This window comes from Apodemus sylvaticus, chromosome 11 (genome assembly GCF_947179515.1).
Source record: "Apodemus sylvaticus chromosome 11, mApoSyl1.1, whole genome shotgun sequence".
Lineage (NCBI taxonomy): Eukaryota > Metazoa > Chordata > Mammalia > Rodentia > Muridae > Apodemus > Apodemus sylvaticus.
The window spans coordinates 68,361,753-68,505,931 of NC_067482.1; positions in this window are offsets into that span (position 1 = coordinate 68,361,753).

A 144,179-nucleotide genomic window follows, 5' to 3' on the forward strand; every position below is an offset into this window, starting at 1 on the left:
AAGTACCAAAGTGCAAAGAAATTTCAATGGGTTTTCATTTTAAATTACAAAGGGCTGAAATTCTAGGTGAAAAATGATCAATCAGAGATAAAGTAAAAGGGATTTACATACTAACTAGTATATTTTGTTTACTGATAAGTAAAAAAAAATGGTCCCTCAAGTCGCAAAATGGAGTAAAAAGCAATCTGAAGTCACTATCAAGTATGTTAACAATGACCTCATAGCCCTTTGCCCCAAAGGCTGTCTCTTGTGAAATGTGAAGTATCTAAATAAAGGTCAAAGAGAAAGATATATAGAGAGGTTTGGAAAATCAGATGAATAATGGAAAGTGTAGCATGGGATAAAATAAACGAATAAAAATGTGAAAGAACTCATTTCTAATTCATGGATGTTCTACTTTATTCAGTGTTCCGTATCTGTGATTTACTGGTGGTTTGGCACATGCAACAGAAGAAGAGCAAACACAATAAAAATATGATGCCGGCACAACCATCCATCACTCTGAGATATGATGTCCTGGCAGGTCTGAGTTCAAGATCAAAAGTCTCAGCTTGGAACAGCCTAGGATGCTCAATCAAATATTGCAATATCATAGTACTTTTATGTAAATTAGAGAAATAAAAGACCTCTATCTATAATATGTCCCCTATTGCGGTCAGCATAGAGAAATACAAAGCAGGCAAAAGTAAAAGGATAAGCACACCTTTGTGAATAAATTTGCTTAGCTCTATTTCCTAAATATTGTGGATTGGGAAGTAGATGAAAGCAATTTTCACATAGAAGTCAAACTTGCTTTCTTACTCAATGGAGGTTTTATTTGATAAGTAATATGAGGCCTTTCACAGGACAGAGCTTACTGCTTTTCTGAGCTCAATTCAATTGTTGTCTGTATATGAAATATTTAAACCTGCTATTGTAGTTTGCATATCTTTGGGCCTTGTGAACATATGATGCCTATCCATGATGATGAGGAAAGAAGAATTGCATATAAGCACATGAAATTATGTTTGTTTTGGTTTTGTTTGTTTTGTTTTGTTTTCAAATAACATAGATTAGTGTGGAGCAGGAAGGAAAATGTTTGTTAATGGAAGTAATTAACTTTCCTAAAGCTGTTGATGTCTGCCAGGTATTGTCCTCAGATTTTGCATTTCTTCACTTAATCCTCTCAATGTCCTTTGCATACATAGCTTCTTATTAAATCTGTAACTCAAAGGAGAATTCTAGGGCACAGAGACAGAAAGTCACTCACCCTAATTTCCATAGCTAGTGAAGCATACTGATTGATTTTGTTCTGAGAATAGGAACTTCATAATCAGGCATATATTTACAAGATCTCAGATAAAACCAACCACTGGTCATTTTAGCAAAAATACATGATTGTTTATATGGACTCTGAAGATTCACTTGAAACTCCAACTCAAGGAATTCTGGAAACTGTTCATATAATTTCTCTTAAATCATCAAATGACAGAAAAAATTATAGATTTAAGAGCACATGGGGTATGGAAGTGAGAGATTAAGAGTTACAATATTTAGTCTTAGATAAAAGGAGGCAGTTTTAAGGTCATGCTTAGGAAAATGCATTCTGGTTATCTCAGCTCTTGAGAGATAGAAGCAGGAAGATCAGGAACTCAAGGTTATCTTCTGCTACATAGTGATTTCAATTCCAGCCTAACCTATATGAAACAATATTCACTCTCAAAAACTAAAATTAAAACCTGAGAGAAAAATTACACATTCTTGTATTCTGCTGTATGACAGCAACAGCAGTGTTTCAAAATAATTAGAGAAGACTGGATATTTCATCATAAAGTTGTAAGGGTTGTTTAAAGTGGTGGTGGCCTGTATTGAGACAGCACATAATACATACTTTTTTTTTAGAGAGAGAGAGAGAGAGAGAGAGAGAGAGAGAGAGACAGAGAGACAGAGAGACAGAGAGACAGAGAGAGACAGAGACAGAGACAGAGAGACAGAGAGGCACAGAGAGAGAAAAAATTATAAATAATTGCTAAGGTAAAATTCATTCCATGAGTGCACAGACATCTATTTGAAAGGTAACTTACTGAATAAGAATAGAAGGATGATCCAGGATCAAACATATCATGCATCAAGCTCAAGATAATGAGGAAGGGACAGCCTGGGTGAGCTTGACAGAGCAGGTGGGGGTATCAGCATCAATGAAAGTTTTAGATTGAAAGTAAGGACTCAAGAACAATGCAGATATTTAAAGCCTTTTTTACTGCATCAATGACTATTGAAGTTCCTAATTAATCAATATTCTTGCTGTTTAAAACAGACCTAACCTCATGAATAGCTTCAATTCAAGAATCTTTATAAGTTCCTTAAAAGTCTCAAAAGCTTTTCCAAATACCTAAAGACCCAACAACTCCATCCAAATGTAAATACACTTAAGACTCAAAATTCTAAGATTTCAGAATTGATTGAGAGAAATTCTTAGAAACAAATGTTCTTTGCAAGAGTGAAACTATAAGAGAATAAAATCTCAGAATAAAGGATCAGATATGTCTGGTAGAGACATTCTTCTAGGTGGCTGTTTTTATAGAAATCTGTCAGGGCTGGGTCCATAATGATGAGACGACCTAGCTGCCTATCTGTAGAGATGTCATGGCTCCATCCAGATGGCACACGTGTGCTTAGTGATCCTAATCGTTCACTTGCTTTTCAATAGAATTCATGCCAGTGGCGTCTAGGACTCAGTGTGACAGAATGTTGTCTTGGAAACCAGGAGATAATAGATATTGAACATTTTGATAGTTCTTTGTTGAAAACAGAATTCAGAAAAACTAATTAGGCAAACTGAAAGGTGCACTTGACATTGTTTACCACAAGAAGTATGTGGATATAGAGTTTTCTCAGTGTTATTTCAAGAAGATGGCTTTTCCAAGGCATGCTGATGACTCTGTTGTCAAGAGTCAGATTATTGTACCTAGTGGGTTTATTACGCTGTCCTCCATCCTACTCTGTTGGTTTAAATGTCTGTTTTTCTGCCAGTATGACCAGTACTGTTTTCTTACTGTGACTCTGCTACATAGTTTGAAATTTGATACCTCAGGTACTTCTAGCATTTTTCTGTTCTGATTTCAAATAAATTTCAAATGTTTTCCTCCCAGATCATTAAGAAGTATTGATGTTTGCACGAATCTGTAGTTCACTGCTATTATTTGATATAATTAATGGGCACCAATAAAGCATGTGCAAAGCTGGCCATGAGGCCTCGAGTTGCTCATCATGGCACTAGAAAGGATGAAACAGGATTCCAGTGAATCCCAGTTTAGCGTACACTATATGCTGACACTCTATCTCAAAAGAACCAAATAAGAACAAGCAGAAATGCACATACATGCTTCTAACATTTACCTTTCGCTTTATCACTGAATAAGTTGTTAAACATTTATTTTGTTTATTAAATTGTACTTTTTATATAGCTACATATTTTTTTATAAATACATAATTGTGTTAAAATTTTTCTTCCATTTTATTTCTTAGGTCATTATTCCCTTAGGTATCGCTTCTGAACTATTTTCTCCTATCTACCCCTGACACAGGGGAAAGCTTTTGGAAACATTCATGAACCTATGGCACATTGGTTGGGTCCCCTTGTGTCACAGCAAGGACATCCTCTTTTCTCTGTCCTTGACGTTATCATCTCCCCTGGCCTGGCTTCTGCTAAATCATCCAATGTCTTCATAATTCTAGCTCTATACATGTTTTCGTATTTTTCTTCTCTATTCTTGATCATCCACTTTCATTATATATAAATATTAGTTATCTCTTTGAAATTCTTCCCATTTTGTCTACATTTTCCTTTATTATAATCAAGCTAGTTATTTTTTAAGAACTTTCCCATTAAATCCATAATCTTGTGCCTTAGATTTCTTCCTAATCTCTGTTTAGCTCTTTTCATTTACATTTTCCTTCATCTTTGTTCATCCAATAGTTCTTACTATCTATAGATAGAAATATTGGAATAATGTGATGGGTCATACTTGATAAAAGGCAAAGCAACTCTTATTTTCTTCTATTAAATAGGTGGAATGAGTGGTAATAATTCCAATCCAAGCAGAGACTATTCTGGGATATGATTAAATTACTTTCTAAGTATGAGCCATCCTTGTTCCTCACATTTGGCTTCTAGGAAGAAGAATATTGACAGACCAGAGTAGACTTCTGTCTCTTCATTACTAAAAGATTGTGGGGAATTTAACCAAGAGAATAATGTAGTCTAATAGTCTCATACATTTACAACATAGTGAATTTTGGCCACTTTCCACTGTATCCCATCGTCCGTTCTCCTCCCTATTCCACTGACACCATCTCAACAGTCTTCCCATTGGGCTCCTAATGTACCCAGTCATGTGCAACTAGCTACAGTTGCAGTTGTGCATGGTTTTAATAGCTATTTCATGTCCAGGTGGCATATTTATTTGCTGTGTGATGGCCCATCTTCCACACTGATATTCTTTCTGCACCTTCTTCCATGATGTTTACTGAGCTTTAGAGGGAGTGTTAACTTCCTGCCTTTCACAGTTTTCAGTTGCCATACAACCAGACAAGTTTTCTATGTTATGTGAAACATGCTGTTACATCCTGGTGTAATTACTCTGCAATGGGTATGGTTGACCCTTTTGGAGCTGTAGAGTCAACCTTCTTGATACTCAAGAATGAAAAAAGTAAAATTTGGCTTAAAGAGACAATGGGCCAAAAAACTGCACATATTTTTTTCTGATATAAACCCATTGTATAACCTCTAAATGAATGATATGAATGTTAGAAGTTCCTTATTCCCTCAATCGAATTTTTTTTGCATGAGGAAACATGATTTTTTTCCAACTTCATTTTATAAGAGAATTAAACAGGAAAGGTGATTCATGATTCCACCATTGATGAACTGAAATACCTTTTCTTCTGTGCAATCTTGTATTCCTGTGTCTAAAGAAAACAGCATTTACCAATGTGATCCAATCATCTCCACTCTAGGATCTAAAACCCAAAACATTGTTTTCATGAACCATGCTAATAAGAGAATCTAACTTTTTGATAAGATAATATATTGACAAAACTATGGAAAAATTGTTGCATTTTAGTGACATTTAGTCCTTTAGTGAAAATTCACTAAAGGAATATTCACATACTACAATCAACACTATAAACACTCTTCCTTTGTTTAGTCTATCAACTGCAATTATAGGAATGTTGTTTATACACTTCAAAATGATAGATTATAAGATTATATTTTGAAAAATCACTTTACAGCAACAATTAAAATCTATCCAAATGTTTACCAGTAACATTTTAATATTAAGTATAAATACTAAGCTAGCTTAAATAATTAAAGGGTTTTTAATTAAATAATCAGGATGTAATTTCAAGAAAATCGAAAGACAGGTAATAGTATGAGGATGTTGTTTTAGTTTATTTACTACTTCCATGATAAAATATTGACCAAAAGCACCTTGGAGAGAAAAAAAGGTTCATTCCATCCTACAACTAATGATCTAGTATGGAGGAAAGTAGGGGCAGAAATTCAAAGCAGAATCCTGGTGTTAGGAACTGAAGCAGAGAGTATAGAAACATGCTATTTACTTCCTTGCCCCAAGTGGTTTGCCTAGCCTGCTTTTTTATACAATCCAGAACTACATGATTATTAGTAACACAGCCCACAGTAGACTGTAAACTCCCACCCTAGTCATTAATCAAGAACAAAGCCACACAGACTTGCATATGGACCAATTTGACAGGGTCATTTTCTCAGTTGAGGTTACCTATTCCCAGATGACCCTAGCTTGTGTCAAAATCATAAATTGGTCATTTCAAAGAGTACAGATTTCTATTGAAATGTGTAACAGACAACTGTAATATGGAAGACTAGTGATATTTAATGCTTTTAAGTGAAGCGTTGGATAATGGAAGAATGGAAATGTATAAGTAAAAATAGAAATTTTCGCTATTAAACTTAAAAGTGGATGAACACATGTTAAATAATTTTGATTCATTCACAAAATTTAACGTATGTATACTTTAAGTAGTAATTAATAATAGTATCCCTACAAAACAAGAGCAAATGTTATAATTCCACTATCATGCAGAATTTCTTGTTAACACTTCACTTTGTTTCCCAAATGTATCCAAACTTTGTAAAATGGGCTGTGAGTCCAAGAAATGAGAACAAAAAATAATAAACACAACATGTTTACTTTTCTTGTATATATGAGCATCCTTAATCCTAAAACTCACAGTATCAACTTTGCTTGTGAAGGGAATAGAACATCTTTTCTAACTCATCAACCTAATTCTTAATGAATCTAACCTGTACAACCAAATTGGATTTCCAGAATTGGTTTTATGCATAAGAACATTTAGAACATAAAGTCATTTCAAGGTAAAATAGATAATATTCATCCAAATAGCAAAGACTTGCATAATAAAGGTCTTAGACATGACATCAATTGACTGGTGATAAAAGTCAATTTATAACTAGGAGAGAAGCAAACCTTGAAAGGACTTTCTAGCCTGGTACTTTTCAGTGGCACTTGCAAAATTAAGGGTTTGTAATCATGCTTAATATTTGACACTGTCTCAGAACTCAACTGTACCTCTTTAAGAGTCTCATCAGCTTTCAAGTAGCTACCTCTAGATCCAAGGTCAGAAGACAGATTCTAGTATCTAGTGGGTATGACCTAACCTAGGCATACCCTCAATTCTCTGCATTCACCATTTCTTTTTTCTGCAAAACAAGTTCTTCGGTCTATATGATGTCTGCAATTTCTTGGGCTTTGTATACTGTGACTTAACTTTATTTTTATACTGAACAGAAATGGGCACCCAGATGGCCTGCACATGCTCTCCAAAAACTGGCTGGCTTAGAAGTCTGGATCAGTCCCTTCTCCTCTAGGTCTGAGGACCTTCAATTATAGCACTATGAAAGTTGATAAGAAATCCTTAGTATTCTGGACATGAAATGTGTGGTTCATAACCTGTAGCTTAATGATGTTGGTGACCTTTGTGTTAGAGAACTCTTTAACTTTCGTCATCTTGTGATTTTATTGATATATTACATAAAAACTGTTTTGGCCCAAAATATCCAAATGCTTGGGAGAATTTTTGGTTTCCTGTTTCTCCTTTCCAGTTCAACCAACCCAAATTGTCCCAATTCATGCAAAGTGAAAGAATATAAAATTAGACAAGAAAGGGGAAAACTAGACCCTTAGGTATGTGTAGCTCAGCCTCACTAAGAGCAGGAAAGAAGAGCAATGGTATCTCAGAAAGATCATCTTTTCATAAAAAAAAAAAAAAAATCTGTGAGTTGGGGCAAATACCTCTTCAGTGTGATCATTAGAATCCAAACATACATATCGCCTAAGGTTTCCTTTTTATTTATCTACAACTCATAGGACACCTGTCTTAGTTAGGGTTTTTATTGCAGTGATAAAACACCATAGCGAAAAAAACAAGTGAGCCAGGGAAGAATTTATTTGTCTTATACTTTCATTTCATTGTTCAGCATCAAGGAAGTCAGGACAGGATCTCAAACAAGGCAGGTACCTGGAGGCAGTTGGAGAGGCTGTTTACTGGCTTGCTCAGTCTTCTTTCTTATAGAACTGAGGGCACAGCGACGGCTCTGTGAACAACTAGCTGTGTCCACCACCATAAATAACTAATTAGGTAAAAGCCTTACAGTATTACCTAGAACCCTACCTTATGGGGTATTTTCTTAATTGAGGTTCCCTCCTCTCAGATGACTTTAGTTTGTGTCAAGTTGACATTAAGTTATCCAGCACAACATGTTTTCTTAGCACTTTGAGCTGGCATGAGTCTGTATGCACTGCCACTTCTTAGAGATTGAGGTCTCTCAGATTAATGTTTATTAAAGTTTTTCAGGTAAAGAGAAGGTGACCAGTGACCCAAAAGAGGAAGAGACAATGAAAAGTAAGGCTGATGCATTCACATATGAATTATACTTGTTTATAATTTGTGGTAGGCCTATGAGTTTCTTCAGTGACCTACTTAAAGCTATTGATGATTTTGGAACAAGAAAAGGTGTCTCAGGGCCTTGGGCTTGGAACAACAATAGCTGAATGAATTCTCTGCCTCTTTGAATAGTGGCTCATTTATCAAGAGCCTTCACCCTGGGTCAGAAAGTGGAGAAACAGGATTGATGGGGGTATCTAAGGATATTTATTTCTCTTGTTTCTAGACCATATCAACTAGATAAATTGAGAGAATGTGTCCTACTTTGCTTCTCTGTTTTCATGATGAACGCCATAATAAAAAACAAGTTGGGAACAAAGGGTTTTAGTTGGTTTACAAGGCTACATCATAATCCATCATTGAGGGAAATCAAGGCAGAAAGTCAAGAAGAAGCAGAGGCAGGAACCATGGAGTACTGATGCTTACTAGTTAGCTCCTTTTTTCTCCTTTCTTATAAAGTTCAGGCCCACCTGTCCAAGGCTGTCATCACACACAGGTCACTGGGTGGTGCCCTACATTAATTGGCAAACGATAATGCCCAGCATATATGCCTACAGGTCAATCTGATGAAAACATCCTTGGTTGAAAGACCCTCTTTCCAGGTTTGTCTTAGTTTGTGTAAAATGACAAAATTTAATCCTGATAGAATGTCTACTTTTTTTTTCAGACACATTAATTTTAACTTCTGTGTAGCAAACTATGCTTTTCTGAAAAGGAATCTAGGAGAAATCAGAGGCCTTGTTAAATTGAACAAAAGCCTCTAAGATGCTAATGATACTACTTGCTAGTGCTGTAAGCATCTCTGAGCTCAATTCATCTTCCAAGACAATCTCATGTGCTAGAAAAGCAATCATCCTTCTGAATCATATTTGTTCTTGTTAATATCTCTTTGAGCGTTGACTGTATAGAAGGAAAGAAAAGGCTTCAATGCTCAGGATAACTGTCACTGCTATGTTTTATGGTTCTCCCTAAGATGTGTAGGTGAAGTCTCCTTGACTTTGGTTTCTTATCCCTGAAATTCCTTAATTCATACCTATACGTTGTGATCAGAGCCAAGATCCTCTCCATTGATCTTCTTAATGTATGACACCAATTCCTTTTCCTAAAGACATCTAAGTGAGGCAGATATTATCTAGTAGGGCATGGTGACCTCATTGTGTCCACTCGTCTAAATTTATATTTTGCTGAAATCTCAGGTTTGACTCCCCACAGAACTCATTGTTATCCAGCATCTGAAGCCTGCTGGGGCTATCTAGTCAGCTCTCCATCTGTAGATATTAGCTTGTATTTGTTGGCAAGATAAAAGTCTGCTTTCATGCTTGTGCACACACACACACACACACACACACAGCCACACATTCTGAGCCCATCTACCTATACATTCCATGTGTAGCTTCTGTTATCATACTTTTCTCCCATATTTTGTTACAATTATTGACTTTCACTGAGGTGTAGATGTAAAATCAAACAAACAAACAAACAAAAGCTACAATTGACTTGAGGCATGTCTATCAGGTTGGTCTGACATATCAGTCTATGTGCTGACTTGTGTGTTGCCCCTTAGAAATGTCAAGTTCAGAAAATAAAAGCAGCCAATAAGCAAGAGACCACGAGTGTCCACGGTTAAGTCCTAAAGGTGAGAAGTGTGCATATTTGACAGCATTGGGAGGGAAAGAATATAGAATTGGAGGTGAAAAACAATAGAAAATGTTCTTCAATTGTAAGTGAATATGGGCTGAAAAAAATTACCATGAAAGATAATTGTAAAAATTCCATGACCCAAGGGTGTGAATTTCTGGAAAATTGCAACATGTTTAACAAATGTGAGTCATTAATAAAACCCTAAGAAAATAAAGTACAATATGATTGGCCAGTGGGAAACAAATTTTTAAGATAAATCTATATAAGATAATTTTACAAGTCTATGAACAGATGGTCACAATACCATCAATACTATTAATACAATTGTAGATAGTGGACTATACATCAGTATTTCTATGTATTTTTAGCACAAAAACAAATTGATTTAGCAATATTACATTGCTTTTGTCCATATGTGTACTTACATTGGCCATACTTGCTTCTGTAATTACAAATTTAAATTAAATATTAAGTCACATAAGACAACATAGATATCAATGGAAAGTTACTGAATATTGTTCCTCATTAAACAAAGTTTAATACTTCACATGGAGTAGAGAAAACAAGTCACTTAAAAATAGACTAAGTGAAAGCAAAACTGATTAAAAAATAGAAAATTAATATTGTTCCACAAAGATTAAACTCAGAGAATCTCAGAATTGTCAGTATGTCTTACCCCATTTTAAGACAACTGACCCCAGTCACCATGAAGTATTCATTAGGATCCAGTGTTATAGAAAATATATAATAGGGGTGTTTTCAAGGGGCTGGCTTTTAAAGAAAATGGCTTGTCCTGACATCTAAAGGATCCTTAGTCAGTGTACACTATTCTGTTGAAAATTATTTAGAACGTTTAAGAAAAGCATATATCATTTCTTATGATTTTCTAATTTAACTGGCTTTTCTTGTTAGCCAACTAATAACTAGTTCTGATGACATTAAATAAAGGAATTTTCACTAACATTCAAAATATTAAAAGTATGCCTTATCAAATAGATATACTAAGAGAGAAAGGAGTCACATCCTTAATAAGAACATCTTTTGATTTGAGGTGTGCTTGTACCACTGGCTGGGTCCATTCCATGTTGTCACTGTGCCTAATTATTATTAATATTGCAGTGTGTGTGGAACAGTGACACCTGCATGCTGAGGGAAATTCCCTTCCAGAGCTGCTCCAAAGAGTGGAGAAATTGCACTCTTCATGACTGGAATAACTCATGATTCCCATATTTCATAAAGTTGCTAGGAATAGCTCAACTTGGAGCTGCTGCAGGAGTGGATGAAAGCCATACGGGATCTGACACCTGCCCCCCAGCCTGGACTCTGAGGTCCAAAGCAACTCCTGGTCCGTCATTCAGGTCAGTGAAGCTTGAAAGTGATAGCCAAAGCCACATACACCATCTGGGGAAGAGGTTAAAAAAAACCTGGAAAACAGAAGCATAAAAAAAAAAAAAAAGTCTATGACCTTGCTTAGTAGGAAGAGTCTAGAGTCTAGGAGAGCCCTGAAATTGCAGTGGTTCAAAATCCTCCCTGACTTACTACAAAATAATTATAATTTTTATGCTGTTTTCCACAAGAGTTCCTTGTGCATGAACAATGTAGTTCTTCCCAATACTTCTGCCCTGGAGTTCCTCAAACAGAAGCCTCTCCCCTTCTCCTCATGTCTTTGTTTCTCAACATTTTCCCATTGTCTACTTCAAAGTAAGGGAAGATAATGACTTGTGACCATGAGACATTTAATGATCTATGCTTCAATGGGACTTATACATCAGCATTTGCTTGCTGTCTTCAATCTCTGATTGGAGTCTGCTGACTTAGAGAATTTATTGATACTCAGTTTTGCATACATATTCACAATATGGCATCCATAAAGAGTTATATAAAGACATTTAGTCAGAAAATGTTGTGACAATTTGTTACAGTAAGTTATTGAAATTATAGTACACAAGTACCTAATTTTTAACTATCAGTTGTAGGATCTAAGACTTACTTTCTCAGGCTAAAATGGATATGCACATAGATTTATAATATTTTAGTGACTTGGATACTCTTGAAATAGTATAATCACATAAAAGCCAACAAATATTTTAGTTATACTAGTTATATTCTAATAGGGCCATTGGAAATCAGTGAAGGTTTATTGCACATGAAGTATATTTTTAAGATATTTTAGCTATGTTTTTTCCTAATGTAGGAACAAGTAACGAAGAACACAGGTTAGAATACAATAGAAGCCTATATATTGTCAGTTTCAGCACAAACATTGTAGACATAGATTCTGAGGGCAACAAAGTGTGGATCTGATAATAAATAAAAATGCACCAATTCCTAAAAATAGAATAAAGAATAGATCCAAAATCATATCATTTAATTATGCTTTGGATATTCTAGAAGATGAATTATCAGACATTCGTCTGGAACAAACTAAAAGATCCAGTAAAATAGTAGTGTCTTTCCTGCTGTTCTCCAAACATCCAATGGCCCCTGTGTGTGCTTGCTTCAGAGCAGGTAGCTGAGTGAAATTCATGGAAACTCTGCTTTTTCAGAAGTCACTTCCCATCTTCATTGTCATGATTTAAATATGATGCCTACTGGCAAAAACTTCCAAAGAACATTAAACATTAATTCATATGGCCAACACCCAACACATAATAAACCCACATGTATCTCTTCTGACTTGGTAGATTTTCTCCAAGTGTTTGGTATAATTTATATTCTAAGTTATTGTTTCAAATTATATGATCCTCTTGGAAATCTTTATGCATGTGACTTCCTCAAGGGCTCTCACCTATGCCTTAGGATTAACAGTTAGTAAATATGGATGTATCCTTTATCAATCATCAACTATGTACCAAGAGAGTGTTTACTATGCTGTGTGTGTTCTGGGATATTCCCTTAGGTCATTCATCATTTTATAATTCAATATTGCTATTTTCTAACATACAAGTACTCTTGATAAAACTATTTTGGGGGGAAGAGACATTTTGAACTTGGAAATAAACAGTGTATCACTAAAATCATCCTTGACCACAAAGTTGTGTGAATTGTAGGAGTGATATCTCCTCTCTTGTTACACTCCAAGGGCCTGGGTAAGAAAAACTGCCACTTACCCCCATCCAAGCTGTGCTGAGATCAATGTTTACATTGTGTGCAAGCACATATAAAATAAATGATGTGGGAAGAAGGTTCATCATCTATTTTAAAATGCTACCTTCTATTTTAGACTGAACATGTACAATTTCTGTTTAGCAATTTCAGCTAATTGTTGGATTAACATTTTGGGGAACAGATTGCAAACTTCAAAATGGAAAAGATCATTTTAGGGAGGGAAGCTAGGCAGCTGTCAGGGAGTCAGAATTAACATACATTTGCATAACAGATGTACAGTAAGGTGTCTATGACAGACAATCACTGAATATTAATGCTGTAGACCACGACATCATTTGCGTAAATGCTGTCTGCTGGGTATTGAGGTTGGTGTGCTCTTTGCAGAAGACAAAGGGCCAGAGAATGGAACAGATGTACCAGATACACTGATGCATCTTAATTTATGACATCCTCATGAAAGACCTTGTGGTGCGATTTCAGATTTTATTACAAATAATTTGGAGATAAAGGAACTAAGTAATTATCTTTTTCCCCTACAGTTAGACTCTCTCAAAGGATGAGGGTTCATTTGTGGACTACCATTGTGATGCCTCAAGAGAATAGCATTCTTTATGAGGCATGGGGGTGGGGAAAGGCTTCAAAGAAAAGCTTTACTGAGAGTCAACATTGGGCTTTCAATAGATTTGACTGCTACCATGTTGTTGGACACCTGTCACACAGAAACACATCCCGTACACACATTCTTGAATGAAGCAGCAGGTGAGCCTAGAGCAGGAATCAAATGGTACTTTCTAAAAAGTTAATCGTGTTGAAGTATAAAACTCACTTTGTCAAATCAATGTTATAAACATATGTTGAACTCATGCTGAGTACAGAGCTTTCTTTAGTATCCTAATTGGCTTTTTTTTTTTTTTTACTCTTTTGCTCTCTTTCAGACAGCCTTTACTGGATACCCTCCCAGGTAATGGCAGTCCATGAATTTGTTTGCCTTCTAGATCTTTCGTTGAATAGCTAGTCTTGGTTGGCTAATTCACCATCATGCATTTGATCAACATGTATTTAAGTGCATAGCACATGCTGGGCCTTGTATTATAATCTGAATATAGAGGGTACAGTTTCCTTCATATGGCAGCTTATTGTTTAGTGGGGATGGTAGTCAACCAGCCCCGTCAACAAATGTTTACTGAAAGTAACTCTGCCGAGGATATTCTTAGGGTACAGAGCTCTAGCAATAAATAAAAACTGACAGTCAACACCCTCAATGAACTGTTTTTTTTTTCTAATGGAGAAAACAACTGATAACAGTAAATAAGATGATATCATATATACAGACAAAATAGGGTAATGAGAGAGAATGTAGCAGTGGGTAAATGGCAGTGATTTGAAATGGGCAGGCTGGCTTTATTTTCAATCATGAAATATATCTCTAAAAAGCAACAATTGCCCTAGCACCTGAGTATTGAGAAGCAAGCAGTCACATAGAAAATGGAAGTGATATCATTCAAGTCAAAAAATTGCAAATTCATACTTCCTGAGACAGAGCACATACAGTTACACATAATTTGATCGGGAGAAGATAAGCCCTGTGCATTAGGCTGGTCACAGGTGTTATAGATGAAAACAAAGGGAAAAGACTGAGTGAGCTGAGATAGGCTGAGGGAGTTGGCAGAAAGAAGAAAATTCTATGGAGTTTACTGTGATTGTGTGTGTGTGTGTGTGTGTGTGTGTGTGTGTGTGTGTGTGTGTTTGTGTGTGAGGCTTACAATATGAGAAGTGATTATGTAGTCTTAAAAGAGAAAACCACATAGGCAAATCTATCTTAAAAGAGATGCAGGAAAGTGAGACATAACGTTGATAATTTTACTGTCTGTATGTAGAGAATCATATTTTCTGTGACATGATAATAAATTATGTGATTATGTGGGTGTTACAAAGAAAATTCGAAAAAGGGGTCACATTTAGATTGAGAACTTCAACGCTAAATTACCAAGGAATTTATTTAATAGTATGATTAGATTTTAACTTAGAAACCTCTTCTGGGCACACTGTGTGGGCATAAGCAGAGCTATAAAACAGAGTGACAAGCTTAGCTCTGACTTGGGTCAGCCTCTCACTCTTCTGATAGGCAGTGTGCCCTTTAGTAATAAGCCATGTTATTTTGACTCTCAGTTAGTGCCTTCCTCTTTATTGACAATGGGAGGAGGACACATTGATCCTTGCTCTCTCTCTCTCTCTCTCTCTCTCTCTCTCTCTCTCTCTCTCCAGTGTTTCTGGTCCACAAATGGTTCAGTGAAATTCTTGCATCTTTGGGCTTTGTCTACTGGAAGGATTCAAATACCTGCACCAAGGTAGGGACTTTACTAGTACTTGCTCCCTGCAAGGGGTGGTGTTGAGCTTCTTCACATCTATAAGCAGAGGTTGGATATTTTCATCCCGAGTAACACCATGCTTGGCCAAACTGTAACTATTCATTGCAATTACACATGGAGTCTCAATAACATTTTTCGATGTTTCTCTCCCCATAACTCTTCATTTTAACTGCGAACTCATACTGAGAAAATACTGCTTTAAGCTCTGCCTGATATTTAATCTTGAAGTATTTTTCTTTTCATTCTGCTGGTGAAAAGAGGACCTGAAGACAGCCTGTTCAGGTAACGCTTCTGAAACCATCACCATTTAGTAAAGATAAAAGAAAAAGCCTGGCTGGAGAGTATGGATTAGCTGTGTTTTGGCATTGTACATGTAGGTCTGTGTTTCAAAGTAGAGAGGCTACAGTGGGCTCAAGTCAAGTAAAGTGGTGTATGAGGAGGAAATATTAAAGATACAGAGAATAGAATATCAAATCAAAATGGTGAGGTTATTGGAAAAGGCTATTTCTTTACAAAGAAGGTGACACACCATTCCATCAGTTGGGGACATTGATATACTTTGTAAGTTTACTGGTACCTGAAGATTTTCTATAGCTTCAGGAGCTTCTAATTTCTTGTTAACATAGGGAAAATCATGTGACAAGTGTGATCAAGTAAGATGATGACCTTCTAAAATTTTAGACAAATCCAAAATGTTTGAATTAGATATTCTTCCTGAATGACTGCTGTTTGGGAAAACCTCAAACAGCAGAGAGTGACTTCAGACTCCCATGAACTTTTTCCTCTGACTCATCTTATCTCCCCCTCAGGCCTCTTTGCAGAGCTTTGATGAATTCACAGCTCTCTTCAAATTCCAAGGAAGTGGTTCATTTATTTATAAAGCAGAAGGAACCAGTTCTCATTGTTGATCAATTGGATGGTGGTTCTGCCAGTATCAAAGTCCCAGCACTACTCTCAACTCACTTTTTTACTGTCCAATCAAATAGTCCTATACAATTTTGGCTAGTTACTACACAGACAGTCATGGGAGTGTGTGAATCACACACCGACAAATCCCATTGTTTTAGCACTTCCCCATCACAAATTTTCCAGATGGAACTTCCATCAAATCTGATGCCCAACTTACACACACACACACACACACACACACACACAGAGAGAGAGATTGCTGTTCTAATACTCTATTGGCCAAGACAGTAGTTGCTAGGCATGTGTGAGCATTACAATTTATATTTTTCAATATAAATAACACTAAGAGGCATTCTAGTCATGCTAGCCACTCTTGAAGTGTGCAGTGGCAACATGTGGTTAATACTTATGACGTGAGACATGATAGACATGGCACTGTTACAGTTTAATTCTTAAATGCTCATCAAAATTATGTTTTGAAGACTCTATCCTCAGAATTTTAGGAGATTATATTTAATTGGAAGAATTAGGCCATTTGGAGCAGGCCCTTGAAAGGTGTCTGCACTGGCTAGTTTTATGTCAACTTGACAAATAGTCCTTTTGGAATACGGAACCTCAATTGGGAAAGTGCTCCTAATTGGGTTGGCCTCTACAGGAGTCTGTGGTGCATTTTCTTGGTTAATGATTAAGGAGGGAGGGCACAAGTTACTGAGCTGATGGAGTTGGGGCCTTTAAGAAAGGATGAGAAGGCAATGAGAGCAAGTCAGTAAGCAGCATCCCCCACGGCTTCTGTGAGGGGAAATAAGTCCTTTCTTCCTCAAGTTACTTTTAGTTATGATGTTTTATCACAGCAACAGAAATCCTAAAACAGTGTCTTAATCCTTTGTGTGTGTGTGTGTGTGTTGCTTTCATTTTAACAAAAGCAACTTAAGTAACACTGTCACTTAAGCATCTAATTTTCTTCATAGCTTGAAGGTGTAATTTACCATGACATACCAGTGGGAGCTTGAAGCAGCTGGTCAGTCATACAGTGTCCATGATCAAGAAGAGAATAATGTATTCTGGTATCCAGCTAACTTTCTTCTTGTTATATAGTCCAGGATCCAAGCCCAGTTATAGAGAGATTCTTCCCAATTCAGTTAAGCTAATCAAGATAATCCCTCACAGGTATTACCACAAAAGGCCATTTACAACCTTTTACAAAATATTTTTCACAACTGTGTGTGAAGACTTCTTCAAATAACTACAGATATTGTCAAATTGGCCTGGAAGAGCAACCATCGCAAAGGGTGTATTGAGAGACTTTGCCTGCAAATTCTTCTTTATTTCACTGATCATCTGGCATGAGCAATTTGACTCTGTCACATACCAGTATCCTCTGCTGCCTCAAAGGCACAAAATGATGGGGTCACAATATAATGGACTAAAACTTCTGAAACCATGACATGAAAAACAAAACTCACAACAAACAAAACTCATCAATAACAACCTTAATCTCTTTCTAGGTTAATTATCCCTGAAATTTTTTTACATCTATGAAAGACAATAAAGACAAAAATGGTTCTTACCATTACAGAAATTTCCACTTTCCAGAATGAAAATTAGAATTAATAATATGTCTCTAGCACATACTATATTTCTATACATAATTATAATTTTGATTATTTCATTACAATTAATTTTTAGGAATAAATGCTAAACACTGTACTAAGTGTGTTATGTATATTTGGTATATTTTTTTACTCTGCGATTAGAAATATGATTATTTTTATTATTTGAAAGATAAAATGAAAGATTCTTCTAATTAACTAGATAGCCAAGATTATACATATCATAAATTCTTATAATGACTCAAAAATTACAGAAAAAGGTTAATCAAAAAGTTTTTTTTCATTTCTCATTAAATTGCCAAATCTTGTGCTACTATATGTTTTGCAGTGACTTTAAGTTATTGCCTTCAAATATAACAAAACAAAAGCATCTGTGGTTAAAGTGGAAGTTGAAATGTTTAAGAGTTTGGTGAACAAAAGGACAAGAATGAGGTAAGAAAGACATTTATTTATAAATAAATGAAGATAAAGTAGGGAGGCTCTGAGGTCTGTAATCTTGAATGGTACATTTCTGAAAGGTCTTATATTACATGTTCTGTCCCTTCAGAGATAATTGGAAGGTATGGTTATTATTGCAAGAAAAAAAGGTACTTTCTCTTTTTGTCTTGACTGATCAATACCTGCCTTTTTGTGGAGACCTAAGTTCTGAGTTACACATAGAGAGGGGCAATTTGATGCTGAAAGCACAGAAATGGGTTGGAAAAGCACAGAAGTAGTTGAGTGTGGGATCTTCTCAATAGAACAAATTGTGCTCTTGAGAAGTGAGGTCTTTGTCCACGTTATTATGTAGGCCCCAGACCTTTCTACATTAGTTCCAAAAGAAATAAACCATAAAATTCAAATAATAAGCATAACTGTGTCTTGTTAAACCCCTGCTTGCTTATAAGACAACACATAACAAATGAAGCAATGAATATGAAAATATGTGATAAAATTAATATCACGATACTTTATACCAGTTGTGTTTGTCAGTAAGGAGAGTGTTACTATTGTAAAACATCTTAACAAACTCAACTTTAATTGGGGAGGGGCTTGTTTCATTGACAACTCTAGGTGACAGTCAATAACTATGGAGACTTGGCAGGAACTTGAATCAACTGCTCCTATTACATCCTCATTCAGGAGCAGAGAGGGAATCAATGCACATGTTCCTGCTTGCATTCGGCCTATTCTGAGCACCTACACAGCCCAGGGCCCAAATCCAAATATTGCTGCCTACCTATGAAGATCTTCCCACCTCAATTTAAACAATCGTGACAATCTCCCACAGGTATGTCCGCAGGCCAACCTGATCTATACAGTTCTTCATTGATACCCCATTCCCAGATGATTCTCTATTGTAACAAGTTGGCAATTAAAACTAAGCATCACATATATTCATTAAAAATACAGCCCTAACATCCTAGTGTTTTAAGTTAGAAAAAAAATTCTTATGTCTCATTCATGTCACAGCAGCAGTAAATAAATGTAATTCATTTTAGCTATGCTGTGCATGATGATTTCCCTCCAGATGTCTAAAAGCTCTGTCATGTAGAACTTGCCCTTTCCAGGAACTATAAATTCACATAAGATACCTTGGGGCAGGGAGCAAACATAAGTATGACATCTGCTTACTTAGCTTGCTTTCACCAATACCCAGGCACATGGTCCAATGCTCAATTACATAATGTAGTAACAAGAGAGTACACTGCCAAAGTTCCAAGGGCCAAGCATATGTGACCTTGCCTCTGAAGAGATTACATTAGTTTATAAGCATTTGGAGGCTATTCATTAAGAAAACAAACTGTTTTCCTCCTACTAGCTTTCTAATTAAATGTCACCTTCCTTGTCCTTACCAAATAGACTAGGTTCCTCTTTGAGTAATAAATAATATCAACTTCATCAAGTTTCTCTCTGTTCTTTTCAGCCTTTTAGACTTTCTTCCAGAGGAGTTTTCTTTCCTGAAGCAAATCCAATTCCTGATAGGAATCGCTGGGCTCCTTTATGTCTCACAAGCCTTGTCTTATCAATTATCCCTTGTTCTTCTTATGAAATTACCAATGCGAACCTTCACAATTATTTTTCATACATCTCACTGCAAAAGTTCCCTTGAATTAAGGTTGTATTCTTAATATTAGTTTAAGTCTGTTTCAAAAGAGTCCTTGATGATAAAGTCTCCAAAGCATATTCTATTGACTATTCTAATTTATTTTTTAAAACCTATCTTCATAACACATCAGCAAGGTAATTGCTTTTATTTCACATGGGGTTGTTTACTATGTCCCTGTCTCTCTCTAGAGTCTAGGTTCCCCACTGCCTACAAATGTTTTATTCACCCTGATCCGCAGTGCTCAGCTCAGGGTAGGATAGTAAGTGAATAAATATCCAATGAATATTCAACAAATAGGTCCGCGGTGATTGCCACAACCTGAGATTCTAAGTGACACGTTCATGATTAAATCTAGTGGATATGTTTCCATCTTTAATTTCGTGGACTGTCCTGTACCTTACACCTTCAGATGGGTCATTTTGTTTGAGTTTTGATGACCCTGGCCCATTAAAACTCTTGCTCTTTGTGATGGCTCCTTCTCAGCCTACTGAATGGCTGCCTCCATCTTCTCTTTTGCACTTAAGGAAGGACAGTGGAGCTTCTTGTGTGGGCTGCAAATTTTAGTCTTTAAGTTACTATGGAAGATGTTATTTACCTTAAGGATTTGGTTTGTCACTTACATAATGATAATCCTGTGAAGATATATCATTTCTAGACTTTTTTTCTGAACTACAGAATTTTTTTTAACCAAATTAATTGCTCAATCTTATTGATGCCTGAAGTTTGGCAGGACAGAATATGAATCGTGTTTGTAAGTTGTTAAGGTTATCTTTCTCATTATCTGAAAGTCAGATCATTATCAAGCTGAAGAAACAAGGGTTTATAGCCTAACTTTCTTTCCTCCTTCATCCTGTCAATCACAAACTCGCTCTGTCATTTATAATTCCAAATATTTTTGTTTGTTCTTTTCCTCTTCATTCTTCTCATTTTTCTCATTCTCTGTCTTAAACACTGGATATTCAGCCCTTGTTAGTGTCCTTGTTCTCAGGTCCTGTCTCAACAAATCCATTACCTATACAAAAGCCACGTTGGCCTCCAGAAATAAATTTGACTATTTTATACTCTGAGATAGGGCCCTTTAAGCTCCCTTCCTACATAGTTTAAAGCCCACACTTCCAAATGTGTATCCCTTCTAATAATTTGACCCTTTCCAGTTTTGTTTTTCTTTATTGTCTTTTGGAATCTTTGACTTCATAATGAGCAATGTTACTATTCTGCATAGACCTGAACTTTTTTATATTGACAGTTACGCTTAATTAAAGTTCAGTAATTATAGCTAACTTCTTCACATCCATACCATCATCGTCTCAGGCTTTACATGGTCCAGAGTGACTCTGTCCCTATTCAGTGTGGTTTAAGTACCACTCTTCTGTGCTTATACCATGTACATACCTGTGACAGTAAATTATATAGAACAAATTCAATTGGGAGAAGATGACAGACTTAATATATTCAGGAAATGCAACTTTGTGTTGTCATTAGGATTTAAGGGTAATTTGCTACATTGGCACAACTTGGTAACTCCAGAATTAACTACACTGAGTGCACTAAAATGAGGCTTAGAAAAGTTAGTTCTCCTCCCCGCTAGCACACTCAAGGCACATTTCTTTTGTGCTCTCTGGTTTGCATATTCACTGGAGCGATTTTGCTAGGAAGTGTTCAAACAGAGCCAACTTGATTCTAGAAGGAGATGCAGAAAATGATGGGAAACGGCTTTTCCTAAGTATAGCAAACATTTGTAGAATTAATGAGTTTGCAGTTTATAATCTGTTTTCCACTCTAGCAAAGCTGGTACTGTTCCATCTGAGCTGAGAAATTGCTGGAGCTTGAATTATCCATGAAGGCGCTGACTGTTTGTTATGCAGACTAGCTCACAGAGGACAGGGTTGCCACAATGAAATGCAATGCATTCTGGAAACCCAGCAAATGCTATTGCAATTTGATGGTCAGAGCATCTTGTGTCTGTCCTTGTTTGGGGAGTCTTTCAAGGCACATTGAGGAATAGAGCCATGGGAAATAAGCCTTCAGAGAAAAGCATAGTTCTTCCTTCTCACTGTATCTGCTGCTGGTGCAGCCAAGGGTTTCAGAGGCAGTAAGATGCTAAAGATTAGTTTGTAGACTCCTGCTTCCACAAGAGATAAAATTTCCAACCTTCTCTTGAGAATAAGGAGTAAATATAACTCAACCCATTCAGTGTTTACTCATTCAACAGCCAAAGGTTATCTTCGGATATCTTGATCTACTTTGAGTACCATTGGTTACTGCTATAGTTTATGTTAGGGCATATTGTTTTGCAATTTTCTGGAATGTATACTTTTATATAGTGTTTAGAAAATTCTTCAGGACATGACCCTAGTGAAAGGCAGAACCTGACTCCATCTTCGAAGCCAAAAGGTCATATGTGTGCTTGGATAGCTTGTCTTGACTTTTGAGATTCAGCATATCCCTAAATGTCAGGTAATCAAATGCTCACAACAGAGAATAGTGCAAAAGATCAGCGGTTTAGAGAATGTGTTGTTAAGTTCAGTGACTGTGGAGGCAGCGCTGTCAAAATTCTTGGATAGTAGAGCTGAAGATAATCAAAGAAACCACATGTGTCACAACGTAACGCATAATAATGGCAAAGCCTCCCAAACACACATTAATAATGATTTTTGCTAGTGTCCTGACCAACAGCCTAGATTTCTTTTGTCTTGTTCTTGATGCTTTTTGTTTGTGTTTTCGTTGTTGCCGTTTTGCTTTGTTTTGTTCTGTTTTTGTTCTGTCCCTGGCTCTCCACCATTCATAGAAATTTTGCCTTCCTCAAATAGCCTCTATAATAAAGTCCTCTGCTTTTGTATCAGTCAAAGCAAGTTTCGGTATTTCTATTAAAATTCTGTATTTCTATTAAAACTCCTTCATGTTCATGGTGTAAGAAATATTATTGAAATAATTATTATAAAGCCTGTTCAGGAATTCTATTCATAAAGTATATGAAAGGAAATGGTATCAATATACAAAAGCAATTTACCTTGTCATAGACTAAGATTGTACTTTCTTTTGGCTTAATTTATCATCTTAGATTAGAGGTACAATCAACATGGTACAATTTTGTCTGTCTGCCTGAGTGTCTCAATAAGATGGGAGTACTAACACTGAAGACAGAGATATTATTTGACATCCAACAGTGCACAGATTAGCTATAATGAACCTAATTGTCCAAGAGGTGAGCCATGCCAATGATAAAGGGAGGATTTAAATTTGGGAGGCTGAATGGAACTTAGGACTTATTGGTTCCATGACATTCCTGTTTCCTTACAAAGGTTTAAACTAATAGTAGCTCCACCAGAATACTTGCCATGTTTTGTTATTCTTAGGCCAATAAGTAACTACAGTGTCAGTTCCCTACCAAGTGTGATGCCACAAGAGTGAAAAAACAAGCAAATAAAGGAGCAAACATGACAATCTCTTTGAAGAATCTTCACAGAAATGGGAAGGCTACAATAGAAAACCAGATCGACTAACATATCCAGTTTTAATAAAGATGATAAGAAGAGAAAGCTGGGGTTAAATGTTGAGGAATAAGTAAGGAAAGATAAACTTCAACCCTGCAACTTCTCTGGAAAGCAGCATTTATATCAAAGCTGGATGGAGAGCATTTTAAGGAGAAATTCCACTTTATCCCTTCAGTTAAAACTCTTTAAATGGTTACTTCAATGAAATGGGATGTTTTACCCGTCACCCCGAACAGACCCCAATGTAGTTCAAGGATTGCCCTTAAAAAGCAAGTCATGGATTCTTATCACCATCAGATAAGATGTCCGGCTTCAACTGTTCCACTGGACACAAAAAAACTGTCCAGATGTCCTTGCCAAATGAACTTTGCATCAGGTAATCATCAGCTTCCTCTGTGACCCTCAAGGGTGGAAGACTACGCTGGCATTCAAGCTCCTTTTATTTAATATCTCCCATTAAAAATTCTTACTGCCGCATCAATCTCTGAGTTGATTTTGTAATAGCTAGTTAAAATTATATTGTTCTTATAGTTGGTGACTACAAGATAGAAGTTCCAGGAAATCCAATAGGCACAGGAACTAATATGGAAAGCCCCTGAAAATCCATTACCTACTGTGAACTTTCCCTAAGCTACCATGGTTTATTTCTCAGAAGAGACTATCTATGTTCCTAATTTGACTTCTAAATAGTGTGGAATTAACTATTGTCTTTCTTCTAGAATTAACTATTAGCTACTGCCCTCCTTGCATAAAATATAATATCAATGCTCTAAAATTCCATTTATCCATTTACAATAGATAGGTGATAATATTCAAAATGTGTGTAACATTTATGGAGTCATTAATCTAGGTGTGATGATTCTCTGTGTATGCAATGAACAAGAATAGGAGGTATTAACACCTTGGTTAAAATGGCAAATATAAATAAGCACTTGGGATAACTTGTCCCAACTTATACAAATAGAATATGACAAATCAGTTACATTCCAAAGCTTGTCTCTACAAAAACATGAATCTGCAGTCTAGTTATTTTGTTTTTCTCTTCTTTTTCTGAAAAAAAAATGAATAAATACCAAACTCAGAGATGAAAAATGGAAAAGCTATTAAATGCCATAGCTATGGTTATTGCTTCTGTCTCCTTCTTCACCCCAGTGTATTTTCATAAAAATCATGTTACCCCAACAGAGAAATCCATTTTCTGGTGGAAAGAAAAGTCTCTGGTATGTTGACGACAGCCCAGTGATGGCCCTATGGCTATAAACATATGGAAAACACAAATTGAACTCAGTGGGCTATAAAAATAAAAGAAAGAAAAACTAGGCATAAGGTTGAGAACGGTAGGAGAATGGAGAGAGGAACTCGGAAGAGTCTGGTGAATAATGATCAAGATTCGCTCTATGCATACATAGAACTTTCAAAGAATTAATAAAATGGTATATTTCAATGCATTTGTTTCTTAAGCTATTGCAGAGAAATTAAATTGCAGATGAATGTGCATATAAGTATTTGTATTTATTTTCTAATGCTTTGAACATGGCTGGAACTCTGAAGCATGCTCATGGGATGTGACACACTCTTGGTTGTGAAGTGAGCATGGGAATGTATAATGCTTTTCTCAGAGATAACCCCCTTTTCTTCTCATACAATAATCTCATACACCATCATTCTAGGGTGATTTTCCCATACTACATTGATTTCCATGATAACACAGCACATCAATTCTTCTCTCTTACAGTGACCCCTAATTGACTTTCTGGTCTCTTATTTACCCTGGTCTATCCTCCTCTATAATGGCCCACACTTTTTGGAATTATGACCTTTCCCTTAATATGCCACTCAATGGTTTCTCCTTGCTTCTGTGTCAGGTTGGGAGGTTCCCCCACCATCTCTAGGAACAAGATCCTGTTTGCATCTCCCACTTTAGTTCCCATAGCTTCCACTCCACTATCTACCTGACACTCATTTCTCATCCACTTTCTACACTTTACACTAACTAGAAATATACTAGTATTCTACTAACAGTAAATAACATATTCATAGCTGTAGACTTTTATTTACTTTATAGTTCATTTCATATTAGGGAAGGAAGCTACTCTTCTCCTGACTCTAACACTCCACAACTAATCTCATCTTTCTGACACATCATGCATATTTCCACCTTTCTTTCCTTAATAATACACGCTACTTGACTTTCTGCTTATAAATACTAAAAGCCACCAGTATATTATGTATATACATATATATATATATATATATATATATACACACACACATATGTAATAACAATAATAGCTAGGGCTACTGCTTTCTTTGTATTTCCCCGGATTCTTAAAGTCTCCCTTTCTCATAGGGCATTGCACTAAAACAATTCCTATCACTTTCTGCTATTTGCCTCCAGCCCACAGAAGAGTCATCTATGATGAAAATACTCGGAGCCAAGTGCCACCTTTCCCTAAGTAACTGAAACTAGAACCAAATAGAAACAGTGAGTCTTTCACAGAGGTTGCATACAGGATATCCTGCAGATCAGATATTTACATTACACTTCATGACAAAAATTACAGTGGTGGTATAGCAACAAAATAGTCATGGTTAAAGATAATAATGTGGGGAACTGTATTAAAGGGTCTCAACATTAGGAAATTTGAGAACCACTAGTCTAGAGAGAGAAAGAAAAGTAGGAATTAGGTACACTAGTAAAAAGTTTATAACGATAATAGTAATAAGAAACAGAAGCATCCCCTTGGCCTTGGAGCACCTCTTTCCCATTTTTGTAGCATCTACAAGCTGTGTTTTAACCTTAGCTCCATAAAATATGCATGCATTCACTGTTTTGTTTGCATAAGTTATTGTGTATTCATCTCCATTGTATTCTATTGTACTGTAATATTATGTAGATATATGTAAATGTAATATATTATATGCATGTGTATACATATAATTCGCAAAGCATCTCATTCAATAATACTATACATCTGAATAAATATATTATGCTTCCATTTTACAGATAAAATAAGAGTCATAAGGATTACACCCCATCTATAAGACCTCAGTGCTAATTACTGTGGAGCTAAATATGAATCAAGTTTGTTTTGGGTCTCAAATATTTTTCCTTATTTATATCTTTAAGTCCACTTTAGCATCCTAATATCAGCTTTCATCCACGCATATATGCATTATTTTACCCACTCACTCATGAACCATGAATCCGTTATTACCTCTATAGCAGATAGACCACATGGAAATGTTTTCATAATACTTTTTAAAAATAATCCACACATCAAATGAGGTACAAGAAGAAAGGAGGAGTGGCCCCTTGTTCTGGAAAGACTCAGTGAAGCAGTATAGGGCAAAACCAGAACAGGGAAGTGGGAAGGGGTGGGTGGGAGGACAGGGGGAGAGAAGGGGGCTTATGGGACTTTTGGGGAGTGGGGGGCTAGAAAAGGGGAAATCATTTGAAATGTAAATAAAAAATATATCGAATAAAAAAAAGTTAAAAAAAAAAGAAAAATTAAAAAAAAATACTCTTGAGAAGTAATTTCCATGTATCTTGCATGGTTTCCTAAACATTTTAGGGGCAACGATTCTTCTGATTTATTTTTCAAATTTTTTGTTTTGTAATTTGCCTAAGAAGGTAGAGTTAGTGTCTCCCTTCTAAGCAGAGAAAGCAGTTTTTCCCTGAATAGAGTAATAAACATTTACACTTGATTCAAATCTTGGGAAATCTTCACATCCTTAGATGCAAAAAACACAGATGCTTCCTAAACAGTGAGTGGGTGGGATAAGGACAGCTTATGTGAGGGGGAAGCTCCTGTTACCTGCAGGGTGAACACTGAAAGAAGCTGTGCCTCTGAGCCAGGATTCTCATATATCTTGCAGACATATTCTTGTGACACACTAACATAGCATGTTGCCTTGCAAAAGGAAAGAAACCAAACCCAAATCAAAGCAAACCAAACCAAACCAAACCCAAAACAAAACAAAACAAAAAAAATGCTCCCATTACCTTATTCTTCTTGACAGATGCAGCTGGCATAGTCACTACAGATTAATAATTATGAACAATACAACTTGATTCAACAGTGCTACCACAAGCTTGTTAGTACTGCAGCCAATGTTTGAATATAAGATTTAATATAATATACAAAGAAGTTAAAGAATATGATTAGAATTGATCAAGCAGGCAACCCTACCTGCTCAGCCTTGTGCTATTCTACTAAATCATGAGAACCCAAAGAGTAACTGGGATTTGTGAAGTGACTAAGAGCCCAACTTCTGGTAGAGAAGACGAGTGAACTAAGTTAAGAGACTCAGAATCAAACAGTCCTAGGTTCAAATCTGACACTGAATAAAAATGAACCATTTATTCAATGTGTTTGAGTAGTATTTTTCTTACCTCTAAGACACAAATAAGGATCCTGTCTCACAAGACTCTCATGACCATTAAACATGGTGATATATATGAGCATTAAGCATGAAGTTTCAAATGTAAAAAGTAATTACTAAATGGTAGCTATTACTACTCCTAAAAAGTCCTCATGAATATTGAGTGAGCGATTGTCTGACTTACCTATATCAACGTAACTGGGCCTTAACTCTCAGAATATTTACTATTAATATTCCTAGAATTCAGCAATATAAGCAGGTTATTAAATTCAGATTTACTATCTGAACCATTGAAGCTTTGGGAACTAATGTGGCCCCTGACTTTAAATGTGATTGACACTAAAAATCCTTTCTTGTAACCAAAATATCTCTAGGCTGCAATTGTGAGAGAGCGAGCGTTGAGGTTAAGACTCACAGTTTGCCTTTCCACAAATGGTATGAGGAATTACAAGGCTGGATGTTTTCCTGGTTATCCATTTGTCTCTTTCCAATCTTACAAGAGAAACCAGGATTGCTGTTGCCAAGCAACAGTGTGGTGTTGAGAGGGATAGAGCATGTGCAATGCGGCACCTTGGGAGTGGGGGGCTTAGTTCTAGAGTTGGCCCAAGGGCACTGAAAAGGAACATGGGAGAGTGTACTATTCCTCAACAGCTGAGCAGTCTTGTCATTAATGCAAATCCCCCAATAATGAAAGAGGCTGCTGCCACAGAGAAATCCTATCACTGGTTTTCTGTGAACTGTAGAAAATCCTCAGAAGCACAGTGCTTAGAAGCTCTGGAGAGTTACGATTTGCACTTTTAGCTTCTCATCTTGATTATGGTGTGGCTTAAATACAGCAGTATTTCTTGACAGGTAGTCATGTTCAAGACAGAATATTAAGAGAAAGTTTGGAAACCCCCGCTCCAAACATGTATCTGTTCCATAGAAAACCGGAGTAGGTATCTGATTGTTGTCAAATCATCTTGCTAAGTGGCTATAAAGACTAAGCATGGGATGAGAGAGAGAGAGAGAGAGAGAGAGAGAGAGAGAGAGAGAGAGAGAGAGAGAGAGAGAGAGAGAGAGAGAAAGCTCAGACTTTAGTGGTGATACTTACCTGTTCTTATTATCAGAGCAGAAATGGAAGACATAGATGTCTCAGTCACATTAGCAATGGAATCTCCATAACTAATTGTAGTCATGACTCACTACTAAGAGATGTGCTCCAGCTTGCATCCAGAGGACAGCACTGCAGTAACATATCAGTTAACAGCACAGGCTCTGATCTCCATCAACATCTGTCCTCATGTATACATACCAACACACACACAGGCACTTCATTAAAGACAATGAAGAAAAAGTTCAAAACACCCCAAGTTTAAATGTCAATGTCTCTACCCTAGCTAAATGTCTAAGAAATGAGTCATTTTCTTTGTGTTATCTTTCTTTTTTTATTTCGCACTTTTCCTTGTTTTAATTAAAACATGGCAGAAAGAATGAGAAAACTTCAAAATTTTTCATTTCCCAGTACTGGAGTGGAACTATACATAGGAAGTGCTGAGGTTGATGGATCTACCACCTCCACTCTTTAAAGACTACCCTGTGACTCACTGATCCATAAGAGGAAAATAATATTTATTTCAAAATTAAGGTATATGTAGAAAGACAAGTGAGATGACAGACATCTATTCTGGAAATTTAATTAAAGTTCATTTTTATTCTCCCAAGCACTTCTCATTTTGTTGTCTGCAATGGAATGCACATCTTGTTTATTTTTACCAAGTATTATGAGGTAACTTTTTACTGTAATCATTATCAATATTTCTAGACATAGTCTTCAGTGCATATAGCTCACTGTATATAGTTTTCAGTGGAGTTATAGTATTTTTATGCCACAAAAGTATTTATTTTTACTCTTCTCACAAAGTTAATATTAAAATATGCTATGTGAAAGTACTATTTTTTTTCAATGGTACCTGGATGAACTGAAGCCCACACCAGTTTCTTTCAAACTTCTCTAGTCAAACTGAACAAAATAAGTACCACAACCCAACTCCAGCTTGTCTAGAGCCGAAGAGTGCTTATGGGTTACATAGTAATAGCAACTGGGTTCATGCTTCAACCCTTATTCTGATATGGATATGATACTTTTCTGGGACTTTCTCATATTACTAAATTTTTTAAAGGAAGGGAAAGTGCAATGGCTTAATTGCAAAGCAATGAGCCCTGTTCTCCAAGGGCACTGTGGCTGTTGTCCAGATTGGCAAGGTCATGAACTCAAAGCTCTATATGATAATATAGATTTGTTTTTCTAATACCATTACACAGATTTTTCAAAAAAAAAACAAAACAAATAAGTATAAATCTCCATTTGGTTCTTTCTGTGTGGCTTATCAGAGCTAAACCCCAGTCTAAGTTCCCAATCTCACTCATTCCACCTCCTTACATGACCTTCATAGATTTAGACTTGTCCTTAGGAAAGAACACAGCAATTGGTTTTCCAGTTATAAATGGCCATTGTGAAAGCACACACACACACACACACACACACACACACACACACAAAACACTGTATAAACCGTGAAGTTGAGAGGTTTACTCTATTAGCCATGTTTGTTATAAAACCCCTCCTTTTTATATCACAATGGCAACAATCTCTATTTTCATATATAATCATAGCTTTTCCATTCCTCTACAGATCCCCTTTTACTATGCACTGAGTCAAAATTATTTTCCATGAAACAATACAAAATTGTGATATTCAGGCCTCCTCTTCATGCCTGGTTTACCAGACATAACTTCTCAGACAACCAAATGTTCTGTTCCTTAGTTAAAGGCAGTGGTCTGAAAGATATACTCAGTTCCCAGTAGAAGAAGAGGAAGAGGAGGAGGAGGAAGGAGGAAGAGGAAGAGGAAGAAGACTGAGAAAACTAGCATTGACAATGTTCTGAGTCGATGAATAAGTATCTTCCAACTAAACCTGTCCCCATAAACTGACGCCTTTAGCCAAATCCCAGCTTCTCAACCTCAACTCTAAAGGCATTTTAGGTGGATGCCTTTTGTTCTGATAGCTTTTGTCTGTATTAAAAGATTCCAATCAGCATCCTTTCTTCTTGTAGGTCAACAGGACCCTTCTCCTTTTCAAAGTGCAAAAGCCAAAAATAGCTCTTTATTTTTCAGCCATGGCCACTTTGATGCAAAACTATTCCTGGCTGCAAAGTATTGACATGTTTCCACCTGCTTGTTAGTATATGGTAACCAATAGCCGTTTAACAAATACACACACACACACACAGTTTCTAATATTTACTCACAGTCATGATGTTTTTAAATGAAATATTTATCAGGTACTCTAAGAATAAACTGCCATTATAAATACTATTTCTGAGATAGGAAATTTAGGGTTACTGAGTTTTAAATGTTATTTTTCAGGGAAATAGAGAGAAGTAAGTAGTGGAGTGGGAACCTTTAGTCTAATCTCTCTCAAACTGCAAAGTTTTCTAGCGATTCTAATATACTACTTCCCAAATCAGTACAGCCTACACTCCAGGATGAGCATTGTAGGGATTCTAGGAACTCTTTTAAGACCTAGTACAATTAAACCACTTTGAAAAATAGAACAATCAAGATTTTCAGCAACTAGCCTATTTGAATATTGAGTTTTTCAAGATAATAAAAGTGGAAATCAAATCTGAGAAGTAGATCTGCTGTGATAAGTTGGACTTCCAGCCCAAGCAAGAAAGGCTACAGTTCCATGTAGGAGATTATGCACTTCCTTTATGGCAAAAGCTGCCCACTGTGTCTCCCTCCACTGTGTCTTGCACTTCTCTGGTGTCTTGTACTGAGAGCATGTTCAGCACAGAAATATGTTTGCTCATCTTTCTTGCAGAGAAAGTGCATAAAAGGAACTCAGTCACAGCTGGCTGAATTGAGTGAATAAATGAACTAATGAATCACAGATTCATAACTGTAAACATGGAAAAACAGGAGTTATAACATAGCTCCTGGCAGCCCAGGTGCAAATGGGAACCTGTCAAGTTATCTGATTATGGGGAGTGTTTTTTATTATCCAAACAGGAAGCCTGTGGATGCATAGTTGATAGATTTAAAACAGCAAATAAAGTAGGGGAAAATGGCCCAAACAGTATAAAAAATTGTCCAACCTATCTTTTCAGTTTTATCCTTCTGCCAGTGGCTGGGACAAGTCAATCACTTGTCGGTTACTCCCACCTTTAGAAATTGCATTTGCTTTGTTAAATATTCAAGGCATTGCCCATCTGTAAAGGCTATAAGCATGCTAGCAACAGAATGCAAACTGCAATGCTTCTACACAAGTACAGCTTGTTGAAAGTGGTTTTAAAAACACAGTCCCTGCCTGGAGAAGTTTCCCAGATCTAGAGATGGGCATGTGGAGGCAATTGGTGCCTTCTCTGTCTTCATAGCCATAGCTTAGAGATGCTGAGAAATGCTCCTTTATTATTAGATGAATTACTGACCTGCAAAGATTCCTAACACATCTTTTTCTTTTAATCTTCATGATAGCTGATATCTTTGGAATTTTCTTCTGTCAGAGCCACTGGAACCCAAAGTAATGTCCACATTGATGAAGCAACCAGAATACAAAGACGAGTGGGGATTTATCCAAGGTTTCCCAAGAGTTTTTGTCCAAAACCAAGGTCACTTTAGGAAAGCAGTTAGACTATGGAGCTAATGGGTCAGCTGTCCCCCTGGACTTGAGAAGAAGCTCATGATAGATAATGATGAAGCAGAGCAGTCTGTAGCTGGCTTAGTGAATTCATCAATTGACAATTATAGATTTTTCAGGATTGCTGGAAATATTCATTCATATGTACATGCATCCTAAGTATTATTATATGCCCACTGTGTGCTGAAAAATATGTGTCTTCAAATATGTGATCAATGGGGCAGACATAAATCAAGAAAACAGACTGGGGGAATGAGATAATAATGTAATGTATAAGTATAATATCTGTAATGAAATACAATATCATAAATCCATAATGTAGCATATGAAAAGTATTAATTTAGTTTGCTCAGGCTGCTGTAAAAGCATACAGGCAACTTGGTTAAATAACAGAGGTTTATTATGGAGGCTAGACAGCTAAGATCAACCAGAGTGCCAGACAGATATTCTGTGGGGCAAATGGAAGAGGTCTTGGAAGGGTGAAAAAGAATGTAAAGACAGAAAAGGAGAGGGGAGCATATACAAGCTCAAATTCTCCGGACCTTTCACAATCTTTTAGAAGATTATTTCTCTTATAAAGGTGTCATCTTCAAACACAATCACACTGAGTGACACTTGGGCGTTAGACATTCAGCATGAGTTTGGGAAGTACAGAATTCCCCATTAGTACATGCAGCTGGGTATGGTATGAAATGATACATATGCTCAAAATACAGTATATACTTGCTTGAAAGTATACTCACATTACATAGCATTATGTAGAGTGACTATGTACAACGAAAATATATATTATGCCCAATGAATGCAAACAATGCAAAATTAAAAAATAAAATAAAATAAGTACTAAGAATGAAAAGAGAAAAGAACCAGATAAGGGTTCTTGTAGGAACTAACTAAAACCAAGTGTGCTCTCCACTTCCAAGGAAAAACATGGAATCAAAAACTTGGTAATGATGTCAAAAGATCCAATATAATATAGATATGGATAAAGAAACAGAAAAGCACCAAAGTGTAGTGACTGGGCTCACGAGCTATAGGTTCAGCCAGAAGTTGATCATTAACCAGCTGCAGACATGGACAAATCATGCACGTTGTCTGAGTTTTCTTCAACCCAACAGTAAAATAGGAAGAATACATGTAGCCCGTTTATAGGGTAATTCTATTTGCATAGAATAATTTATGTAGATTTCACCCTGAGGTTACAAAACAAATAACAAGTGGCTATGGTTATTGAGGAATTAATAATATGTCATCAGCATTTTCTATGGTGCCTGCATGCCTTCAGCTAACGACGTCCATAGTTACTGGCCTGATGTAAACCTCCAGTTCCTTGTATGACCTTAAGTCATTCATTTATTTAAATCCTCTGTTTAAGTTCTCTCACTTTCATGATAGGCAGAATATTAAATGCATGTTTCATGAAGATACTATAAGTGATTTTAAGTTGAGCATGCAATATACTTTAAAGGGAGTTTAGACCCTAACGAGTGTTTAGGTTTGGATTAACATTTATTTCTACCATTCCTACTCATGGTCTTTGTAGAAGCCTTGAACCTCCTCTTCTACATCTACTCTTTCTCCCTAATCTCTTCCCAAGGAATCTAGAGGTATAACTTCAGTAAATACACAAAATGACCATACTTCTTGCCAGAAACACTGAAACGGACTGGCGTCTCATTCAGAATGAGGAAAGTAAACACAATGCCCTGGGCATCCTTGTTTCTCTGACCTCATTCACCGTTGCTCTACCCTTACTTATCTGCCCTCACGCCCTTACCTGCTCTCTGTTATAACTGGTGTTTGATCTATGTATTTTCAAATATTTCTTGTATTGGCTGTGTCCTTATTTATACCCAGATACATTCATGACCTATACCACATTCATGCTGTAGTTTTCTCTATCAGCTCTGAGACCAACTCTGGCCAACTAACCTAAATATTGAATACCATCCAAATTTTTCCTACCACCCTGGCCATTCTTGAATTTTCTTTTCCTTTTCTTTTAAATTATTTAAATATATGCATACATGTGTGTGCCTGAGTGTATGTATGTTGACCACATGTGTGCAGGAACCTACAGAACTCAGAAAACAGCATTGGCTCCTCTGCATCTAAAATAACAAGCATTTGTGGAATAGGTGTGTGTTGGGAACTGAACCCTACAAGAGCAGTAAGTGCTCTTACCCACGGAGGCATCTCTCCAGCCTTCCTTATTTGTCTTATCATCTCAAGTGTTGTGTATTTAAGGTGAACATTGTCCATTATCTACTGCCTTGAAAATATATGCTCTATGAAGGTAAAACTTTGATTAGGTTGTCACTCTCTTAGGCAAGAATTATGCTGGTCACATAATAGAAATTCCATGAGAAATGAATATTGTTTGGACTGATGTATTCAGAATTGTTTCTAAATGACTGACACCCACATGAGTGAAGTGGACCCCTGTAGTGGGACTTCATATTGCCTGTAGTCCTCAGTGAAGTATTCATGTTTTCAGAGCTCCTGTCTGCCAGACTTGTGTCTTCTCTAAAACCACGCTGGAAAATCTATCAGGGTCATTCACAGTGGCAGAGGGCAAGTAATCTGCATTGTTTAGCAATTTAAGTTTTACCTTAATGACCCAGTATATCATGGTGAAATTTTGAATGCCTCTATAACATGATAATTCTGAGAAAGTGCTGACTCCAGCAGCCTCTGGGGGGATGTTATTACTGATTAGCTTAAGATGGGTATTCTGCATGCACTTTTGTGCTGCACTTAGGTCAGGGTGCAAGAAAAGATGTATATTTTTCCTTTTCCATGTGGCAGAGTATAATTCATTCACAAGCAAGTCAGGGTAGTAACTCTTTTGTTTTTGTAATCTTTCTTGCTCTTCATATGTGGTGTGTGTGTGTGTGTGTGTGTGTTTGTGTGTTTATTGTGGCATTATTTTAACTAGACATGTTAGACTTTTAAAATTTTTGTCAAATATTAGAACAGGTTGAATTCTTACAGGTTTTGTTCTCAACCTCCTTATAACAAGGGCTCCTCACCAATTTTTATACTGAACTTGCATTAATCACCAACCTTTCCCTGTGCACCTATCTTTAGGACTAGGCAACAAGAGTGAACATCTGGGCCCATGTGCCTTATAAAAATGCATTGGTTAAAAAAGTATGCAACCACTTCTACTTTTTGACATCCAGAACTCAGCTCTGACATACTGTGAGTCTGAGATTGCATTCCTGTGTGTTCAAGCCTCAGGGAAATTCTTCTGTACATGTTCTACTCTCTGCTCCTGCAATGAAAAGGTCAGCGCATCTGATTGCCATGAAGGCTTGCAGGTGTGTCACTGCCAATGTTAGAGACAAATGCTGAAGGATTGTAGCAGCAGAGCCTGAAGCAGGAAAAAAGACAAATTATTATGTGTGACCTTTCCTCTCTGTCTCTCTCTGTAGGAGAACTTCAAGACTTGTGTTCCACAGTGTGAGGGAAACATGTCTTTACTTGTGTATTTTCGTCTTCCTTCTCAAAATTGCAGAGTTTGTGAAGTGTTTACATTGGTTGCATAGAATGGCTAACAATCATTTTTCTATAGCAAACTATTCATATGGCTTGTTCTATACATTGGTAGACATGAAGCATGGTTGTGGTGACATTAGATGTTACATGGAAGATTAGGAAATGTTACTGCTTGGCAAAAAGTTGGAAACTTCTGTTAGGTTTGTTAAATCTGCAAAGAAATCAAATCAAATAGTTCATTTATATATAAGACATTTCAATTTAGTTGTTAATATCTTGATAGGATTGAAGCATTATAATTGAAATTCGATTTTAATCTCAACATATTCGATGATTTCAGAATTATTTTTGAAACAAATAAATTTATTCATTTATTATAACTGTTCCAATTTACATTTATATATGAACATATATTACAATCTTATAAGCAAATTAAGGTAGGTTTTATGCTTTAATCCTTTAAATCATTTAGTGTGAGTATACTTTGAGACTATGACAGAATTAGAAAGGAGAAAATTAGCATTCTGAATAAAAACGCTATAAAGTACAGAAACAAAACTTTCCAAGATAGATTTGTTTAGCACTAGAAATAGCAAATGTGAATAGACATCATTTGCCAGAAATAACATGAAATTATAGACTATTTCACTTCAAATTCTTAACGTAAAAAAGACTAGATTATTAACCAAAACAGCAAAATCTAAAATCAAACGTCTCACTAAATCAACTCTCTGACCCTGTTACCTAAAGTCAATGCATTTTCACCCTGCCTAACAAGACACAGTTACTGACTGACGTCAGAGACCATCAGCCTTCATTTATGCCTTTGGTGTAGATCTTGATTGTCAACCTTCCTTAAGTATCACTGCAGAAAATTGCTACATCTCATCACCTACATTACTGACCTTAATTGCAAGTCCTTTAACATCTGTCTTTGCACACATGATTCCAGGGAAATAGGCAAGATGCCACAAAACTGGAAAGTGCCAGAAAACTGGAAGTACTAATGTCATGTATCTGTTTTCTATGGCTAGTCATTATCCTAAGAAGGTAAATACACTTGTTTTCTGAGCCTCTTTCCCTTTATGTTGTTTTTTAATTTTTCAATCTCACTTGAATAGAATACATGCTATACATGTTATACACATGGCAAAACAAGTGCTGTATATGTTGTTTGTTATTTGATGCACACATAGGAAAGAAAAACATTATGCCCTAAGTAGACAAGGTAGTGTTACAGTTTGAGCTCAGTTTGGCCCAGGAGCCAATAATTGACTTTAGTTATTTATATTAAGCAAAGTTAACTTCAGAGTCAAGAGTGGACATGTTCATTTTTATCTCTTCTACATTCTTCTACATTATTTTTGAGTGAAGAACTAGAAGGACCTCTCCGTGAATATCTTCTAAAATTGTGATAAACATTATTTACATCTGGTCTTTAACCAATAAGTGAGTCTTGAGAGGCACTAATATGAAGTAACTATCAATATCATGTCGACAGTCAGTTACAGAATATCAGTGCACACATGCTTACTATTCAGATTGGTTTCTATACTCTCATATAACTCAGAAACAAAGCCCAGGAAATAGTGCTGCTCTCAGTGGGCTGGATCTTTCCCTTTCAATTATAGTAATCAAGACAGTCCTCCACAGGCCCACTCACAGACCAACTCGATCTAGATAGTCTCTCATTGAGAATCTTTTTCCAACAGACTCTAGATTGTATCAAGTTGAAAATTACAAGTAACCCTTACATGAGCAATGCACATCCACCAATAACCAATAAGTCGTCACCTTGAAGATACAAATAAAAGCAACATTATACAGATTAAGTAGGTTGTAATTATATCTATATCTATGTCTATGTCTATATCTATACCTACCTATATATATATCTACATATATATATATATATATATATATATATATATCATACAAAACAATTAAAATGGCAAGGTGGTACATGGGAGAGATTGAGGAAGAAACAGGGAATGGTTTAATATAGTATATCTCAAAGGTAAAAAAAATTATTTAAAGAGATAATCATTAAAGTATTTTAGAATTTTGATAGTTATGTTGGCAATTAGGACATTGAAATGAAAACATGATCAGAGGCAATGAATAACTATTGAGTGACGTTGTTTATTTAGGTACATACTTGTTACCTTTCATTGTGCGATTACTAACCATTTTTCGTCCAAGGATCAAGTAGAATATACTTCATTCATTTCACTGAATTATAATGTATATAGGCATAAGCATGGTCTCTCTTACTGCCAGGATTGGATTCTATATGCAAAGAATAACTGAGGATGTTCCTTCTGGTCTAACTTCTTACTTGGGCTACTGACAGAACTTAACTCTCTGCTTGGTGGGGATTTAGGGACAACCAGGCCTATTGGAAGAGCAGAAGGCTATTCCCTATACCCTTCTTCAGCTTGATTGGGATCACAGACATGGCCAGGCCAAAAGCTTTGCAGGCTAAGCTAGGCAAACATCTGATTTTCACACTCTACTCTCTCTGCATGTGGCCTGAAAATCTAAGTCTTAGACAAAAGGAAAAGAACATAATATACCTCAGGAACCAGCCATTTTCTCTAATGTGTCCTAATCAGCAACAATGGCAGTGTTCTGATCCCATTTGACTCCTATTCTTATGTCTCAATTGGTTCTACACTCTGAAGAGAGAAGTGAATGAATAAATTCAGTTTCTTCAGAGCTCTCTTTAGGTTTGATGACTCATTCTGGGCAAGTCCCACATCGAGGGCTAGTCATAAAGCATTCTTGCTATAAATGTGCCCTCACCCCATTTTACCCGGCCCACTTACTACAAGGTCTTTCTGTATTCGGGATTAGGATATGCTTCGATCTTACCTTCATAACCTTTCCCTCAGCACTTCACAGAGTAAGACTTAAAGGGCATTATCACTGCTATGTTATGAATAGTTTATTATCAGACTTCACGACTTCAGGATATGAAGGTTCTTGCAAATAGGGAGAGGAAGACTTTGCTTGTCTTCTGCTTTACTGCACAGCTTTCCCAAGATTGAAGGGCACTAAATGGAATAGAAATTAATATGCTAATGTAGAAGTCTAGAGCACTGAAACTGTTTAGTGATTAAAAATGTAGCCAAAATACTTCAAGAATCTAACCTGACATTTTTAAATGTCACTGAAAGACAAGTCTAGTGAGAACTAGCACTAGACTGTGAAAAAATAGACGCAATAGAGTTTGTCCAGTTGTCTCTATTGTGTCCAATTGATGTGAGGACCCAGATGTTGAAGATTCATTTCTCTAAATTGGTAATGTAGATGAGAAAAACAGCTGTCCCTTTGTGATGTGGGAGCATATTTTGCCTAATAATAGCAATGTTAAATTTCCATAAAATAAGAGAGTGATAAAGAAAACAGAACAATTTATATCACCATCTACTCAACTAAAAGAGGACTCTGAAACCTAAAAATATAAATTAATAAGTTCTTCAACCACATAATGATGGAACAGGGATGGAAGATGACAGTTCTTGTCTAGAAGGTTTAGGTATCTCTATGTGTTTTGCAAGAAGATACCCCATCTCTCATAAAACACCTCCATATTCAGAGTCAACCGATGCAAAACAGTCAATGGGATTCTGAAATATACAATGACCAGTAAAAAAGAATATTGAATCCACCAATAATTATAGATTGAAATGGAAAGATGCTATAGTATGTGTGAAACAACTTAATATGCGATCATGCTCATTTAGATAAAGAGCAAAATATTAGTTATTTTGGGGTGATTCTTGAACTCTTTTCCTGTTTGGGTCAGTATTCAGGATGAGTATGGGAGTAAGAGAAAATGGTAAAGAGGAGGATCACCATGGGGAAAATGAAGGTCATTTACAAATACACCCTTCCTTCTCCATTTCTTACCTAACATTCTTTCTACACTTACTAGTTTTCCACCATACTCATATTCTTTATAGTTTTTATACTTAGCACAGTCTGGTGCCTATATTCAGGCTCCTCTTCTCAATGTTTTCATAGGACTGCTTTGCCATGCTTTACATTTGCCTTAAATGCCTTATCCATCAGAGGTGCTAATCTATCTGTTTATAGCTTGAAGTAGCCACTCCCTAAATAACATTGACTTTTTTGAAGAAAATAATATATTCAATCAATTTTACTGAAGTATTTAGTTATGGGTTAAACTTATTTTTGTGGCAATAAGCATCTAACCCAGAGTCTTACATGTGCTAAGTACTTCACCACTGAGCTATATTTTCTGCTCACAAGGTTTAAATGACCATCGTGTCTACCTCTTTCATTGAGTTATAAACCCAAGAACAGGCCTCATCTCTGAAATACTCATCATACATTCTCGTTCCTTATAAGTTAGTTGATACACAATGAGCAGTGGATAGGTAAAACCTCTTGAATAACTATGTTGGTGGAATAAACTTCATCATCTATACTGAATATATAATGAGTTAATGACTCCACTGCTAGTTAGTATTTACTAAATACTTACTGTATCACAGACACTGAAAGAACAATGAAAACAAAGACAGGTGAAGGAACTTTCTCAAGTTCACACAATGATAAGTAGCATGGATAGAAATAGTAGTCTGTACTTTTATCCCAGATGCTTTACTACTTCTTATGAATGAGTAGGTGAGATAATTAGTAACAGAATAAGTATAAAGAGGAATTTGTGCTCAGGGAAATGCTAAGGGCTGAATATAATTGCTGTCTAAAAACAGCCAAGAGCCTGGGATGAATAGGTAAATGTTTATTGAGACCTGGTGATATTAACTCATGATGGTATAATAAGTACCAAAAAATTGTAAACATCCACAGGTTTTGTTACTGGTCAGTATAAAGAATTCATTTTTGAAGAAATAGGTAAGAAACAGAGAAACAAAAAAACTATACTATTAGGTATATGGAATTCAGTCTTACCAAGAAAGAAAGCTAGCACTAGTTACTTAACTTCATTGTCTCAATGAATGAACCCTGTGAGATACTGAAAATTCATCAAGAAATAGCAGTGGCTTGTCCCTATATCAGAGAATGGCAAATGTATTGTCAGTAAATCTTCCTAGGAGAAGATGTAGAAGAATTTAAAAAGTCATATATATATATATATATATATATATATATGGCAAGGAGAACAAAGACATTGTGAAATGCTTATATTATTCTTTTATACTTCCCTGTTTCTCTTTCAAACTGAGAAGTAACCAATGGAAAATAAAAAAATAAAAATATAAATTAAATATTAGCCCAGAGGAGGGGTGGCTGCAGAATCAATGACAATACAGACAAAAATGGCATGAAAACTTGCCAGAATTTTGAGAGATTTCTCATGACATCTTAGGATTTCTGGATCTCTGAAATACAACAAGTAACTTTATGGTCCCATGAATTGATCAAGGATTTGTCCCCATTGGTAATTTGTTGACATTGCTACTTTCTGAATAACTGTACTTTGCCTTAGTCTTCTACTATTTCATATGAGCTAATGAATTTTTTGTGTTTCGATTGTATATTTTCTTTATTTACATTTCAAATGTTATCCCCTTTCCTAGTTTCCTCCCTCTTGAAGACCTCCTATCCCATCACCCCCCGACCCCCGTTTTTATGAGGGTGTTCCTTCACTAATTCCACTCCCATCTCCCTGCCTTTGAATCCCCTACACTGAGGCAACTCTCGAGCCTTCATTGGATGAAGGAACTCTCCTCCCATTTCATTGATGCCTGACAATGCAATCCTCTGCTACATATGCAGCTGGAGCCACATATACTCCTTGGTTGGTGGCTTAGTCTCTGGGAGCTCTCGGGAGTCTGGGTAGTTGATATTGTTGTTCTTCCTATGGGTTGCAAACCCCTTCAGCTATTTCAGTCCTTTCTATAACTCTTCCATTGGGGACCCTGTGCTCAGTTCAACGGTTGGCTGCGAGCATCTACCTCTATATTTATAAGGCTCTGGCAGGGCCCCTCAGGAGACAGCCATATCAGGCTCCTTTCTGCAAGCACTTCTTGACATCCTCAATAGTGTCAGAGTTTGGTGACTGTATATGGGATGAATCCCTGGGTGGTACAGTCTCTGAATGGCCTTTACTTCTGTATCTGCTCTACTCTTTATCTCCATATTTGCTCCTGTGAGTATTTTGTTCCCCTTCTCAGAAGAACTGAAGCACCCACACTTTGGTCTTCCTTCTTGAGCTTCATGTGGTCTGTGAAATATATCTTGGGTATTTCAAGCTTTTGGGCTAATATCCACTTATCAGTGAGCACATACCATGTATGTTCTTTTATGATTGGATTATGTAAAAACATAAGGATTTATGTAAAAACATAAGGACCTGAGTTCAGATCTCCAGAATTCATGTGAAAAACTCCACATGCTGATACATGCCTATAATCAGGGTACCTGATTGGGGGGAGAAAAAGAAAGACCCTAAGGGATCAATTGTCAGCCATACTGGCCATAATGCAGGTCTCTGGGTACAGTGAGAGAGCTATCTCCAATCAAAAATTATAAGGTAGGAAAAAAGCGATGATGACCTGGCTGACATAAAACACAGATTTTTCCCATCTTGCCTTTATAGAAAAAGTACCCAGTTAATTCAGAGAACATTCATTAACTTGGCAAGGAATACAATAGTCAAGAAACCGGGCTCTATCTGTGCCACAAAGATATAACAGTGTACTGTTATTACTGTGTGTGTGTGTGTGTGTGTCTATGTGTGTGTAATATGAACCTTTATCACATTTACAGAATGGGAAATAATGGTCAATGACAAACAGTTTCTAGCTTAGCCTAGAGACAGGACTATGCTCAGGGTGCACTTGCCATGAAACTCCAGTGAAGGATGGAATCTCCTATGATGTCACTTAAATCTGAGGAGGAAAAAGGAGCAGAATACCCAAACTGGAAGTTAAAAGTCTGTTAGTTGGGTAATAATAAATATGAGTAAGCAGTCCTGTAATCTGAAAGTGAAACAGGATATATTTGCTGACTATATAAGCTGAAAATAGAGCTTCTGTGATATTCCTATGTAAAGAAAATGAAAACAGAAGTTTACTGTGCAGTGTTCAGCATCCAATGGTGGACTAGAAGAACATAAGAACAATAGAAACATGAGCTAAAAATAGGGGCTCAGTGATGCGGATTTAAGAGGCACAACAGAGTAAGAAGGGTCAGGAAACAAGACCCCTGAGCCTGCGAACTGGACATTTGGATGCTTTCCTATGTGGAGTTCTGCATACCAGGCGCTCTCTGTGGGGATCCATGGAGCCCTGGCATGACCTGAACAGTCAAAGACTTTCTGCTCTGTGAGGGGAAGCCAGAGCAAGGCAGACTACTGAGTAGAAGGCAGGATGAGGGATGCAGTAGATGGCTAGGGACCAAGGTGAGGGGCACTAAGCAGAGTAGGAAGTGGCTGTGGGGTAGGCTTGAGCACCCAGGTTGAGGGCCAGCAAATAAAGCTTCAGGAGATAATATTCTTACCTGAAGTGTTACAGCTCGATGAGACAGACACTCTCAGATGGTTTTAGTGAAATTATTCATGTACTTTATCCCTTATGAATAGGATCTCATAAACACAGGTTGGGGTCTAAATGCAGATGCTTAGCCTAATACGTTAGGAATGCCTCATCTGTATGTGGAAGCACTTCAAGAGTTGTTCCCACATGACAGATTGTCACAGTCCTCTCAATGGGGTGTTGTAGTCAAATGTTTCAGGACAGGAACATGGTCAGAAGTAGACTTAAATGCTTACTGTTCTCATTTACAAAAAATGCCAGGGTTCCTGAATCTGCTAGAACTTACCAGGATTTCTGTCTGGTGGCATGATCCATTGTCCCACAGAACATTTGTTGGGAGGTAAAGTAAAAGCATGGTCTATATGTAAACCCACGGGCCAGAAGAATGAAACTTCCTATGGTCTGCAATCCCTTTAATGATAGGAAGAATGTGCTGCATTTCTAGAACAAATAAATGATTCTGTCATATAATGACTGTATGACTCTGAAAATTGTCTCCAATATTTTGTTTTAATTAATAACTTTAGGTAAGATTACAAATTGGAAGAATTCTGGTTCAGTTTTTGAGAACCAGAATACATACTCTTTTTTCTCATTATAAAGTTTTAACTCAGAGCTTACTCTCCTTATATATAAATTCATAACTGGCAACAACTGATCTTTCCTAACTTATGAGACTCTGGATAACCATATTTCAATGTGAGTGTCATATTGAATCAATAATCAGCTCATTGGTTGTAACAGTTGAAGGCTTAGGTTAGCTAAGGAATTCTTGACCCCAAAGTCCCTAATGCAAATTGATCCATTCTTTTCTCCTTGTACTAAGCTCAACTCCAAGTGGATCAAGGACCTCCACATAAAACCAGACACACTGAAACTAATAGAAAAGAAACTGGTAAAGACCCTTGAGGACATGGACACAGGGGAAAAGTTCCTGAACAGAACACCAACAGCTAATGCTCTAAGATCAAGAATTGACAAATGGGACCTCATAAAATTACAAAGTTTCTGTAAGGCAAAGGACACTGTCAAGCAGATAAAACAGCAACCAACAAATTGGGAAAAGGATCTTCACCAACCCTATATCTGACAGAGGGCTAATATCCAATATATACAAAGAACTCAAGAAGTTAGACTACAGAGAGCCAAATATCCCTATTAAAAATGGAGTATAGAGCTAAACAAAGAATTTTCACCTGAAGAACTTCGAATGGCTGAGAAACACCTTAAAAATTGTTCAGCATCACTAGTCATTAGGGAAATGCAAATCAAAACAACCCCGAGATTTCACCTTGCACGAGTCAGAATGGCTAAGATTAAAAACCTCAGGAGACAGAAAGTGTTGGCGAGGATGTGGAGAAAGAGGAACACTCCTCCACTGCTGGTGGGAATGCAAGTTGGTACAACCACTCTGGAAATCAGTCTGGTGGTTCCTCAGAAAACTGAACATAACACTTCCAGAAGACCCTGCAATACCAATACCACTCCTGGGCATATACCCAGAGGATTCCCCAGCAAGCAATAAGGACACATGCTCCACTATGTTCATAGCAGCCATATTTATGATAGCCAGAAGCTGGAAAGAAGCCAGATGTCCTTCAATGGATGAATGGATATAGAAAATGTGGTATATTTACACAATGGAATACTACTCAGCAATTAAAAACAATGAATTCATGAAATTTTTTGTCAAATGGTTGGATCTGGGAAATATCATCCTAAGTGAGGTAACCCAAACACAAAAGAACACACATGGAATGCAGTCACTGATAAGTGGATATTAGCTCAGAAGCTCTGAGTACCCAAGACATATCAAATGACTCCCAAGAAGAAGGAAGGAGAGTTCCCTGGTCCTGGAAAGGCTTGATCCAGCATTGTAGGGAAGTACCAGGACAGAGAAGTAGGAGGGGGTAGATCAGAGAATGGACTGGGGGAAGAGGGCTTATGGGACTTTTGGGGAGGGGGAATGGGGAAAGGGAAAATCATTTGGAATGTAAACCAATAACATAGAAAATTAAAAAAAAAAAAAAAAAAAAAAAAAACCAAACTCAGGAGACAGCAGGTGTTGGCGAGGATGTGGAGAAAGAGGAACACTCCTCCACTGGTGGTGGGATTGAAATCTGGTACAACCACTCTGGAAATCAGTCTGGCAGTTCCTCAGAAAACTGGGCATGACACTTCCAGAGGACCCTGCTATACCACTCCTGGGCATATACCCAGAGGATTCCCCAGCATGCAATAAGGTCACATGCTCCACTATGTTTATAGCAGCCTTATTTATAATAGCCAGAAGCTGGAAAGAACCCAGGTATCCCTCAACAGAAGAATGGATGCAAAAAATGTGGTGTATATATACACAATGGAGTACTATTCAGCCATTAGAAACAATGAATTCATGAAATTCTTAGGCAAATGTTGGAACTGGACAATATCATCCTAAGTGAGGTAACCCAATCACAAAAGAATACACATGGAATGCAATCACTGATAAGTGGATATTAATTAGCCCAGAAGCTCTGAATACTCAACACACAATTAGCATATCAAATGATTCCCAAGAAGAAGGAAGGAGAGGGCCCTGGTCCTGGAAAGGCTTGATCCAGCACTGTAGGGGAGTACCAAGACAAAGAAATGGGAGAGGGGTGACTGGGGAATGGGCGGGGAAAATGGGCTTATGGGACATATGGGGAGGGGGGATCTGGGAAAGGGGAAAGCATTTGAAATGTAAACAAAGAATATAGAAAATTAAAAAAAATAAATAAAAATATAAGTAAAATAAAATAAAATAAAAACACAGGAAAAGAAAAATTCACCTTGACATTTGAGGGACTAAATCTGATACATTGTGTTGGTCACTGAAAATGAAGTCTCTTGACTGAAAAATTGTTAATTTCTGTAGGTTTGAATGGACATGTGTGTCAACATGCGTGTAGTCTCACTTCAATAGGTAAGGTAAAAATGTGAAGATGGTCCCTTGCTCTAAGAATTCACATTTAGTTTTACTTTATAATCAATCTAGGTGCCATTGAATTACTGTGAACAGTTGGTTATTTGTATTGATTCAACTTTCTTAGAACTCTGCAGTGCACTGAGAAAACCCTCAGCCAACTGTAGATTCCAGAATGTGTTCTCAGCCAAAGTGGCTCACAAGCAAAAGCACTAAGAATATAAGCACAAATTCAAAGTTTCTGTCCAAACCACTATGAATGAAAAAACAGACGTTGTTTGGATTCTCTGGGTTTAATCTGCTCATTTTAAATAAAGTGCAGCAACCATGTGAACCTTCAATTATAAAGTACAAACTGAAAAACATATTATCTATTATCATATTTCTATGATTAAATATATTGGAATTTAACAATAGCCTTTTTTTGTTTCGAGTCAACTCTGATAATCATCAAAACAAACAAACAACCACAAAAAACCCAAAAAGCAAAAAACAAAAACTAAAAAAGATAAAGAAGAAAATATTAGCAATGCAATAAAGTTCACTAGATTTGAGATCCCAAACTAGTTTATGTATCTTAATATGAGTGAAGACTAGATACCACAAGGAAGCAAATAATAATTCAAATATATTATGACATAATCCAACAGAATACAATAGAACAGATTATAAGAATTTGTTAGAATATAACCATAGACATAAAGGAATGATAATATTAGACATATTATAACATCATCAAAACAAAGTAAATACCATCCTTAAATAAACAGTGTACTAAAAAAGAGACTGAGCTATAGATCAGCTAAGACATAAATAACTCCACATAACACCAAATGTTTTAAAGTCTTAAGAGATTCCAGTGAATGTGATTTATAGCATAGGTTCAATTTTTCTTAAAATTACAAATGAACAAACCATTGTTTCATCTTGCTCAGAATCTCTTCCATAATAATTTCTCTCAAATCATTGTTACTATAGAATTATTGGATTGAGATACTATTATCTATTCATAGATCCTGTCTCTACAACTCTTTGTTTCTAATAGTACAGCCATGTATCATCTATACCTTTTCCATCAGCTGAACTAATATTAAGACATGTCTTTACCATAGAATGATCTTTCCCAAGACAGAGAACTGATGCAAGTATCCTGTCACTAGGCAAACAGAATCGGTGCTCATCACCTCAGTAAACATCCCAAGAACTACAGACTGCATTCCATTATTCAGGGCCACTAAATATAATAGAAAGTGGGTTTCAGCTTAGGCACATTTTTCCCAGGCTTTCCTATGCTATCAGTCTAGCTAAAGAACCATAGGAACACATCTGGGTTTTGTTAGCACAAGTACTGTGTAAACTTTGGGCTCAATATTATTAAAAATCTAATTATTCCCTCAATAGAACTGCTTGCCATTAAAAGTGCTCTCACGAAATAATCAGAAGGATATTTACAATAGATTTATCATGCTATTATCTTTCAATTAATTGACTATATGTCTGTAGACCACCTCAGTTTTTAAACTGGATGAGAGCCAATGATCTATCACTGGTTGGGTTGGGTATCAGCCTCTGTGATCCTCCACTGTCTTCTATTCATTAATATTCTCACTGTATTTTTCTTGCCCTGCTCTAATCTGTTATGTAAGCACTGAGCTAACCTTCCAGCTTTAATAGAAAATGTATGAAGAGTCATAACGGATTGTTTGGGCTATTCTTTTGTAAATCATTTCCCATAAGTATTCAGTAAAGTGTTAGATGGTAAAGGCTCTGATAGAAAGAGCAGAACATGAACGACTTAGTATAAGTAAAGCATAAGGTGAATTACAAGTAAAATCTATCTTAGATAGTAAAGTTATAACCAACTTATCTGGCCTTTTGCCCCCACACACCTTTGGACTAGCTGTGTGATCTTTGGAACTGCCCACAGAAAACTCCCTATTTGGAAAGAAGTTCAGCAAGATGAAAAGATGCATGCTGAGGATACCAGCCCCATTTTCAAAATACATGCTGTAGCTTGTATTGACTACATGAAAGAAAGCTACTCATGGTCACAAAAACAAGTTGAGCATTACCAAGCCTCATCCAGTTGCTGCAATAGAACAGCCAAGTGTGCATTTAGGCCACTATAGATTCTATATTCAACATCAGATTCAACACTATTTCCTGTCATTACTAGACAGTCACCTAGTAATCACAATAAGTGTGACTATCCCATAGCTTTAGAGGACAGAATTCAAAGAACAACATGTCAGGTGTCATTAGATCAAGGCATCTTGTAAAAGCTTGTTTATTGGTTCACAGACAGATATCTTCTCAGATCTTCACAGGGGAAGGGAAGCAAGCCCTCTCCTAACTTATGAGAGCTCTGATGATGTCATAATATCCTCATGACCATGACATCATCTATACCAGATTACTTTTCAAGGTCCCCAAAGCATTATCCCCTGTAACATCTCTTTTTAAACAAGGAACTCATTATGTAGCAAATTAAGTAAAATGAAGCTTTTATTCATTCAATTTGCTTATCTTGTCAATCTAATTCTTCATCCATAAGCATTTGGACTAATTGGATTGTACAGTTCATGCATAGTTTCCTTCCCTGAAGCCAAGGTTACTATTTAAATCTTATTGCATTAGCTAGAAAAGATTGCCCACAAGTATAAATGTTATATGATATATGTGATTTAAATCAATAATCATCACAGAGTCATTTTTCCCAAGATCATATTCCATGGGTATAAATAATATAAACAGAAGGTGAGTCTCACTTATATCCCATAGATACTTGGGGAATTTATTATCTTTATTTTTTATAATTCTATAATCTATAAAATGCTCAGTAATGATATTTACCCCAATACCCTCTCTTATTTTTCTCCCACTGCAGCTGAGTTCTTTTCGTCTTCAAAACTAGTACCCATCCTAAATTTATGTGTTTTGTCACTTACTGATTTTTAAAGAACATTTTAACACAATGATGATATCCCTTTAAAGAGGAAAATTTCTTTAACAAGTGTACTTATTTCTACTAACATTTTAAAACAGTTCTCTAATTATTCTAGCTCCTTACATCGCTAACATACACAGAAAAAATATTTAATTTAAAGTGATATCCTTTCTATAAGAAAAAATAGTTGATTTCAGTAGGTAGGAGTAAGGAAGCATCAGATTAGAATGCAGTTGAGTCATTGGTCTAACATAATGCTCTCTTGCCAGGTTATCAGGTCACAGGAAAAAAATGAAACCCCAGCAGTGGATATATGCCTTGCCCATATGAAAAAATTCTATTCAAGGCAATGACAGAAAAGAAAGGGAGATGACTGAATGGTACAAATGGAAAGCTGTAACAATTAGTAAGTTTTACTGTAAATAAATTACTCCCAAATTGTATATTCTACTCTTCTACAAGCTTTCTTTTTTATTATTGTTAGTATGACTGATAACTTGTATCAATATGCCAATATAGAAAAATTAGAGTTGCTGCTACCAGAGTTGCTGCTAGGGGTTAGGCATGTTGAAGTGCCCAAAGGGAAAATTTAAAACACACTCATACAAAATTTGTACTGGTAGAAGTTGCCATATCCTCTAAACTATTGTGGCTGTTGTATCTTATCTGATACACACTCTATAATTATGTCTTTGAAGAGCATTCTTGTCCTCTTCTACGAATTTGAGCACTTAATGAGGTCAGGAGGGACAAATTAGCTCAGTTCTCACTTAGCTAAAGGCATGGCAAGGAGATGCTCCATGTTGCTGTCCGTGGTCCTGAAAAGTGCAGCCATATCCCCCCCCTTTTTTTCCTTATTATAATTTTCAGTGTTATTGATAATTTATGCATATAATAAAATATGATAATATTCACCCCATCTTCCTTGTCACATCTCTCAGAATGGTCCCTTTAACTTTTATGTATTTATTTTTGTATATTTCTTCTCTTTATTTCTTTTTTTGGAAACACATGATTTCTTTTTCTTTTCTTTTTTTCTTTTTCGAGACAGGGTTTCTCTGTGTAGTCCTGGCTGTCCTGGAACTCACTCTGTAGACCAGGCTGGCCTCGAGCTCAGAAATCTGTCTGCCTCTGAAACATCTGATTTCTCATTATGTTCCTTACATGTAAATAGGTGGCAGAAAATATACAAGGTCCATGCTTTCCACTAGAGCATGGAAAACCAACCAGTGAGAATATCCTCAAAAGAGAACATTCTTCTTAACAGAACAGGTATTAAATTCAAGCAGTTATTAAGTTAGGCATGTGAAGATTTAAAGAAATTTCAGAGACTGGCCTGGTCTACAGAGTGAGTTCCAGGACAGACAGGGCTATACAGAGAAGCCCTGTCTAAAAAAAAACAAAACAAACAGAAAAGAAAAGAAAAGAAAAGAAAGAAAAGAAATTTGAAGTCCACATGGAAATAATCTATAAAACTTTATAATATCAAGTTATAAATATTCATTTTAGCAATTACATTGAATTTTCTAAAATAGCACAATCATCAACTACCAATAGAATAATAATTGTTCTCCAAAAACCTATGTTTCTTTCAGTAAAATTACTTCTTTTGGAAAATATTCTCTCTCTTACTCAGTCTCTCTCTGTCTCATTCTGTCTCTGTCTGTCTGTCTGTCTGTCTGTCTCTCTCTCTCTCTCTCTCTCTGTGTGTGTGTGTGTGTGTACATGTCTTTAATATCCTTTTTAACTCAAGATAAAAAGTTCTATTCATTTTCTGGGTTCATAAACATTTTAATAGCCATAATTTTTTAAGAGTTCTGCAAGTCAAAATTCTAAACAACTGCATTTTAACATTACAGAATAGAGACAATAAATGCAATCAAAACATTAGACAGGAAGTGGTATTCTTCTCTGGTCTATAGCTTCAGTGTAAGTAAGGTAAGCAGGAAGTATTTACTCAAAGTTCCCATGAGAGGATAAAGAGGAGTGAGCAGAGGCAAAGGAAGACTGTGACAAGAGAGGTGAATTACTCCACTCTAACACAGATGGAAGTTCTGATATGCTCAGAAACTCCTTATCACTTTCTACTGGAATTTGGTAACCAGGTAATTGGAGAAACAATAAGTAATAAATGAATATATGTAGAGGCTTTTGCATATATGTGTGTGTGTGTGTTTGTGTGTGTGTGTGTGTCTGTGTGTCCATGTGTGTGTCTTTGTGTGTCTGTATCTGTGCCCATGTTTGTATATGTGTATATACTGAGAAATATCTAAAATTAATAATCATTTGAACATTATAAAAATTGCATATCAGTGTTAAATTTTAAAGTAACTAAAAATATGTAATCCAAATATGCAAAAGAAAACATTTATTTACTGTAGTTAGTGTTGATAAGAAAATTTCAGGCTACTGCATGTGAAGTTAAATCACTAATTCCTTCTGAGTTTTCTATCATATTCTTTAAAATGTCTTCTGTCATAATAATACAACAAAACATGACACTTTAATAATATGTACAAGATCTTCCTGTATAGATAATGGTTTGTCTTTTCATATCATATAAGCTTTGAATGTATCTTAATATATCAGAAGATAAAGCTCAATTATTTATATTTGATTATGTTTTAAAGGTGTTACTTTTGAGTGGCATATTTTCATAAATCATATAACACTGATTGTTTCTTTCAGCTGGGATCTTGCTGAGTAGCCCTAAATGGATGGGTTCTCATTATTTAGATCAGACTAGGTTTGAATTGTAATTACCCAATTCTCTCTCCCTAAAATGCTGAAAACATAGGCATGCACACTTATTCCTGGCTTGTAATGAAGATTTTATACTGTCTAAAATATGAAATCAAATATTTGTAAATAATGACTTCAGATATATTATACTAACCTCCAAGTCTTATGTAATAAGTAGAGAAAGGAATTGTAAAAGAACGGTTAACAGAAGCTGGAGAGGAAAATGATTAGACATGATGAGACAAATAAAAAGACAATACATTATCTATGGCATAAAATGGCCAAAACTCCAAGTCTCTTTTGTGCATTAGATGGTTTAATATATAATAATGTGTTTTAAAAATAATTGCCCTAATCTCCGACAATGTTTTAAAAATATTTTACTACTCAGATAATAACTCCACATTAAAATATGTTTCTTGATGTTCTTATTGAAGTGAACAGTGACATCTATATTCAAGGTGGCCCATGACATAGGCATAAGTAAAAACAAGGATCCATATAGGATATTTGGTGTGTGACAAATGTGTCTAGAGAATTAAGTTAGAGAATAAAATGGTTTGATGTGTTTCTCACATTCAATAAAGTGAAAATTAGCATGTAAAATGAGCTTTGATTGTATTTCTTAGACTACTCTGTCCTTAAGGGTAGGAAAACAATTCTTTGTCTCTATATTTTCTTTGACTACTAAAGTTTACACTCTTATCTTTTCTGTGATAACAGAAATTAACATACACTAGGAGAATTTAAGAAAGCTTTGAATTAAATGAGGATGAATAAAATGGATCATTTAAAATTAAATATAGATTATAGATATAGATAAAGATTTTTAAAATGGTATTGTTTTTCTCCCTTCCTTCCTTCCTTTCTTTCTTTCTTCCTTCCTTCTTTCCTTCCTTCCTTCCTTCCTTCCTTCCTTCTTTTTTTTTTTTTTGCTTAAGGAAGGACTTACTGGTCACCAAAACATAGAATTGATGTTGCTTCTTTGAGGATGTGGAGACACACTGGTAGAATTTATTCTCCAATATTCTGATCAGTGTATGCCTTTAGACACATATTATTTCCTGTATGTAACACTGAACAAGCTTTTTACGGCTATGTGTCCTGGTGTTCCCAATTCTTGGATTTTCCATCATGACATGCTCCATTGTCACCAAGCTATGTGCCTTTTCAGAGCCTCATTTAGAGGAGTTGTGGATGGATCATGGTGAACTGGATAGTGTAATATAATCAGTGCACACTGAAGCATGAAATATTTTACAATGCCCCATAGACAACTGCAGCCAAAGAGATAATGCAGAATAGAAAGTAAGATAGAGTGAATGACTTCTACATATTATGGAGAAACTTTTTTTCAGTTATATTTTTAGATACTTTTCAGAGTACAACAAATGAGTTTCTTTGGTTCTTAATAAAAGGCAAAGATTATCTATGCAAGCAGAAATCCTTTCAGTGTGGGCATAATCTTGTACATTCTGCAAATTTCTGGGTCCATTTATTTTGAGTATCAGAAGTTTTTATTCACTTGTCAGAATAGCCTGTGTGAATTAATTCACACTAGCAGAAACCCTTCTCAGGACTTATACTCATGAATATGCTGAATTTTTCAATATGACATGAGCTAGATATAAGATCCCACATATAAAATAAAGGGCAGTTCATTTATTAATTAATGTGGAATATATAAATACAAATAGAGAAATGAAAACATTATATAAACATATATGGATGTAAATATAATGTATCTGTTCTGATGTTTATGCCTTTCTCCTACATTAGAGGAAAAGCTAAAATCAGTGAATATATCACAGATTCACAGATCTTTAAAGGTTATTGTCAAGATTAAGAAATAAATTAAGAATGTTTTTGATTGATTAGATAAATTGAGATGTCTGCATGAATGATTTCTGATATGCAACATACATAATATGGGAAAATTATATTAGAAGAAAGAGATCGGGAAAGATGATTCTATAATAGTTTCGAATTACCTGGCTTTACATCGTCATGGGTTATGAAGACTAATTTTAGGTGTCAAATCTGTTTCTCCTAGAACCATCTAAATTAACCCAAACTTCTGAGCACTCCTGTAAGTGATGTCCTCAATTATATTATTTGAAGATCCACCCTAAATGGAACCTTCTGGGTAGCAGACAAGATAAAAGAATATTGAATAAAGAAATATTGGTTTGTGTCTACACATTTAATCACTCCTATTACCCTGACAATCTCTCCCCAGTGATAAAAACAACTTCCAGATAGTCTAAAGACCTTGCGAACCCTTTCAACCTTCAATGTCAGGCTGCTTGGATCAATTAAGTCATCTATCCCTGGGGACTAAGAAATTCCTTTGTTTTCTGCATCTCTACTGTTAGACAGTTGTTATCATTGGACTATCTTGATTATATCCTATAAGCCAACCTAGTACATTCCCTTCATTTTATACACACACACACACACACACACACACACACACAGAGAGAGAGAGAGAGAGAGAGAGAGAGAGAGAGAGAGAGACAGAGACAGAGACAGAAGAGACAGAGACAGAAATAGAGAGACAGAGAGGTACAGACAGAGAAACAGAGAGAGACAGAGACACAGAGAGACAGAGGGACAGAGAGACAGAAAGAGACAGAGAGACAGAGACAGAGAGACAGAGAGACAGAGAGAGACAGAGACAGAGAGAGACAGAGACAGAGAGAATATTCCTTAAGGAACGCTAAATAATAAATGAAGTAAGATGTCAATTGTAAATTTTGAGGGTTTGTGTGTCAGTGGGGGGCTTTGTGTCACTATAATAATTATCTGAGAGACTCAATTACAGTTTCACCTCTGTCTCAAGACATCAGAAGTTCTATTCTGTGGCCAAAAAGAAAAGGGTCAGAAATTTCCAGAAAATTGAATTCAACTCTAACACAATTATCATGCCTTCCTTTTGTGAACATTCTATTTTACGTATAAATATAATTCTCTTTTGATTTGCATTAAAGCCTTTTGTGTGCAAGCCCCGATTCCCCAGATGAAAGGAAATGGTTTTTCTTTGTTCGCATTTATATTTAGCAACAGAACATAAGACAGCTCTGCTAGGACAATTGTTTTTATTTTCTCTTCTAACTGGAGACTGATCCAATTATCAATGAAATTAGCAGAGCCAAAAAGAACTAGACTAAAGCTTTCATAATTATACCAAGCCAATCCCTTGACTTTTCACTGCTGCCTGTCACCAGTACACACAATGGCACACATTCTGTGGAAGAGAAGAACCTTGGTCTTTATTCGTAAGTGCTGACACTGCAATACTCCCTGAGCCCCAGAAATAATCTCCTCTTCTGATGAGTGTTGTTCTCTGGGGCTGGCCATTTGATGTATCAGGATAACCCAGGATGGAGAGTTAAAAGATTTTCAATTTTCTGGCTCTGTTGCCTCCTAGATATCTTTTTTCTGTAGAAAACCAGCACATTCAAAAAATATATTTCATGCACAGAAAGAATATCTATATCACGATTTTTATATTTCTTCTTTATTCTATCCTTGTCATCCTAACTTCCCTGAATCTGCATCCACTATAGCTTGACTTTCCCATGGCATTGTTAGCATATGGCAATGACGTTGGCACAGATGTGCATGATGCTACATAGCTTTAAAATGTAGAGGCTGATATTTATTATAGCACCTAGGAGTTCTGTCTCAATATGGCATCATGTAGGAATTCATTCTGGAGTGGAACTCCTGATTGGGTTCATAATACCTACACTTTCATTTCCTACCAAGGTATTTAGGTATTCTCAAAAAAGCCTTACCTGTCAGCAGCTTCTAGGAAGTGTCTCAGTTAAGAAGCAGAAACTGCTTAAACTGATAACACACATGCTTCTTGGGATGGTCTATACCTGAGGAACAATGAATGGAAGGATTCTGGTGAGTTTGGTAATTTTGAACTGAACGCTCCTTTGGATGATCCAATCTATGGTAGTTTATGCACATCTTATCTGAAGGGCTTTTGAGAAGAAACACTTGTATTTTAGTTTTCTTTTTAGATTTTGGAATATTTTTATATATAGTGAGTTAGTTTAGGATCTAAGTTTACATATATATATATATATGTTATATTATATATTATATAATATTTAATAAATATTAAGCATATATATACATATATCATACATTTTTAAGCACAGATTATACACAGAGCCTGAAATAATTTCACAATATTTGTACTGTGTCTGTTGTTGCTAAGACCCAGTTTTAATGTGGGATCAGATTTGCTATTTTTCTCTTGTGTTATGTCCCTGCTCCAAATGCTTCCAATTTGGGACATTTAAGATTAGGAATTTGGGGTAAGGGATTCTCAACATACACATGATCATCATCTCAGTAGCATTCTCCTCGGCATTAATCCCAGCAGGAAGTATTTCCACAAAGGTTGACCTCAAGTTATTCCTGAGAAATAATCCATTTTTCCTGACTATCTGATTTCTGATTTTTTCCTTTTCAATCTCTAATTTCAAATACTCACATCTCCCTTGCTTCAAATACATAATGAAAGCCATCCCTGTCATAACTGTTAATTAAATGAGTCATCTTTTACCTCATTATACACATTTTGCAATACAGTTTCTTTTAAAAGCATATATAATATAAAAGATTACTAACAAATAATTGAGCATAAAGTAAGTCACTAACCACATGGATATTTTTGTGACATTAGTCTCTGCCCTAGCTATATTCGAATCTTCTTGTTTAGATTCTCAATGAAGTTTAGGCATTGAAAATGGACCTCTCAAATATACTCCCACTTTACATAGTATTATACAAAACAATTGTAAAGGAGTTTTTTTTGCCAAATACTTTTATTAATTGATACTGGTGATCTAGAAGAGAAAATGAGATAAGTCAGAAGTACAGCGATATTGACAGACTCAGCAAATCTCTAAATACTTCTGAGAGTAATATTTCCTTTAGTAATGAAAATATTAAGAAAATTTTATCTATATTTCATACATTAATAACAAAAAATAATTTCCCATCTCTAAAACAATGGTGTCTACTCAGCCCAGTTTTGTGCATTCTATGAAACAGGTTTTATATATATAAATGTAACTACAATTAAGCAGAAGGCAGAGGGAACTATTTTTTATGATCATTACTTTTATTTATCATACATTTTCTAAAAATCTCTGCTCCCAAATTACATTTTTATTTTTATGGTCTCATTTTAATTGGCCTTGATTCAGTATTAATTATCTGAGTTTCTGGGGCTTCTATCCAAAATCCTAGGAACTACTCATATCTTCAATGCATACCTCTATTTTCCCTGCACCTCTGGCTCAACATTGCATTTGTTCATGATTTGAGCTAAATCATCTGTCTACCTAAAAACACAAAGTCTGTCATTTCTATTGATATGCCTGTCAACATAGGAAGCAGTATCAGAAACTAACCACCTTACACACACACACACACACACACACACACACACACACACACACACACATACACAAACACACACACACACACACACACACACACACACAAACACATGAGTTGACCAATAACTCAAAAGAGGTCTTCTAATGTATGATGGTGGGGTTTTTATTAGATGGTCTATAGCTTGTAGGAGAGGCATTGTCAGACAACTCCTTTATTTAAGAAAGAGACTGGAAAGATACCAGAAGAACAAGGAATTTGTTGTATGATTGTGTGTCTTAGGAATGTTAGAAGTTACACCCATGATATCTCAGCAACATGGCTTCCTAAATATGACTTGAATGAGAGCATCACATGTAGACAAGCTAACATGTATTTGGAAACTATGGGACCTAAATCCTAGACAAAAGTCTATAGGCAACTAAAGAATGCTGAGATCCAGAGAAATCATATTCCTCAGGGAAGAGCACATAAACCAGTTAGACAATACCAAATCATCAGCTTTGAAAACATATACATACAAGTAATACCTATTGAGCATGGTTGTATTTATGTATTTTGAAAATATATGTATGTTAGAAGTGTGTGTGTGTGTGTGTGTGTGTGTGTAATAACAATTAACAAGAAATAGCCCATGAATTTGAAAGAGAGCAAGGAGGGTTACATTTACATGGAAGCATTTGGAGGGAAGGAAGGAAGAAGAAAACAAGGTAATTATGCTATAATCTCAAAAAATATTTTAAATTTTCACTTATAATGGTCAGTATAAAAGTTATAACATACTAACCAAATTACTATAACCAAAGGAGGGAAAATATCTCCCAAGTCCTGAGATAGCATGACTAAATGGTTAAGGTAACTGTAGAAATATGAGAAGTTACTAAAGTTGGCTAAAAGGTGTTATGACAGAGGGAACTTGCTTGCATGACAAAATCCTAGCACCTTCTTCAAATTGTAATCATGTTCAAGGGAAATCCTATTTGCATGGCAAACATGAGAACATCAGATCAAACACTGGTGTAAGGGTCTTGGTGAAGATTCTGCCAGAAGAAATAGGAGTAGAGGGAAAGGGCTGACTAACTGCAGCCTTGTATGTAGGCTTCCACAAGCAGCATTAAAAACAGGTTTTATTTTTGTTTTCTTACCCTTTGTAAAGTAAGCATGACATTTACACTAAAAGGAAAGATGTGCAAGAGAGAAATAGAGAGGTTTTCTTCAGCAGAATAGAGATGGAGACAGAGATAGGGGAAGAGAAGAACAAGAGAATGCCTCTTATACAAAAAGGGAACGTAGAATTCAGACAAGGGGTCTGAAGCCAGATGGTGATCCTGCCAACAGTCAGCAGCTAATGGAGCTGGCAGGCTCCAGAAAGCAGGTGTGCTTGGCTGTAATACAAGCATTACCTGCCAGGCCTGGCATTTTCCCAGATTCATGTGCACCACCCAGGCATATGGAGATTCTGATAAAGAGACAGACTACTGCAGAGGTGGGTGGTGAGAATTAGGGTCCAAGGACACCCAGTTGTCTCAAACAACCCCACACTCTCTCTTACTAGGATGTCAAAAAGCTCCTTCTAGTGCAGTATTTGCTTCCCATGGACAGTTTTAAGGAATAAGATAATCATCATGGAGAGTTTATCATCATCATGATAAGGGGAGTTCTGCCATTTAGACACATTGCTTATAGACCTTTGACCTCTTTTCCTGAGTGTCCTTATTCTTCTCTAAAAGGGTTAGAATTCAATGGAAACATATATGACCACGAGAGAACATTTGGTCACAGTATGTGCTGAGTAGATAGCCAGTCACCTCTTGTCTTGGGTATTAGGGTAAGACCTTTTTTTTTTTTTCCTCTTTCCAGGTGGGGGTCATGATTTCCCAACTAGATTTCTTCCCACTCTTTGAAAAGGTTATCTGACCTGTGTTTCTTTTCTCTGTAATCATGAATTTGCTGTGGTATAGCAGTGTTGTGTGACAAAACATTTCCTGGGTAGACATACCGCATATCTTACTCATCCCAGATAGGTATCCTATGACAGACCATAGTACAGATCCCATCAAAGTCCATCTTTGTGAACTAATGAGTTATATTAGAGTTACTTATGCGAATATGCATTTACAGGAACAGAAATGACTCACAAAACCCAAAGCCCATCCCAGTGTGTGTGTGTGTGTGTGTGTGTGTGTGTGTGTGTGTGATAGCTCACAAAAGCTGGGAAACCTAGAGCACACTGCATATCTCTCAGACAGTTCAACACATTGGAGAGTTTTCTTTCCATGTATCTGTTCTAAAGCTATTCCAGGTAGCTTGGCTGATTTCTGCATCTTCTAAGCAGCTGGTCTGGTCTCAGAATCTTCTTTGCAGTTTGACTTGACTGAGAGTCTTCTTTGCTTAGTTTTCTTTGGTGTGAGAGAGACTTAAGGCTTTTATCATTTACTCTGACTGGGAGGGACCTAATGAATTTTGTCAATGTTAGGGATTCCTGAAGCTCCTTTGAGTTTTTTACCCTCCCATTTAAGGAGCTTCTTGCAGGATGGAATGCTTTAATCTAGGAGGAAAGTATTATTGTACAAGCAAGAAGAGAGGAATTATTTAGGAAGAGTACTGGTCAAGACATCAAGAGAGTCAAACACTTTCTTGTTCTCTCTCTAAGTACTGGAACATATCTCTTGATTTAAATGTTCTCAACTGTATTAGTCTCTTTTCTCTTGAGAGAAAGAATTGAGGTGGAGGGAGATAGAAGAGGGAGGAAGAGAAAAGGCAAGGGAGAGTACACCAAGGAATTGGCTCCCCTATTTATAAAGGCTGACATGTCTCATTGGGTATGTGGTAGACTCAAAAGAGCCAGTTTCATATGTCTGATCCTGAATGTCAGTCTGCAGACTCAAGAAGTATCAATACTTCCCTTCAAATATAATGGGAAGAAAAGGCCATTGTCCCAGTAACAGGCACCCTCTCTTAGTTTCAGTAGTATCAAGCTGCTTCTTCCATGCAGAGGTTCTACTGACTGGATGAGGCCAAGGCACACTGAGAACCATCTGCGTTATCCAGCCTACTGATACAAATGTCAGGATCCTCATGAAGCATCCCCACAAAAACACATAAAGTAATATGTGAGCAAACATCTGGGTACTCTGTGACCCGGCCAAGTGGACATAGAATTAATGAGGACACAGACCATGCCATGTAGAAGGAATAGGATGAATAGATGCAAGAAATGTAAATTTAATACCCTGGAAATTCAGTTCTATTTATTAACCTTTAAGGACGCCAGTGTCTATTATGCATGGGCTTTCTAAGAGGAATTCAATTTATAATGTTGAATACAAATCACATTGCTATGTAAGTGGGTGTTTCCTAGGAGTCGGACATCTTCCAAGCCCTTCCCTACCTACTCCTTACAGGGATCCTCAGAACTGAGCTGATTACATTCATCTTAAGTAAAGAAGCTGAGACGTAGAGGTGTTAAACAGTGTGGCCTGGGCCATAAAGCTAGTTAGTTTAAAGGCTAGGAAAAGTCTATCAGGATGCTCCAGCTCCTGATTTCCTTTATTTTGTCCTATTTGCTGGTTGCCTAGCCTATGTTTTATTGTCTGGAACATTGCCTGACAATCACTAGGCACTCAGAAACACTTGAATTGATAATGCTTGCCAGCCAAAACATTCATTCTCCTGTCTCTAAAAATGTATTTCATTTATCTACTTGTATGGGAGGGGTGTATTGGGCACATGTGTGTCATAGTACATGTTAGGAGGTCAGAGAATGACTTATGGGATGCATTTCTTTCCAACATGTTAGTTCCAGGGGTCAAATTCAGGTTGTGAGGCTTGATAGCAATTATCTTTACTCCCTGGTCTATCTCAGTAGACCCTCATTCTCTTGCCTTTCTTTACAGCCTGTATCATACTGGAATAACTGGGTAATCTTCCTCCACTTTTGATCAGTTTCTGAGTCTATCTATCCTAATTAGCAGATTCTTAATGATAAAAGTCTTCTCTGATGAGAGATGGAAGATGACATTTTCTTTCAGCTATATAAAAGACTCTAGAATCCCATGAGTCATCCTCTAAACTCAAATTTAAATGTTTCACGTCTATCTCTCCTGTGTGAGGCTCCAAAGAGCACTCATAGAGGCCCTCTGGCTCTGTGTTATAAAGCCATATAACATATACTGCGAAGTATTCTCAGACAGGATAACCACCTGAGCTGTTGACAGCAGAGAGGCCTGAGCTAGTATTAAAGCCCTGTACACTGTGGGCATAAACTTCAGCACAACAATCAAACCTTTAGGATATTTTCCCATCTGTAAATTGTGCGTGATTGTATCTAACACATGGAGCGGCTGTGAAATTTTAATATGCTAATTCATGCAAAGTACTTTGCAGAATGCTTGCAAAGCAGGGCATGAGAATGAGCAGTGGAGATCTCAGAGCTATTCTCTTTGCTCAGCCTCCATTTCCACTTACTCTATGAGGGCAGATTGGCTTCTCTAGAGAAGGAATCTAAGGGTTCTACATCATTCTAAATGATATTCAGCTTGCATATACTTTTGACCTCTACATTCTAATGTCTACCATGCCTGCTCTGTTTGGCTAGTTGACTTGTCTTGTTTTGCTTCTGTCCCAACTGGATGCAAGAAGAAAAACCATGGACCCAAATCATGCTCAGATCTATTAAAGTAAGCTAGTAAGTAATTCAAGCAAATTTATTTATTTATTTTATTTATGTAAAGGGGATGTCTCTCTTTAAAGGTAGGGTTCAAGAAATCAGCATTGAATACTGGTGGAATAGGCTTTCTATAGGTCAGGAATATGGAGTTTCCAAATGGCAGATTTGGCATTCAAATAGGCAACGTTATGGAAGCAGAACACAAGATGGTCATAATAACCTTCTGCAGCAAAGATGTAGCTTCAAGGTGGTCATAAAATGGTCGTCAAAACAAGGTGGCCTTAACAGATAATATCTTTTGAAACAAAGGTACAGTTGCTGTTATTTGGAACAGTCAGTTTAGAATCATTTTCAGTTAAGGTTACAGGTGGGGCATAGTCCAAAATCCTTGGGCAACATATTCATTCATAAACAGGATTGAATCTAGTTTTTCTTTACTATAAGATGTATTGTCACCTAAAATTAAAGCAGGCTGGTTTCTCTCTCTCTCTCTCTCTCTCTCTCTCTCTCTCTCTCTCTCTCTCTCTCTCTCTCTCTCTCTTTCTCTCTCTGGCTTCTTTTTTGTTATAAGGAGCCTAGCAGAAGTGACCAATCAGATATAGTGCACAGCACATTGAAATCTTTATTTCTGCCAGATAGGGCTATACTTAGGTATTCAGAACTACTGTAGGGTTTCTATCGATGTAAAGAGCAACCATGATAACAGCAACTCTTATAAAGAAAAGTGTTCGACTGGTGCTGGCTTATAGTTCATTAATTTAGTTCATTGTCATCTTAACGGGAAGAATGGTGGCAGACAGGCAGACATGGAAACATGATGCTGAATAGGTGGCTGAGAGTTTTATTTCTGGAACCAGAGAGAGAGAGAGAGAGAGAGAGAGACAGAGACAGAGACAGAGACAGAGCTACTGGGCATTTCTTGAGCTTCTGAAACTTCACCTTCCTCCCCAGTGACACATTTCTACCAGGGCCACATCTACACCAACAAGGCCATAGATCTTAATCCTTCCAAACAATACCAATCCCTATGTTCCTAGGGGGACCATGTTCACTCAAATCGCCACAGGGGTTCAAGTGCAGCACCAAGTGTTTATCTAATAAGTGGTTTTAAAACAAAGCTTCATCCTAGTATCTCACTTGACAGGAAACAGCAGTTTGACAGAAGCTAAGCTAAGTTAGCTGGGGCACCTCAGCTTCCTGTCAAGGAGCCCAAATCCTAGTGAAACCTAAAATGGTCTCAGTAAGAAAACAAAATAGAGGACACACGGTGCTGCCTTGTGGAATCAGTATTACATACTCACACTCACACAACAGAATACTCAAATCTTGTCATTCTCTCTTCTGCATGCCTACACTCACTGCCAACCTTATGAACTGCCCTGCCCATACTTAGAGACCTTTGTCTCCCTCCCTCCCTCTCTCCCTTTAACCATCCCTTCCCCCCCCTATTTCCTCCCCTCTCTCCCTCTTGTTTGTATTGGTAGTTTAATGGTCCCATTTTACCTGTTCCAAAGTGATTCCAGAATGCAGACAGCATAACACTTGGAAATTGCCCTTAGGTCTCAATGTAAAACTCATTTAGAAATCTCTGGCTCTTTCATGTTTTCTTAACGACCTTCAGTTGCTCACAGAATGCATAATTTATTCTGACCCTATAGTCACTAATCCTCCTTTCTCAAAATAAATATTAACTTAGCTGATCTGCTAAAACAAGCCAAAATCAAGTCTCCTAACAAATGAACTCAGACAGAACCAGAATGTTGAGAATATGAGCACTGGGAAATTATCTTCATTAAAAAATGAAGGTTCAAATCTCCTCTTGCCTTGAAACTTTTCAGTCAACTCAGTTTAGCAAAGTGTTTCTCAAACTATCTACAGGCAATGGTAGTGTTATATGGAACAGACACTGAAGTTCTGGGTTAGAAGCACAACAGTAGAACTGTATTTAAATTCTACATTTACTCCCGACTAACTGTGAGTATCAGGAAAATCATTCTGAGGCTCAGATGAAAAGAAATATTAAAACACTGAATTGTCAATAATAACCCTTGATTCCCCAACCCACTTTATGCTCCTTGACACACAATTAACATTAAAGATTTGTTGTGTTTTTTCTAAAATTAAAGAGTAGACTATTAAGGGGTGGTAATGACATCTTTATAAATAGAGTATGATTGTCTCAATTCAAAGGGGATTTGCTGTTTTATTATCTGTAGACATGTAGGTTCAGTTGTATATGAAGACAGCATCACAGACATTTTCTATCCTAGCTCATTCTGGTTCTTGAGTCTTGGTGTGTTAATAGCATGCTTGGTTGCTATCAGCACAGGGAAGTACAGGAAGAAGCTTTGATCACTGAAAACTAAATTTTTGTTTGTGCTTTTGAATAGAAATGTGATTGAAAGTACCCCTCCTCTTTGATTATGCCACTGGAGTCATCTAGGCTATAAAAATGATATGTTGATACACCAATATCTAATGTACTATCCATTATCAATATTTAGGAAGAGAATGAAGTCCATATAAAGGACGTGAGGCAGAACTCCAGTTTCTTTCTAAGTCAAAACTAAGAATGTCCCTGTAGTGCTTTCACTGAGAACTTTCTCGCACATACGCTTATATATTTCTATGCTTTGTTCTCAGTTGATGAATGATTTGGAAAGGATCAGGAGCTGTGGTCTTGTTGGAGGAGGTTGGAGTAGATGTGTTTTTTGGTGTCGGACTTTGGATTTCAAAGCCCCACACCAGGCTCCCTCTCTCTCTCTCTCTCTCTCTCTCTCCCTCTCTCTCTCCTGCCTGTCCAACATCATGCCTACCACCTACCATGATGCTAATAGACTTACTCTCTAAAACTGTATTCAAGCTCCAAATCAAATCAAATGCTTTCTTTTATGAGTTGTCTAGGTCATAGTGTCTCTTTTCCTTAATAAAACAGCAATTGGCACAGTCATCTAGAACACTCTGTGGTGGCCCCTTGTTCTGGAAAGACTCAATGAAGCAGTATTCAGCAAAACCAGAACGGGGAAGTGGGAAGGGGTGGGTGGGAGGACAGGGGGAGAGAAGGGGGCTTACGGGACTTTCTGGGAGTGGGGGGGCTAGGAAAGGGGAAATCATTTGAAATGTAAATAAAAAATATATCGAATAAAAAAAAAGAAAAAAAGAAAAAAACCATAAAAAAAAAAGAACACTCTGTGGAATGGGTGTGTAGTGTTCCCTGTGTTGGACTGCATTCCAGGAAAAGACGCTGCACTCATCTAATGGATTCTCTTGAATAAACAGATTGAGAGAAGAAAGAAAAGCCTGCTAGAAAAGGATTAAGAAAGGTGTTGACTAGAGGCAGGAATGGTGGTGGTGATCATTTGGATTGTTGATTTACAGTTACCATGGAATTATTCCTCTGAGAGTAGTTCAGAAAAGACTAACTGGGGAAAAGAGGATTCACCCTGATATGGATGGTATTATCCAATGCATTGAGATCCTGGAGCAAAAGAAGAACTTAAGGTGAGTTGAGCATCAGTATCCATCTCTGTTTCCTAGCCACAGACACATAATGTGATACCTAGTAAGGAACAGAAGTGGGTGGCGATGAGCAGAACCTATCTACAACAATGCAGTGAGCAGGGTTGTTGATTTAGGGTCACTATGGAATTATCTCAGGGTACCATGAGACAATGCAGCACAACTAAGCACAGGTTATTGCAGAAATTTAAGAATAGCTCACACATTCAAGAATAAGTAGGCAGTATACACTGCACTTGGTAGGTTTAGAAAAAATAAAAAAAAAAAGAGGTCATAAAGTTGGGGCATAGAGAAGTGGGGTCTGATCCAGGGGGAGTGAAAGGAGGTGAGTGAATTTGAACAAAACACATTTTAGAAAAATTTCAAAGAATTAATTTAAAATGAGAAATAAAAGACTGGCTCAATATTAAAATATTCTTATTACTCAGCAGGGTTGGAGGACTCAGGATTCTGCTTGTTGTTCCCACTGACTCGAATGTGCTCCTACTTCCTCTCCTTTGATGAGACAATGTACAATGCCAATGTTTTAGAACAAACCAGATAGATCTCTAAGTCCTTAGTATGCTAAATACTATTGCCATATCAGACTTTGTAATAGATGCTTCAAGAGGTAAAACTGTGGTATTCTCATGACTCATCCAGTGAGTGCAAGCCAGGAAGAACCCATGGCCCTTGAGTAAGAATTCACTGTAGAATTGTTTGATAGGACAAAAACATTGCAAAGGTGGAAGAAAATTCTGCGTTTAGACAAAGTCAAAAGCAACTGAGGCAATTATGGAAAAGTTACAAATGCCTTAAAAATCGTCAAGGGAAATAATTTTTTGCCCTCTGCGGGGACCTTCAAATGCAGCCTCTGGAAAGCATCATTAAACCTGCATGGGCCTAATGAGGTAACTCCACATCATCCAGTTATTAAACAAACAAAAAGGTCTGCACTCATTTCCCAGAGAGCTCTCCAACCCACACACCTTCTCATGAGCTCAAATTAAGGAATTAAATATTCTGACATCTTGTACCAATGTGTATTCAAGTCCTTAATTGACAGAGTTGAGGACAGAGGAAGCAAGGAGGGGGGGGGTATGCTAATTATTTATTTTTCTCATCAGCAACAACTCAGTAGTGCTGTTTTTATAAAGAGGATATGAAATAGAAACAGATTACATTATTTTTAGTCCTTAACTAGGATCAAGTGATATAGTAGGGAAATTTTATATAGAGAAACAGACTAATAAGAAAAAGGCAAATTTATATAAGTACCTGTTCGATATTTTCTGTAATTATTTACTACATTTTTAAGACATGGTCTCACTATGTAGCTCTGGGTGTCCTAGATCTTACTGCCTAGGTCAGGTTGCCCTCAAATTCATAGCAATTCACCTGCCTCTGCTTCCTGAGTGCTGACATAAAGGCCTGTGCCAAATACCCAGTCCCATTATTCACTTTTCAAATGCAGTTTCCTGGCAGGGAAATGTGTAATTTAAAAATATCCTCTTGGGGGTAGAGAAAATGTTCAGTCATTTAAGACCACTGGCTGATCTTCCAAAAGACCCAAGTTCAATTCCCACTACCTCACAACAACTCACAACTGTCTGTAATTCCAGTTCCAGAGAATCTGACAGCTTCACGCAGACATGCAGGCAGGCTGAACATCAATGTGCATAGAATAAAAAAAAAAATTCTCTCAAAGACTCAGGGTTCAGGAAGAAGTTGTAGAAGAAAAGTCAAAATATAGGACATGTTCAAAATATAAGACATGAAATAATTTTACATAGATGTGATTGTTTTACAAAATTTGGAAGTCAGCAATTATACACCATGTGTGTGATCAGTTGGATTTCTAGTGTGATAAAACTGATATGTTTGCTGGCAGCAAGTACCAAAGTCAGGAGCCTAGCAAGGTTTCCCATCACACATTTCCTTAAGTAAGGTAGTTCTTAATAGATGATGTTCAGGACCAATCAAAAAGGTAAGGTAGTTTGTAAAGTGCCAGGTCTTATGACAAAGGGTCAGTTGAATAAACCATGAGAGCTTCTAGATTTCTCAGCTACAGCTTCTGCCTTCGCTTCTCCTTTGTACCCTTTTCATGACTATAATGTCACTGGGCTAGAAGTATCTCTGCTTAGACATTGTGACTCCCAGTGTCCTGTCCACAATTGCCATACCCTCCTATTTTTTTTAAAAAATTCATAAAACTAAAGTCCCCCATGAATAATGAAACCAAAATTCTTCCCTGTTTTTCTTCCACCCACATGGCGCGTGTGTTCAGGTTTCTTTCCTTCTCTGATTTAGTGTTTGTTCCTAATGTCGGTGTCCACACTTTTCCTCCACACTCCAAGGTGTCTTTCGGTGGCTAGAACATGGCAACCTTAAACATTCCAAAGAGCAGTATCGATGGAAAAAATGGAAGGAAGAAAACTAGCTGCTTCAGATAAGTGGATGTTTGAGAAGCTTTCAATTGGAAGATTTCAGCTCTATACGAATACCAGATCGAAGACACAAACAATGGGAAAATGAGACCAGGCTAGGCCTGTGTGCTGAAATAAACCCAAAGCAACACAGACTGGCAGTTGAATGCTCTTCTCTTATCCAGACACTCCTTGATTGTAGCTTGGAATGAGGAAGGCTTGGGTGGTAAGTCTGGAGTGGGTAGGTAGGTAGAGGTGCACTCTCATAGAAGCAGAGTAAGGGGAATGGGATAGTGGTTTGCAGAAGAGAAACTAGGAAAGGGGATAACATTTGAAATGTAAATAGAATATCCATTTTTTTTAAAAAGTGTTTACATTTGTGAGAATCAGCTACCACTATAAGTTACAGTGTTTGGGTTGTCCTTGTTTGAGAATCCTTGTTAAACTGTTGCTGCTGTTAATGCTCAGAAGTCTAAGGAAAGTTAATGTTTTATTGTCCTTTCTGGTTTAAGGGCTTACAAAGAAAGATTTCTTGTTTCTGGGAATTCTAAGGAAATGTCATTACCTGGTGAGATGCTTCCTGAAGCCATAGTGCTTTCAGCTTTTTTTTAAAGTAACATCCTTACTCAGGGTTCTGGCCAGCAACCTTCTGTTCTTGTTTCTTTAGAATGTGTTATCTTCAAAGTAGTTTCACAGCCTCTTGCAGAGTGGTTGCAGAGACAAAGGCATAAGTGCCAGTCAGAAGGGTTCCTTAATCTCGTAGGACCTTAGCTGAAATGGAACCTGATTTTCTTGGCTTAGATAAAGTAAGCATTTTATTCAGGACAATCCAGTATGAGGCAGAGTAGGAAGGATTCTTTAAAGATTTTTTTATTTTAATTATGTGTGTGTGTGTGTGTGTGTGTGTGTGTGTGTACTTGTGGATACTGCTGCCTTTGGAGGCCAGTACTTGATCAGCAAGAAGTTAGCATTAACAGATATTTGTGAGCCATCTTACTGTGTTATGGTAACTAAACTCTCAGTTCTTGTTCAAGAGTAGTGCAAAGGTTTAACCACTGCGCCTTCCTGACAGCCCATGGAGTTCATTAAAATGGGCAAAAAGCACTTCTGGAAAGAATAAAGCATTTCAGATAGCAGAAGTATGGATTTCTTCAGGAAGACTCTCAGTTTACTAATAGACATAGTAATATGAGTTTTAAGAACTGATATTAAGTAATTCCAAATAAAAGAATAAGTCACATCAGCTATGAATCTGAACTTATTAAGGAAGATTTGCAGTTAAAATTCAGCCATAGTCATAACATTTTGTTGGCTCTCAACTCAGAAGGACAATTTCTCTGTCTCTCTGTCTCTGTCTCTGTCTCTGTCTCTGTCTCTGTCTCTCTCTCTCTCTCTCTCTCTCTCTCTCTCACACACACACACACACACACACACACACACACACACACACACACTGAGATTTTTTAGTGTGATTCCAGTGGTTCCATTAAGGTAATTATAATATAATAAAGTACAAACAGGTATCACCAAATTTGCCAAGGTGGCTAGGACATGCTTTTTCACTGTAAATAGGGTTTCTGTAGATTCCTAGAAAATGGTAGGTTTATAACTGAGAAAGGAGAAAGGGCCTATGCAAATTACATTGAGATTCTTGACACTCATCTGGCTATAGAACTCAAATGGACTCTGGGGTAAAGGGCTGTCCCTTAATGCTCCTTGTTATTCTAACCTGTTCCACACATACCAGTATTGTGGGCTAGCCAATATAATTCTGGGATCATTCTTCTAAAAGGATATCATTTGAACATATGATAAATAATCTGGCAACATTATCTACTTGGATTAAAGATTATGACAACATGTGTAACTAGGATGATTAGCTAAGAATGAGAACAGGAGGAAACTGACAACACTTGTGAAAAGGACCTGATATAAATGCTTTGAACATTTTTCTTCTGCTTTACCCTTATTCCTAACTTCCTTCCTGTCCAAATAAAGCTTTCCCAAGGTTTTTTCTTCCTCACTCTACTTCCAAGCTTCTTTTATCCATAGTCCATGCAGTGGGCTCAGGAGGTTTCACTTCTAGTGATCACAGCTGCCTATCTCTAGGGCCTGGGATCTTCAGTTGTTGTTTCTTTATTGTTCAGAAGTCATGTCTCTAAAATTCTTTCTTGGCCATGAAGGCTGTTCACAACTGTGGTTAGCTTCCAGCAGTTCTGATTGATCTCATTGTTTGAATGGATTGTTTTTCTACTCAGAGTTCCTAAATGCACAATTTCTCCAGGAATCTGTAATGGGAACCTACCATTGACCTTGAAAAACCATTTTATTATAACTGATATTTTTCTTTGAGAATGTGTCGTCTCCTGAAGTATAGCCCAGATGAAAAGGAATAAGCTATCTTGAACTCAGGATTCTTTATGGACCTGTCTACAAAGGAGGTGCTATATAGGAAGAATATTATCTCTATGCAAATAGAGAAGTTGTTTTTCAAGGAACACCTGATAGAGTCTGAAGATATTTTTGATTTTCATATTTAGAAGGGTACTGTGTCTAGCATTTGGAGGTCATGGGTTTTGATAAATGTCCTACAATGTATACAAAGCCCCATGTCTTAAGGTTACAAAACATCATGACCAAATAGCAAGTTAAAGAGGAAAGAATTTAATCAGCTGGCAAGACCATACTGCTATTCATCACCAAAGGAAGTCAAGACAGAGCAGGATACTGGAGGCAAGAGTTAATAGATATCCTATGGAGGGGTGATGCTTACTAGTTTGCTCGGCTTGTTTCCTTATAGAACCCAAGACCATCAGCCCAGGAATGGTACCACCCCCAATGGGCTAAGCCCTCCCACACTGATCTTCAAGTGAAAAAATTCCTTTCAGCTGGATCTCATGAAGGCATTTGTTCAACTGAGGCTTCTTCCTCTCTGACGACTCTAGCTTCTGTCAAGTTGAAACAAAACCAGCCAGTTCCAATAGATTCTATTAAGATAAAACATCTGACCAAAATATCAACATGCTGAATTGGGGAACATCAGTTTTAGACAGTTGATTGTCTTGTCTGTCTCTCATAGAAGTTCACTGGTTAATGAGACTAAAAGTTGGTTGCAACTGTAGTTCTTACAGAGGTACTTGATATACAGGTAGGGATATAAATCATACTCATCTGACTGTCCACTACCCCAGTTGCTATAGTGTTATACATTTTCTTACTTGCAAGTACCTAGGCTTCTGTTTCTCAGAATGCTTCTGAGTCTTTACAATGCTTCTGACCTATAAAATGGGAACTCTAGAATGGCAGAACTAATAGCATTATGGACACTCAGTGAGCTGGGCAAGTAAAATATTTAGCAAAATGTCTAGCATCTAATCATCATTTGACAGAACTGAAGCAGCAATAGTGAACCAATGTCTGGATCTTCAGCATTGGCAAGAAAACGGGCAGCGAGAATATTCCTTGTATATTGGAGACTGAGGAAATATTGTCAAACTAATAACCTACTTCCTGTGTGGATACTTGGAGCTGGGCTTCTGGCTATTTTGTGGCTTCCCTTTTTCTATCACTCTTCTCTACCCTTATTCCTTCCAACCCCCAACACTAAGTAGGAAAGAAAGAAGGTTAAAAGGTGAGAGGGGATGTTAATCTCCTTAGACCACTTCTGGCTGATTAGGGGCATTAAGTTCCTCAGGGCAAGTTTGATCTTTGTCATCAGGGTATCTCCAATCAGCAACCAGCAACCAGCAACAGCAGGGGCAGCAGGAGTAGCAGCAGCAGCCACCCCACCCCCCATCAGGGCGTTAACAATTTTATAGCCTCTCAGGAGTTGCTAGAATTCCACAGCATCATACACTTGCAGAAACTATCTACAGCAGGAAAAATCAATGCCCCAACCAAGGCATGAGGTAAATCATAATCTGTTCCTGTAGACAATCTGAAGCAGCCCCATAACCCACAGCAGGGATTAAAACAAAATCATATTCCTATAACATTTTGTGTTTAAAGAGACCTAGATTGTCGCTACATATTCTATCAATGTGTCGTGTATTCAGTTTAAATGAACTGATTTAAGCCAAGTATGTATTTAACCCATTATCTATAATGGCAACAGTCAATCAAATGGAACAATGCAGTGTTTAAAAATGAATTCATGAAGCATTAAAGCAATGAGGAAACAGGGTTAAACATGAATACAGAGCACAGAATACAGGAGCTATTGCTGCAAGGAAATCTGCTCCATTAGCTGGGACTGGAGTCCAAGTATCTTGCTACTCTAATGACTCCACCAGCATCCTGGTGTTATCATTCCAATTTTGTGAAACCTGAGAAAACTGAAGAACAAGAGAAATTGAGTGAAATGCTCAAGGTCACATGGACGCCAAGCCCAGAATAGAACTAATGTCTGTTGGTTTCCCGTTCAGCTGTGACCTTTTCCAATACACCTTATTTAAAGCAGTGTGGTTGGCCGTGGCTAATGGCTTTGATATTCTGAATGATTAATACTTCTTTCTGAGTAATACTCTTGGCAGAATTGCTTGTTTTTCAGAGTGAGAAATATTTTTGCAAACAGTGTCCATAAACAGTATTGATTCTCAATCATAAAACAAACAGCAACAATAAAACAGCCTAACTAAAAATAATTGAATAAATTTAAAGTGTGTTTAGACTATAGTCAAATAATATCAAAGCGTTTCAGAGCACTATCACGAAGCTAGAAAAGTTGGATGAAAGAAACTGAATATCCAATAATAGTTTTACAAAACTTGGAAACAGGAGTTCAGACTGTTAGCTAGGAGCTTGAGATTCTGCCAGTAAATGCAGTACACCCTGGCATCTTGCCCTGACCTCACAATCCTGAGTCCCAGCTTACAGCTCACGCTACAGCCAACTCATTTCCTCCAGACCAATCGATGGCTTTCAAATAGCTGTGCATCCTGCCCCGAATCACTTGCAAACCACTAAGATACACTTTCACTATTTATTTTCTGACTTATGGCACAGAAGAGCAAGGTCAGTTGATTCTTTCAATGATTGCTCCTAAAATAAAAACTTTCACTGCTGTCTTTGGAGCCATTGTAAACCAGTGCTCAAAAGGAGAGCAATTTTAGCAAACATGGTGGTTAATGAATTTAGTTTGTCCATAACTTTAGCAGCCATATCTATGTGTACATCTATCTCTCTACATACAGTAAAGATTATCTAATTTATTAGTAATTACTTAAGGGGGCCAATGGTCTTAATGTGTACAAAATATAAAACCTATGTAAGCTAGATATTTATTGAAATGCATATTAATAGAGGTTTCCTGATAACTAAGGGTTCACTTTTCAAAGCATAATAGTTATTTTGTAATTAGGGTGATCATTTTGGATCATATGATTGTGGTGAGACTCCTTTCTCTGGTAGGAAGGGTATATGTCAAGGAGCTCTAAAAAATGAGCCTGAGATTACCAGCAAAGGCAGTCTTGGTATCATAAGATAGTATGGGAAGAAAGATGGAAAGAAGTTGAGCCATAATCTGTACATTTCAGTTCAGTCTGAAATTGTTGCGCATAATCTATTCACTACCTACATTCTTCTTGGTGAGCAGTATTGTCATAAGCTACTGTACTACCACTGCCATGTAAACCTTTAGCATCAGCATCTCAGCAACTGATGAGAGCAGCCAAAGAGAAAAGAGCTGTGCATCTGTAAGTCCGTCATCTGGAGCATGCGTACCAGTTCCACTGTAAGTCCACATCTGTCAGCAGCCAAAGAGAAAAGAGCTGTGCATCTGTAAGTCCGTCATCTGGAGCATGCGTACCAGTTCCACTGACAGTCCACATCTGTCAGTCACTACTATCAGGTTCCCCGCAAGTGCTGGTATCTATTTAAAATCACTTTTCAAATCAGATATGACTTTCAGGCCTCTAAGAAGTGTGTGACAGACTCAGAGTTTAAATATGCCATTCTTAAACTTACTTGTCCTCAGATACCTTGCTTGAAAATGATGAATTAGCAACTATGGTGCAGAGGGTAAATTAAACTTTGCTGACTAATTATCTGCAAGGTAGTGGAAAAGTATGTGACCTGACCAGTTTCTCTCTCTCTTGAACCTCTGTTGTCTTTCTTTTCAATCTTTTAAATGGAAAATTCTATTTTCATATTCCAGTCCCTTTGAAAAGTAGGATCATAATCAGTTTAAAACAACCCTCTCAATTCTGTCTTGAATATTCAGCAAGTTATCATTAAAACTGCCTTTGAAATTAAATGTCTAATAGAAAATAATTACATTTCTTCTTTATTTTTAAGGTATCTGCTTAGAGAGATTATTTCTCTAGTTAGAAAACTTCTTGGTTTCAGGAAATTTTTCCTCTTCTTTTCACTTTACAGAAATATAGAGAAAGAATTTAAAAAGGAAATGATATAGAGGCTATATGATTCACTGAACTTTGAAGTCTGATTACACCCAGAGATTCTCAAAGGTTGTCATAGATGAGTGTATATTTCAATTTGGAAAACAATCCAATGCTTTTTATTTTAACCCACTTTTTAAAATAGACATACAAGTTACATGTAATAAGATACAGATTTTCAGCATGTGAAGACAGTTTAACAAGTGTAAACAGACATGCCCTCTTCCTACTTTTGTAATGATATGCAACATCCTAAGCCTCATGGAGACAGAGACCCAGCCCACTTGCCAGCCAGTAATGTGCCTTCGGAGACTAACCCTGCCTCATACCAGATAATTTTCAGCTTATTAGATGCCCCTCAAAGGAGGAATGGATACAGAAAATGTGGTATATTTACACAATGGAATGCTACTCAGCAATTAAAAACAATGAATTCACAACATTTTTAGGCAAATGGTTTGATCTGGAAAATATCATCCTAAGTGAGGTAACCCAGTCACAAAAGAATACACATGGAATGCAATCTCTGATAAGTGGATATTAATTAGCCCAGAAGCCCTGAATACCCAGGGCACAAATCGCATAACTAATGACTCCCATGAAGAAGTATGGAGAAGGTCCTGATCCTGGAAAGGATTGATCTAGCATTGGAGGGGAATATAAGGACAGAGAAAAAAAGGAGGGAGGTGATTGGAGAATGGATGGAGAGAAGAAGGTTTATGGGACATATGGGGAGGGGGGATCCGGGAAAGGGGAAATCATTTGGAATGTAAACAAAGAATATAGAAAATAAAAACATAAAATAAAAAGAAAAAAAGAAAAAGCAATGCAGAGAAAATACAGAGAAAAAAATTTTCAGCTTATTATGGCTGTTCTAGAACATCATGGAAATGGGTATATAACAGATAAACTTTCTTTAAGGGTTCTTTGAGCCAAATGCAAGGCTTTTAGAAACTTTTCCAAGTTACATTTCTCCAGATTATGTTGGTTTTTTGTTTTGTTTTGTTTTGTTTTGTTGTTTTGTTGCTTTTGGTAGTATTCTACTGACTGAGTATGCCATGCTCTGTGTCTACAAACTTTGAGCTTTTAAGCTGCATTTAGATACTACCAGTCTGTATGTATCTTTAAGTAAAATCATATTTTCACTTCATATTTCTATTATTAGTGATAATTGAACCCCTTATGATTCTCTTTAGAAGAGGTTTAAGTGACTCATATCAATTGTAATTTTAAATTATTATAAATCAAAAGCCCATTTAGTAATGCTGCTTTAAACACTCTCATACTTAATCAGAGAATGAGGCACAAATATGTAACATACATGTTATTTATCAGAACCTGCTGACTACGTGTGTTATGAAATACACTGAGAAGGTATATAGTTTGTAATTAATGTGTATCATTTTTGACACATCCCAAAGATGAAATATCATAATCAATTCATTGCAAGCTAAACATACACCTAATAAAGTCAATCCAATTCATTTCAATATTATTTTAAATAATTAAGAAACCATTTGGCATCTCAATACTTTGTTTCAAATATCATAGTAGAAATGTTACATATTAGATTGAAACCTAACATGACTTCCAGAACCACAACTTCAGAAACACAAGACAGTGTGAATTTGGGATAGTGGCTCTGAATTCTATGAATTTGTCTTCATCAGTTTTCAGATAGAATAAAAAAAAAATCCAGACTTCCACATATACCTCCCAGGAGCATTCTCTTTCCCTCCTTGTACCTTCTCTATTTCAGGTAGAAATGCATGAATTTGGCTATATGTAAAATTTGCTCTAGCAATACTTTAGAATGCATACTGAGAAAGATGCACAGATATATTTGATAATTCACACTTAGGACCTTTGAGAGGCCTTAGAATTTTCTGTTCTGTAGAAAGCTTTACTGGAGGATGGCCAACTGTCTAGAGGTAGGATTCCTGGATCAGTGGTTTTGTGCGAGGAGGTGGAAAGTGTTTTGCCAGCTCTGCATGTAAAAGTTATGCCCAGAGTTGTTGCACATTCCTTATATTTCTGAAGCTGACTTATCTCTACCTGACTGAGACCTGCTTCTTTCTTTTCTTCCATATAAATAGATGAATTACAGACTCACCTAAACATTCTTAACATTTGTTTTTTCCTGGATAGATTAGGCTATTATTATTATTTTATCCCAACTACATTCACCTTCTAGGTTTTCTTCTCTTTCTTTTCCTTTTTCTGTTTCTGTTTCTTCCCCCTCTCTCTTTGTCTCTCTCTCAGAAACCATTTGTAATTTAAATTTCCATAAATAACAGATGGAAACAATGCTTATTTTATTCTCATTGTGAAAATGTTTTTCTGAAATAAATATGTATATTTCAGGGTTCAGGTTTATTAAATAGAGTATAGAAGGAAAAACTAAATGGTAATAATTTTAACTCTGCTATCTAGTCATTCTTCTAGGTCACCTGTCAATTTACTTGCTCCCTGCCCCTTCTCATTACTATCTTTTGGGAAATTAACTGTTGCGCTTTGCCCATATCATGACACCTTTCTTGTGTTTTCACACGTTTTTTGCTGATGCTGTCTTCTAAGTCATACCAAGATAACAAAACCTACTCGTCTTATAGCCACTAAAATCTATAGAACCACAGAGGATAGGTATAGAGTAAGAGGACTAGATCTTATTAGGAAAGTAAAATATAATAGGTAGATGTAGATGGGATGGGGTTGGATTGGAAGAATTAAGTAAGGAGAGGAAAAGAAGAAGGTGGTATGGGAGGGAATATAGGGGAAGAAATATGGTATGAGATACATAAGATTAAGGGATATTTGATAGATATTATAAAAATATAAGATAGTAGACACATGCTCATATGTGTGTATGTATGTGTGTGTATGTGTGTGTATGTGTGTATGTATATGTATATATATATATATATATATATATATATATATATATATATATATATATCACATATATGAAACCTCAATGAAATTGGCAAATAACAGGGAGGAGAAAGTCCCAGCAGGCCATCTCCTGTCACCAACTGAGACTTCCAGAATTGGGATTGGATTGGATCGAATTGAATGTTGGCCAAAGGTGTTCCATGGGATGCCCTAAACAACCTCAAATTCTGCTTCAGGAATATAAATTACTCCCCATAAACTGACTGCAAGGCCCCATTGCTGAAGACAACACCTACACAACTCATTGTCAAGAGATGTTGAGCTGATGCCACCATAGAGCCTTCATCCCAACATTCCAGTATCCCTCTAGATTTTCTTAGTAAAATGGTTATGGAAGGCCACTTTGCAAGTACCAAAAATCTCACTTCAAATTTTAATCTTCAGGGTGAAGTATTATGAATTAAGTAGAGCAATTAAGAGGTTATTAATCCATCAGAGCTTGATCACCATGAACGGATTATTTCACTGAAGTACTGATGAGTTGTCTACTAAGTGGATCAACTATAAAAACCAGTTAAATTCTGCTTCTTGACTACATCTTCACAATGTGATACAACATGCTTATTCAGGACCCTACAGAAAAGCAAGGAAATGCTCAGTCTTTTGAATATGAACTTCCAGAGTCTGAAACTAAGAGGTGAATTAACTTATTTTTATCAGCTACCTGATTTCTGATATCCAGTAATAGTAACAGTAAAAGAACTAAGACAAGTGATATGACTATTTTAAAGGTGGTAACAAAACATGTTAAACAATTTGCCGTACCACATAGTAAATTATGCAGCTTAGAGAGTAGCTATTTAAACACATACATAGAGATGGGGGAAGGGCTGGCTAGGTAGAGACAATCTGTACTATGACACAAGTCAATAGAATATTTCATAGTAGTACATACTACGTACATACATAGTAGTACATACATAGTAGTACATACATGAGAAAACGTTTCAATCGCCCCATTGCCAATGTGCACAGCTATCACCAAATGTGTACTAGCAAGGACACTGCCGAAAGAAAATGACTCTAGAGTCTAGTTTATTCTCTCAGGGACCAACAGAGGAGACTTTTCTGATTATAGCAAAGGGTTGCAGGAAATAGAGAACTCCAATGGCTATTGAAGAGGAGGGCATTAAAACTGAGAAAGGAAGTTACATGGACAAGCAATCTGAAAGAGCAAAGATTAAACTATCTGCAAAATAACAGCAAGCATCATATATGGGACTTTTTTAGTCAACATTTTTTTTCTTTATTTTTTTATTCGATATAATTTTTTATTTACATTTCAAATGATTTCCCCTTTCCGAGCCCCCCCACTCCCAGAAAGTCCTGTAAGCCCCCTTCTCTCTCCCTGTCCTCCCACCCACCCCTTCCCACTTCCCTGTTCTGGTTTTGCTGAATACTGCTTCACTGAGTCTTTCCAGAACAAGGGGCCACTCTTCCTTTTTTCTTGTACCTCATTTGATGTGTAGATTATGTTTTGGGTATTCCAGGTTTCTAGGTTAATATCCACTTATTAGTGAGTGTATACCATGATTCACCTTTTGAGTCTGGGTTACCTCACTTAGTATGATGTTCTCTAGCTCCATCCATTTGCCTAAGAATTTCATGAATTCATTGTTTCTAATGGCTGAATAGTACTCCATTGTGTAAATGTACCACATTTTTTTCATCCACTCTTCTGTTGAGGGATACCTGGGTTCTTTCCAGCATCTGGCAATTGTAAATAGGGCTGCTATGAACATAGTAGAGCATGTATCCTTATTACATGGTGGGGAATCCTCTGGGTATATGCCCAGGAGTGGTATAGCAGGATCTTCTGGAAGTGAGGTGCCCAGTTTTCGGAGGAACCACCAGATTGATTTCCAGAGTGGTTGTACCAATTTGCAACCCCACCAGCAGTGGAGGAGTGTTCCTCTTTCTCCACACCCTCTCCAACACCTGCTATCTCCTGAACTTTTAATCTTACCCATTCTGACTGGTGTAAGGTGAAATCTCAGGGTTGTTTTGAATTGCATTTCCCTAATGACTAATGAAGTTGACCATTTTTTAAGATGCTTCTCCGCCATCCAAAGTTCTTCAGGTGAGAATTCTTTGTTTAACTCTGTACCCCATTTTTAATAGGGTTGTTTGGTTTTCTGGAGTCTAACTTCTTGAGTTCTTTATATATATTGGATATTAGCCCTCTATCTGATGTAGGATTGGTGAAGATCTTTTCCCAATTTGTTGTTTGCCGATTTGTCCTCTTGATGGTGTCCTTTGCCTTACAGAAACTTTGTAATTTTATAAGGTTCCATTTGTCAATTCTTGCTCTTAGAGCATATGCTATTGGTGTTCTGTTCAGAAACTTTCTCCCTGTACCGATGTCCTCAAGGGTCTTCCCCAATTTCTTTTCTATTAGCTTCAGAGTGTCTGGCTTTATGTGGAGGTCCTTGATCCATTTGGATTTGAGCTTAGTACAAGGAGACAAGGATGGATCAATTTGCATTCTTCTGCATGCTGACCTCCAGTTGAACCAGCACCATTTGTTGAAAAGGCTATCTTTTTTCCATTGGATGTTTTCAGCCCCTTTGTCGAGGATCAAGTGGCCATAGGTGTGTGGGTTCATTTCTGGATCTTCAATCCTGTTCCATTGATCCTCCTGCCTGTCACTGTACCAATACCATGCAGTTTTTAACACTATTGCTCTGTAGTATTGCTTGAGGTCAGGGATACTGATTCCCCCAGACTTTCTTTTGTTGCTGAGAACAGCTTTAGCTATTCTGGGTTTTTTGTTATTCTAGATGAATTTGATAATTTTTAGTCAACATTTTTAAAGCATAGAGGGCAAATTGATTTAGTTATTCCACAGATACACTATGATCATAGCCAACAATCAATATAAATACTATAGCAAAGTCCACCAATATTCTTCTTGTTGTATTAAATCTTAGACATCCAGGGTATATTTTCCTTTAAAAAGTGCCTTTATTCAGAGAAGACTTTCTGTAATACAGTTCCTAGATCTCACACAGCATTTCAGTTATGGCTAGCAATTCAACTTCTTTGTACCACCCAGGACAGGATGTACCAAACTTGCATTCATTAGACACTGAAGAAGGATTGATTAGAGATGCCCAGTTTTTCTCACATCCAAATGCAATTACTGTTTGAGAAAGAGGCAGCCATGAGTTAATTCGCTTTGCACACATTTCAATTAAATCATTGTACAAAGGTAGGCTTGCTTCTTTACTTAGAAGACAAGTAAGCAAACAGAAGGAAAACTATTTTATCTGCATAGAGTTTTATATCAAATATAAAATTCTCATATGTAAGTACTATAGAGATGTCCTCCTGTAAAGATTCCCATAAAACTGAACACTGGTTTGTGTATCCAGCAAATCATTCAGTTGGAAATTTATGTTGGAATGTATGATTCCAAACCCAGATAATTTTGGTTACCCTTTCCCCGTAGAATGGCAGCATCCAAATATACAGCCACACTTGCTGACTATAAAAAGCCCTAGACAAATGCACATTTTTTTTAGCCTGTTATCAGAAGAGATTCGATAGTGTCTGACTAAGAAAGTGTTATTTATTGAAACTGTCTTTGATCTATCTTTACATATATTAAATACAGTTATTGACCCATCAGAAAACCCAGAATGATTCTAAATAAAGATTTTCATTTTCCAAGTTATATCGTAATAGTTTGTCTTCCAGAATAAAGTGACTGTTTTAGAGGCTGGGGAAATTGATTTCTTAAATCTGACCCAGATGTTGATTGGTGGTCTTTACTGTGTGAGTCCAATTGAATGTTTTTTTTTTTTAGCAGCATCTCTATTACCAAAGAAACTAGATATTTCAAAAACGTATTTATCAGATTGATGGGGGAAATAGGGTAAACTACACAGCTGGTTTGGGAAACAAAGTAAAAGCTTTTTTAGTTACTAAAGAATTAAAGTGGAAAATAATTTCTTCTTCAAAATAACAGAGAATAGGAAAGGACAAAAAATAGAGCTTGCCAAATTTGTTCTAAATTAGTCTGCTATAAATTGAAAGAGTCTATAATAATATAAAGATCAACAAAGTTCTGACACATAGAGATGATTTATAAATATCAATAAACTATTGAATAAATTTGAGTTACTAACAGCTGTGACCATCCTTATATGATTATGTGCCCTGCATTTAGAAAAAGGTAAATCTTTATTATTCTTTATTACTATTATTATTATAATTATAATTATTATTATTATTTGTACTAGCTAGTTTTGTGTGTCAACTTGACACAGGCTGGAGTTATCACAGAGAAAGGAGCTTCAGTTGGAGAAGTGCCTCCATGAGATCCAGCTGTGGGGCATTTTCTCAATTAGTGATCAAGTGGTGAGGGCCCCTTGTGTGTGGTGCCACCTTTGGGCTTGTGCTCTTGGGTTCTATAAGAGAGCAGGCTGAGCAAGCCAGGGGAAGCAAGCCAGTAAGAAACATCCCTCCGTGGCCTCTGCATCAGCTCCTGCTTCCTGACGTGCTGTGCTTGAGTTCCAGTCCTGACTTCCTTTAGTGATGAACTGCAACATGGAAGGGTAAGCTCAATAAACCCTTTCCTCCCCAACTTGCTTCTTGGTCATGATGTTTGTGCAGGAATAGAAACCCTGACTAAGACATTATTATTGTTATTATTATTATTATATTGGATGTTTTATTTATTTACATTTAATTTTTAATTTTTAAAAATTTTCTATATTCTATGTTTACATTCCAAATGATTTTCCCTTTCCCAGTTTCCCCCTCCCTATAAGTTCCCTAAGCCCTCTTCCCTCTGCCCATTCTCCTATCAACCCCCTCCTACTTCTCTGTCCTGGTGCTCCCCTACAATGCTGGAACAAGCCTTTTCAGGATCCAGGACCTCTCCTTCCTTCTTCGTGGGAGTCATTTGATATGTGAATTGTGTCTTGGATATTCAGAGTTTCTGAGCTAATATCCACTTATCAGTGACTGCATTCCATGTGTGTTCTTTTGTGACTAGGTTACCTCACTTAGGATGATATTTTCCAGATCCAACCATTTGCCTAAAAATTTCATGAATTTATTACTTTCAATTATATTCCATTGTGTAAATATACCACATTTTCTGTATCTATTCCTCCATTAGAGACATCTGGGTTCTTTCTAGCTTCTGGCTATTATAAATAGTGCTGCTATGAACATAATGGAGGATGTGCCCTTATTGCATGCTGGGGAATTCTTTGGGTATATGCCCAGGAGTGGTGTTGCAGGGTCCCCCGGAAGTGTTATGCCCAGTTTTCTGAGGAACAGCAAGACTGATTTCCAGAGCAGTTGTACTAACTTGCATTCCCACCATCAGTGGAGGAGTGTTCCTCTTTCTCCACATCCTTGCCAACACCTACTGTCTCCTGAGTTTTTAATCTTAGCCATTCTAACTGGTGTAAGGTGAAATCTCAGGGTTGTTTTGATATGCATTTCCCTAATGACTAATGATGTTGAACATTTCTTAAGGTGCTTCTCAGCCATGAAGTTCTTCATGTGAAAATTCTTTGTTTAGCTCTGTACCCCGAGTTTTGATAGGTTTATTTGGCTCTCTGGCATCTAGCTTCTTGAGTTCATTGTATATATTGGATATTAGCCCTCTGTCAGATGTAGGGTTGGTGAAGATCCTTCCCAATGTGTTAGTTGCCGTTTCATATGCTTGACGGTGTCTTTTGCCTTACAGAAACATAGTAAAAACAATATATAGCAAACCTTTAGCCAACATCAAACTAAAGGGAGAGAAAATTGAAGCAATCCCACTAAAATCAGTGACTAAACAAGGCTGTCCCCTCTCTCCATATCTTTTTAATATGGAGTACTTGAAGTTCTGGCTAGAGCAATTAGACAACATAAGGAGGTCAAAGGGATATAAATTGGAAAGGAAGAAGTCAAACTATCACTATTTGCAGATCATATGATAGTATACTTCAGTGACCCAAAAAACTCCACCTGAGAACTTCTACAGCTGATAAACAACTTCAGCAAAGTGGCTGGGTATAAAATCAACTCAAGCAAATCACTAGCCTTCCTATATGCAAAGAATAAACAGACTGAGAAAGAATTTAGGGAAATGACACCCTTCACAATAGCCACAAACAATATAAAGTATCTTGGTGTGACTTTAACCAAAGAAGTGAAAAATCTGTATGAGAAGAATTTCAGGTCTCTGAAGGAAATCGAAGAAGACCTCAGAAAATGGAAAAATCTTCCATGCTTGTGGATTTGCAGGGTTAATATAAGTAAAAATGGCCATCTTACCAAAAGCAATCTACAGATTCAATGCAATCCCCATCAAATCCCATCCCCCTCAGTTCTCCATAGAGTTAGAAAGAGCAATTCTCAAATTCATCTGGAATAACAAAAACCCAGGGTAGCTAAAACTATTCTCACCAGTAAAAGAACTTCTGGGGGAATCAGTATACTGGACCTCAAGCAATACTACAGAGCAATAGTGTTAAAAACTGCATGGTATTGGTACAGTGACAGGCAGGTAGAAAAATGGAATAAGATTGAAGACCCAGAAATGAACCCATATACCTATGGTCACTTGATCTTTGACAAAGGAGCTGAAAACATCCAGTGGAAAAAAGATAGCCTTTTCAATAAATGGTGCTGGCTCAACTGGAGGTCAGCTTGCAGAAGAATGTGAATTGATCCATTCTTATCTCCATGTACTAAGCTTGACTCCAAGTGGATCAAGGACCTCCACATAAAACCAGACACACTGAAACTAATAGAAAAGAAACTGGGGAAGACGCTTGAGGACATGAGCATGGGGGAAAAGTTCCTGAATAGAACACCAATAGCTTATGCTCTAAGATCAAGAATTAACAAATAGGACCTCATAAAATCTTTATTATTCTTAACGAGTTATGGATAAACATTAGTGTATTAGATAATTTTTACTGTTGTGATAAAAACAATAAAGAAGGCACCTTATATAAGAAAAGGTTGACTAGATTATAGTTTAAGAGCAATGTCTATGAGAGCAGAGGTAGCAAGTGGAGGCAGCTGGGTCAGCATCCTGAGAGCTCACATCACAAAATGCGAAAAGGAAACAAAGAAAGCACACTGGAAAACAGCATAGGGATTTTGAAACTTCAGAGCCCACACCTTTGTGCCATACTTCCTCCATTATAGACACACCTCCTCAATAGTGTCACCTCCTGAAATAGTGTCAGTCTCCAAATGCCTGAGAATATACAGTACATGTCATTTAAACAACCCAACTTAGTAAACTCAAAGTCCCAAGGCCATGATATATTTTGCTAACTATGCCATCTTGCACAAGGTACTGAAACATTTTGTTTAGGGAGTTAATATCATCTTTAAACCAAATTACAAAATTAATAAATAGGCTAATAAAAATAAAATAACCTATCACAATGTTTTATCTATAGTAGAGACAACCAATGAGACTTATTTGATCCACAGAGAACAGGTTTTCATAATTATGAGTTTTGTTTTCAGAATGTGATTGATAAATGGATGTTTAATGCCTAGTAGCTTATTTTCAGAGCTACACCAAATACCAGCTTGATATAATTTCATAGTAATATAGTTATTTTTCTATTATTTTCCTATTGTAATAGTTAATAAATGTCTAAATTATTGCCAGTAATATGAATGTCATTGCATACATTTGGGGCAATACATATATATACATACATAAACACACACACACACATATATGCTTGTATACAGGAAGGAAGAATTAAATTAGCAATATCACCATATGAGAAGCTTTGCCTTCCATGTTTTTTTTTTATTCGATATATTTTTTATTTTCATTTCCAATGATTTCCCCTTTTCTGGCTCCCCACTCCCCGAAAGTCCCATAAGCCCTCTTCCCTCCCCCTGTTCTCCCATCCACCCATTCCCACTTCCCTGTTCTGGTTTTGCCCTATACTGCTATACTGAGTCTTTCCAGAACCAGGAGCCACTCCTCTGTTCTTCTTGTATCTCATTTGATGTATGGATTATGCTTTGGGTATTCCAATTTTCTAGGCTAATATCCACTTATTAGTGAGTGCATACCATGACTGATCTTTTGAGACTGGGTTACCTCACTTAGTATGATGTTCTCCAGCTCCATCCATTTGTCTAAGAATTTCAAGAATTCATTGTTTCTAATGGCTGAATAGTACTCCTTTGTGTATATATACCACATTTTTTGCATCCATTCTTCTGTTGAGGGATACCTGGGTTCTTTCCAGTTTCTGGCTAATATAAATAGGGCTGCTATGAACATAGTGGAGCACGTATCCTTATTACCTGCTGGAGAATCCTCTGGGTATATGCTCAGGAGTGGTATAGCAGGATCTTCCGGAAGTGACATGCCCAGTTTTCTGAGGAACCGCCAGACTGATTTCCGGAGTGATTGTACCAATTTGCAACCCCACCAGCAGTGGAGGAGTGTTCCTCTTTCTTCACATCCTCGCCAACACCTACTGTCTCCTGAATTTTTAATCTTAGCCATTCTGACTGGTGTGAGGTGAAACTTCAGCGTTGTTTTGATTTGCATTTCCCTAATGACTAATGAAGTTGAGCATTTTTTAAGATGCTTCTCAGCCATCTGAAGTTCTTTGGGCGAAAATTCTTTGTTTAGCTCTGTACCCCTTTTTTAATAGGGTTATTTGGTTTTCTGGGGTCTAACTTCTTGATTTCTTTGTATATATTAGATATTAGCCCTCTATCTGATGTAGGGTTGGTGAAGATCTTTTCCGAATTTGTTGGTTGCCAATTTGTCCTTTTGATGGTGTCCTTTCCCTTACAGAAACTTTGTAATTTTATGAGGTCCCATTTGTCAATTCTTGATCTTAGAGCATACCCTATTGTTGTTCTGTTCAGGAACTTTCCCCCTGTACGGATGTCCTCAAGGCTCTTCCCCAGTTTCTTTTCTATTAGCTTCAGAGTGTGTGGCTTTATGTGGAGGTCCTTGATCCATTTGGAGTTGAGAAGCTTGGCCGTCTAAGATTTAGTATTGGCTTTCACCTCCATTATAAATGGAAAGGAATTTTCATTACAGGTTAAAAGAAGACATGCCTGATCATACTATGTTGCACATTGAAACATGCATTCTTTTCCAGAAGTTTGCTTTGACAAATCCAATAGGAAAAATACTTTATGTTGGATATGTAAACTGTATTCTAAAAACAAAACTAAAGTCTAAGACCTTGCTTCTTGTAAAAATAAACACCATGAAGCAGAAATCAGACTAAATGATCAAGATAAACTCCAGGCAATATTACATTAAATGATGCTAGAAGAACTGAGTAACTATTTGGGTAAAATAGTAAAAATAACTTATATCCCACACTATATACAAGAATATGCTTAAGGTGAGTTAGAGGATGAATGTATGGAATTGCAGTCCTATTATGAGTGAAAAAACTACTTTGTAACTATAACTCAAAAGTCATGGATAATTAAGAATTAATGGAAAATGATAATAGGAAAGTGTGAAAAGAATTATTGAAGTGTAAGGGTCAAAGAAATAAAGAATTCAGTGATAACATAAAAATGCTCCCAAAGACATACAAAATCAATATAACTCATATTTTTAAAACATGGGTTTCATGAGACTGCAGTGGGCAAGTCCCCACTTCTCAGAATGACAAATGTTTAAGAAGATCCAGAAAATGATGCTGAAATGCATTCAAATGAAGAGTATTCTGTCCAGATACAGATTTAAAACCTTCATGAAATCTTAATGCAAAAATCAATCACTGACCCCAAAACACAATGAAAAACTATAAATTCCTAGATGAAAACACAGGAGATAATTTACATGGCTTCAGCTGTGGCTATGCCTTTTATGTAAATTTCCAAAGATACAACCTAGGAAAGAAAATACTGACAAACTTGCATTTTCCCAAAATTCCTGCCAAGAGAAGATGACAATTCACATATTAGAAGTACTTGTTTAAGACACATGCTAGAAGCGATGGCTACCCAAAATACTCTTATGCTCAATTAAAAAAAAATAGTTATCCTGACTAAAAGTGGGAAAATGATTTGAACACATGCTTCATGAGAGATACCTAGACACCAAAAAGCACATGAAAATATGTGCCACATTATATTCCATTAAAGGAACAGTCAACTCAAATAAAGTACAGAAGGACATTCCTTCTAAATCTACAGAAATGATCAAAAAGTAACATCATCAAATGCAGATGAGAAAGTGGAGGAAGAGAAACTCCTTCTTTGTGCTGGGACTGCAAAATGACACCTTCACCATAGAAGATACACTTTATATTTTATTTTCTCACACAGATAAAATATACCTTTCCCATTCTACTTAGTAACTAACCTCCTTACTTTAAGACATGACTTATATCTTACTTTAAGATATAGACTTATATCTATAAAAAACTTTCACAAAGATATGTGCTTTGGTTATAATTACTAAAATTTATTTAGAAGCCTGCCAGGCAGTGGTGGAAGAAAATGGAAGGCATACTGCTAGGTAAAACAAATGAATCTGAAAGTCACTTTTGCTACATGAGTATATAGGCTACAATGTGATATTATATTAAAGGTAAATTTGTGAAGATAATATAAAGATATATGATTGTCATGGATGGGAATGGAGAGAGTTACATTTTAATTTTTTTAAGAAAACAGATCAGACAATTATAGGTAGTACAATGTATACATAATGGTCATGTTATTTAGGGTTTCTACTGCTGTAACAAAATATCATGACCAAAATCAACTTGAAGAGCAAAGGTTTTACTAAATAAATTTACTAAATTACTAAAATTTAGAAGCCTGCCAGGCAGCGGATGTGGCGTATGCCTTTAATGCCAGCACTTGGGAGGCAGAGGCAGGCAGATTTCTGAGTTCAAGGCCAGCCTGGTCTACAGAGTGAGTCTAGGACAGGCAGGGCTACACAGAGAAACCCTGTCTGGAAGAAAACAAAACAAAACAAAAAACCTTAAATTTAGAAGCAATTAAAATGTCTTTTGTAAGAAAAAAGAGACAAATATATTGTGGTAAATCCAGGAAATACAGACCATTAGATGCTGAAGATAAATGACCTACCATGTCATGAAAAGGCTTAGAAGAAAATGGAAGGCATACTGCTAGGTAAAACAAAAGAACCTGAAAGTCATTTTTACTACATGAGTATATAGGCTACAATGTGATATTATATTAAAGGTAAATTTGTGGAGATAATATAAAGATATATGATTGTCATAGATGGGAATGGAGAGAGTTACATTTTAATTTTTTTAAGAAAACAAATCAGAAAATTATAGGTAGTGCAATGTATACATAATGGTCACATTATTTAGGGTTTCTACTGCTGTAATGAAATATCATGACCAAAATCAACTTGAGGAGCAAAGGATTGACTTCATATTATAGTTTGTAGTACATCATTTAGGGAACTCAGAGCAGGAGCTCCAAGCAGAAAGTTGGAGGCAGGAACAGATGCACAGCCTAGGAAGAGGTGCTGCTTATTGTCTGTCTTGTTTTCTCTGCCTGTTTTATTTTTAATTAATTAATTTATTTATTTTTACTGGTTATTTTACCCATTTACATTTCTTTTTTGTTAATTATCTATATATTTGATTACATTTCAAATGATTTCCCCTTTCCTGGTTCCCCCCTCCCCATAAATCCCATAAGCCCTCTTCCCTCCATCCATTCCCCAATCACCTCCCACCCATTTCTCTGTCCTGGTAATCCCCTACAATGCTGCATCAAGCCTTTCAGGACCAGAGACCTCTCCCTCTTTCTTCCTGGGAATCATTTGATATGTTAATTGTTTCTTGAGTATTCAGAGCTACTGGCTAATATCCACTTATCAGTGATTGCATTTCATGTGTATTCACATTGTGATTGGGTTACCCCACTTAGGATGATATTTTCCAGTTCCAACCATTTGCCTAAAAATTTCATGAATTCATTGTTTTTAATTGCTCAGTATTATTCCATTGTGTAAATATACCACATTTTCTGTATCTATTCCTCCACTGAGGGACCTCTGGATTCTTTCCAGCTTCTGGCTATTGTAAATAAGGCTGCTGTGAACATAGCGGAGAATATGTCCTTATTACATGTTGGAGAATATTCTGGGAATATGCCTAGGAGTAGTATAACAGGGTCCTCTGGAAGTGTCATGCCCAGTTTTCTGAGGAACCACAAGACTGATTTCCAGAGTGGTTGTACTAGTTTGCAATCCCACCAGCAGTGCAATCTTTCTCCACATCCTTGCCAACACCTCCTGTCTCCTGAGTTTTTAATCTTAGCCATTCTGACTGGTGTGAGGTGAAATCTCAGGGTTGTTTTGATTTGCATTTCCCTAATGATTAATGATGCTGAACATTTCTTAAGGTGCTTCTCAACCATTCAAATTCTTCATGTGAAAATTCTTTGTTTAGCTCTGTACCCCATTTTTTACAGGGTTATTTGGCTCTCTGGAGTCTAACTTGTTCAGTTTCTTTGTATATATTGGACATTAGCCCTCTGTCAGATGTAGGATGGTGAAAATTTTTTTCCCAATTTTTTGGCTGCTATTTTGTCTGATTTAGTGTCCTTTGCCTTACAGAAACTTTATAATTTTATGAGGTTGATCTTAGACCATAAGCTATTGGTGTTTTGTTCAGGAACTTTTCCCCTGTGCCCATTCTTGAGGGTCTTCGCCAGTTTCTTTTCTCTTAGTTTCACTGTGTCTGGTTTTATGTGGAGGTCTTGATCCACTTGGACTTGAGTTTAGCTTAGTACAATGACGTAAGAATGGATTGATTTGCATTCGTCTGCATGCTGACCACCAGTTGAACCAACACCATTTCCTGAAAAGGCTATCTTTTTTCCACTTGATAGTTTTAGCTACTTTGTCAAAGATCAAGTGACCATAGGTGTGTGGGTTCATTTCTGGGTCTTCAATTCTATTCTATTGATCTACCTGCCGGTCACTGTACCAATACCATGCAGTTTTTAACATTATTGCTCTGTAGTATTGTTTTAGGTCTGGGATACTGATTTCCCCCAGAAGTTCTTTTACTGTTGAGAATAGTTTTAGCTATCCTGGGATTTTGTTATTCCAGATAAATTTGAGAATTGATCTTTTTAACGCTAAAAAGAACTGAACTGGGATTTTGATGGGGATTGCATTGAATCTGTAGATTGCTTTTGGCAAGATGGCCATTTTTACTATATTACTCCTGCCAATCCACAAGCATGGAAGATTTTTCTATTTTCTGAGATCTTCAATTTCCTTCTTCAGAGACCTGAAGTTCTTCCCATATAGATCTTTTACTTGTTTGGTTAGAGTCATACCAGGATACTTTATATTGTTTGTGGCTATTGTGAAGGGTGTCATTTCTTTAATTTCTTTCTCAGTCTACTTATCCTTTGAGTATAGGAAGGCTATAGATTTACTTGAGTTGATTTTATAACCAGCCACTTTGCTAAAGTTATTTATCAGCTGTAGGAGTTCTCTGGTGGAGTTTTTTGGGTCACTTAGGTATACTGTCATATCATCTGTGAATAGTGATAGTTTGACTTCTTCTTTTCCAATTTCTATCATTTTGACTTCCTTATGTTGTCTAGTTGCTCTAGCTAGAACTTCAAGTACTATATTGAAAAGATATGGAGAGAGAGGGGGCAGCCTGTCTAGTCCCTGATTTTAGTGGGATTGCTTCAAGTTTCTCTCCATTTATTTTGATGTTGGCTACTGGTTTGCAGTTTTTTGCTTTAACTATGTTTAGGAATGGGCCTTGAATTCCTGTTCTTTCCAAGACTTTAAGCATGAAAGGATACTGAATTTTGTCAAATGCTTTTTCAGCATCCAATGAAATGACCATGTGGTTTTTTTCTTTGAGTTGTTTATGCAGTGGATTGTATTCATGGATTTCCATATATTAAACCATTTCTGAATCCCTGGGATGAAGCCTAAGTGATCATGGTGAATGATAATTTTGATGCATTCTTGGATTCAATTGGCAAGAATTTTAATGATTATTTTTGCATTGATATTCATAAGGGAAATTGGTCTGAAGTTCTCTTTCTTTGCTGAATCTTTGTGTGGTTTTGGTAGCATAATTGTGGATTCATAGAACAAGTTGGGTACTGTTCCTTCTGTTTCTATTCTGTGGAATAGTTTAATGAGTGTTGGTGTTAGGTCTTCTTTCAAAGTCTCATAGAATTCTGCACTAAAACCATCTGGTCCTGTGATTTTTTTTTTTTTTGGTTAGAAGACTTTCAATGACCACTTCTATTTCTTCAGGGGTTATAGGACTGTTTAAATGATCTATTTAATCCTGATTTAATTTTGGCATTTGGTATCTGTCTAGGAAATTGTCCATTTCCTCCAGATTCTCCAGTTGTGTTGAGTATAGGTTTTTGTAGTAGGATCTGATGACTGTTTTAATTTCCTCAGCTTCTGTTCTGATATCTCCCTTTTCATTTCTAATTTTGTTAATTTGGATACTGTCTCTGTGCCCTTTGGTCAGTCTGGCTAAGGGTTCATCTATCTTGTTGGTTTTCTCAAAGAACCAGCTCCAGGTTTTGTTGATTCTTTGTATGGTTCTCTTTGCTTCTACTTGATTGTTTCTGGTTTGAGTTTGATGATTTCCTGTCTTCTACTCATCCTGGGTGAATTAGCTTCTTTTTGTTCCAGGGCTTTCAGGTATGCTGTTAAGCTGCTAGTGTATGCTCTTCCCAGTTTCTTTGTGGAGGTACTCAGGGCTAGGAATTTTCCTCTTAGCACTTCTTCCATTGTATTCCATAAATTTAGGTATGTTGTGCCTTCATTTTCATTAAATCCTAGAAAGTCTTTGATTTCTTTCTTTATTTCTTCTTTGGCCAAGGTATCATTGAGTAGAATATTGTTCAGCTTCCATGTGTATGTGGGCTTTCTGTTGTTTTGTTGCTATTGAAGAGCACTCTTAATCCATAGTGATCTGATAGGAGGCATAGGATTAATTCAATCTTCTTTTATCTGTTGAGGTCTGTCTTGTGACCAATTATATGATCAATTTTGGAGAAGGTACCATGAGGTGCTGAGAAAAAGGTATATTCTTTTGCTTTAGGATGAAATGTTCTATAGATATCTGTTAAATCCAATTGGTCCAAAGCTTCAATTAGTTTCATGGTGTCCCTGTTTAGTTTCTGTTTTCCTGATCGGTCCATTGAGGAGAGTGGAGTGTTAAAGTCACCCACAATTATTGTGTTAGGTGCAATGTGTGCTTTGAGCTTTAGTAAAGTTTCTTTTACGAATGAGGGTGCCCTTGCATTTGGAGCATAGATGTTCAGGATTGAGAGTACTTCTTGGTGAATTTTTTCTCTGACCAGAAAGAAGTGTCCTTCCATGCCTGTTTTGATGACTTTAGGTTGAAAGTCAATTTTATCTGATATTAGAGTGGCTACTCTGGCTTGTTTCCCGAGACCATTTGCTTGTAAAATGGTCTTCCAGCCTTTTATCTAAGGTAGTGTTTGTCTTTGACACTGAGGTGTGTTTTCTATATGCAGCAATATGTAGGGTCCTGTTTATGTATCCCGTCTGTTCGTCTATGTCTTTTTATTGGGGAATTGAGTCCATTGATGGTAAGAGATATTAAGGAATAGTGGGCCAGACTTCCGGCAGCAGCAGCAGCAGCAGCAGCGGCTGGTCCAGAGGAAGGGCCATCAGCAGTAGAACCAAGCGGACAGGGTCCAGGCAGACCCGGCGCCCACGACCACTGGCCATCACTGGCCAGCCAGGCTGCAAGCAGCGGCGGATTTACGGTGCCTTTCACCACACAGAAGCCACATCAGAACTCTGCCTCCCGCCAGTCAGTTACCAGGGCTCCATATTGGTTCTCGGTCGCCAGAGAAATCAGACTGAGGTACGCAAATATAACCCGAGACCAACATCGCGGGGGTCTAAGCCCGACGGGCGTTGGCCTGCACCCAGGCCCTGGGCTGATCGGGGGTCCACCGGGGTGCAAACCCGGCCAGGAGGTTTTTTTCCTCCCGGGCCGGCACGCGCACCACCACCATTTTGCCTAAGGGAAGCCAGGGAGACCTAGCAGGCAAAACCAAACCGGCTAACAGGCATAGCTCGAGGCGGACATAGCAGGGGTCTCAGACGATCAGGCCCCGGACTGCCCCCAGGTCCTGGGCTGCTCGGCGGGCCATCTGTGTGCCAACCCAGCCAGGAGCTTGTTTGCCTGGGCCGGCGCGCACTGCCGCCATTTTGCCTACGGGAAGCCAGAGAGACCTAGCAGGCAAAACCAAACCAGCTAACAGGCATAGCCCAAGGCGGACATAGCAGGGGTCTCAGACGGTCAGGCCCTGGACTGCCCCCAGGCCCAGGACTGCTCAGTGGGCCATCTGTGTGCCGACCCAGCCAGGAGGTTGTTTATCGGGGCCATTTGCGTACCACCGCCATTTTGCCTACGGGAAGCCAGAGAGACCTAGCAGCAAAACCAAACCAGCTAACAGGCATAGCCCGAGGCGGACATAGCAGGGGTCTCAGACGGTCAGGCCCTGGACTGCCCCCAGGTCCTGGGCTGCTCGGTGGGTCATCTGTGTGCTGACCCAGCCAGGAGCTTGTTTGCCCGGGCCAGCGCGCACCGCCGCCATTTTGCCTACGGGAAGCCAGAGAGACTAGCAGACAAAACCAAACCAGCTAACAGGCATAGCCCAAGGCGGACATAGCAGGGGTCTCAGACGGTCAGGCCCTGGACTGCCCCCAGGCCCTGGGCTGCTCGGTGGGCCATCTGTGTGCCAACCCTGCCAGGAGGTTGTTTATCCGGGCCAGTTTGCGCACCACCGCCATTTTGCCTACGGGAAGCCAGAGAGACCTAGCAGGCAAAACCAAACCAGCTAACAGGCATAGCCCAAGGAGGACATAGCAGGGGTCTCAGACGGTCAGGCCCTGGACTGCCCCCAGGCCCTGGGCTGCTCGTTGGGCCATCTGTGTGCTGACCCAGCCAGGAGGTTGTTAGCCCAGCAGACTCTCCCAGCACTCTCAGGGAACTCGCGCATGCCACCATCCTAGCCACCTGACACACCCAATTAACACCCACAACTGAGGGGAGCTTTGCACCAACATTGGCCTGCCAGGCTTTTGCCTAGACTCAGGTCCTGAGCAGCTAGGCTAGCCTTGTGTGCACCAACCCCGTTGGGAGTTCTGCTGCCCAGATCAGCCTGGGTGGCAGCACCACATATCCAAGTCCTGCAGGTGGCTAGCTGGGTTTCCGGGCAGCCAGCTGGGAGAAGTCAGTGTGCTCCAGTGAATCCAGCGGGCCCCAGCGGGAGCCTTCGGGTGCCTGCTTTGGGATCTGTGCTTTTTTTGGTTGGAAGACTTTCTATGACTCCTTCTATTTCTTTAGGCATTATGGGACTGTTTAGATGGTCTAGTTGGTCCTGATTTAATTTTGGTATTTGGTATCTGTCAAGGAAATTGTCCATTTCCTCCAGATTCTCCAGTTGTGTTGAGTACAGGCTCTTGTAGTAGGATCTGATGATTTTTTGGATTTCCTCAGTTTCCGTTGTTATATCTCCCTTTTCATTTCTAAGTTTGTTAATTTGGATACTTTCTCTGTGCCCTTTGGTCAGTCTGGCTAAGGGTTTATCTATCTTGTTAATTTTCTCAAAGAACCAGCTCCTGGTTTTGTTGATTTTTTGTATGGTTCTCTTTGTTTCTACTTGATTGATTTCGGCCCTGAGTTTGATGATTTCCTGCCTTCTACTCCTCCTGGGTGAAATAGCTTCTTTTTGTTCTAGGGCTTTCAGGTGTGTCATTAAGCTGGTAATGTATGCTCTCTCCATTTTCTTTTTGGAGACACTCAGGGCTATGAGTTTTCCTCTTAGCACTGCTTTCATTGTGTCCCATAGATTTGGGTATGTTGTGTTTTCATTTTCATTGTGTTCTAAAAAGTCTTTAATTTCTTTCTTTATTTCTTCCTTGACCAAGGTATCATTGAGTAGAGTATTGTTCAATTTCCACGTGTATGTGGGTTTTCTATTGTTTCTGTTGCTATTGAAGACCACTTTTACTCCATAGTGATCAGATAGGAGGCATGGGATTAGTTCGATCTTCTTATATTTGTTGAGGTCTCTCTTGTGACCAATTATATGGTCGATTTTGGAGAAGGTACCATGAGGTGCTGAAAAAAAGGTATATTCTTTTGTTTTAGGATAGAATGTTCTATATATATATCAGTTAAATCTAATTGGTCCAAAGCTTCAATTAGTTTCAGTGTGTCCTTGTTTAGTTTCTGTTTTCCTGATCGGTCCATTGAGGAAAGTGCAGTGTTGAAGTCACCCACGATTATTGTGTTAGGTGCAATGTGTGCTTTGAGTTTTAATAAAGTTTCTTTTATGAAAGAAGGTGCCCTTGCATTTGGAGCATAGATGTTCAGGATTGAGAGTTCTTCTTGTTGTATTTTTCCTTTGACCAGCAAGAAGTGTCCCTCAGAGTCTCTTTTGATGGCTTTGGGTTGAAAGTCAATTTTATCTGATATTAAAATGGCTACTCCAGCTTGTTTCCTGAGACCATTTGCTTGTAAAATTGTCTTCCAGCCTTTTACTCTAAGGTAGTGTTTGTCTTTGACCCTGAGGTGTGTTTCCTGTAAGCAGCAAAATGTAGGGTCCTGTTTACGTATCCAGTCAGTTAGTCTGTGTCTTTTTATTGGGGCATTAAGTCCATTGATGTTAAGAGATATTAAGGAATAGTGATTGTTACTTCCTATCATTTTTGACGTTATTTTTTAAATTTGATTGCTTAACTTCTTTTGGGTTTGATGAAAGGTTACTATCTTGCTTTTTCCAGGGTGAAGTTTCCCTCCTTGTATTGGTGTTGTCCTCCTATTATCCTTTTTAGGGCTGGGTTTGTGGATAGATATTGGGTAAACTTGGTTTTGTTGTGAAATATCTTAGTTTCTCCATCTATGGTGATTGAGAGTTTTGCTGGATATAGTAGTTTTGTGTTCTCTTAGAGTCTGCATGAGATCTGCCCAGGACCTTCTAGCCTTCATAGTCTCAGGTGAAAAGTCTGCTGTGATTCTGATAGGTCTTCCTTTATATGTTACTTGGCCTTTTTCTCTTACTGCCTTTAATATTCTTTCTTTGTTTAGAACATTTGGTGTTTTGATTATTATGTGACGGGAAGTATTTCTGTTCTGGTCCAGTCTGTTTGGAGTTCTGTAGGCTTCTTGTATATTCATGGGCATCTCTCTCTTTAGGTTAGGGAAGTTTTCTTCCATAATTTTATTGAAGATATTTGCTGGCCCTTTAAGTTGTAAATCTTCACTCTCATCTATGCCTATAATCCTTAGGTTTGGTCTTCTCATTGTGTCCTGGATTTCCTGGATATTTTGGGTTACAAGCTTTTTGCATTTTGCATTTTCTTTAACTGTTGAGTCCATGGTTTCTATGGAATCTTCAGCATCTGAGATTCTTTCTTCTATTTCTTGTATTCTGTTGTTGATATTTGCATCTCTGTCCCCTGATTTCTTCCCAAGGCTTTCTATCTCCAAATTGTCTCCTTTTGAGTTTTCTTAGTTGTTTCTACTTCTGATTTTAGATCCTGGATGGTTTTGCTTAGCTCCTTCACTTGCTTGTTTGTGCTTTCCTGTAATTCTTTAAGAGATTTTTGTGTTTCCTCTTTTATGACCTCAGCCTGTTGACCAAAGTTCTCCTGTATTTCTTTAAGAGATTTTTGTGTTTCGTCTTTCATGACCTCAGCCTGTTGACCAAAGTTCTCCTGTATTTCTTTAAGTGTTTTTTTGCATTTCCTCCTTGTTAGCTTTTGTATTCTCCTGGATTTCTTTCAATGATTTTTGTGTTTCCCTTGCAAGGGCTTCTAACTTTTGATCCATTTTCTCCTGAATTTCTTTAAGTATGTTCTTCATGTGTTCCTGTACCAGCATCATGACCAGTGATTTTAAATCCAAATCTTGTTTTACTGGTGTGATGGGGTATCCAGGACATGCTGGTAGAGGAGAATTGGGTTCAGATGTTGCCATATTGCCTTGATTTCTGTTAGTGACGTTCCTGCGTTTGCCTTTTGCCATCTAGCTGTCACTGGTGTTACTTGGTCTTGTCAGTGCTGGACTCACCAGTGCAAGCTGCCCCTTCCCCGTTGGCCTCTGGTGCACAGCTTACACCCTGCACTGCCTGTAGACAGGGTGCTGCTGTCCAGGCTGTTCAGATCCCGAAGCAGGCACCTGAAGCCTCCCGCTGGGGTCCGCAGGATTTACTGGAGCTCACCGACTTCTCCCAGCTGGCCGCCCGGAAGCCCCCGCTAGCCTCTTGAGGGACCTGGAGATGTGGTGCGGCCACCCAGGCTGATCTGAAGTGGAGAGAGTTGAGCTGAGGGCTTCTGCCTGAGGCCTTGCCCCAGATTGTGTCTCTGGACCAGATGGAGCCCGTGTGCACCCCCAGGGAGCGCCGAAGGTGTATGCTGCTGTGACCTCCCCTGTGTTCCGCTCACTCAGCTGGGCAGCCGATTTCCCAACCGGGCTGGCGCACACAAGGTTAGCCTGGTCGCCCAGGCCCTGAGTCCCGGCAAAAGCCTGGGAGGCCAAGGTCCAAGCAAAGTTCCCCTAGGGCTATGACTGTTAATTGGGTCCGCCAGGTGACCTGGATGGCTGGAGTGCATGTCCGCGCTCCTGGAAAGCACCGGTAGAGTCTGTTGTGCTAACAACCTCCTGGGTGGGTTGACACTCAGATAGCCCACCAAGCCGCCCAGTTCTTGGGGTCAGTCCTGTGCCTTTTGGGGCCTAGACCCCCGTTTTGTTAGCCTCAGGCTACGCTTGTTAGCCGTCTCTGCCCTCCGGAGCACTCTGGGTCCTGTAGGCAAAATGGCGGCGCGTGCGCTGGCCCGGGCAAAAAAACCTCCTGGCTGGGTTGGCACCCCATGGCCACCCGAAAAGCCTAGGGCCTGGGTGCAGGCCAACGCCCGTCGGGCTCAGACCCCTGCGGTGTTGGGCCTCGGCTTATGTTTGTGTATCTCAGTCTGTCCGATCTCTGGAGTCCGAAATCAAGATGGAGGTGAGTCTCTCCTGACTGGCGGGAAGCCAAGTTCTGAAGTGGCTTCCGTGCAGCGAAAGGCTCCGCAGAACCGCAGCTGCTTGCCGCCCGGCTGGTCAGCGAAGGTCAGTGGTCGTGGGCGCAGGGCCTTACTGGACCCTGTGTCGCCTTGGTTCCACTGCTGATGGCCCTTCAGCTGGACCAGCCACTGCTGCTGCCGCCGCCGCCGCCACCCCCATTTGTCAATTCTTGATCTTAGAGCATAAGCTATTGGTGTTCCATTCAGGAAATTTTCCCCTGTGCCCATGTGCTTCCCCACTTTGTTTTCTATTAGTTTTAGTGTGTCTGGTTTTATGTGGAGATCCTTGATCTACTTGGACTTGAGCTTAGTACAAGGAGATAAGAATGGATCAATTTGCATTCTTCTGCATACTAACAGCCAGTTGAGCCAGCACTATTTGTTGAAAAGTCTATTTTTTCCACTGTATGGATTTAGCTCCTTTGTCAAAGATCAAGTAAACATAAGTGTGTGTGTTCATTTCTGAGTTTTCAATTCTATGCCATTGATCTACCTGCCTGTCACTGTAAAGGTAGAGCTAAGAATTTACTTTTGAAGAGTTTGCCCAGCACCCTGAACACTGCCGTTTTCTCCAGAAGCTGTAGAGACTGCTTACATAAGACATTTTTATCTTCATATTATAAGACAAAAATCCACTGTTTAAACTGTCAACTTAAAAATAGTAGTTTTAATGTGTGAAGTGTTATAACTAAAATGTGTAAAATTTGTGAACATGTTGCTTTCTCTATCTCTTCATAGTAACTTCACTTGATTAATGACCTCTTAATATTCACCTTTAAGTTGTAGGTAACCATCAATACATGGAACACCCTCGACTTGATCTCTAAGATAAGCCATGCCAGTGTTCTAAGAAACAGACATGTGTTCATTCAGCACTGAAGGGGGAGCTATAAAGAGAAAAACATTCACTCTATTTGTTCTTCACAGAAGAGGAAGGTGTGCTAAGCTACAGATCCAGTTACATCCTACTGGCTGCCTTTCATAGGCACAGTCTACCAACTATCCATATAAGGGATGCTTGGCTTACAGATCTAGGCACATTCCAGCATTCCCCAGCAAGGACTTTATCATCATCCCAAGCATCCCTTTATGTAGGAAGCTGCCCTGGTTTGCAAGATGTCATTATGATTGAGAGAGGTTCAGGAACAAAATGTTATAATTTCAATAAGTAGTTGTTGATTTGAGTGAGGGGTGATGCATCCTTCATTGTGGTTGTTAATGTTGTTGGTTGGTTTTTTATGTTCTTGGATGGACACATGGGTTTGACAGGTAATCACTGCTGGTGTATAGGTAATATCTGTGTCTTAGAAAGTAAATGAATGTCTTCTGGGTTCTTAGAAGATACATTTATGTAGGTATATAGTCTCAGAATTAGAAAGGGGTGTGTATATATATAATTGTTCCTGTCCAATGGAGTGACAAGGAGATGAAAAGATCAGGACTGAGTCACTATCCTATTTAATATGGTGACCTGTGTAATTATAGTGGTATGGTCAGTATATTGGCCCTCAAATGTTGTTGGTAAAATTGGAATAATGAAATAATCCCCATGGTAGAAATCCAAGGAATAGAAATCACAGCTTACTAAGTAAAAATAGTTTTGGGGAATGATTGGCATTGAGTTATTGTTATCTCATTGCATACATATTAACTGTGGATAGAACAGAACTATTAAGAACACTGACTTCCTTTAATATCTAGCTCAGATTGTGAGAAAATCCTAAGTTGCAATAGATCCAGGTAGGGAGAGTCCACATAACCAGAGTATTTTGATAATGCTGTGCATGGCCTGATGGAGCTTTAATGACATTCTCGAAAGGTCTCTCCTAATGTCATGCTGAACCTAATCAAATGAGTTTTTTCAAGAAGAGTCATATTACCTTGATCTTTTTTTTTCAAGATGCTTTTTAGCCCTTAAAATTAATCAGAGAATCATATTTAAGCTAGCCAGCTCTCTCTCTCTCTCTCTCTCTCTCTCTCTCTCTCTCTCTCTCTCTCTCTCTCTCCCTTCTGTGTGTGTGTGTGTATGTGTGTCTGTCTCTGTCTCTCTGTCTCTCTCTGTCTCTCTCTTTCTCTCTCTCTCTCTCTCTCTCTCTCTCTCTCTCTCTCTCTCTCTCTCTCATACACACGACTCTTTTCAAAGTCAAAATGGGCAGTTGATTGCTTACCTTCCTCTCAATAAGGTTTATTTATAGAACAACCACATGACAGCCAGAAATACTTTCAGACCAGGAGGGACCCAGCCATCTGTTCCTCTGATAAAGGTTTCCAGCTATTTCTCTGGGATATGGGTACTTGACAAAACGATGCTGCAGCATCCTCCAATCTGTGTATTTATAGGAGGGAGAATGTGTATACACTACATATTTGGACTTGTTTCTTTCAGTGGGAGAAATACAGCTTCTGCCATATGCTTCCCATACACATCATTACCTTCCCACTCTATACATCCAGTTTTGACGAGTTCACTATGCAGTTCTCAGCAGGTTAAAATCTTCCCTTTGAGTCCATATACATGTAAGCTTATCATTCTAGAACAGAAACCCTTGGTGGAATGGCAATTAATTAGATAATTACTAACTTCCAAGAGATTTCTCTAAGAAAACAAACAAGCAAGTGAGTGAGTGAAATCATAGCTTGTTCTCTCTTTTAGATACTGAAGAGAAAACTGTGTTTCCCGTGTAGGTCACAACGCCCTTCTCCTCTCTTCCAGCCCTGTTGCCATTCATGTAAATAAAGGATTGCTGCTAATAGTGGGGAAGTCAGCTACCTTTACAGAGTTTACTCTTTATGCCAAGCTGTGCTGAACATGCTCCCATTACCCTTCTCACAGCACATCCCTGTATGGCTCCTGATCATTACTCCCACTCACAAATCACATAATGGAGGCTTTGAAGAGTGCACTGCTAGTAAATTCCACAGTGGCTTCTGCCACTCAGCTCCTCTTCCCCTCTCTCTCAATGGGAGATCATCTTGTTCAGTTGTTCAATTCTTTCAGTCTTCATTAATTCAGGCAATATCTGTGGTTAAATTATGTTCACACATTGCTGTAGGTTGAGAGGTAAAATTCTATAGGAAGATGGAGTATTCTCACCAATAGAACTAGTAATTCTGATAGGAGACCCACAATGAAGAAGCATAATATCAGCAAGTAATAATAACAGTTGCAGTATAGGATAATATAAAGAGACAGTACTTGTGCTACTTCAGAGAAGTATAAACTAGGAGCAGAATGAGAAATAGATGCCTGGTTGGTAAGGTTTATAAAGTGTATTTTAGGTATCGTCCATGAGAAGGGGCTCATACCCTTCCAGGCTCACACCCAAGACTGGTGATACCATCAATAAATTAATGTAGGAGAAGTCACTGTGATAACCAATTACTGGGTGATCATGTATGAGTCTTCCGATTGTTAAGAGTATGAAGTGACCACTGGTGGTGTAAGAAATGTTTGGATATATTTGGTAGGCTTATAACCTTATGTTTTCATTTCAGAATTTAGAACATCATCCATGGAGGGTGGGGTTAGTAAAAGTTGGAAGAACCAGGATGAATGGCGTTAACTCTATTGCATCAAGCAGGGAAAGAGGACTATTTCTTCCTGGATATAGAACGTCAGGCCATGAGGCAGGGCATGCTTCTCATTTGTGATATGACAGTAGTGAGGCAGGAAAGAGATGATGGACTTTTCAATTAGGAGGAATTATCTTTGCAAATACATAGAGAGCTCTAAGTACAGAAAACTTGAGGGATACCATAATTTTTTCTTAAGTTGTCATTAGACAAATGGTTGTCTATGTATCAACAAGGAGAAGGACTTCAAGCAAAGTCAGCTTTGTGGAAAAATAAAAGTGCCCCTCCCTTCTTAGATTCAAAACCAAAGTTCACCGGAAAGAATTAAGAAATGTGTTTTTTTGCACTGAATCTTAACGTCAGTCTGAATTGTGTTAAAAAGCACTTATAGAAATTTCTGCCATAATTCATCATGATTTGCTTCCATACCCCAGCCCATATTGTGGCCATATTCTCAGTCCATACTGAAGCATGCCTTATTAAACTGATGTTTAGAAGAGAATCCAAGACCCAGGCTAGCACTCAAGATGCTGACAAGAATTTCATCATGGAAGATTTCATGGTCAACATTTGATTGGGTCTTGCCTCTCAGTAGTTGGCTCAGTGAAGAGGAGTGTCCACTTCACTTGGGGGTGAAATACACCCTCTCAATTGCTACCTGAGAGCAATAAAATGACAACTGCATTTTAGCATGACCAGGAGTGCCACACATACACACAAGTCTAAGTTATGCTAAGTAATACAACTTTGCTTGAAACAGACAAAGTTGTTCTGCTATTGGTCAACCAGGAACAGATCTGGAGCAATGTAGAGCACCACAGAGTGATAAGAAAAGAGCATGAACAGATACTTAATTCCCAAAGGTAACCAAGACTCAGAATGACAGATTCTGTACCTTTTCTCTTATGTGTAGATCCTAGTTTCAAAACCTTGAATATGAATACATAATCTGGACAGAAGCAGAAGTAACCAGGAAAGTAAAAATGGAGCATGGGTGGTGTAGAAGTGCTAGACAGGGGGATAAGAGAACATGGATGCTATGAAGCAGGAAATTCATTAGGTTGAAAAATAATAGATCAATGGAGAGGGAAAAGGGGAAGGAGGAAAAATAACACCAACAATATTTGAAAAACATAGAGAAACATTTTGTAAGTTTACCTAAAGGGAATGGATCTAGATACTTGAAACAGAATTATGCCAAGTGGAGTGATAAAGCTCTCCCAAGAGCCATAGACTATCAAATACCCCAGTACCAGATAATGGAAATTTTCCCTTGAATTACTAGTCTGGGGAATTCAAGATAGTCACAAACATTACAAATTATTCCCATTGTCCTTTCTTGACTCCAAGAACATTAAGGTAAGACACTGTTGCTGAAGATCCCACATAATTTGAACACAGGGTTTGGGGGAATTAAGCTGGGACTGACCTGGAAGTTTACTCCCTGAGACCTAGCTCTTAAACTATCCAAAGGTGCTGTGTAAGCTGCAAAGGAAGAAAAGCAATCAATAGCCTTACCCAGTTATAAATTGAACAAAACAGAACAATGACCAATTCAGCATGATATTCCTAATGGAGCAAGAGTGACCATTTTATTGGAGTAAAGAAATTTTGTCTACTTGGAACTAAGTTTTACTCAAGTGAATTCATGATTGGAAATATTGAAAATCTAGTCAATTCTTCATGAATCCATGGACACTGCAGGAGAACTGACTACTGATACATTTCTAATATAAAATAAACAATGAAATTTCTTACTGTTTTCTAAATATTTATCCTTATACTCACAGGTATGTGTAGCTATCACCTCTCATCAAAGTTTTCTTCTACAGCAAGTAGACACTACTAGTGAGATCCACAATTGGTCAAAATGCAGAGAACCACTGATATGATGTATCTAACTCTGTTTCACACATATACAATGAAATCCATACATCTTAGACACAGGGAACATTTTGGAAGAGAAGGAAGAAAGATTTTAATAGTCAGAGGATCAGGATCCTGCTGAGAGATTATATCTCGTAGATGTGACAGGAAAACTACAGGCATAAGATTTCTACAGCGCAGTTGCTTAAATATGACCTGCCTAATGCCTGTTATCACGACATCATGTATGGAGAAAATTTCAATGTAGACTAAGAGTTATTGGTGTTTTAGGGGCTACTGAGAGAGGGGCAAATCAGTTTATTCAGAAAGGAGCTCCCTGATAGGCTACCCAATCTCAAACAACCCCAAGCTGTCTGCTCTAAATACATCTACATTTGAGCAACACCAAATAGAGTCATTAGGTTTTTGTTGTTTGTTTGTCTATTTGTTTATTTTATGAGCGTGTGTGTTTGTGGGGTGTAGCACTTAAAACTAAAGACGAAGTCATGAATCTGAGAGGGAGTTAGTAGGAGCATGGAAAATGTTGGAGAATGAGAAGAACAACAATAATATAAATACCATGTGCATGCATGAAATTCTCAAAGAGTAAGTTAAAAAGAAGACAATATAAGATTACATTCTAATATCATCATAAGAATTTAAAGTACACTCCAAGCAATGCATATAAAAAATAAATTCAAAATAGTATGTCTAGATTATCTCAAATAGCTCTAGAGGCTTTGTTTTATTTATTGTAGCTATAATAAAATACTTAGGTAAAAACAATTTGAGGGCAAAAGCATTCTTTGGCTCAGAACTCTAGATTGTATGCTATGGTATGGCCAAAATCAAGGCAGCAGGAATTGAAGCAAATCTCCTCATCAGATTAACAGTAAAGACCAGAAAGCACTGATTGGACACATGAGTGCTAGGGTCCAGTTTACCCTTTCTGTTCCATTTAACCCAAAATCTACCTCATGAAATGGTTATGTCTACATTCAAAGTAAGTCAACCCAACTCAGATAACAAAGTTAATAAAGTTCCTCACATCGAGGACCTCATCGAGGTGCGGAGACTTAATCTAGACAATTCTTCATTAAGTCTTTTCCCAGATGATTCTAGATTGTATCGAGTTAACCATCACAGCCACTATATGTTTGTCATAACATGAGATAGCTTTTAGCACACTGTGTCAGTGTTTAATTTTAATACTGGAGTCTGTAAGTTGTGAGTAAAATCTTAAACTGAAGGGTTCTGTCTGATGCAGTAGGTTAGAAGGAAGAGAGTAAGGAAGAAAAAATATCCTTCAAACACTCAATTACCCCTCAACTGTATATAAAATGTCTTTGAAGCTCATACAAGATCTTTATTCCAGTGCTGGATAGCATGGCATTGTCTTAAATCTTTGGAAGAAAAAAATTCAATTAGCACCATAGAGCTGGTAATTCTACACTATATTTTGCAACAAGGAGAATGGCAGAGAAAGAGCAATTTCAGTTGATAGCTACATCAACCGCAGTACAGATGATTAAAAATTTAACAGTTTTTCTGATGAATGTCCTAGCTCGGATTTGGAAAACACTGACGGATTTAATTTTCCACTGACTAAATAATCATTTTATAAGCCATGTATAATTCATGTAATGGCAATGTTATAGGCTTGTTAAAAATGACTGCTACTAAACTGTTAACACTCTAGCTAGCAGAGGCTTGTAAAGGATCATTACAGGAATTAGTTGGCACCCCTTAACTTAGAGGTTTTGCCTTCTGAATCTTTTAAAGGAAGTAAGTATAGCTCATTAGTATAAATAACATAACACACCAGTTTGCAATCCTTGCAAAAACAAACAAAATGTGTGGTGGGAAAAAGAATTTTTCTTGTTTATTTATTAGTATTTTCTAATATTTTTTTAACTTGGGCACTTTATTTGTTTACAATTCAAATGTTATGTCCTTTCCTGGTTTCCCCTATGCAAACTCCCATCCCATCTGCCCTTACCCTGCTTCTATGAGGATGATCCTACACCCACCTCACCGCCCTAGCACTCCTCTACACTGGGGCATCAAGCCTTCACAGGACCAAGGGCCTGCCTTCCCATTGACTCAGGATAAGGCCCCTTCAGCTCCTGCAGTTCTTCCCCTAACTCCTCTATTGGGGTCCCTGTGCTCAGTCTAAGCACCAGCTCGACTGGTGCTATAAGCACCAGCATCTGTATTGGCCAGGATCTGGCAGAGCCTCTCAGGAGACAGCTGTATCAGGCTCCTGTCAGCAAGCAATTCTTGGCATCAGCAATATCTTAGGTGTTTTTGTCATCATAATCACTTCATAGTAGATGTCTAATTTTTTAAAGTCAAAGTCTCATACCTGGCTGAACAAAGGACACAGTAAAATAACTTAACAGGACTGTAAGAATAAAGAAATGCTTCTACATTCATCTAGATTAGATGAATTTACTATTAAGACATGGAGTTCTAGGTCTACACCAGCTTTTCTACAGAGAGATACCTCTGCCTTCCTTTGAGATTTGATTAAAAGACTGTCTATAAAACTCATAAGATAAGCCCATTTAAAACTGCATAAAGTTTAAATCATCAATCCAAATATTTGACCTCTGTTTCCCTGGGTTAATTATAGTACATAGTCTTGCACTATATTACAATGTTTTTTTTTTTTTTTAATCAGGAACTGCATATACAGTTGTGGCCCTTATGATTGTAATGGAGCCAAAACATTGCCAATACTGTCATAGTTGTCCTAAGGTAATGTTTTTGTTATGTAAATGTTGGTGGCAATGCTATATATACATATACATATAGGCATACTATTGTTCTGCCAGTTTTAGACAACTATAGCATATATGTAATATTTAACGTGGTATTCATGATATAAGACTATGTTATTATTTTATTTATTTTTACTATTCCACATGTATTTTACAGACATTCCCCACTAATAGGAAAATGTTTAAAGTAAAACAATACATCATGTAATGAGGGCAGTAGTCTCATACTTCTTCAGCTTAGTCTGTGTCATTATTAGATGACATGGACATGTTGAATCAGTGACCAGTTACATGGCTAAGTTTCTGGGATTTCCTTCTACTGTAGGAGTATCAGAATCATTATGTAGTTCTACAGAAATTAAAATTTCTAAAGAACTATATTTGCAGAGAAACTACTGTTCAATCTGAGCTGTACCTGAGTTTGGTGGTTTGAATTGGAATACCTCCCCGCCCCCAGGCTTACATTTTTGAATACTCAGACTTTAGGATGTGGCACCACTTGACAGGAATTAGAAAATATGGCCTTGTTGGGGTAGATAATAGCTTTGTTGGAGGAGGGTTGTTTACTGGATGTGGGCTTTGGAGTTTATATGGAGAAAGAGGAACAATCCTCCACTGCTGGTGGGATTGCAAGCTGGTACAACCACTCTGGAAATCAGTCTGGTGGTTCCTCAGAAAACTGGGTACAACACTTCCAGAGGACCCTGTTATACCATTCCTGGGCATATACCCAGAGGATTCCCTGGCATGTAATAAGGACACATGCTCCACCATGTTCATAGCAGCCCTCTTTATAATAGCCAGAAACTGGAAAGAACCCAGATGTTCCTCAATGGAGGAATGGATACAAAAAAATATGGTATATATACACAATGGAGTACTATTCAGCCATTAGAAACAATGAATTCATGAAATTCTTAGACAAATGGATGGAGCTGGATAACATCATACTAAGTGAGGTAACCCAGTCTCAAAAGAACACTCATGCTATACACTCACTGATAAGTGGATATTAGCCTAGAAGCTTGGAATACCCAAAACACAATCCACATATCAAATGATGTCCAAGAAGGAAGGAGTCCCCCTGGTTCTGGAAAGGCTCAGTGCAGCAGTGTAGGGCAATACCAGAACAGGGAAGTGGGAATGGGTAGATGGGGGAACAGGAGGAGGGAAGAGGGCTTATGGGACTTTCAGGGAGGGGGGAATCAAGGAAAGGGGAAATTATTTGAAATGTTAATAAAGAATATATCGAATAAAAAGGAAAAAAAAAACTCGTTAGGCCCAGGGTCTCCCTGCTGCCATTGGATCAATATGTATACCTCTCAGCTACTATGTCTGTCTTGTGTGCCAAGATACTCTCCATTAGGATAATAGACTAAACCTCTGAACTGCAAGAAGGCCCCAATTAAATGATTTCTTTTATGAGAACTCCCAAAGTCATGGTGTCTCTTCACAGCAAAAGAATATTAAGATACCAAGACTCAGCCTATTTTATGCATTCTTGACAAGGGTTACTATAGTGGTCTATCTTAATCATCAACTTGATTGGTCCAAGGAATCACTAAGAGATTAGTAAAGCATAACTTTGAGACTATCTATGAGGGCATTTTCAAAGATGATTAGTCATGAGGAACCCCTATAGTTTCAGTGAAGATAAAATCATAAAGATAAATGATTAAACCAATGATGGATGAAACATTTCAATAAACTATTCATAGGGGCTGAGACTAAGTAAGTTTGATTTCAGTTCTAGGAAATGGGTCACTGGGTCTTATCTTTGACAGGAATATCTTGTTACTGCCCGGTTTGACATTTTCTGCTTTCTGGTACCATGAAATGAGCAACTTGGTTCAATCACAGATTTCTGACCTGACATTGTGCCTCACCACAGCATAGTAACAATACAGCCTGGATGTTCCGAAATGATAAGCCAAACTAAATTCTTCCTTCTGTTAAATCAGGTACTTTTTAATTATATATTTATTTTAAATCAATATATTTTACAGCTTAAAAAGTTGATAAATATGACAATAGCTTGTGAAACAGAAACACATTTGGTCTAATTTCTTGTGTTTTGGTGTGCACATTGACCACTAAAGGTTCTGATGCATGCAGACACCAGTGTTAAATTTAACCTTTACAGGAATAACTACACTGTGAGACAGCCTGGCCCCTATGAGTTCTCACACATCCAGGCTTACAAGTGAGGCCACAACCTCTGCCCAAATTCCTGGCCTAACTGAGACATGGGGCGGGGGTGGTCAAGGGGCACAGAAACTTCCTCCAAGTCAAAGACACCTGTGCCCAGGAGCAGAGCCTGTGCTCCAATGCGCTCCCTCCAAACTGCCTACTCCTAGTGACAACTTGATCTCCAGGAGTTCTGACACACTCAGGATCACAGGTGAGGCTCCAACCCCTGCCCCAATATAGGCTCTAACTGGGATCCCCCCCCAGAGTCCAGGCAGAAGAAGCACAAGTTCCTCCTGGTTCACATATGCACCTAGCAGTGGAACCTATACTTCCTCTCCCCACCCAACCTGCCCACACTTAGAATTTTCTGACAACATAGAAGCTAGACTGCAGCAAAAGACTTTAAGATTATATCCAGATTGATAATCTGAGATTTGTGTCCTAAACCAAATCTTCAGTAAGTGCCCACCCTCAATTCTTAAGAAGTAACCAAGGGCTACATGGCTAGTCTATATTATCTTGGGAGTCATTTAAACTGCCATGACAGAAGGAAGGCTTTTTGTGCCTGTTAATGGGTACTGGGGTGTTGCTATTCTTTTGTTTTAGTGGGGAGTATGTGTGTGTGCGTGTGTGTGTGTGTGTGTGTGCGTGTGCGTGTGCGTGTGCGTGTGTGTATGTGTGTGTGTGTGTTATGTATAGTACATATATTACACATATGTACTATGTGGAAGAGAAGAGGATTGAGACTAAGAGGAGAGGAAGGAGGAAGGAGGAAGGAAAAGAGAGTTGTGAAAAAGTAAGAACAAGAAGGAGGGCAGAAAGGAGTGCTGCCATGGGAAGGGCCCAGATGGCTTCCTAACAGGAGCTAAGAGCAACCCAGATGAAACAGAGAATGTAGTAACTTGGTTCATGGATAGGAAGTAGATTCTAACAGCAGGGACAGTAGGCAAATGCCCAGCTACTCCAGCTACTCTACTGCTTAAAGCATATTAAGATACAACGGCTGTGTGTGTGTGCCCGCGTGCGCACGCGGGTGTGTGTGCATGTGTGTGTGTGTGTGTGTGTGTGTGTGTGTGTTTCATCTGGGAACGTAAATGGTTAAAGGAGGGAAGGAACCACCCACCAGGATTTTAAAAATATTTTTTTCTCAAGTCAACAATAAACATAGTCAAGCAGATATCTACAGAGAAAGATGTTGTATCTTTGGGCCATAAAGGAGTGAGTTATATATCTGGGTCATTTGGTAGATTTATTTTGATTGTTGGAGAATTCTTTATACTGATATCCAAAGTGGTTGTATCAATTTGTACTCCCCCCCATAAGGGCTCACTTTCCCTAAAACCTGATGAGCATTTCATTAGTTTTTTTTTGTCATTAGTCATTTACATTATCATCTCAATAAGTCATGCCAAAATCATATATATATATACACACACAAACACACACACACACACATATTTGAGAGAGACCCTGAGATTTAAAAATTTCTCTAAAAACACCTTCTAGAAATAATTATCAATGTCAGCATACTGTCAGGGTATAAAATCAAGTTACAAAATAAGGAACCTTTCCATAACCACCAACAAATGCACTGAGAAACCTCAAGGGCATAGCACACTCCCATTCAGAATAAAATCAAAGACAATGAACTATCTTAGAATAAACCTAACCAAGGGGAAGAGAGACCACAACAAAGAAAACTTCAAATCTTTGAAGAAAGATATTGAGAAAAACAGTAGAAAAATAAAAAGCATCCTTTGTTCATAGAACTAATACTGTGAAAGTGTGCATCCTACCAAAAGAATATTGCAGAGTTAATACAACACCAACTATAATATCCACATCATATTCCACAGACACATTAAAAAATGTAAATCCTAAAGTTCCTATGGAATCAGAAAAAAAATCCCTGGATAACCAATGCAATCCTAGACAAAAAAGAGATTTGCTATTTCAGACTTTGTGATATATTATATAGCTAAGTAAAAAGAAATGAGATGGTACTGGCACAAAAATAGATATGTAGACCCATTAAGTAAAACAAAAGATTCAAACATGGATACACATAAGTTCAGACATTTGATATGTGACGAGGCCAAAACATATACACTTGCTCTGTGGTTAGAACATTGACTGATCTTCTAGAAGGCAGCTCAGAACTGTTTGTAACTCCAGGATCGACAGCCTCAAAAGACATACTTGTAGGCAAAACACCAATGAACATAAAATAAGAAAAATAATGATAAAAGTATTTCTTTAGATGACATAATAAGGAATACTTATTGTCACACACAAGTACCTACCATAATGGAACAAAGACAAAGAATGGATCACAAGAAAATGGTGTCAACATCTGAGATTGAGAAACAGAACTAGGAAATAAGGGATTGTTTTTTTTGGGAGAAGGGTATCTTCTTGATTATTTGTTTATTTTGCTTGTTTGGTATCTATTAACATATACAACTTTTGGAATTAAAATGAAACCTATTTGTGTCTCTTTGTGTCTAAAACTTCTCTTTCATACTTAGAATACAATGTGGGTTCTGATTTAGTTGGGCTTATAAAACTGATAAAATCAGGTGGTTCAAGTATATGGTAATTATCAACTACCTTAAAAGACCCTTGTTTTATATTTCTTTTCCTGGGGTATAAAAAAAAACACTTTGGCAATTGATGGCATATTGTATTGTGAGACTCAGTTATTCACTTGGATTTGCATCCATTACAGCTCATTTTTGAGAGGATGTAACTGTGTAAGTATATCCTTTGTTCTTCCCTTTCCTTCCTTTCTTGATCATTCTTTCTGTGTGTGTGTTCAAGTATTCTGCCAAGGCTTAAGCAGAAGAATGAGTAAGATATGAAGCTCAAGGAGTTCTGTCTGAAGTGGGGGTGTTGCAGCATGGACATTTTCAAAAGCAATGTGGTGGGGTAATTACTGTGATTTAGATGGGAAGGGGGAGCCACTGTACCCCTGTGGCTCTCACTTTTAAGAAAGGCTTCCAGAAGAATCCCCCTTTTGGGTTTTTTGGGAACAGTTTCCAATAGGAGATAGGCAACATGTCTACGTCTCTTAGCACTACAACTCCATCTGGCTTATGCTAGTACAAGGCCTGTGCATGCTGCCACAGACTGTGAGTTCACATGTGCATCAGTCCTGATATATCTAGAAGACCTTGTTTCTTTGGTTTCTATTATTCTCTCTGGCTCTTACAATCTTCATGATACTTTGCAAAAGTTCCATGAATCCCGAGAGGAGAGATTTGATGTAGACAACCTCTTTAGGACTAAGTCTTCCAAAGTTTCTGAATCTCTCCACATTGTCTGATTGTGGGTCTCTGTATTTGTTTCCATGTACTGCAGGAGGAAGCAATGGTGAACATGGAGCAAAAAGCTGCTTCTAGTCATCGGTGTTGAGGATAAACACTTGGTGAAACTCCTCTTAGGCCACACATTGGAGTATCTAGCATTGTTCCATAAGGACAAAAGGGTGAACTCAGAGCTGATTCCTGCCCTGGAGTTCATACCATAGACAGATAACATTCACATGTGCTCATGAAATGCAGAACAGACAGTGCAATCTTAGAAAGGTACAGTCCCATAGGAGGAAAACAATATGAACAAACCATTACCCCTAGAGCTCCCAGGGACTACACCACCAACCAAAGAGAACACATGGAGGGATGTGTGCTTCAGATGCATATGTAGCAGAGGATGGCCTTGCTGGACATCAAAGGGAGAAGAGGCCCTTGGTCTGAGAAGGCTCGATGACCCAGTATAGGGAAATAACAGGACAGGGAAGCAGGAGTGGTGGGTTGGGGAGCAAGGGCTGAGGGGATGGGAAACCCTAGTGTTTTGGGGGGTGGGGGACCAGGAAAGGGGATAACTTTTTTTGTTTTTTTTTTTCTTTTGTTTTTGTTTTGTTTTGTAGTGTTATTGACATCACACTAGTCTGGAACTTAAGATAGCTTGTTTCTTGTTTTTTTGTTTTTCGAAACCGGGTTTCTCTGTGTAGCCCTAGCTGTCTGGAAACTCACTCTGTTGACCAGACTGGCCTCAAACTTAGAAATCCGCCTGCCTCTGCCTCTCAGAGTGCTGGGATTACAGGCGTGCGCTACCACACCCGGCTCTGGGGATAACATTTGAAATGTAAATAAAGAAAATATCTAATTAAATAAAAAAGAAAGATGAATGGGTTACCATGGGAACAAAGTGTTGGCAAGCTGGTAAGGCAACCTTGAAAGGAGGAGGAGGAGGAGGAGGAGGAGGAGGAGGAGGAGGAGGAGGAGGAGGAGGAGGAGGAGGAGAAAAGTTTACAAAAGTTGGCCAAGAGCTATGAGGAGTAAGATAAAGAAAGATAGGTAGCGACATACCTGGGATCATACAGAGCATCACATCCCGCTAGTTTGGAATTTAGGATAGCTTTGGTTTCATAAAAGATTCTTGCAATTAATGAGAAGTTAACAATAGTGAGAATAGACCATGAGATCAAGCAAGAGTCCCTGTAGGTGTCAGGTCCTATGTGCCAGTATCAGCTACACAGTGGGGGGAGGGTGGGGAGGAGGATGGGGGAGGTGGGGGTGAGTCTCCCTGCCCATGGAGAGTGTGCATTAAGTGGGTCACTGTAGTTTTCTTCTGTCAGAGTTCTCTGGCCAGACCCACATGAAGATCATCCGAAGCGTGACTGCAGGTGTTACTTCACAGCATAACAAAATTTTGATGTTAGAAAACCTCCAGCCAAATCACACCTTATCATTACCAAAATCTATCTGGGTAAACTGCATTGAAAGGCACTGTGAGAAACAAAACAGAAACATGAACCAAAGCCAAAACTACAGGAGAGATTAATACAGCAACCAAGAGATTAAAATCTCAAGCAAATTCACTCCTATCGGGCAACACAATTGTCTAGATCAGAGGACTAAATGAGCTGAGTCTCTTATTCTTGATCATTGAAAAACACTTCAAACTTCTCTGAAATCTTGCACTTTCCCCTCTCAAACAGTGCTTAAAGCTGAATGCAGATAAACAGAAATAACACAAAATTTGTCTAGGACTTAAAAACATAAAACCTTTTATGTTTCAGAACTAAGGCTATAAAAGCAAAATATTTATCTGTAACTGTTCCAGCGGGAGGTAATGAGATCGTTTTCGGAGAGCAGAAGCTTCTATGGCATATGTACACTGCCTTGTTTAGATCAGGTTCAATTACAATGCAATGACTAACCAACTGCAGGTTTTATGGTTAAACAGAGCTCCATCTTATTAATGTATGATGTTTTCTTCATTACGTTGCAAAATGTCTGCTTTTTAGCATTAAATATGGACTATGTTATCAGCTGTAATAGATTCAGGTCATTTTTAAGGAGTCTACTATGTCTACTAAAGTAAATTGATACACCAAATATTTGAGACTTTAGCCTGTCATGGGATATACTCAATAGCTAAGCCCCATGACTTTTGCCCAGGCCTCAGTTACCTGATCCAGTATGGTGAACTATATCTATGCCTTATGCTTTCTTTAGCAGATATAGATAGATATAGATAGTCATAGACATAGATATAAATATACAGATATATAGATATGCAGCTATATAAATAAACATACATATGAATGTGCTTGTAGATCAAACCTTGTCTTAGTTATGGTTTTATTTCTGTGAAAAGTAGCCATGACCTCAGCAACTCTTATAAAAGAAAGTATTTACCTCGGGTTGTATTAGAGGTCAGAGATTTAGTGTCCATTATCAACCTGGTGGGAAGATTGGCAGCACACTGGAAGACATGGTGCTGTAGAGTTGCTGAAAGTTCTATATATGCTTCCACAGGCATCAGGGAGAAAGAATGACCCAGGGCCTGGCTTGAGCTTCTGAAATCTCAGACTCCACACTCTGTAATACACTTCCTCCTATAAGAACACACCTACTCCAACAATGCCACACCTCTAATAGCACTACTCCTTAAGCGTCTATTGGGCCATTTCATTAAAACCATCACAGGCCTATACCGACAGCTATGTAAGTCCTGGAGATGAACGTCAGCTTTCTGATGTCTTGCTGCCTACAGCACCTCAGGCACTGAGGTACCAAGGTTAGTTTTGTTATTAAGGTAGTTATTAATAGTCATTGCAATTTACTGAGCAGTCACAGATATCTGCAGCAAGGGCCAACATTTATTATGGATGGCACAGTTCTCATCACAGAAGATCTATAAGATAGATATTATCATAGATACCCTTTTTTTTTTACGGGGGGGAAAAGGAAAATTGATGTTTCACGGTTCTTTATCAAGGTAACTATGGTGGCTTATATAGAGTCAGTATTTTTTTTATTTTCTATATTCTTTGTTTCCATTCCAAATGCATTCCCCTTTCCCGGTTCCCTCCACCCCATATGTCCCATAAGCCCTCTTCTCTCCACCATTCTGCAATCACCTCCTCCCATTTCTCTGTCCTGGTACTCCCCTACAATGCTGGATCAAGCCTTTCCAGGACCAGGGCCCTCTCCTTCCTTCTTCATGGGAATCATTTGGTATGCTAATTGTGTCTTGAGTATTCAGAGCTTCTGGGCTAATTAATATCCACTTATCAGTGATTGCATTCCATGTGTATTCTTTTGTGATTGGGTTACCTCACTTAGGATGATATTTTCCAATTCCAACCATTTGCCTAAAAATTTCATGAATTCATTTTTTAATTCCTGAGTAGTATTCCATTGTATAAATATACCACATTTTCTGTATCCATTCCTCCATTGAGGGACCTCTGGGTAATTCTCAGCTTTTGGCTATTATAAATAAGGCTGTTATGAACATAGTGGAGCATGTGTCCTTATTACATGCTGGGGAATCTTCTGGGTATATGCCCAGGAGTGGTACAGTAGCATCCTCCGGAAGTGTCATATCCAGTTTTCTGAGGAACCACAAGACTGATTTCCAGAGTTGTTGCACCATCTTACAGCCCCACCAGCAGTAGAAGAGTGTTCTTCTTTCTCCACATCCTTGCCCACACCTCCTGTCTCCTGGGTTTTTAACCTTAGCCATTCTGACTGGTGTGAGGTGAAATCTCAGGGTTGATTTGATTTGCATTTCCCTAATGACTAATGAATGATGTTGAACATGTCTTAAGGAGCTTCTCAGTCATCCATATTTCTTCAGGTAAAAATTCTTTGTTTAGCTCTGTACCCCATTTTTAATAGGGTTATTTGATTCTCTGGGATCTAAATTCCAACTCTGTCGGATATAGGGTTGGTGAAGATCTTTTCCCAATTTTTTGGTTGCTATTTTGTCCTTTTGATGTGTCCTTTGCCTTACAGAAACTTTGTAATTTCATGAGGTCCCATTTGTCAATTCTTGATCTTAGAGCATAAGCTATTGGTGTTTTATTCAGGAACTTTCCCCCTGTGCCCATGTCCTCAATGGTCTTCCCCAGTTTCTTTTCTATTAGTTTCAGTGTGTCTGGTTTTACATGGAGGTCCTTGATCCACTTGGAGTTGAACTTAGTACAAGAAGAAAAGAATGGATCAATTCACATTCTTCTGCATGCTGACCTTCAATTGAACCAGTACCATTTGTTGAAAAGGCTATCTTTTTCCCACTGCTCCTTTGTTTTTAGCTCCTTTGTTGAAGATTAAGTGATCATAAGTGTGTGGGCTAATTTCTGGGTCTTCAATCCTATTCCATTGATATACTTGTTGTCATTGGACCAATACCATGCAGTTTTTATCACTATTGCTCTGTAGTAATGTTTGAGGTCTGGGATACTGATTCCCCCAGAAGTTCTTTTACTGTTGAAAAGAGTTTTAGCTATCCTGGGTTTTTTGTTATTCCAGATGAATTTGAGAATTGCTCTTTCTAACTCTTTGAAGAACTGAATCGGGATTTTGATGGGGATGGTGTTGAGTCTGTAGATTGCTTTTGGCAATATGGCCATTTTAACTATTTTACTCCTGTCAATCAATGAGCATAGAAGATTTTTCCATTTTCTGAGGTCTCTTTGATTTCCTTCTTCAGAGACCTGAAGTTCTTGTCATACAGATCTTTCACATGTTTAGTTAGAGTCATACCAAGATACTTTATATTGTTTGTGGCTATTGTGAAGGGTGTCATTTCCCTAACTTCTTTCTCAGCCTGTTTAGCCTTTGAGTATAGGAAGGCTACTGATTTGTTTGAGTTGATTTTATAACCAGCCACTTTGCTGAAGTGCTTTGTCAGCTGTAGGAGTTCTCTGGTGGAGGGTTTTTGGTCACTTAAATAGACTATCATATCATCTGCAAATAGTGAGAGTTTGACTTCTTCCTTTCCAGTTTGTATCCCTTTGACCTCCTTTTGTTTTCTAATTGCTCTAGCTAGAACTTCAAGTACTATATTGAAAAGATATGGAGATAGAGGGCAGCCTTGTCTCATTCCTGATTTTAGTGGGATTGCTTCAAGTTTCTCTCCATTTAGTTTGATGTTGGCTACCAGTTTGCTGTTTATTGCTTTAATTATGTTTAGTATGAGCATTGAATTCCTCTTCTTTCCAAGATATTTAGCAAGAAAGGATGCTGAATTTTGTCAAATGCTTTTTCAGCATCTAATGAAATGACCATGTGCTATTTTTTTCCTTTGAGTCTGTTTATGTAGTGGATTGCATTGCTGGATTTCAGTATATTGAACCATCCCTAAATCCCTGGGATGAAACTTACTTGATCATGGTGGATGATTGTTTTGATGTGTTCTTGGATTCAGTTGGCAAGAATTTTATTTAGTATTTTTGCATCGATATTCATAAGGGAAATTGGCCTGACGTTCTCTTTCTTTGTTGGATCTTTGTGTGGTTTTGGTATCTGCTTAAAATTGTGGCTTTCGTAGAATGAGTTTGGTAGTGTTCATTCTGTTTCTATTTTGTGGAATAGTTTGAAGAATATTGGTGTTAGGTCTTATTTGAAGGTCTTATGTGAATTCTGCACTAAAACTATCTGGTCCCATGCTTTTTCTGGTTGGGAGATTTTCTATTACCCCTTTTATTTCTTTAGGGGTTATGGGACTGTTTAGATGATCTATTTGAACCTGATTTAATTTTGGTGTTTGGTATATCTCTAGGAAATTGTACATTTCCTCCAGATTCTCCAGTTGTGTTGCATATAGGCTTTTGTAGTAGGATCTGATGACTTTTTTAATTTCCTCAGTTTCTGTTGTGATATCTCCCTTTTCATTTCTAATTTTGTTAATTTGGATATTGTCTCTGTGCCCTTTTGTTAGTCTGGCTAAGGGTTTATCTATCTTGTTGATTTTTTCAAAGAACCATCTCCTGGTTTTGTTGATTCTTTGTATGGTTCTTTTTGTGTCTACTTGATTGATTTAAGCCCCGAGTTTGATGATTTCCTATCTTTTTCTCTTCCTGTGTGAATTAGCTTCTTTTTGCTCCAGGGCTTTCAGTTGTATCATTAAGTTTCTAGTGTATGCTCTCTCCATTTTCTTTTTGGAGGCACTCAGGGCTATGAGTTTTCCTCTTAGTACTGCTTAAATTGTGTCTCATAGATTTGGGTATGTTGTGTCTTTGTTTTCATTAAATTCTAAAAAGTCTTTGATTTCTTTCTTTATTTCTTCGTTGTATCATTGAGTAGAGTATTGTTCAGTTCCCATGTGTATGTGGGCTTTCTGTTGATTTTGTTGCTATTGAAGACTACTTTTACTCCATAGTGATCTGATAGGAGGCATGGGATTAGTTCAATCTTCTTATATTTGTTGAGGTCTGTCTTGTGACAAATTACATAATCAATTTTGGAGAAGGTACCAAGAGGTGCTGAGAAAAAGGTATATTCTTTTGACTTAGGATGAAATGTTATCTCTCTCTATATATATAATATATCTGTTAAATCCAATTGGTCCAAAGCTTCAATTAGTTTCACTGTGCCCCTCTTAGTTTCTGTTTTCCTGATTGGTCCGTTGAGGAGAGTGCAGTGTCGAAGTCACCCACAATTATTGTGTTAGGTGCAATGTGTGCTTGAGCTTTAGTAAAGTTTCTTTTACGAATGAGGGTACCCTTGCATTTGGAGCATAGATGTTCAGGATTGAGAGTTCTTCTTGGTGGATTTTTCCTTTGACCAGCAAGAAGTGTCCCTCAGAGTCTCTTTTAATGACTTTGGGTTGAAAGTCAATTTTATCTGATCTTAGAGTGGCTACTCTGGTTTGTAAAATTGCTTGTAAAATTGTCTTCCAGTCTTTCACTCTAAGGTAGTGTTTGTCTTTGACACAGAGGTATGTTTTCTCTATGCAGAAAATGTCGGGTCCTGTTTACATATCCCGTCTGTTATGTATCTATGTCTTTTTATTGGGAAATTGAGTCCATTGATGTTAAGAGATATTGAGGAATAGTGATTATTACTTCCTGTCATTTTTGATGCTATGTTTTATATTTGATTGGTTATCTTCTTTTGGGATTGGTGAAAGAAGGTTACTATCTTGATTTTCCAGGGTGAAATTTCCCTCCTTGTATTGGTGTTTTCCCCCTATTATCTTTTGTAGGGCTGGGTTTGTGGAAAGATATTTTATAAATTTGGTTTTGTCATGGAATATCTTGGTTTCTCCAACTATGGTGATTGAAAGTTTTGCTGGGTATAGTAGTTTTGGCTGGCATTTGTGTTCTCTTAGAGTCTTCATGAGATCTGCCCTGGATCTTCTAGCTTTCATGGTCTCTGGTGAGAAGTCTGGTGTAATTCTGATACGTCTTCCTTTATATGTTACTTGACCTTTCTCTCTTACTGCCTTTAATATTCTTTCTTTTTTTAGTACATTTGGGGTTTTGATTATTATGTGATGGGAGGTATTTCTGTTCTGGTCCAGTCTGTTTTGAGTTCTGTAGGCTTCTTGTATATTCATGGGCATCTCTCTCTTTAGGTTAGGGAAGACTAAATATTCCATAATTTTGTTGAGGATATTTGCTGGCCCTTTCAGTTGTAAATCTTCACTCTCATCTCTGCCTATAATCCTCAGGTTTGGTCTTCTCATTTTGTGCTAGATTTCATGGATGTTTTGGGTTACAAGCTTTTTGCATTTTGTATTTTCTTTGACTGTTGAATCCATGGTTTCTATGGTATCTTTGGCATCTGAGATTCTTTCTTCCATCTCTTGTATTCTGTTGTTTATATTTGCATCTATGGCCCCTGATTTCTTCCCAAGGTTTTCTATCTCCAAAGTTGTCTCCCTTTGTGATTTCGTAGTTGCTTCTACTTCTGTTTTTAGATCCTGGATGGTTTTGCTGTTCCTCCACTTACTTGTTTGTATTTTCCTGCAATTCTTTAAGAGATATTTGTGTTTCCTCTTTCATGACTTCTGCCTGTTGACCCAAGTTCTCCTGTAGTTCTTTAAGTGATTTTTGCATTTCCTCCTTATTGAGGAAGCTTCTGTCTTTTGACCCATATTCTCGTGAATTTCTTTCAATGTTTTTTGTTTGTTTGTTTGTTTGTTTCCCTTGTAAGGGCTTCCAATTTTTGATCATTTTTCTCCTGAATTTCTTTAAGAGATTTATTTATGTCTTTCAAGTGTTCCTCTAACAGCACCATGACCAGTGATTTTAAATCCAAATTTTGTTTTTCTGATGTGTTGTTGTATCCAGGACATGCTGCTGTTGGAGAATTGGGTTCAGATGTTGCCATATTGCCTTGATTTCTGTTAGTATAGTTCCTGTGTTTGCCTTTTGCCATCTGGTTATCTCTGGCGTTAGTTAGTCCTGTTGTCACTGGCTGGTGCTTGAACCTCCTGTGAGCCTGTAAGGCTATTTCTGTACTCTGGATGACTGGGTTTGCCCTGGCACAGATTGCTGATATGCTACCCTCCTCTTGTATCCTGTTGGAGCCCTGGTGTGTCCTGCTCCAAGCAATGTTATACTCGGGTTGTCTGTTTGAACAGAACCTGGTATTGCCTGTATGCTCCATCAGGGAGCGAAGATGACGGTGGGGATTCCACAGGCACCCTTCAGTGCACAGGACCCAGGCCTGGCTGGCACACACACAACTGCTGATCTGCACAGGTCCTGGGTGCAGGCAGCAGCCCACAGCTCAGAGGTATGTGTCCCCAGAGATTTTTTTTATTCTTATTTGATATATTTTTTAATTACATTTCAATTGATTTGTCCTTTCCTGGCTCCCCACTCCCTGAAAGTTCCATAAGCCCTCTTCCTCCCTCTGTTCCCCCATCCACCCCTTCCACCTTCCCTGTTCTGGTATTGCCCATATACTGCTGGACTGAGCCTTTCCAGAACCAGGGGACACTCCTCCATCTTAAACTCAGGATATCTCGGTACCTGCGGCTGCTTGTCCTGTCTGACTGGGAGCGAAGATGTCAGTGGGAGGGGGGCTACCTCCAAGCACCGACTTAGAGTCAGTATTAACACAACCTGATAAGCCAATAACTTGTATGTATCCAATGACGTGATATTTCAGTTTTCTATCCCTGAATCAAAACAGGAAGCTTTACTTATTTTATCTTATTTTTATCAGAGTAGTTGAAATACTGTATTTAAAAGATATTAACTCTCATGGCATTAGTTGATCTCTTTTTTGAGACTGGATCTCATGTATTCTAGGTTAGCTTTGACCTTATTAGATACCTGGAGGCAACCTTGAATTTCTAATCCTCTGCCTTTACTTCCTTAATCACTAGATTACAGGTGTGCATGACCATGTTTATTCCTTACATATTAGTGTAAGATCTTAAATTGCTTAAATTTGCTATTTTAAAGGTTGTATAAGACATTAGCTAGAACATAATAGTCATAATTATTATCAGTGGACAACTAAGTGGTAGTTTGTAGACTACATTTCCAGTGGTCTTTGAATTTTTTAAAAATCAGTCATTTATTCATTCTAATTAGAACTTTCTCAGAGCATTGAAGTAAATAGGGACTTACTGAAATAGAAATTGCGAAGCTACATACTCCTAAGTTGATAATGAATCCCTCCCAGGTTCATTTATAAACATTTGCTAGGGATTTGCCAATGTGCCTTGCCTGATGCAAGCCTGGAAAAAAAGTAAAGACAACAATGAACAGAAGAGTGTGCCCCCATCCCACACAGAACCCCTGGAGACAGTCACTCCAAGACCACAGTAGGGGCCAGGAAACCAGTTTGAAGGACCTTTACAATATGTACTCTGACTACTTAGGGACTCTCTAGCCAATACAAGAGGATCAGGAATCAAAAGACAGCTGTATTGATAATAGCAGATATCTGGGAGAAGGTAGGAATGTTGCTTAGCTAATCTGGAGAGCACAGTAATCTGAATTTCCTTCCTCCAAATTCCTTCTGTTAAGTGGCTTACAACATGGAGTAGAGATATAGCAAAACACCACTTTCACATCATCCCATTCAAAAGAAAGACACAATGTGAAAACCCTATGGCTTCACACACAGATTCAGGGCCAAGGAAATTCATTTTCAACTTGGCAGCCATTCCTGATGTCTTTCTACTTCACCTGGCTTTCTATTTCTCATTCCTGAGTGAAAAGCAGTATAAAAGCCAGGAAATGTGATAACCCTGCCTGCAACTCAAGCATCATCACTCAGGACAAGAACTCTGGGTTGTATTTTAGTGCTTGGAACACTGTAGAATTAGGGAGTGTGCCCAATAATGGACTTTTAGGGTAGGTGAATTTTTTTGTTTGTTTATTTGTTTGTTTTTTGTTTTTTGTTTTTTTTCCCAAAACAGTGTTTCTCTGTGTAGCCCTGGCTGTCCTGGAATTCACGCTGTAGACCAGGCTGGCCTCAAACTAGAAATCCGTCTGCCTCTGCCTCCCAAGTGCTGGGATTAAAGGGGTGTGCCACCACCGCCCAGCCAAGATAGGTGAATTTAAAAAGAAAAAGTCTTTCCTCCTTTAGGAATGGAGATTTATAGAGATAAATAAAGAATACAGGTAGGATTTTTACTTGTATTTTTTTCATATTTGCATTTAAAATATGCCCAGAAGTTCTGATGTTTTTCAAGTCATCCTGAAGAGGTCCTCTTGCCCTAAAAACACAAGAATCTGTGCAATTTTATATTGATACAGTTTCTTCTGTTTCACAGAATGCCTCACCCTCAAAGATATTCTTCCATAAAAATAATAAAATATGTTGAAGATCCTAATTCTGAATAAACTGTAAGAGATCTAACTCTTTTCAAGTTCATAGTAGCCCACAAACAGGTACTATATTATTCCAATTTTATTAACAAAAACTGAGGAACATTTTCAAAACATGAAGTCAGAAAGAGATAGAAACAAACACCTCAAACACTCTTCCCCATAAGCCTGGTTCTCTGAACAAGGTCAAAGCAAATCTCATTTCAAGATTTCCAAGGCGACAACATCTGTTTTCAGAGATTCTTCCTTCCTCCTCTGGTTTTTTGTCAATTTTGTTGCTTAATTCTTTACAACGCACAGAAATTTTACAGAAACAGAAACAATACACAATGGTTAATTTCATGTGTGAGTTTGAGTGGATACAAGGCACCTAGATATTGGATTAAATATCTGTGGTACTATTCCAGAGGAAGGTCAACATTTGAATATACAAATTAAAGTGGGTTGCCATCCTTGCTGCTATAGGATATCATCAAGTTGCAGCATTGAATGGAAGAGAAGGTAGAGAGAGAAAAGTCCCTTCTCTAAGTCTGATTGTCTTTGTATATATGTAATAAGTTCTCTTGTCTTTGGGGTCAACATAGCCATATGAGCAGCTCTTCTGAATTAGCCTACATAAGTGCACATTAATGCCTTTTAATAATTTCTTCATGTACAGACATGCACACACATACTTTCATGGTTTTGTTTCTTAAAAAACAAAACAAAACTAATAAGCAGCCCAATTAATGTACACTTATTTCCAAATAGGAAAGCATGCCTTGGTTAATGTTTCTATTTTCTCAGGTAATTAAACCTAAGTTAGCTGTCATGTATCACTGGATCAGTAGAGAAAACCAAAGTTACGGTTTTGCTGAAAATTTCTATCTCTTCTTTTTTATTTTAGTTGTAGGCAGTGTTAATCCTGAGCACCGAATCATTAAGATCCAATAAGGGAAAGTGGGTAGAATAAACTAGATCACTCAAGTTAAAGCAGGTCAACTGAAGCCCAGTCCATTATCCAGCAGACCTCATCTTCCACGTTACCTCTTCTGGCCCTCCACTGTGGTTTCTTACTTTGATCTTGAGACTCACCTCTTACTCAGTACATCTAGTAGCTACAATAGAATTAAGTGGTTTTGCAGCTATTAGATTGTTTTGTCTTGTTTTGATTTATGAGCCATGAAAATCAGTATGTATGATGTGACCTCTGTGTCCTGGCACCTGTGTAGTTTGTGTGCTGTGGGGGAGCTCTTTGGGAAATGACTATGTCAACTCCCACCTAGCTCCCTTCTTCCATTTGTTGATTACCTTTCCAAGACCATGACTTATTAGCTAAGATCATGTTGCTTCTTCTTCCTCGTTCAGATGCCATGACTTTACCCACTGAGAAACATCTATTGAAAGGTTACTGATTTTCACTTGATTGCGTGGGTAATCAGAAGGAGGGATGATATGATGGAAAGGTCATTGAGACTGAAATCGGAGAACTAAATCTGAATGTGCTTCATTACCTCTAGTCCTTAGACTCAGTCATCCCATCAATGTAAATGACAATAAAATGGGACTTGCTCATGTTTTAAGGTTTCATTAAGGTAATGTGCGTGGAAATATGTGCTAACTGTTATGAGCTATAAAATGTCAAATATGCTCTTATTAGTTTTCAGCTTCATTCAATGCTGACATTTTCTAAACACCCCTAGAAGTGATTTAGGGGGACTCAAACTAATGTGCAATTCTTGCGCAGTCACCTCTAGATTCAACATCATGTTTTGTACTGGACCCAAGCTTACAAGGAGCTGGTGGCATTTGAGACTACAGAGATGATACGTAACCACCCTACCCCGATTTAGAATATTCCAAACCATGTCTTATTATTTATTAAGATTAATTTGACATTTGGAAAAGCAAGCTAGGTATTAAGTGTCCCTAAACAAAAATCTTCAATCTCTACACATCTGTAAAGAAAATTGCCTCCTGCTGGCTGCTTCCTCCCTACTTGACCTAGATCTGTTTTGAGGAATGCCCCCTCTAGAGGTCTCTTAAAGGTTATTATGGGTATTTTTCTAGGAAACCCACAGAACTTAAGTAGTAACTAATTCCAGCAGTAGAATGCTGAATCTCAACTTAAAAAAAAAAAAAAGCAAACAAACAAAAACCCAACCAAACAAAAAACCACTTTCATTAGCTTTATGAAATTTCAATTAATTTATATGAGTACCATCTATATTTTCAGTACAAGATTGGATATAAAATTTGAAGTATTGTTCACTAGAATCTGCTTCCTTTATTACCCACCTGCAGCTAATTTTATTACTTCTTCAATTAAAAACTTTATTTCCTCCTCTAACAATTTGGGGAAAATATTTTCACAGATATTGAAATTTGTGGACAAATGATATGTGTCAGATATTTCTTCATATTTTCAGTTAATTTCTTTGTTCTTTCTTTTGTCTTTTTCTTTTTTGTAATGATGATTATCACAGCAACAGAAAACAAAACAGGGCAATATCGTCATCCAGGATGGTGTCTTAGATGCCATCTGATCTGATTCTTCTCACATTTCAGAAACCATTTGCAGTTAAGAAACTAGCAAGGCCCTTTCTGTAATCCATAAACTACAGAATACTAATTTAATATATCTTGCATCAGGCAAAATTTTTCCTAACAGGAATTATTTTTCTGTTCCTTCCCATGCCTTGATACATTGCTTAGATAACTTATCTGACAGTCCTAACTAACATCTGTCCTCTTATCTTGTACTTGTGAATATATATAAAAAATACATGTAATAATTGAACTTCATTTTATTCTTTTTGAGGTCAACACATTTTATACACATTAAATAGCCAATGAATATCTGGTGATTTCTTTAAAATAATTATAAGTTCTTAGTGATTCTCTCCATATTACGTGTCTGAAAAGATAAAAACAGTTTTAGCAATTGTCATATACTTGGGATGGATTCCAAATGATAGATTCCACAAACTTCCTTTCTGCCTGATGACCTTGGAACTATCAAATAATTATAGCTATATTGAGATAATGTATCCTAGAACTTGAAATGATAGATAGACTTTATTATCTTGTCGGGTTTTGTTAGACATTTTAAATGTCACTGGCTTGAAGAAGAGAAGGACAGGAAAATAAAACAAACCAGATAACGGAAGCAACTGGTGAGATAGTACAGGGCAATAAAGAGGCCTAGCACTTGTGAGAGGTGTGTCAAATGAATAGTTATGTCAATCTCTGGTTTGTCTTCTACTCTTGTTTGGTTCCTATGGTTTTTCTTTTCTTTCCTTTTCTTTTCCTTTCCTTTCTTTTCTTTTCTTTTCTTTGATTTTCTTTTCTTTTCTTTCCTTTCCTTTCTCTTCTCTCCTTTTCTTTTCTTCTCTTTTTTCTTTTTTTCTCCTTTTTCTATTTGTTTCTGTATAGTTGTAAGGGAAGAATTCTCACTTCCCACAAGTCTTAGTTTTCAAGAAATAGAGCTTACTCTAGTTAATAATTGTTTAGAGTGTTGCCACTCTTCTGATTCTGTTCCCCTTTCTTGACTAGTCAGTAGGGTTTGCTTTTCTAATCTTTTATTTTTATCTGCCTTGTTTCTGTGCAGAGCTCAGAAGGGATTGTGATGTAAATAATGAACACAACTCAATATATCATATGGGTGTTCAAATGTTTCCAAAAGTTGTCACTGAAAATGCTCTGGAGAGAGTAGTTTCTCTAATGTTCATAAGGAGCAGTGGTCAGAAGCCTTAGAATGTCAATAAATCATAGGGCTTTGCCACAGATAATCATTATATCCTCACTGTCTGATCTTTTGTTTTAAAATGTCCTGGGAATATGGGCCCTTATGATGTGTGGTTTCTGTTTCAATCAGTCCCACTTGAATAAATATTTTTGGTGGCAATAATACAAAACCACCTTAGATAAATCTAATCAACTTTATTCTTAAATGAGCGTGATGGTAAAACTGAATAGCAGTCATGGACTAATTTTGACTGGGCTTAAGTATTATAGATTCTCTGAAAAACCAGCTCCATTTTAGCCCCAAATATGTATCACGAAAAGTAGTTGTATTTCATTTCACTTCATTTCCATCATTTTGTGGGAAGGAATCAACTCAAAGAGTCCAAGGGACACAGCAGTCTAGAATTTGTTCACAGAATCACAGATAGCTAGACATCTTTGCAACTTTTCTTCTTGGCCATTGCAATATGTATTTGTTTCAGTCATGTCTTGGGGATGCTCTAATTTGGGATGGGCAGATGTTAAATGACTAAAACACATGCAGAAATGTGGCATCTAAGGCAGACACAAAAACATAAGGTATGACTCATGTCTACCAGCTCCATGAATTGTTTCTGCAAGTAGGTCTTAATTTCCACTGAACTGAGAGAGAATTCATTGGCAAGGGACTTCATTGGCTTTAGGGTATTAAGCAATGAAAATTAGGTAGTGTCTCAACTTACTTCCTGTTCAGGTTCCTCCTGAATGCCTGTACTTCCGCCAGTAAATCATCCGTGTTGAACTATGTGTTCTTTATTGTGCATCCACATCTCTTTCACAGCTGGTAAACATTTAGTTGAAGGTTTAAAGATTTGCACTGGCCAGTCACCTGATTCTTTAAACTCTTTAATCTGAAAAAGTGGACAAGAGCCTTCTTTGAACATTTCTCTGCTTAGTCATCCATGGAATTGTATTTTAAATAAGCAAAATTGTGCAACAACTCTTTTTTTATGGACCAAATCATTTTAGGAAATTGTTAATCACTTTATTAATATCTGCAGTGAGCTTAATCCTTAGAAAAATCAGAGCTATAAGTCTTATAATGTTTGGGAGAATAAAAACTGTGTTTATGGCCTATTCCTGTGACCCATAAATCACATTTTGTTTCATTGTATTTTTTCCAATTACAAGCAAGCTCACCTTGCTGTTCACAACAACTGTTCTGACTCCTCATGGAAAAAGTAAGTTCAGTTAGTTTAGCTCAGCAGGAAGTAGGCAGGCCTGGGGAATCTTCAGAGGCAAACACATTTTCCACCAGAGATTGTACCAGCAGTTTGTCCAGATAAACAAGTAAGGAAGAACTAGTATCTTAGTCCATTTTTGATGCTATCACAAAATGCCTTGGATATGGTAATTTGGTTTATCTGAAGGTTGAAAAATTTCAACTCAAAATGTCAGTACCTGGTTTATAAGAACCCTGCTTCTGCATCCTCACGTAGCAGAATATAGAAGGGCAGAGAGATGAACAGGGTCTTCTCAAAAATCAGAAATCAGAATCAAACCTCACCTCTGTGAGCCATTTATATGATAATAGCATCATCTTACAAGGGTCCCACTTCTGCAATATCTACTTGTCCATCAAGTCCCACCAACCACACCTCACCTCTTACCAAATTGGATGCTATTTCCAACATGGGAATGGCCTGGGTTGCTGGTATACAATATGAAACTCATATTGCTACTTCATGATTTGTGGAAGGAACCACAAGTTTCCGGATGAAAACAACACAGCAAACTGTTTTCTTTCTCTGGGGGAATCCTCTTGGTTTCAAAGGCTTCTCTTCTTTGTCAACAGTTTCCAAGCTGAGGTTTTTATTTTCTCCATTTGTGTGCACGCATGTATTCTTGTGTGTGTGAGTGCATGTGTGAGTATGTGTGGTGTGTGCATGAGTACATGTGTGTGTGTATGTGTATGAGTGTGTGTTCGTGCATGCTTGATCATATTGGGTGACTCACTCATCGCTTAAGTTCTCACGCTTTTCCTCCACTTGTTTTTACTCACCATATACATCATGTCCCCTGCTATAATTGCCCAGAATCTCTTTGTGAACTAAACTGCCCACTACTCTCACTAGGATCTTGGTGTTTCTCGGTATGTGTGGTTGCCTAGAAGGCCCATTTATTTATCCAGGAGGCACCATAAAGTCACTAAGGTGGTATGATGGAGTGGGTGTCTGACAGGCACAGATTCTTAACTATGCTAACTTTATGGTAACATAAGTCAGACTTTATTTGCTCATTTTCAATTATTGCATTAAGGGGTCATATTTAACAAACACTCTGAAGTTAGATTTAGGGTTTTTTTTCCTCAGTAGTTTAGCTAAATACATTAGCTTTTGTGCTTTAGAATAGTGTAATATACTAAACTGAGTAAGGAGAGAAAAGCAAGTCTTGAGAGTAAGACAGACATTAGCCAAACATACTCTTTCCCTTCCCTTCCCTTCCCTTCCCTTCCCTTCCCTTCCCTTCCCTTCCCTTCCCTTCCCTTCCCTTCCCTTCCCTTCCCTTCCCTTCCCTTCCCTTCCCTCCCCTCCCCTCCCCTCCCCTCCCCTCCCCTCCCTTCCCCTCCCTCCCCTCCCTTCCCCTCCCCCCTCCCCTCCCCTCCCCTCTCCCCTCCCTTCACCCTTTCCCTTCTCCTCCCCTCCCCTCCCCTTCCCTTCCCCTCCCTTCCCTTCCCTTTCCTCCCCCTCCCTTCCCTTCCCTTTCCTCCCCTTTCCTCCCCTTCCCTCCCCTTCCCTCCCCTTCCCCTCCCTTCCCCTCCCTCCCCTTCCCTCCCCTTCCCCTCCCTCCCCTCCCCTCCCCTCCCTTCCCCTCCCCTCCCTTCCCCTCTCCTCCCCTCCCCTCCCCTCCCCTCCCCTCCCTTCCCTTCCCTTCCCTTCCCCTTTCCTTGCTCTTTTCTTACCTTATTTGTTTGCACTCATGAGCACCTGACCTAGATCCCAACACCCTTAAGTGCCATTTTCCCATTTGTAAAATGGAGATAAATGTGGAACCAACCTTATAAAGTGTTGTGATCACTGAATGTGAAACAGCATTCGAAATGACAGTTATACTGAAGGATGACTATTGTGTGCTAGGTAAAATTCTATGACATTCTTCAGAGATTGGGCAATTAACCCTCAGAGGTTATCTTTATCTTAGATCTAGAGAAACTGAGAGGTTAATGTCACTTTCCTGTGACCATAAACCAAGCAAGGGAAGAGGCAGAGTTTTCAACAAACTATGAAACTATGTGGAGTCAAACTGATTTAGTCAGTGCCCAGTCTCTCTGAAGCACACAAAAATATCGATTAACTTACCTTTCTTTCTTAAGTGTCTTGACAATTCCTGCTATTCTTCAGCCTACCTTTACCATCAGTCCAAACTCCATCAACTTTCTGTCTATTATTTTGACATGAGGACAGGTTGCTGCTCCTTTGTCCCCAAATTGATTTGTTTCTATTGGTATATCAAATGGGTGGTACCCAGGTCCTCACAGGTGTTATCAGCCTCTCCTAGAAGATCAAGGGTATTTCTTAATAACTTGAAAATGTTTTATTAACAGAATATCACCTCTTCCCTTTCCTCTCTTCAATCCATCCTGTGTCCTTTCACTCCAGACATTACTGTTCCCCCAAACCCCTCTCAAGTTCACAGCATCTTTTTATTTTATTATTACTACACATATACATTGATATATAAATACAGTCTGGTGAGTTGATTTAGTGTTGTAAGAATTTTCTTGATGGAAACAAGTTGGTTGTTTCATTTGGGATTTAATGTGCTTTAAACAGCCCCTGTATGCCTCTTTACTTATTGGAAGCAAAGCAAAGGAAAAGAGCGGATGTATCTTTATGCAGTCTAGTTGAACAGGGAACATGAATAGAAGTGCAAACCCTTGAACACGCTAGCAATAGAGGTCTGACTACCGAGATTTCCATACTCAGATTCCTACTCTGCAAGCATGAGCTCACAACTCTTGCCCAGATTACATAATTTCCATGAGTTCCAGTTAGCACACTGCAAAATGTCACTGCTCCTCCCCTTGCACAATAGATCTGAAAATAAATGAATTAATAATGAACATGCATTGCACGCTTGGCATTTAGGGAGATCCCAGTAAACATTAGCTCTTTCTATTTGTCTCTTAGATATTTGGTAAATATTTCATTTTCTCAGTAATGCATTTGTGGTAGTTCATTTTCTTGTTCAGCCAAAATATTTGCATAAAGACTTTTTATGCAATCTCTTAATGTGGAATTTAAATAGATAAATTAAAGTACAAATCTAATGAAAAGGAAAATATATAAAAGAAAATCAATGCTAATAAATCAAGATGAGGCAAGTTTTTGAGCTTGCTTTTCAGCAATGAGTTTTACACCTGCATTTTGTAAAGCATTCCTCATTTTTTTTTTAAGTACTCAGAAATACACATTAGGAATACCAGAATAAGCTGTTACTAACCCTTTTCTGGAAGCAACTTCCAGAAAACTCTGCACTTTTAAAGGCTTCCAAGGTGACTGTCAAAGCTTTTCTTTTGTCTGAGGTAATGTATTACAGAGATAAAAGAAAAAGTAATGTTTAGAAGTCTAACATAGGGTACACATTAGCACAAAATACAGGCAACAGTCTTAGAAAAGCAGTCTTATATGCCTTCTGTAAGCCCTAGGAAAGCAGTCCCACATGTCAGGCAATGCTGCCCCTCACAACTAAGGTAGTAGTCTACCATGTTCAGATAGTTCCATTGAGCTTGGCACAAAATGGAGTTACTCTCTTTTCCAGAAAGACTTCCTCATCTATGACTGATCTGGGGCCCCTGACCATCAGTCTTCTACCTGAAGAATGTCACACAGTTCTTGGCAAACCTACAAGTTCAACCTCCTCTTTTCCAATAAGAACCTTCCCAGGAAGTGCCTGGGATTCCTGGGATGCATCTCCATTCAAATGAGACATTCACAGTAAGCTCCAGTCAATGATTTTACATTTACCCTGAAAACTCCTTCCCACTCTCCAAGGTTCATATATAGCCCTTGGTCACCCTGAATAAAGTGTATGATAGCCAGCTACTTCACTAAAGATCCTCTAAAACAGTTCTTTTCTTTTTTTTTTTTTTAATTTTTTTTATTCGATATAATTTATTTACATTTCAAATGATTTCCCCTTTTCTAGCCCCCACCCCCCGACTCCCCGAAAGTCCCGTAAGCCCCCTTCTCTTCCCCTGTCCTCCCTCCCACCCCTTCCCAGTTCCCTGTTCTGGTTTTGCCGAATACTGTTTCACTGAGTCTTTCCAGAACCAGGGACCACTCCTCCTTTCTTCTTGTATCTCATTTGATGTGTGGATTATGTTTTGGGTATTCCAGTTTTCTAGATTAATAATCACTTATTAGTGAGTGCATACCATGATTCACCTTTTGAGTCTGGGTTACCTCACTTAGTATGATGTTCTCTAGCTCCATCCATTTGCCTAAGAATTTCATGAATTCATTATTTCTAATGGCTGAATAGTACTCCATTGTGTAGATATACCACATTTTTTGCATCCACTCTTCTGTTGAGGGATACCTGGGTTCTTTCCAGCATCTGGCAATTATAAATAGGGCTGCTATGAACATAGTAGAGCATGTATCCTTATTACATGGTGGGGAATCCTCTGGGTATATGCCCAGGAGTGGTATAGCAGGATCTTCTGAAAGTGAGGTGCCCAGTTTTCAGAGGAACCACCAGACTGCTTTCCAGAGTGGTTGTACCAATTTGCAACCCCACCAGCAGTAGAGGAGTGTTCCTCTTTCTCCACACCCTCTCCAACACCTGCTGTCTCCTGAATTTTTAATCTTAGCCATTCTGACTGGTGTAAGATGAAATCTTAGGGTTGTTTTGATTTGCATTTCCCTAATGACTAATGAAGTTGAGCATTTTTTAAGATGCTTCCCCGCCATCCTAAGTTCTTCAGGTGAGAATTCTTTGTTTAACTCTGTACCCCCATTTTTTAATAGGGTTGTTCGGTTTTCTGGAGTCTAACTTCTTGAGTTCTTTATATATATTGGATATTAGCCCTCTATCTGATGTAGGATTGGTGAAGATCTTTTCCCAATTTGTTGGTTGCCGATCTGTCCTCTTGATGGTGTCCTTTGCCTTACAGAAACTCTGTAACCTTATGAGGTCCCATTTGTCAATTCTTGCTCTTAGAGCATACGCTATTGGTGTTCTGTTCAGAAACTTTCTCCCTGTACCGATGTCCTCAAGGGTCTTCCCCAGTTTCTTTTCTATTAGCTTCAGAGTGTCTGGCTTTATGTGGAGGTCCTTGATCCATTTGGATTTGAGCTTAGTACAAGGAGACAAGGATGAATCAATTCGCATTTTTCTGCATGCTGACCTCCAGTTGAACCAGCACCATTTGTTGAAAAGGCTATCTTTTTTCCATTGGATGTTTTCAGCCTCTTTGTCGAGGATCAAGTGGCCATAGGTGTGTGGGTTCATTTCTGGATCTTCAATCCTGTTCCATTGATCCTCCTGCCTGTCACTGTACCAATACCATGCAGTTTTTAACACTATTGCTCTGTAGTATTGCTTGAGGTCAGGGATACTGATTCCCCCAGATTTTCTTTTGTTGCTGAGAATAGTTTTAGCTATCCTGGGTTTTTTGTTGTTCCAGATGAATTTGATAATTGCTCTTTCTAACTCTGTGAAGAATTGAGTTGGGATTTTGATGGGTATTGCATTGAATCTGTATAGTGCTTTAGGCAAAATGGCCATTTTAACTATATTGATTCTACCGATCCATGAGCATGGGAGGTTTTCCCATTTTTTGAGGTCTTCTTCCATTTCCTTCTTCAGAGTCTTGAAGTTCTTGTCATACAGATCTTTCACATGTTTGGTAAGAGTCACCCCGAGATACTTTGTACTGTTTGTGGCTATTGTGAAGGGGGTCATTTCCCTAATTTCTTTCTCAGCCTGCTTATCCTTTGAGTATAGGAAGGCCACTGATTTGCTTGAGTTGATTTTATAACCTGCCACTTTGCTGAAGTTGTTTATCAGCTGTAGGAGCTCTCTAGTGGAGTTTTTTGGGTCACTTAGGTAGACTATCATGTCGTCTGCAAATAATGATAGTTTGACTTCCTCCTTTCCAATTTGTATCCCTTTGACCTCCTTATGTTGTCGAATTGCCCGAGCTAGTACCTCAAGTACAATATTGAAAAGATAAGGAGAAAGGGGGCAGCCTTGTCTAGTCCCTGATTTCAGTGGGATTGCTTCAAGTTTCTCTCCATTTAGTTTGATGCTGGCTACCAGTTTGCTGTATATTGCTTTTACTATGTTTAGGTATGGGCCTTGAATTCCTGTTCTCTCCAAGACTTTAAGCATGAAAGGATGCTGAATTTTGTCAAATGCTTTTTCAGCATCCAATGAAATGACCATGTGGTTTTGTTCTTTGAGTTTGTTTATGTAGTGGATTGTATTGATGGATTTCCGTATATTGAACCAACCCTGCATTCCCGGGATAAAGCCTACTTGATCATGGTGGATGATCGTTTTGATGTGTTCTTGGATTCGGTTGGCAAGAATTTTATTGAGTATTTTTGCATCGATGTTCATAAGGGAAATTGGTCTGAAGTTCTCTTTCTTTGTTGGATCTTTGTGTGGCTTTGGTATCAGCGTAATTGTGGCTTCGTAGAAGGAATTGGGTAGTGTTCCTTCTGTTTCTATTTTGTGGAATAGTTTGAAGAGTATTGGTGTTAACACTTCTTTGAAGGTATGGTAGAATTCTGCACTGAAACCATCTGGTCCTGTGCTTTTTTTGGTTGGAAGACTTTCTATGACTCCTTCTATTTCTTTAGGCTTTATGGGACTGTTTAGATGGTCTAGTTGGTCCTGATTTAATTTTGGTATTTGGTATCTGTCAAGGAAATTGTCCATTTCCTCCAGATTCTCCAGTTGTGTTGAGTACAGGCTCTTGTAGTAGGATCTGATGATTTTTTGGATTTCCTCAGTTTCCATTGTTATATCTCCCTTTTCATTTCTAAGTTTGTTAATTTGGATACTTTCTCTGTGCCCTTTGGTCAGTCTGGCTAAGGGTTTATCTATCTTGTTGATTTTCTCAAAGAACCAGCTCCTGGTTTTGTTGATTTTTTGTATGGTTCTCTTTGTTTCTACTTGATTGATTTCGGCCCCGAGTTTGATGATTTCCTGCCTTCTACTCCTCCTGGGCGAAATAGCTTCTTTTTGTTCTAGGGCTTTCAGGTGTGTCATTAAGCTGGTAATGTATGCTCTCTCCATTTTCTTTTTGGAGGCACTCAGAGCTATGAGTTTTCCTCTTAGCACTGCTTTCATTGTGTCCCATAGATTTGGGTATGTTGTGTTTTCATTTTCATTGTGTTCTAAAAAGTCTTTAATTTCTTTCTTTATTTCTTCCTTGACCAAGGTATCATTGAGTAGAGTATTGTTCAATTTCCACGTGTATGTGGGTTTTCTATTGTTTCTGTTGCTATTGAAGACCACTTTTACTCCATAGTGATCAGATAGGAGGCATGGGATTAGTTCGATCTTCTTATATTTGTTGAGGTCTGTCTTGTGACCAATTATATGGTCGATTTTGGAGAAGGTACCATGAGGTGCTGAAAAAAAGGTATATTCTTTTGTTTTTGGATAGAATGTTCTATATATATCAGTTAAATCTAATTGGTCCAAAGCTTCAATTAGTTTCATTGTGTCCTTGTTTAGTTTCTGTTTTCCTGATCGGTCCATTGAGGAAAGTGCAGTGTTGAAGTCACCCACAATTATTGTGTTAGGTGCAATGTGTGCTTTGAGTTTTAATAAAGTTTCTTTTATGAAAGGGGGTGCCCTTGCATTTGGAGCATAGATGTTCAGGATTGAGAGTTCTTCTTGTTGTATTTTTCCTTTGACCAGCAAGAAGTGTCCCTCAGAGTCTCTTTTGATGACTTTGGGTTGAAAGTCAATTTTATCTGATATTAAAATGGCTACTCCAGCTTGTTTCCTGAGACCATTTTCTTGTAAAATTGTCTTCCAGCCTTTTACTCTAAGGTAGTGTTTGTCTTTGACTCTGAGGTGTGTTTCCTGTAAGCAGCAAAATGTAGGGTCCTGTTTACATATCCAGTCCGATAGTCTGTGTCTTTTTATTGGGGCATTAAGTCCATTGATGTTAAGAGATATTAAGGAATAGTGATTATTACTTCCTATCATTTTTGACGTTATTTTTTAAATTTGATTGCTTAACTTCTTTTGGGTTTGTGAAAGGTTACTATCTTGCTTTTTCCAGGGTGAAGTTTCCCTCCTTGTATTGGTGTTGTCCTCCTATTATCCTTTTTAGGGCTGGGTTTGTGGATAGATATTGGGTAAACTTGGTTTTGTCGTGAAATATCTTAGTTTCTCCATCTATGGTGATTGAGAGTTTTGCTGGATATAGTAGTTTTGGTTGGCATTTGTGTTCTCTTAGAGTCTGCATGAGATCTGCCCAGGACCTTCTAGCCTTCATAGTCTCAGGTGAAAAGTCTGCTGTGATTCTGGTAGGTCTTCCTTTATATGTTACTTGGCCTTTTTCTCTTACTGCCTTTAATATTCTTTCTTTGTTTAGAACATTTGGTGTTTTGATTATTATGTGACGGGAAGTATTTCTGTTCTGGTCCAGTCTGTTTGGAGTTCTGTAGGCTTCTTGTATATTCATGGGCATCTCTCTCTTTAGGTTAGGGAAGTTTTCTTCCATAATTTTATTGAAGATATTTGCTGGCCCTTTAAGTTGTAAATCTTCACTCTCATCTATGCCTATAATCCTTAGGTTTGGTCTTCTCATTGTGTCCTGGATTTCCTGGATATTTTGGGTTACAAGCTTTTTGCATTTTGCATTTTCTTTAACTGTTGAGTCCATGGTTTCTATGGAATCTTCGGCATCTGAGATTCTTTCTTCTATCTCTTGTATTCCGTTGTTGATATTTGCATCTCTGTCCCCTGATTTCTTCCCAAGGCTTTCTATCTCCAAAGTTGTCTTCTTTTGAGTTTTCTTAGTTGTTTCTACTTCTGATTTTAGATCCTGGATGGTTTTGCTTAGCTCCTTCACTTGCTTGTTTGTGCTTTCCTCTAATTCTTTAAGAGATTTTTGTGTTTTCTCTTTCATGACCTCAGCCTGTTGACCTAAGTTCTCCTGTATTTCTTTAAGAGATTTTTGTGTTTCATCTTTCATGACCTCAGCCTGTTGACCAAAGTTCTCCTGCATTTCTTTAAGTGTTTTTTGCATTTCCTCCTTGTTGGCTTTTGTATTCTCCTGGATTTCTTTCAATGATTTTTGTGTTTCCCTTGCAAGGGCTTCTAACTTTTGATCCATTTTCTCCTGAATTTCTTTAAGTATGTCCTTCATGTGTTCCTGTACCAGCATCATGACCAGTGATTTTAAATCCAAATCTTGTTTTACTGGTGTGATGGTATATCCAGGACATGCTGGTAGAGGAGAATTGGGTTCAGATGTTGCCATATTGCCTTGATTTCTGTTAGTGACGTTCCTGCGTTTGCCTTTTGGCATCTAGCTCTCACTGGTGTTACTTGGTCTTGTCAGTGCTGGACTCACCAGTGCAAGCTGCCCCTTCCCCGTTGGCCTCTGGTGCACAGCTTACACCCTGCACTGCCTGTAGACAGGGTGCTGCTGTCCAGGCTGTTCAGATCCCAAAGCAGGCACCTGAAGGCTCCCGCTGGGGCCCGCAGGATTTACAGGAGCACACCGACTTCTCCAAGCTGGCCGCCCGGAAGCCCCCGCTAGCCTCTTGAGGGACCTGGAGATGTGGTGCGGCCGCCCAGGCTGATCTGAAGCGGAGAGAGTTGAGCTGAGGGCTTCTGCCTGAGGCCTTGTCCCAGATTGTGTCTGTGGACCAGATGGAGCCCGTGTGCACCCCCAGGGAGTGCCGAAGGTGTATGCTGCTGTGATCTCCCCTGTGTTCCGCTCACTCCGCTGGGCAGCCGATTCCCCAACCGGGCTGGCACACACAATGTTAGCCTGGTTGCCCAGGCCCTGAGTCCAGGCAAAAGCCTGGGAGGCCAAGGTCCGAGCAAAGTTCCCCTAGGGCTATGACTGTTAATTGGGTCCGCCAGGTGACCTGGATGGCGGGCGTGCTTGTCTGCGCTCCCTGAAAGCACCGGGAGAGTCTGTTGTGCTAACAATCTCCTGGGCGGGTTGACACACAGATGGCCCACCAAGCCGCCCAGTTCTTGGGGTCAGTCCTGTGCCTTTTGGGGCCTAGACCCCCGTTTTGTTATTCTCAGGCTACGCTTGTTAGCTGTCTCTGCCCTCCTGAGCACTCTGGGTCCTGTAGGCAAAATTGCGGTGCATGCGCTGGCCAGGGCAAAAAAACCTCCTGGCTGGGTTGGCACCCCGATGGCCACCCAAACAGCCCAGGGCCTGGGTGCAGGCCAACGCCTGTCGGGCTCAGACCCCTGCGGTGTTGGGCCTCGGATTATGTTTGTGTACCTCAGTCTGTGGAGTCCGAAATCAAGATGGAGGTGAGTCTCTCCTGACTGGCGGGAAGCTGAGTTCTGAAGTGGCTTCCGTGCAGCGAAAGGCTCCGCAGAACCGCAGCTGCTTGCCGCCAGCCAGGCTGGTCAGCGAAGGTCAGTGGTCGTGGGCGCAGGGCCTAACTGGACCCTGTGTCGCCTTGGTTCCACCGCTGATGGCCCTTCAGCTGGATCAGCCACTGCTGCCACTGCCGCTGCCGCCGCCCGCCGCCAGCTCGCAGTCTCCTTTTTTCTAAGACAGTTCTTTTCATTGAGCATCTTCTTTTTAAATTTTTATGGGTTATTTTGTTTATTTGCATTTCAAATGTTATCTCCCTTTCCTCTACAAAACCCCCATGCCTCCATGAGAGTGTTCCCACCTCCTCCTGTCTCCATGAGGGTGTTCTCCTACCCACCCACCCGCTGCTGCCTCACTGCCCTAGCATTCTCCTATGCTGAGGCATCAAGCCCTAGCAGGACCAAGGGTCTTCCTTCCCAATGATGCCAGACAAGGTCATCTTCTGCTACTTATGCAGCTGGAGCCATAGATTCCTCCATGTGTACTCTTTGGCTGTTAGTTTAGTCCCTGAGAGCTCTGGGGGTACTGGTTGGTTCATATTGTTCTTCCTATGGGGCTGTAAACCCCTTCAGCTCCTTCAGTACTTCCCCTAACTCCTCCACTGGGGTCCCTGTGCTCAGTCTGATGGTTGGCTGCAAGCATCCATATCTGTATTTATAAGGCTCTGGCAGAGCCTCTCAGGGTACATCCATAACAGCCTCCTGTCAGCAAGCATTTCTTGGCATCAGCAATAATGTCTGTTTGGTGTCTGCATATAAGATGGATACCCAGGTGAAACAATCTCTGGATGGCCTTTCCTTCAGTCTCTTCTCTATTCTTTGTCCCTGTATTTCCCCAACTGGGATAACATTAGCTGAAATACCCAACAAAGGGGAGAGAGAACCTGTAGACACCATTGAGTATCTACTAAAAGAACTGTGAAATTAGAGTCCTCTGAAAAGGACTTCTCTCCTGGGTACTCACTCTCAGCTAGACAAGGATTTTGTAGACAGGACTCATTCCAAATTCTACTCCATCCTTCCAACCTGATGTATAGAGATTCCTGGACACCCCCAGGGAGGAAACAGAGGATGTGGAACCACTGCTGTTCCCCAATATGCATATCAAAGCTGGGACCTGAAACATGGGACCACAGTTGAAGCAAGTTCACATGCATTCCACAAGGCACTACCTTGTGGTCATTAAGGAATTACAACCATGCTGTGTATGCACACAAAAAGATTAATATAATTTTATTTAATAATTGAGAACTTTTTATATCTTTATTTATTTTTTAGCATCTAGAAATTTTATTTATATTTATTTATTTATTTATTTATTATTTCATTTTATTCGATATATTTTTTATTTACATTTCAAATAATTTCCCCCTGTCTAGTCCCCCCACTCCCCGAAAGTCACATAAGCCCCCTTCCCTCACCCTGTTCTCCCATCTACCCCTTCCCACTTCCCTGTTCTGGTTTTGCCTTATACTGCTACACTGAGTCTTTCCAGAACCAGGGGCCACTCCTCTGTTCTTCTTGTACCTCATTTGATGTGTGGATTATGTTTTGGTTATTCCAGTTTTCCAGGCTAATATCCACTTATTAGTGAGTGCATACCATGATTGATCTTTTGAGACTGGGTTACCTCACTTAGCATGATGTTCTCCAGCTCCATCCATTTGCCTAAGAATTCCATGAATTCATTGTTTCTAATGGCTGAATAGTACTCCATTGTGTATATATACCACATTTTTTGCATCCATTCTTCTGTTGAGGGATACCTGGGTTATTTCCAGCTTCTGGTTATTATAAATAGGGCTGCTATGAACATAGTGGAGCATATACCCTTATTACACACTGGGGAATCCTCTGGGTATATTCCCAGGAGTGGTATAGCAGAATCTTTCAGAAGTGAGGTGCCCAGTTTTCTGAGGAATCGCCAGACTGATTTCCAGAGTGGTTGGACCAATTTGCAACCCCACCAGCAGTGGAGGAGTGTTCTTCTTTCTCCACATCCTCACCAACACCTGCTGTCTCCTGAGTTTTTAATCTTAGTTTATTTTCTTGAGAATTTCATACTAAGTATTTTGATTATATTCCTTCCACTTCTCCAGCTCCTCCCAGTTCTCATATATGCACATCTAATTTCATGCGCATTCTCTTACCTAAAGTAATCAAACAAAGCAAAATTCAACTTCAAAAAGAAAAAAAAGCACAGAAGTCAGAATTGTGTTGACTGATACTTCTGAATATTTCAATGCAGTAGAGTGTGGTTCACAACTAACTGCCCTCTCCCATAAGCTATCACTAATGTATTCTTGGTAAGAAGGACATTTAAGCTTTAGATATATATGTTTAGTTTAGAATATCCAAAATGCTTAGGCAGCTGATAAAAGAACTGTGTGAAAGAAGGGAACTTTTCTTTTTTATTAATTATTCACTTTACATCCCAAAATCCAACACCCCTTTCCTCTCAACCCTCTCCCAGGGAATTTTTTTAAGGAGGAGAAAATAGAATATAGTGTTAAAAGGTATACAGAGAAAAATAGAAGAGGAATATTAATGGGGAGTTAGTAAGGAGTAGTAGAGATGTAGATACAGAGAGGGATAGCTAACACTAAAAGGCCTTTAACATGCTGTATAAAAACCTACTACTAAAGAAGTTTCCTATAATATAGACACATAAAGGGCCTTTAAATAGAGCAACCATATACTGAAAGAGACAATATTCCTGTTAAACATCTGTGGTATGGAATAAAACCCCAGAAAAAGGAATGGCTAACATCTGTTTGAATTTTGGGCTAAAAAGGCCTTGTACACACCCCTCAAATAGCCCAGGTAATTGCTCACACTATTAGTCCCAGTTCACAACTTGACAGAAAGCCCTGTTGCTGAACACATCACACTTACATCATCAAACACAGAGAAGTTGAACTGAAGCACAAGTGAAAGCTCCAACCCTACTGCTGAGCATTTATAGTGCTTGAAGATGCTGTTCACACTACAGCGGGAGACAGTTGTCATTCTTACCCAGCTACCAACCATGGGAAACAGTCTTCCAGTAAGATATATCCACTAATGCAATAGTAGCACAAATGTTTTGGGAGTAATCAACCACCTTTTGTTCGGATTCAAAGCCTGTTCCATGTAATAGAAACAATACCTGAAATTGCGGTGAGTCCAAGAACAAATGACAATGTGGGTCATGGGGCCTAGAGGAAAACCTACTGCTAATATTCTGATAAATGAAAATAGCAATAAAACAACTTTAATGACATACTGCTAGATACAGATTAGTGTATCACTCAACCCTCATGTCTTAGTCAGGGTTTCTATTCCTGCACAAACATGACCAAGAAGCAAGTTGTGGAGGAAGGGGTTTATTCAGCTTATAGTTCCATGTTTCTGTTGATCACCAAAGAAAGTCAGGACTGTAACTCAAGCAGGTCAGGAAGCAGGAACTGATGCAGAGGCTATGGAGGGATGTTTCTTACTGGATTGCTCTCCTGGCTTGCTCAACTTGCCTTCTAATAGAACCCAAGACTACCAGCCCAGAGATGGTAACACCCGCAGGGGGCCCTCTCACCTTGATCATCAATTGAGAAAATGCCTTACAGCTGGATCTCATGGATGCATTTCCTCACCTGAAGCTCCTTTCTCTGTGATAACTCCAGCTTGTGTCAAGTTGACACAAAACCAGCCAGTACACCTCATCAGAGATGATTCTTCCTGCTGTAGATGGTTATTAACACAGAGATTCACAAATTGCACAATGTGCAGAAAGTGAGAGACTTTGAAGCTTTTAACACTAAATGTGTTATCATTACAACTCCCCTCTCCTAAACACTCAAGGATCTATGTAAAAGCGACAGGTAGAAAGATCCTAACAGCCAGAGGTTGCAGACAACTTCAAATAATTCTTCAAACTTTTCACATAGTACACTTCTATTTTATTTACCAAGCACACAACTGTTGAGTAATTGACTCCTATTAGGAAGGAGAAAAATGTAAATATGCTGAAAAGCTTCTGAGGAGAAAATTTCTCTTAATTTTAATAGATTAAGCCCACAGAGTGCTTCCTTTCTGTCTTCTTTCTGAGAAGGGACTACTATTCCACACACTTGTAGGATTCAAATGTACTGATAAATGGATGCATTATGGTTTGAATATGGGTAGTTTCTTAAATGTCTACATATTAATGTTTAGTCCTCAAAGTTGTAAAATTTGTTAATCCATGGCTTTTTCAAAGACAGGTGTGATGTTTCCAGCTCACTGAGGAGTATCCCCTGACAGAGGCAGGCGCTCAGTTCCTTTCTCTTTGCTTCTTCTTTCTTTTTCCTTTTTATCTTATTTTTTTTTTAAGATTTATTTATTTACTATAGTTGAGTACACTGTAGCTGTCTTTGGACACACCAGAAGAGGACGTCAGATCTCATTACGAATGGTTGTGAGCCACCATGTGGTTGCTGGGATTTGAACTCAGGACCTCTGGAAGAGCAGTCCTCTTAACCGTTGAGACATCTCTCCAGCCTCTGCTTCTTCTTTCAAGGGATGAGCCCTTGTTCAAAATTCCTGATAATGATGTGTCTCCCAAACAAAGCTCCCGAACAAAAAACGACTCCTAATGTCAAGCTTCGGTCTTTATAACCATGAACAAAAAAAACTTAACTTTATTTCACAAGTAGCCTGCCTCTGGTATTTTGTTATGGTGGCATAAAACTAATAAAGATGAGAAACATGTAGATGAATAAATACATAAAATGCTTATATCACCTAAATGTTACAAAAGACTGATATTATATACCTGGCCCATAATGAATACTCACCAAAATAAATTGGCTGTTGATCTCAGTATCCTAGCTCTCTTCATTTTTCAAGCTGTATGGTAAATCTTACCAAAAGCATCCTCAAAGTTGGATAATAATTGATTGTCATCTGGTATTTGTCTGGTTATCTTCTGCAAAGACAGAGTACCCAGAATGTATGTTATGGACATATTCTGTTTATCAAATTGTTTCCAACAAGAGGTGAAAATACAGGAGATTTGTAAGTAAGTACCTTTGGAGAGAGAACTCCATATCTATGGCAGTCTAGTAAGTAAGAGAAGCATGAAGATCAAAAGGTATGAGCCTGGTGTTCGTCATCTCCCCTGCCTGTTCTAACATGCTGAGCACTTTCCTTTGGTATGCTGAGTCTCATTTTTCTTCTCTGAAAATTTTGTGTTACGCTTTCAAAATTTGTCATGAAAAGCCATTGAAACTATACTCATAAACTTGTTCATTAAAACGTAAGAACTCCACAGACATGAAACATCCATTTTAGATGCAATACAGAAAGCCAATTTCTCAAACTGTGAAAGTATAAAAGGTGAGAGACATTCCACAGACAACTGAGGTCGAGAGAGTTATGACATCTCAGAACCATATGTCTCGAGCAAATCCCCCAGTCTTCTGTTTTGATAAGGATAAAATGAAACAGGGAAGCTTAAGAGCAGAATGAAGAACAGAAGTAAATTTCAATACACCTAAGCACTTCCAGAGTCATTTGGACAACTCCAAATTGCATTTTTCACTGAGTAATCAAAGAGGTGATTTCTTCCTAGCAAAGTCCCAGCAAACACTGAGTATGCCTGGTGTCTGGGATGCTCTGAAAGGCACCAGTACACTATGAAGCTTGAGCTTGCTTCCCCTGGTGCTGTTCTGTTGCACGTTTATGCCTGTGGCTTATGGGTGCTTCTGAAGCAGGAAATAAGCTTGTTTACCACTGGCCTGGCTCCACTGGCATTCACCTGTGCTAGGCTTAGCCTTACCCTTCTGAGCCCAGAAAAATGTTTCTTTGAGCCAGAAGGAGGCTGAGGATTGCACATAAATCCAAAGCCGCCACATGAGGCATTGGCAGGAAGAATGTACTGGGCTCAGAGGCCTTTCCAGACTTGCAGGATCAAAAACATGAGGCTCATATCACAGGTGCACAGTGTCGCGGAAGAT